The sequence below is a fragment of the Dasypus novemcinctus genome, chromosome 7 (assembly GCF_030445035.2).
Source record: "Dasypus novemcinctus isolate mDasNov1 chromosome 7, mDasNov1.1.hap2, whole genome shotgun sequence".
Classification (NCBI taxonomy): domain Eukaryota; kingdom Metazoa; phylum Chordata; class Mammalia; order Cingulata; family Dasypodidae; genus Dasypus; species Dasypus novemcinctus.
Genome location: NC_080679.1, coordinates 82,055,825 through 82,180,821, shown reverse-complemented (window position 1 = coordinate 82,180,821; position 124,997 = coordinate 82,055,825). Strand labels below are relative to the sequence as shown.

The 124,997-nt window shown below is 35.5% G+C and overlaps 1 protein-coding gene and 1 long non-coding RNA gene across 2 annotated transcripts; both read right to left on the bottom strand.

Moving 5' to 3' along the window:
* Positions 1-4,968: 4,968 nt before the first annotated feature.
* On the bottom strand, positions 4,969-6,032 carry LOC139439318 (uncharacterized). Its single transcript, XR_011649261.1, has 2 exons — positions 5,924-6,032; positions 4,969-5,245 (listed from the first exon to the last, which is right to left on the bottom strand). It is a non-coding gene; the product is annotated as an uncharacterized lncRNA (long non-coding RNA).
* A 4,091-nt stretch (positions 6,033-10,123) lies between these two features.
* Positions 10,124-101,597, bottom strand: SCN7A (sodium voltage-gated channel alpha subunit 7). The gene is made up of 25 exons (XM_071216332.1): positions 101,488-101,597; positions 80,078-80,322; positions 78,144-78,262; positions 77,707-77,796; positions 76,456-76,584; positions 74,934-75,025; positions 68,382-68,588; positions 65,396-65,465; positions 62,802-62,943; positions 61,484-61,690; positions 47,481-47,577; positions 46,594-46,832; positions 45,477-45,650; positions 43,742-44,098; positions 37,591-38,028; positions 34,407-34,512; positions 33,451-33,605; positions 28,084-28,257; positions 25,995-26,102; positions 21,903-22,181; positions 20,515-20,568; positions 19,949-20,086; positions 17,939-18,043; positions 17,109-17,379; positions 10,124-14,221 (listed from the first exon to the last, which is right to left on the bottom strand). The coding sequence occupies exons 2-25, from the start codon at positions 80,306-80,308 to the stop codon at positions 13,164-13,166; spliced, it is 5,040 nt and encodes a 1,679-aa protein (XP_071072433.1). The 5' UTR covers positions 80,309-80,322; positions 101,488-101,597; the 3' UTR covers positions 10,124-13,163.
* Positions 101,598-124,997: the final 23,400 nt, after the last annotated feature.

The window sequence follows — 124,997 nt, the reverse complement described above, 5'->3', positions numbered from 1 at the left end:
TACATATGCTCCCCTAACTCTTTCTTGTTATTCAAGTACGAGCTCAAATATGACCTGTGCAAATGCAGGTAGCATCACACCAAAATCTTCCATTATTTTTTACTGGATTGTTTCCTCTTATGTTATTATTTAAATTCATAACTATCTTTGATATATTTGGACCATTCATTCATATGAATTTTAGGACCAGCTTGTCTAGTTCTATCAACAGGAACAACATAAAAAAAATCATTGGAATTATATTAATTTGGATAGAGTTTACATCTTTTTGATATTGAAGCTTCCCATCCATCAGCATAGCTACCCATTTATCCCCCCTTTTAAAGGGACTTACCATTTTAAAAAAAAATTCCATATTATTCTTGTACATTTTTGTTACATTTACTTAATTATTTAATGAATTATATTACTATTGTAAATAATCTTTTCCCCAGTATTATATGACCTAATTGGTTATTTCTGGTAGAGAGTAAATGCAAACTGGCTGACCTCTCAGTCATTATAACTTCTCTGAATACTCTCCTCTACATTCTAGGTAATTAATCTTATCATCTAGAAATGACAATTTTATTTCTTTTCACTCTTTATAATACTTTGTTCTCTTTTCTTTTTTCATTATGCCATTGACTAAGACCTATAATGAAATATTCAATTACATTGGAGATGATGGTCATCCTTGTTTGTTCATTATTTTAATTAAACTGTTGTTCTAGGGTTGGTAAATACACATTCATCAGTTTATGTTTTGATCTATTCATAATTTGTGGAAAGCATTTTATTTCTTTATTATGAATGAGTTTTCATATTTTCTATGTCAATTGACATGGCTTCTTCTTTTAATCTGTGATTGTGGTAAATGACATTGGTTGCCTATGTGTCTGCTTTCTCACCAGTACCATGCTGTCTTGATTACTGTAGCTTTATAGTGACTCTTGTAGTCTGATAATGTCAGTTGTCTGATTTTATTATTCTTCAGTTGTGTGTTGGCTATTTGGGGTCCTTTGTCTTCCAATATAAACTAAACTTTAGAAAAGTGTGTCGATATTCACAAAATAAAGTCATGGGATTTTGAGTGGGTTTGGTTTTATTCAAGTTTTCTATCCACAAACATGTAATATAACTACATTTGTTTAGATCTTCTTTGATTTCTTTTGTAAGAGTTTTGTAGTTTTCCTTGTACAGATCATGCATGTATTATTTTAGATTAATTCATAAATACTTAAATATGGGGGTGCCAATATAAATAGTATTATGTTTCTTTAATTTCAAATTATAATGGTTTGTTACTGGTATGCATTGCTTTCCTACAACTTTGCTAAGCTAAGACTTTCCGTATAATGTTGAATTATACGGAATGGTGAGAGTGGGCATTTTTGTCTTGTTCTTCATCTTGGGGGAAAGCATTTACTCAAGGTTAAGTATGATGGTGGCTGGAGGGTTTTTTTTTAATGTTCTGTATCAAGTTAAGGAAGTTCCTCTCTATTTCTAGTGTGCTGAGAGTTTTGTCATGGATAGGTGTTAGATTTTATTAAATGCTTTTTCTGCATCAATTGATGCAATCACATAATTTTTCTTCCTTAGCCTGCAGAAGTGATGGTTTATATTAAATTATTTTCAAATGTTGAACCAGGTTTGCATACCTGGTGTGGTGAATGAAAATATTTATGGGCTTTTTTTATGACGTCACGATGCACAAGCATCCCTAAAGTAGGTAATAATAGAAATGACTTTGCATTTTCATGGTGCTGCCTCAGCTTAGACCCTTTTGTTAGGTCCTCTGTGACCATCTCTGATACCTGATTATACAAGAGAAACAGCTTCTCCTTCTCCTCCCTGCATCCTACCAGGTTCATGTCCCTGTGAAAGTCAAATACAAACTCCCCAATCCTCCCTCCTGTTTGACTAACTGCTACAGTCTACCTCTTCAAAACTTAAAGGCATAGACCCAGGTATACTGTTCATCCCTTCTTCCCCACCTGCTTGGTTTAGCCTACACTCCTGATGTTTCTCCCCGTCTGATCCTGTGAAGCATGCCACTCTTCTTTTTTTTTAGGACCTGTAAATACTAATGAATTTGTTTTTCATACATCTCTGGTGTCACTGTCCTTGCTGCACCTGACTATCTATATAAAGAATTTTTCAATATAACTGTAATAAATCTTAGTTGATTATGGTGCAAAATTTCAGACATGCTTTGATTCAATTTTCTAATATTTTGTTAACAATTTTTGTACTTGTGTTCTTGAGAAATATTGGTCTATAATTTTCCCTTTTTAAAATGTCTTTGGTTTTGGTATTAGTGCTAACTTCGTGATTTAGGAAGTATTCTCTCTGCTTCTATTTTCTGGAAGAGATTGTAGAGAATAGGATTCATTTCTTCTTTAAATGTTTTGTAGAAACTATCTGGGCCTGCTGCTTTCTGTTTTGCAAGGTTATTAATTATTGACCTATTCATATTATCTGAGTTTTGATAGATTGCCTTTGAAGGAATAGGTCCATTTCATCTAAATTATGAAAATTGTAAGCATAGAGTTCTTCATAATATTCTTTCATTATCCCTTAATGTCCGTAAGATCAGTAGTAATAGTCCCTCTTTCAAATCTGATATTTGTCATTCATTTCCTCTCTCATTTTTACTTGGTTAGCCTAGGTAAAGTTTTATCAATATTATTGATTTTTTTCAAAGAACCAGCTTTTCGTTTCATTGATTTTCTCTATTATTTTTCTGTTTTTAATTTCAATGATTTCTGCTTTAACATTTATTATTTCTTTTTTTCTGTTTACTCTGGATCGAATTTGCTCTAATTTTTTTTCTAGTTCCCAAAGGTGGAGCTTAGATGATTGGCTTTAGATATTTCCTCTTTTCCAATACATGCTTTCAGTGCTATAAATTTCCTTTCCGCTGTTTTTACTGACTTCCACATGTTTTAATATGTTGTATTGTATTTTCATTTAGTTCAAAATATATTTTAGTTTCTCTTGAGACTTTTTTGATCCACATGTTATTTAGAAGTGAGTTGCTTAATGCCCAACTATTTTGATTTTTCCAGCTGCCTTTCTGTTATTGATTTCTATTTTAATTACTTTGTGCTCTGATAGTATACTTTGTATGATTCTATTCTTTTAAATTTATCAAGTTATGTTTTATGGCCCAGGATGAAGTCTATCTTGGTGAATGTTTCATGTGAGCGTGAGAAGAATGTGTATTCTGCTATTGTTGGATGAAGAATCTATAAATGTCAATTAGGTTCAGTTGATTGATGGTCTATTGAACACAACCATATCCTTGCTGATTTTCTGTCTGCTACATCTCTCGATTACTGACAGAGGGGTTTTAAAGTCTCCAACTATAATAGATTTGTCTAATTCTCTTTTCCAGTTCTATCAGCTTTTGCCTTGTGTATTTGAATGCATAAGGCTTGGTAGCCTTTTTGGAGAATTGTCCTCTTTATCATTATGAAATGTCCGTCATTATTCCTGATCATTTTCCTTGCCCAGAAATCTGCTTTGTCAGAAGTTAATAGGTTCCAGCTTTTCTTCAAATTATTTAGCATAGTATATCTTTTTTATTCCTTTACTTTTAATCTGTGTTTTTATATTAATAATGAGTGTCATGTAGTCATCCTCTATGATAGTCAATGTCTTTTAGACATTTAGACGACTCACATTTAAAGTGGTCATTATAGTTGGGTTAATATCTACAATATTTGTAACAGTTTTCTATTTGTTACCCTTATTTTTTGTCTCCATTTTAGTTTTCCACTCCTTCTGCCTTCTCTGCTCTCAGTTAGGTATTTTATATGATTCCATTTTCTCTCTTCTCTAAGCATATCAATTATACTTCATTTTAAAATTCTTTTAGTCGTTTCCCTAGAGTTGGCAATATACATTTTTAATTAAGTCTCCTTCAGATAATACTTCCATCACCTCGTGTGTAATCCAAATACCTTATAACAGACTATTCCCAATTCCGCCACCTCCTCCCTTATGACATTGCAGTCATCATTTCACTTATCCATAAGCTATAATCATCCAATATATTGTTGCTAATATATTTCATTGTTGCTTTAATTTTCATTCAGGAAATTAAGGAAGATGAACAGAATAACTAAGACATGGAGAATATCACCATAATGGTATAAATAAAATTTTCTATAGGCAATCAGCAACAGGGAATATTTAGGGCACCTTGACTAATGACTCTAGAATCTCAGAAAGATAAAAATAATCAGAAACAGTTATTACATAGGACTTACTGTAACATAATAGCCACCAAAGTAAAAAAAATATAAAACAAAATAAAACATACAGAAAACATTTTACTGTCATCTTATAAATGCTTACTACATAATAATTCATAGAATAGTTAGGATAGTAAACCACATTTCCACCTTGTTAAAAAAGAGTTGAATAAAAAAGTCAAGAGTCTAATACTGTGAAATATGATTTGGGCATGCCTCACCCCACACCCAACAGCAGCAATTAACTTTAGCCAATTGCATTGATAATTTGGCTGAGGTGAATTCATAAAGGCTATTTTAGGTTCAAAGCATAGTCTGCGACTGGGCAAGAAAAATGTCCACTAATTTTTTTAACCTAATACAGTAAAAAGCAATGTGATTGTATTGAAGATTAATGATGGCTATTCCAGGAAGGTGCCTGGAGCCTCCTGCAATTTCTTGTCATTGTGCTATGAAAATGAATTGGAGTGGATTCCTATGCTGCAAGGTTTTCCATCTGTGGCTTATCAGTGCTCAACACTGTCTCTCAAGCACTTTCTAATTATAAAGTAACTCCATAATGCTTTTGCTTCTTACATACTCTGCAGTGGAAGAATAGTCCTGGAGTTCGATACTTTAAAATGTTTTACATTTCTGTTTAGTGTTACATGTATGGTTATTGCTATAATATGCATGAGTTTTGTATAGAAAATAACGCAGGTCAACACAAAATAATGCACATGCAATTGACGAATTGCAAGGCTTTTAATCACTTTTCCTGTACAGATCAATTGCTAATGAAGGTATCCAATTACTTCCGTCATAGTGTATTTGGGAATAGCATTAAGTGAAGAGAGATTGATATGGTCACCTGTTTATTACTGTATATTATTCATAAGACATTTTTGTAGGCATCAAATACTTTTGTTGCATAGATCCTCTGCAGACCTTGGCTAATTTTTACTGGGTTGCTCTGTAGTAGCATCTTTGTATTCATTGGAAGAATCCAGTGGGGTATTTTTTTCCTGCAGAAAGCAATGTGAGAACAGCAATATATGTAATAATTTGTTTCAATAAAAAGGCAGATGCCTTAAGAGACCAATCTTAGTATTTTCCGTGATATAAAAAGAAAATAAATCAACATGTCACCTTTAATCAAACTTCTATTACTATTGCGGAGTCTTGCTTGTCCTAAATATGTCAGTTCTTTGCCTTGATCTAAAGTAGAAGATTCACCCAGCTGGGAGAACAAATACTTTTTTTGATCATAACTATCAAGCATGATTGATAGAACAATTAAAAGGAAATATTTATTCAGCAAAGGTAGCTCTTTCAAGACACTGAGAAAAAAGTGAAAGTCAATATGGGGTTAGAAACTACTGCCTGTTAATACTCATATGGTTAATAAAGAGACACTTATAATTTGACATTATAGTAGACAACTATGTTTTCTATTGCACTACTGTATAACAATGATTCAGAATTCAACTCTAGAGAAATATATTACTCTAATTGTGTAGATTTTGTTCTTAAGATTGTGACTGTCACCTGGATATTTTCTAAAGAGGTTTGAGACATTAGTTTAATGGCTCTCAAATGTTCTTATTTTTCTTGATAGCATTGTTAAAGAGACAAAATTTGACCTGAATATTTTCTGCTGCTTTATGACGATCTGAGCCAGAGTATTCTAATTTGCTGCTTACCCTTCACTAATTGTTGACCTCACTTGTTTCATTACAGATGGTGCATCCATGTTCCAATCAGTGGAAAGAGATTGAAAAGGATAGAATCAATTTATGTGGTTGGCCTTATCTGAAAAAGAGATTGTGAAATACATTTATTCCAGAAGGCTATGTGTCTGGCTAAGTATCAGAATTTTATTGCCATGAGAGAATGGGAGAATGAATTTCTTGGAAACAAATTATATAACACTTATAGTCTTCTTGACAATGAGACATCATTAGAAAATAAACATTTATCCCATGTAAAGCTTGCACTTATTGAAAGCAATTTATTGAATGACTTTCATTGCCATGCCTTGAATTGTCTGCAATTTTGTTCCTCAGGGTGACAAGTTTGATGCCCATTGAGAAGGTGGCTGCTATCTCTGTCTCTACTTGACAGCATGAAGACTTGGTATCCTAGGAGATGGATTTAAAATTCTTGGGTAGGGCTGTGATATCAAAGAAGCAATTTTCTGACCAGAGAATCCAAACAGTTGGGAGTTGAAGCAAGAGAGGAAGAAGAATTGCACTGAAACTTGAGAAAATATCATTCACCCTTATGGTGTACATACTGTTAACGTGCTGCCAAGGCCAGCTCAAGCTCTGTGTTCTCCACCAGTGCTTGGTGGTATTGATTTAGTGCTTGTGGCACCTTTTATTTCCAAGGATGATTTAGGTTGCTGTACATACTACCTTTGCTTTTTATATCATTTTGCTCATGATCTCTTGCCCCACCTAGATGTTAATTCCTTGAAGTGTACAACCTGCATCGTTGACATATATAAGACTTTCCTTAGGAGACTCCCAGATATAAATCAAGAGTCCTTTGAAGAGGGCTTATTTTTGGCAATCATTTGGGGTGGGGTGATAAACCATAAGAATTTTAGTACAAAATATAATGTGACCATATTTTGCATGTTTTGAGATTTAATTGATATCAATTCATATTTTTTTCAACCTGTGTTTTACCCTTTTCTTCCTCACTCCCCCACTTTTGAAACATTCAGGAAAGACCAGCTTCTTTCTAAATTCAAGCAGTTTATATGATAACATTGAAAAGCAAGTTAGCCAGCGAATACTCTGACCTTCGTTTTAAAATATGCTAGACTTAGGAAAAGTTACAGGGTTTAGGTAAATTTCAAGATATAAACCAAATATCTTGAAAATCTGAGGGTAAAGGAGATGCTCTCTTCTTCAGACTAAAAAGTGATTCTTCCTGATTGAGAAAAGAGGGAGGGCTGTTTGTTTCCTGGCAGTGCGACAGGAAAGGAAGAAAAACCTGAGAACAATTCCTTAAAAAAAAATTCCCATAACATATGTCATCTCTTCCCAAATTTATCTTTCCCAGCCCTCTTATCTCCAAATTTCCTCTCCTATTTTCTGTGTCCTCAAAGCTCTATGCCCTTTTCATTCTGTTGTGGTTCCAAGCTTGTGCAACATACTCAGCAAAATAAAAGTATCATAGCATATACCTAAAATAATTTCTTTTTCTTTTTTTCTTTTTTTTCCTTTTCTTTCTTTCTCTTTTTTTCATTTTAACAAAAAGAAATAAGTTAAGCTTATTCTGGTGGAAAATACTATAGGAGATAGAATTTGAGTTATTCCAGTTTCATAACTATACAAGGCTGGAAGTTTGGCTCATCATAATCAATGTGGTAGACTGAATTATGTACCCCAAGAATTACAAGTTCTTATTCATAATGTGCTTCCCTTTGGGTGTGAATCCATTGTGAATAGGACCTTTTGAAGAAGTTATTTTTAGGTAAGGTGTAGTCCAACTGAATGAGGGTGGGGCTTCATCAGGGTTCCTAGAGGTCTTATAAAGAGAATGCAGGAGGCACAGAAAGGAGAAGACATAGCCTGGTGACAGGAGGCAAAAACTCAAGAAAAGGAACACCAAGGATTGCCAACACCAGATTGCTAATCTTGGGGGGGGGGGGGTCGGGGGGAGGCATGGTGTCGCCAATACATAGATTTTGGACTTCTGGTTCCCAAATTGGTAGCAAAAAATGCTTGTAGTTAAGCCAATCCATTGTGTGGTATATGTCACAGACATGCTATTTTTATGGGAAATAGAAGTTACCCTAGAAAGGGATAATTTGAAGAATATTTAGCAAAGAGGCTTTTTAAAGGTATGAGGAAGGTTTGAGGAGAATAAGACCTGAAGTGATGAGAGGGAGTAGTTATTGGAAATTTCCTGGCAGCTAGATATAGCTGTAAAAAATGGTCCTTTACAAAAGTTGTGACCTGGCAGGTAGCAAACACTTGTACTGCAGTTTCCCTTTGGCCAAACCTAATAAGAAGCCAGAGGTCAAGAGAAATAATTGAAACATTTCTGGCAGGGCAAAGGGAAGATATACAGGACAGCTGGCATTCACAATAATGGATACTTTCATTCTAACAAATTTAATTTATTCATAGATTCTTTTCCAATAAACTTTCTGTGATGATGCAGTTGTAATAAATCTGTGCTGTCAAATATGGCAGACACAGGTCTTAAAAGAGCATATGAATTTTGGCTAGTGGGATTTAGAAACTGAATTTTAAATTCTATTTAAATTTAATTTACTTAATTTTAACTGCTACATGTGCCTAGTTGGCTAACATGTTTGGACAGTGCAGGGCTAAAAAATTTTTTTTTCTACTTTAGTGTACATCAGAACCATCTATAAGGCTTGTTAAAACACAGATTTCTGGGTCTCATTCCTTTGATGTCTGATGCTGCTGTTGGGCCATGGAATTTGCATTTCTGAGAAGTTCTCAGGTGACACTGTTACTGCTGGGACCAAGAAACACATCTTGAGAACCATTGTTCCAGATCAAGATTTATTCCTGAAAAATTTATTTTAAATTTAGTTTGCTTAATTCAGCTTTTATTACTTTTTAAAAATTCTTGGTATTAAATAACTATGTTTTATTAATAATGATAATTTTAAGCAGCCTGGGACTATGACATTATAATTAGATGCTAATTTTAATATTTAGTATATATTTATAGGCTAATATCCAATTAAACTGATGTTTCATTTATGTGACATTAGGAAATGAGATAGTCCACATAGATTAACTTTCTCTTTAACAATTTTAATAGACCTTTTAGAAATATTTCAGATTTCTGGTCTGGACAACATGGTGTAGACCATTTTTTTCCTGGCTCTTCTCTGCTAAGCAAAACTATTAATGCTGAAAATGGCTCATTGCACTGGTGGGTTAAATGGAATCCCTCTGGCAACATAAGACAAGTCTGCACCAATAACAAGGAACATCACTTGGAATCCCAAACAAAAATACGAGGCCTGGGAAGAGATCCAAGGTGCTCAGAGTAATTCTGCACGGATTCTGTAGCTAATCTCTGCAATGGGAATTTGTCCTTCCCTGATTCAACCTTTCTTGACCTTCCAAATAAAAACTATAATCTAGAATCCTACATCTCATTTCAATGATGGGTTCCTCTCCCGAAATGTGCCCTGTGTTTTCTCTGATTAATAAAATCCTCCTCTTTCTTTAGGTGCTCACTTTACCTTCTTAACCTCTAATTTCTAAATCAGACAGATCATTCTCTTTCCTGAATACCTATTGCAATATACCATTAGTATAAGAACTATCATGTATTATAATCGCTTATGAGAGTTATATTTTCCCAGTAGTTAGTAAGTACTTTAAGCTCAGATTTATCTTTGTATGTGGATAGGTTCAGAGTTTACTTTCAATATTTATTGTTCAATAAATGTTGGATGAACATTTTTCTACAGTTTTGTCCATTGACTTCCTTTTTAAAGGGATGATATCTATTTTAAAATTCCTCCATCAGAGAGAAAGGGAGAGAGAGAGAGCAAGTGCATGCTCATCTTAAACTCCCTTTGTTTCCACCCATTTATTATTCCTTTATTATTAGATACTTATTGGACTTATTGTACAGATGGTAGAACATTAAGTTTCTGAAGCTGGGCCTAGTTTGGAGTCTGGCCTTTCAACTCACACGTTCTGGGTCATGTAAACTCTCACAACCTTTATAAGCCTGACTTTTTTCATTTAAAAATGGGATTAATCTCTGCTTCATGTGATATGTGAACATTAATTCATATCATGCATGATAATTACTTAGCACAAAGCTGGGCATAGCAGTGTGCTTACTAAATGGCAACCATTACCATTATCTTTAAAAAAATTTCAGACTGCTTTATATTTATTATTTTTTTAATTTTAATTTTTTAAAAGATACTTAGATTACATAAGTGATACATAAAAAACATAGGGGATTCCCACATGCCCTGCTCCCCACATTTCCCACACTTTCCCACATTAACAACAGCCCTCATGTGTGGTACATTCATTGCAATTAATGAACACATTTTGGAGTATTGTGCTAAGTGTGGATTAAAGTTTGCTTTGTAGTTTACACTCTCTCCCACCCAATTCTGTAGATTATGGCAAGATATAGAACAGTCTGTATTTTTTATTTATTAGTGAAATAGAAAGAAAACTTTTAAAGAAGCAAGAAATTGGTAGTAAACCAATACATTTAATTTCCATATTATTTCCCATTAAGCAAATTCTAATAATACTGGAGTTTATCTAGTATATTTATGATTTTGTTAAGAAGAATGCATACACATTTTGCCAATATGTGTGAGGCTCTGGTACACTTGTTTTTTTTAAGATTTATTTTTTAAAATTAATTTCTCTCCTCTTCCCCCCGTCCCACCCTGAGTTGTCTGCTCTCTGTGTTCATTCGCTGTGTGTTCTTCTGTGTCGGCTTGTACTCTTGTCAGTGGCACCAAAAATCAGTCTCTTCGTTGCATCATCTTGCTGTGCCAACCCTCCGTGTGTGCGGTGCCACTCCTGGGCAGGCTGTGCTTTTTTTTCGTGCAAGGTGGCTCTCTTTATGGGGTGCACTCCTTGTGCTTGGGGCTCCCCTACACAGGGGACACCCCTGCGTGACACAGCACTCCTTGCGCACATCAGCACTGTACTTGGGCCAGCTCCACACAGGTCCAGGAGGCCCGGGGTTTGAACCACGGACTGCCCACGTAGTAGGCGGACACTATCAGTTGAGCCAAATCTGCTTCCCTTAGTATTTATTTTATAAAAATAAGTGATCTAAAGACAGTACAAGTTTCAGTTTAACATTTCAAGCCTGACTTAATAAGCTTTTGTGTGAGGTTTATGGTTTAAAATTCTTACTTGCAAAGCTGCCAACAAGAATTTTCAGAGAAGAAGAGAACCAAAGCTTAGTGTGGTTAACCGATTATATTTATTATTTTCTATGGTATCTAAAAAGTGGAATATATTTAAAGACTTAAAAAAATACTTTTTCAGATGTGTAGTGGCAAACATGGTTTATAAGTAATAATTAAAATTTTCAAACTAAAAGTAGTTTGTGGTCTTTAGGAAATTTACAGAAGCAAGTTATCACTCAGTTTAGTATCTGAAGCAGTTTCCACATTAAAGCATTCCCAAGAAATAGAAACTGAGACGCTTAGATGAAGCACCAGCTGCTACCATGTCACCAAGTTAACACTGATTCCTCGCTGGCGCCCATCACTAGGAGGGAGAACAGGAGGAGCAAAGGAAGGAGCACTTGTAGAAAGAAACGGCACCCTGAAGTTACATTTTCTTAGGGGATCCCCTGAAGGCATCTTGGTTATTAAATTTCTGAGGAGCAGTAAAAGTTAAGTTATAATAGTTAAGGCTCAAAATCATGCATTCATAATAAAATACAATTACCGATATTTAAGTGATATTGAATGTTACACAACATATTTAAAGCTTGATATTTAAGTCAACAATATACATATTTTCTTTTTGGATCTGTTAGGATTTTATGAGCACATTGAAATCAGTCTTGATACAAATGGAATAAACATCAGAATCTCAAATTACATGGATATAAGTGATGCTATTTTTAATAAGAAAAAACACCACCACCACAACCTATCTTAAAAAATAAGTTCAGTCATGAAATCTAATGTTTGGTGATTTCTAATATAAAATATTTTCCAGAAAAACCGTGTATATGATAAGATTAAAAATAAAACAGAACCAAAAAACTTGGAAATATAAGTGGAGATTAAACTTGTATGGATTAATGTTATAAAACAACTTCATCATCAACAAACTAGTTCTCTTATCCACTAAATCACAGTCCTCACAGTTTGGGTGATTTCTTCTTCTTTCTCTTTGTTAAAAATAAAACATCAAATACAGCAAAAATTCATGTGGTTACAGCCTCCCAATTAAGAATGAAGACACTGAAATGCCTTATAAATAACTGTAGCCTTCCACTCTTCTAATTGGTATTGGGATGTGCATTTGCCAGATCTCACCTATTTAATGTCACATTCTTGAAAAATGGTAGAAACACATCAGTTTTAAAATAAGGTAAAGCCTGAGTGTATTAACATTCTCAATTGTAACTTTTCAGTAAAAGTGTGCTTTAAAAATATAAAAGAGAAAACACAAAAAATATAGGCCATAACTGTAGTTCCTTTTATGCTTCTTTTTCTATGAATTCGTCCTATTAAAGAGTTGGAGCTTAGTGGAAATAACCACAGAAAAAAGAAACCAGGAACCAGAGAAGATGAAACAATATTGATTCTCAGTAGAAAAAAGAAAAGGAAACAAAAATGAAAATATAAGTAAGGCTCTAACTTTCTATGGAATTCTCCTTAAAAACATATTTTTCTAGGAAAATTCATGATTTAATGGCCTGTAGCTTTTCCCTATTTTTAACCATCACCCCACAAGTAAGAAAGTACCTGTTTATTTGTAACCAGGTCCTATTAGTGGTGATTTGAGGCCCATTAAGTAAAAGTAAATGTAAAATATACAAGGGAGCCCCCTTTCTGCTACTCTCTACCATTACTTGCCCATCCCCCAGAAAAGGCACATGCCTTATAAGCCATATAGAGAAAATGAACATTGAATTCTCAGGTAGAAACTGGAACCCACTTTAGCTCAATATAAGTTGTATTAAGGGGGTTGGTTGTCTTTCCTGATAGATTGATTAGACAAGGCATGCATGTAAAAAGTGAATTTAGCATGGAACCTTGTGAACACAATTTTAACTTCCCTGGCTTGTAAACAGCTGACCATTAGAAGGGTCTGCTTTCTCTGTAGATTTTAGAAAGGTTACATTCTCTGACCTTTCCTTTTGTTTCTGTTTTAAAGTTTAGCATCAGTATTATATGTGAGGAAGATCAAGACGTGGTAAGTGAGATTAGATCTGGCTTTGAATCTTTGACTTTTCCTCAAAATAGACATTTTCTTTCATAGCTTGAACATCTCTGTCACCATCTATCATAGGAACACCTGCTGTGTTTTTGTCATTTTGTCTCAAACGGTAACTTTTATAAGCACGCTGAATGATGGTTGCTGAGACTGCCTCTTGTTTTCGTTTTAGAGTAGTGGTAATTGGCTCATATGTGATTTTAAAAGGGTTGGCTGATACAAATCCTGATTCTATCTCTGAAATTACCTTTTCCATTCTTACATCATTACCCAAAACTCGCTTTGTAAAAGCAAGTAAGATGTCAAGGCAGTGAATTCGGTCCCCAACAGCCATGGGCAGATCCATGGCAATGAGCTGGACTTTGTTTGGTTTTACCATGAGAAGAGGAGGATCAAGGGAAGCTGCAAAATCTGAAAGTTTGCTGGAGTCTATATACTGGGTCCTATCGGGATCAAACCTCTTCCATACCTGAAAGAACTTCCTAAAATCATCTTCACTTAAAGTCTTGGCTTTGTTTTTAGAAGCAATACTGAAAAACTCCATGATAACAACAATGTACATATTGACAATGATCAGCCATGATATGCAGATATAACTGACAAAATAACTAATTCCAACATAGGGATTACCACAATCTCCTCTAACCTGAGTGCCGGGGTTAATTTTATCAGGATCACAGTCAGACCATTTACTGTTGAAAATTGCATCGAGCATCCCATCCCAACCAGCAAATATAGTAACTTGGAAAAGGCAGAGCATACTGCTGCCAAAAGTTTCAAAGTTGGACACATCATTAATTCCAGCTTCGTATTTAACATAGGCAAAGTTGTACATTCCAAAGATAGCATAAATAAACATGACCAGGAAGATGAGAAGACTGAAGTTCAACAATGCAGGGAGGGACAGCATCAAAGGAATTAGCAGATTATGGAACACCTTTGGTCCTTTCCCATGGCGCAGGATGTGGATGATCCGTGAGAAAAGTAGAAGTTGGACAAGGGAAGGAGGCACAAAATAGTATCCTACCATCTCAGTTAGAAGTATTCCTTAGAGTAGGAAAAGATGAAGCAGGAAATTAATTTAGTGGAATTTAAATTATTTTACATTTCATTGTTGTTTCTATAGGTTAAGATCATTCTATTCATCCCTCCTTTTTTAAAAAAATATTTACCACTTATTGAAAATTTAGGTTAACCAAATTCTAACTGTGGCAATGTTCAGGTATCTAGAAATTTGGAAAAGAATTATTCTGTACCTTTATCTTAAGAGTATTACAGATCAAGTATTTCTGGAATTATAGATGGCATGAGTTCACAATGTAGGACAGGTAGTCATGATTTTTTCTGACTTCTGTTGAATCAAGGAATTTCATTTAATCCAACCTTTATTCAATGCCTAATAACAGTGTCATGCAAATAGGGAAAGACGGATGACATAGTTTCTGTCTTTCAGGACCTTATAATCTGGAAACTAGAGATAGACAATTTAACTCAATACAGTGCAAGGCAGAAAGACCTAATTGATAAATATAATGAGAAAAAATGTTTGGCATTCAGTAATTAAAGGGTTGCAATTAAATTATATCAATTTTTTTCATAGATAGTATTTGGGTCCTTATGAACTTTAAATATGAATTGAATAAATGAGTCTTTGCCCTCATTGAACTTTTTTCTACCAGTGATTGGTGCACAAGGGAATGGCCTATAAAAAAAAGGTAAAATTATAATTGCCATAAAAAGACATAAAGGATATTGTCTTGAAGTACCAGAGAGATTGTGGATCATTTTGGATTGTGAGGGTGGGAGAGAAAAGAATCCTGTGAAGCTTCTAAACTAGACAATATATTTGCTGAATCTGGAAGGATCATGCCTCACAGTTCAGTTTAACTTGGTCACTGCCCAAGATGACAGTCCCCTGCTGTTCTATCCTATCCTCATCTCCACAGTGCTCTAGTGAATCTTCTACTTTGACCCAATCGTCATTGTTCTTAACCTTCCAAACCCTTCTATTATGAAGAAGGTATTCCATTTCACTATATAAAAAAAATTCCCTACATCTTCATCCCTAAATTGTTTTGACCTCCTTTTTTCTGAAATCTGACTCTACCTTCAGCACACTATTTTTTTCCCTTGCAACCATCTCAAGGGCAGGCAGCTCATACTCCCTCACTCCATGTTTTTCAAGGTGGAAAGATGGAATAGGTATCTTTCTTTCTTGCAATTGTGATTTCCAGATCATTTTTATAAAGGAAAAAGAAAATTTCTGAAAAATTGTGGATCATGACACTCAGCTATGTCATTCGCCATTTCCTTAGCTTTATTCTATTGATTGCCATCATTCGTATTCATTAAAGATTTTAGTACTGGCTCACTATCTCCCTCTCCACCTCAGTACCTGCCATCAACAACACATTCAAAGGTTAGACTCTCATTCTGGCTTTCTCATGTTAACCTTCTCCATCATTTTACTTGTCATCCATATCTAAGGCCACATTCTGGACACAGGATGCCTGACCTTCTGAAACTTCAAATTAAAATAGCTATTTTTTATTTATTTAATTTTTAATTTTTTTCTTCTTTATTTTCTTTTAAATGTTACATTCAAAAAATTTGATGTCCCGTATACCCCCCACCCCCCTCACCCCACCCCTCCCACATCAACAACCTCTTCCACCATCACGGCACATTCACTGCACCTGGGGAATATGTTTTGGAGCACTGCGGCACCACATGGACAGTGGTCTACATTGTAGTCTACACTCTCCCCCAGTCCACCCAGTGCATTGTGGCAGGACACACAATGCCCAGCATCTGTCCCTGCAGCACCACCCAGGACAACTCCAAATCCTGCTATTTTTGACCATAATTTCCATTCCTTCCAGCTCTCTGATTCTCTTACTCTCATTTCAATCTAATAAAGCTCTTGAATCTCATAATTTCTCTGCTTTCTTCCTATCAGTCTCCTGTTTTCATGTACTTTTCTATCAAGCTTCTTGTACTTTTCTATCAGTAGTAAGTTATACCGTGTCACTCATTAAATGAGTGAATTTCTGGAAGTAAAACGGGATAGACAGTATTCTGCTTTTTTTCACTACTGAAAATGCAGAATAATGCATGACACATAGTAAATCTCAAATATTGCCCCCACTCTCATGGAGCTTATATACTAGTATATGTGTTATGGGGAGGTAGAAAATAAGCAAACTTATCTCAGCCAGAAACACTGTTATTTAAATTCTTTGTTTGGTTATCTCTGTAACAATAGGTCTTCATTTAGATTTCACTTCTTCTCTGACTCTAGTTATGGACTGGTTGTCCCACGCTTTGATATGCTGTTACAGCACCCTGTGCTTACCCATAATAATCTTCATAACAGTGTTAAAACTGGTTAAGTTTGTTTAGGCCTTAATACTCTGTAAACTATGTGCATGCAAGGATTATACCTATCTTGTTCATTACTGAATTATATGAAAATATGGATATTGGTTAAATTAAAGACGGAGATCTGTAATAGAAAACTAGTGACAAATTCATTAAAACCTCAAACTCTAGTGTTCTGAAAGTTATGAATAGGTTTAGAGGGAAGGGAATAAGATGATGCTTGAAAGGTTATGTCATACTAAGACATAAAGATCCTTCCAGCATCAACCTAGATACTAATTATTACATAGACTGAGATGGTAATTAAGCATTTGCCTGATGTTCTGTGAAGTAAAGTCTATGTTATTAATTTAAGAAATAGAGTTGAATATCTGATATCTGTCAAACATGGTACATGTATGAATGCAAAAATGTAGAGCATTCATGCTGGAAATAAAAAAGGGTCCCTACCTTTTTTGCTTGTTCAGAGACCATGTCTCAAAAGATACTTGCTAAAAGAGTTTGTTTGCATTAATACCACTACCAATGAAAATCTGACTAAATAGAATCTTACCTGTAATGGATAAAACAACCACCATAAAATCAAAAATGTTCCATCCAATGGTGAAATAATAATAGTGGAATGATATAAGCTTCAGTATGCATTCTCCAGTAAATAGCAAAATAAAAACGAAGTTAATCCAGTGGAGAGTAGTTTCCATTTGTATACTCTGTTCATCACTTTGTATCATAACAGTTATTGCTTGGAGACAGATAAAAATCATGATGATAATATTAAAAACTCGATTTGTCACCAAGTCAAAGATGAATCCTTGGAACTTGTTCTGTGGGTAATGAAAAAAGATGCAAAAACCTTATAGATAGAATACACACACATGCAAACATCCTCTCACACACAATCTTTACATTCTAAAACTTGCCTCCCAACATAAACAGGAGAATAAGTGAGGAGCTAAGTTTTTACCAAGCTGTGGTTATAGTGTGTAATCAAATAAAAATAACCACCAAAAGCTTTGTCAAGGAATATATTTTTTAAATTTAGTCAAATGCATTTAAGAATTTTAAAACTATGGGAGCAGATGTGATTCAAGAGGCTGAGCTCCTGCCTCCCAGATAGGAGGGCCCAGGTTTGGTTCCTGGTGCCTCAAAACAAAAACAAACAAGCAAAACAAAAGAGAAACCCAACTCAGGGAAGCTGATAGGCTCAGTGATTGAGTGCCAGCTGAGTGCCAGTTTCCCACATATGAGGTCCCGGTTTCAATCCCCGGCCCCTCATAAATAAAAATAATAATAATAATTTTAAAAATATACTTTCATTTTTAAAAGAATATATGTAACAGAAACTATTTTTGAGGTTTTAAAAAAATCTAGGTGTTTTCTCACTCCTGGACGGGGTATGGGTCTTTGAGAGTCCTCATACATCAGCTTCTTCAGCCCACGGTACTGTTTCTTCTGTTTTACTGTTATAAAGATATTTGACTCTCCCTGGTAAAGAAACAAAAGAAAAAAAAATAACATTAAACCCAAAATTCTCTTCATATTAATACACGTTTTAGGAAACTTGTAAATTCAATCCTTTAAAATAGGCTTAACTACAATGAAATAAATTGTGATTTGAAAGCATCTTACTTTCTGCACAAAATCCATATAAACTACCTATATATATTTGCATTGGCTGAGATTTAATAATCTTTTGGTGTACTCTCCTATGGGTAGGCAACCTTATTTTTACATTTTAGTCTACAGAGGCCTCCCTTTTATTAGAAGGAGAAAAAGAAGAAAATGCTGGGGATATCTGGAAAAGTTTATAAAGGAAAGCTAAATTCAGTAGCTGAGGGTAAGGTAAATTTGTTACTTTTAATAAGCAGAAGAGATAGAATTGGGCATATATGTATTTTCATATGTTCTTATATTGCTTTTTTTCCCAAATAATATCAGAAGATATTTTTTACCATTTTTTCAAAAGCACCTTGTGCTTACCTCTTCATAGCATCATTTAGGGCTTATTCATCTTTGTGTTTCTAGTGCTAATTTCAGTATTTTATGAAAATATGTGAAGTTAATAAGAGGTAAGCTTTTACGACTGTGTTATTCTAGCAATTAGGAGTAGTTACCATCCTACGTCAGGACCAGGTCAGTTACAATTGGCAGGGGTCACCTACATGAAGCCCAGGAACAAATTCTAGGATGTTATCCCCTTGGGTTGAAGTCCCTAGGAGCCTGAAGCATCAAATCAAGAGCATATTTGATCACTGGTCTCTCTACTCCCAGCTGATTAGTAGAGAGTCAGGAGTGGCTTGTTTACCAGAATTTGTACTTGGCTGAAATTCGATGACAATGGCTGATTATGGAATGTCCAAACTAAACTAATTTTTCTCTTGAGTTTTTTTGGAAGGCTTTCCTGCACCTAGTAGAGAATAGGTCCCTGTGGTTAAAAGTAGCAGACTTGGCCCGACAGTCAGGGCGTCTGCCTACCACATGGGAGGTCCGTGGTTCAAACCCCGGGCCTCTTGACCCGTGTGGAGCTGGCCCATGCACAGTGCTGATGCACACAAGGAGTGCCCCCCCACGCAGGGGTGTCCCCCACGTAGGGGAGCCCCACACGCAAGGAGTGAGCCCCGTAAGGAGAGCCGCCCAGCGTGGAAAAAAGTGCAGCCTGCCCAGGAATGGCACCACACACACGGAGAGGTGACACAGCAGAACGAGACACAGATTCCTGATGCCTCTGACAAGAATACAAGCAGACACAGAACACACAGTGAATGGACACTGTGAGCAGACAACTGGGGGGCAGGGAAGGGGAGAGAAATTAAAAAATAAATAAGAGGTGGACTTAGATCTGTCTTTTGAGGTCTTTGCAAATGTGAAGGCCCTGAGGGGAGTATTTGAACACCAGTGGCTGTTCATTGCTGCCCCTGGCGTTTTCCCATGGGTTTGGCGCCCCCAGTTAGGGATTATGGCTTTCTCTACTTCTAACAGATAGGAATACTCTAAATTATAGAGGTGTCCAGGATGATTACAACCCTGAGGACTTTGACTATATCAGGCAGTTAACAGGGTATGCTTTTTTCCCTTGACGTTCTCAAATATTTGTGAATATATAGAGAATAACTATTATTCAACAGTCATTTACAAAGTCTATGTACAATTTTTAACTTTCAGACTTGCCTGTTTATATTTTGAATATAGAAAACAAGGTAAAGATGAAAATTTTAGCAATGTTCATCAATAAGTGGAAACATGTAGTTAATTGTTGTGTGTGTTGTTTTTGATAAGTATCAAATAAAAATGACATTAAAGCTGAACCCAAAGAAATCAATTATTTGAAGCAGCACATTTTTAGAAATGTTTGATGGTCTCAGGCATTAACAAACAAAGAAAATTTATACTTATCTTTATTTTATGCTTGTTGAAATTAGCAATAATAGCACCAATCAGCATACTCAGAGGGAGAAATAATCCAAGGATAATAAAGTTGATAAAGTAACAATACATGTAGATGTTAACTTCAAAGGCAGGCTGCATATTTACCTAAAAGTTATTTTAAAAATAAGGAAATTATTGATATTGACTTTTTTTTAAGCCACAAGACCTATAAAACAATTTATGACAAGAAGATCCAACAGTGCTATTAGAGTCAATATTTTCTCTTTGCTATTTGTTGAAGGAATATCATTGCTTTGTTTATTTGGATTTTAAAGTTTATTGCATGGTTTAATCATTGTTACAGTCTGTTAATCCTTCAAATAGACCTATGTAGCCTCAACATTTTAATAATTCTTTAAGGATATCATTGTTCACAAAATTCTCAATCTGAAATGTATTTAATTTACATGTAGCATAAACATTTGCTTTTTTCCCACATTAATTGTTTAATTATTGCCAGTGCACTGTGCTTGAATTGCAAAAATGACTTTGCCTGAACCTTAGCAATGGCTCTCAGAGTATATTGTACTTACAGTCACAGAATCAACTGCTGAATCCATAATACTGATCCATCCATTAAATGTTGCCTGCAAAAATGACATGGATTTAATTCTTATGGAAATCTCATGGTTCATGAAAAATAGAAAGTAAAACCATTATTAATAGCTCTAAAACAGTTGATTAGTAAGGCTTGCCATGCTTCAGTATACTGTGTAATTGATGCCTTTAACATTGCCATCATTACATTTATTTAATCCAACAACTATTTTTTTTATGGTGTAAGACATTAATGGAATGGCTAGACTTTGTTCAAATGAAGAAAACTTTACAGTGCATTTTGACTGAGTTGATACAGCCACTCATCAGTGGTTCAACTGGTGAGGTACCAGCTTATAACGGGTTCCATAGTTAGGGCACTGCTGGGCCTTCCTTTGTGCAGCCAGACTCAAATGGGAGCACTGTTGCCTTTTTCGCAGATGCAACCCACTATTGGCTTGTTGGTGATGAAGGGGACTAAATTAGGGTCTTCCTTGGTGCCTGCAGCTGCTTTTAGGGGGAGTATATGATATGAGTCCAGTCCTTTCTGTGCAGCCGTTATTATGATTTCCCTGTCCAGCCCTATTGCCTGCTCATCATCGGTAGGAACACCACAGTTTTGGAGGCTGGAAGTCTAAAATCAGGGAACGGATAGGGCTGAGCTCCCTCTGAAACCTGCACGGGGGAGCCCTTGCTTGCCTCTCTAGCGTCTAGTGGCTTGCAGCTGCAGCACTTCAGTCTCTGCCTCCTGACTACACAGTGTCATCTAACAACTATTTTAAGCTACTTAGTTTATTTGCCATTTATAATAAAATACTTTAAGAGTGGACGGATGGCTAGACAGACATGATAGAAGAAAGAAAGACAGAGAGAAGATAGAGGAGGAGGAAGAGGAGGAAGGGAAGGAGGGAGGGAGGGAGAAATATGATGCCTACTGTCACGGTTACTTGTAACTGCTACACATGTGCTTTTCTGTGGGGGAGATAGTGGAATGTTCCACCTCTCACATCTGCTGGATGCTAGTTCACTGAGTTCCTCAAAGCACTGAATAGGAAAAAAATAGTTGTAACCTGAGTCAAATGAAAGAATTGTGATCCTATTATCTGATCAGTAGTGGTGGAAATAAATTTTGCCAGTTCTTGCCACTTCTGTCAGTCTTACTTTCATCTCCACTTAACATCTCCCACAGGGCAGGTATTGTATTTCACTGTTGTCTCTCCAAGTATACTTAGTATAGTAGGTCTCCTAATATTTAGCCACTAATTAATATTTCTTAAAATATTTTATAACCAAATTATTGAAGTCCACTTTTTGCCCTTTACATTCACTGACAATATGGATGAATATATAATTGATAAAAATAAATGAGTGGAGTAATACTTACTACTTGAAGCAGTGAAAGGAAACCATTTCCAACATTATCAAAGTTCAGTTTTGCATTCTCCCATGACACTGATTCATTAAACACAAGGCTTTCACATTCAGTTTTATTTACGATTTCAGATGTAGGAAACCTCATTCCACTTGTTTGGTCAATGCACTCATAGAACTTGCCGGCAAATAAGTTTACTCCCAAGGTGCTAAAAAACAGCCAGACCAGAAGGCAGACCAGAAACACGTCCACAGCAGGTAAAGATGTTTTGATCAAACCTCTCACAACCACCTGGTATACAAAAAACAAACACATACATTTTCATTAGGAAATGAGAAACTATTCTCACTTATCAATAATTTGAAAATACTAGTTGATGTAATGTCATATTGAAACAGCATCAAAGAGGTCATCTCTAAACACTTAATAGCCCACATGCCAGTATTTGAGTCACCAAAATAGCAATTCAGTTTAGATAAAAATATCCATAAGAAATGAAGATACTCTCACAATCTTTGTACTGAAAAATCATTAAAGCCCACAGAATTGATTAATATAAATACTAGAAAAAAATAATTATTTCATTGCTTTAACACTTGTTTGTTGATTTCCTGTACTGTGCATGGAATAGGCAAAACAACTGAAAATATGTGTGTGTGTTCTATGAGCTTATCTAGAGAGCATAGAACTAAGTCTTAAGGATCCTAACCTCAGGGAGGATGAGCCTGCAAACTAGTCAGTGATGGAGTAGCGGGGAAACATGGAGGAGATCAAGAGATTGTAGTATCAACAAAGTCAAGGCTATTTCAAGAAATGCTGAATGGACAGCTGTACCTCTCAAAGCCTCAAACCTCCTCATTGAGCCACTCTAAGTCACTGGAGAGCCACTCCGGAGTGGAAAGTTTGGGAAATTTAATCTACCACCTAAACTTAAATAAGTGTGATAGCTATAATAACTATTTTTCTTTCTTCAACTACCTTCACTCTAATATTAGAGTCAGAATTTTATTCTCATCATTCCACTGAAGCTATGATTGGCATATGTAAACCAAGTGCTATATCCGGTATAATATTTTCTTTCTCTTTCTCTTAGCATTTACAATTTTGACTCACCTCCCCCATCTTTCTATTTTTTTTCCCCTGAAGTATTAATCTTTTTTTTTACCTTTCTAACCATTGCTTCTCTCAATCCTTCCTGGATACTTACCCTTTTGCTTATAGTTTTTTGCTTATATTCCTTGGTTTTCTGTCCTTGAACTAAAAATTTGACTTTTAATTGTGCTTTCAATAACACTTTATGTCTAAAACTAGGTCACAGATCCTGTGTTTACATTCTAGACATTGTGAAAGGTCCACTAATGAAACACCTATTAAAAAACACTCATAAATAGCATTAAAAAATGGATACTGTCCACACAAATATTTAAGTAGTAAAGAGCACATTAATTTTGTAATCAAGTGGCTTCCTTAAATATTCTATAATACATCTCTAGGGATAATTCAACTACAGGAATTCCAGAGATTCAGATAACACTCCAGATCTGGACCTAACCTTAATCTAACCATGGCTACTAGTCACTTGACCTTCACCTGACCATTGCAACTATTGCCTTTCTAATCAACGTATAGCATCAAATGTTACAGTGCTTAATTTCTGACAAACAGAGGCAGCTTCCCCAACAAATGTCTTCCTGCTTTTTTCTAAACTGGGGTCAGAGATCTTGCCGGTTTTGGCACTCTTTTGTCCTTATGTATCTAAATTTATTAGGAAAAAAATGCATCTGGTAGTGTATCTCATCTGTAATGACATTTACAATAAAGAAGAGTTTAGTTTAATTATAGCCACTAAACTAGTTTGAGTATGTGTGTGTTTTTGCCTTCATTTATCTAGTTTACGGGCTTTTGTTTTTGTTTTTGATCAATAGCTTATCTATAGTTTATAGCCCCTAGAATCTTCTATCAAATTTCCTTACCACTGAACTGTATTTTCTTAAACTTAGCTTTTCTTTTTTTCCATTTTTAACCTTAATCTGTAGTTCGGGTATCCCCTCATTTTTAACTTCATTTGGTTGGAAACTTTGTTTCACAATTTATAATATAAATTACAACTAATATTTTAGATTTTGTTTCCTAGGTGTAAAATAATTGGAATATCCTATATTTGCCACAGAATCAAAATAGTTATTCCCAAACACAAGCAAATCAAAATCAAATGCCTTTGGTTATAGTCAACCTCAGATTCATATGACATAAAAATATTATCAACATAATGAAATTAGCATATCAATTAATATTATAATTAATGTACTCAATTCATATTTATATATGAATAAAAACACACATATACGTGACACTATTAACATTTCTGAAATGAATTTTTGGGTAAAATACATATTTAAAATTACTTATATTTACATTTGGATTTATAATAATCACTCATTTTGAGATCAAAGCAAGTATACATTTTTTTAACCGAATGGAGATATTTTAAGTGTTTTGGCTTTTGAATGAATTGCAGTTTAAATGTAACATGCAATGTATAAACTACAAAAATAATACAGCTTTGACAAACCAATTTTCTTATTAGATCCTATCAAAGCATTAAATATGCAACATTGAGTGATATTAATCAAATTGGTGGGCTAATGTTAAATAATTCGTGTAAACCAAAATTGCGAGAAAACACAAAGGTTTTTAAATAAGATATATGATTAAAATTTTCCATCATTTCTGTACATGATTGATTACTATATATATCTACGTACTTGTGGTGGTCATAGACTCCATTTTTTCCTATTATGTTGAATGATAGGCCCAAAAGATTGGACATTGTTCATATTAAATGATTCAATCTTCTCACATTGTTCAGAAGAGACTTTAACACAGTATATTAGTCTGGCAAAGGGGTGCTGATGCAAAGTACCAAAAATCTGTTGCCTTTTATAAAGGGCATTTATTTGGGGTAAAAGCTTACAGTTACAAAGCCTAGAAAGTCCAGCTCAAGATACCGTAAGAGATACTTTCTCAACAAAAGTCAACTGCCACATGTTGAAGCAAAATGGCAGGTTATCTCTGCTGGGTTTCAGCCTTCCCCACTGGCCTTCCTCTTCCTCTTGAGGCTCTGTGAGCCCAGCCTCTTCCTGATCTCAGCTGTAGGCTATCAGGCAAATGGTTCATATCTCCCTGGGGTCCCAGGATAAAAAATGACAGAGCTCTTTCTCTTCCCATGCACCTTCTTAAGTGAGTGTCCCTTTACATCAGCCCACCAAGGGGCAGGGACTCAACCTGAGTTATGCCTTATTGACATAGCCCAATCAGAAGCCTTAAATTGATTTTATCAAATAAATTTAATCAGAGGCCACTCACTGAATTAAACACAATCAAAGAGTACCACATTCAGAGAAATAGATTAGTTTACAACATAATCTTTTTCTTTTTGGGATTCATAAAATAATCTCAAACTGCCACACATGGGATGGGGTAAAGGGGAGAGAACTAGTAAGAATTCATAGTATGTAATGTGTGACTTTAAAAAGAAATGCAATGATTTTCTTTTAATCCAAATTAAGGCTGTATTGTGACCTTTTAGTTGAAAAGTGCCAGAGCCAAAGGTCAGAGATAAAGAGACCATCTTAATAAAACTGTGAACAAAAATCTATTCTGCAGAGGAAATTAAAACTAGTAGATATATTTTCATTCAATAAGTAACTACTTAGTGTTTACAATTATAATTTTAAAAATTAGCTAACTGATCACAGTTTCATTTTCAGATGTTATATATTTAAGTGGAGACAATTTCATTAATATTTATAATATGTTGACATGGGTAGGGATAATATTATTTTTTGAAACTTTATTTTCTCTCTTGTTAGGGGTTTTTCCTTGTCTTTATTAGTTTTCATATTTTATGAGCAATAAAGACCTAAAATCATAATATGTATAGCTAACATACCTATTCCTCTGTATTTTTAAGCAGTTGATACGAGATTTTTGTAGTACAAATATTGTTAAAGATACAAATGAAAAGACAACAAAGCTTGTTATTTGTGCAAATTTAATAATTCCAAATAAACCTATAAATTATTTTAGAAAATTCTCTCTTACCTTCATTTTTTCAAATTGAGATAAAACTCTGAGTGCCCGAAGGAATTTAATGGAAATTAGTGGTTTTAGACCTTCTTGAGATTTTCCTATCAAGCTAAGACAAAAGACCTATATAAAAAAGAGTGGGTAAACTTAATTTTAAGCTAAATAATATATAAAATGAAAATTGCATTTATTTCAAAGAAGAATCACAGTGAAAATCTACCAAGAAATCTGCAAAACATTTTGGATTATCTTTCAAAATACCTAAAAGATGAATTATAGAAAAGTATAAGAACATTATTTGGTACTTAAATCATTTGGAAAGATAATTAAAAATATATTTTCTAGTAATAATGAATATGTTGCTGAGATAAATAAGAGTGTATATATTTGACATTCATTATGATTTTTGATTAATATTTAATCCAGTTTTTTGGTTTGAAAAAAGATTAAGAATCATTTTCATGATTATTTGCAATGCAATGATAACATTTGAATAAAGGAAACATTGAAGAATAGATTACATATGCTTCTATGTACAAATATAATTAAGATGATAAAGAGTTTCAGAGAAGGCATCAAGAAGGAGTGAATGTTAACTTAAAAATACAAATTGAAAAAAAAACTCTATAACCCAATGTCAAAGTGATTTTTTAATGCATAAATATGATTCAAGATTACTAAATGTTTAAAGAGGCTGTAGCAGAGTGGTAGAGCTATGATCAGCTTTTATTTTATCTTCACAATTTCTCTGTTTTCAAATCAAGGTATATGAAAAACGTTCTTTTTTTTTTTTACTCTGTACTGAAAGGATGGTCTTGAAGAGAGCTCTGAAGTACATGAAGTATCATTTACATAAGCAGGGAGAGATGTGGACACAGAACACAATGACTCGGAAACAGGAAGGAGGGCTGCAGGTGTAGTGTGGTTTAGCTGGAGCAGAAGGTTAATTTGCAAGGATTAACAATAGTCTAAGTCATTGATTATAGATTGAAGAGCTTCACTCATGACTTTTAGAATAGGGAGGCACTCATTCACTCATCAATTATTGACTACTAACTATGGTACAGAAATTTTTCTAGGTGCTGAGGAAAAAGGAGGAAAGTGAATTGACAAAAATTTCTGCATTCATGGAACTTCTCTTGTAGTGGGGAAAGATAGACAATAACAAAATAAAATAAAAAGTATATAAGATTATTAGGTGTTATGGAGAGGAAGGAAAAGGGAATATTGGAGTGGTTACACTGTTAAATAGGGTAGTAAGGAAAGGAATGACTTCAAAGATTTCATTTAAGCAAAGATGTAAAGGAAGTGAGTTAGCAAAATTCCAGGGGGAGGGAAGAATAAATACAAAGCAATAAAATGGAAGTAATCTTGGCATGTTCAAGGAGTGGCCAGGAAGCCAGTGCCTGGTGGATAGTGCATTGACAGGGAACGGGGGAAGAGGAGAGTACAATGGAGATAAGATTGGATTGCGTGGAGACAGGGAACGGGGGAAGAGGAGAGTACAATGGAGATAAGATTGGATTGCGTGGAGACCTTTTAAGCTTTGATTGCAAAGACTTGGGCTTTTACTCTGAGTGAGATGGGGTGTTTACTGAAGGGCTCCAACATTCACTCTGCTCTATGGAGAACAGAATGAGGTATGCATACAGTGGCAGAAGCAGGAATACTGGTTTGGAATCTATTACAGTGATACAAAGTGAGAAATTTTGGTAGCTTGAATGAGGCTGTTGGTGGTGAAGGTTATAATATGCAGTCTAACTTTGGATATATGATTGAAAAGTAAAGCCAAAAATATTTAAAGATTTTAGGGTGTTAATATTTTTAAGATACTATGAAATAGCTTATTCTATTAGTAGTAGGTTCATAAGTAACTATTACAATAATCTAGAAGTGAACGGCTGGACTTTGTAAATTTCAGAATAAGAATAAAAGGATAAATAATAAATGTTACAAATGAAATGAGTTGCAGTGTTGGTGTGTGAAAATGCAGGGAAAGAGAGAAATAGAAGATCTAAGAATATAGAAGAGTAAGTGATACATAAGAGTAAAGAGAGAAGAATAACTCAAAATAGCCGCTTAAATTTTTCTTTAAAATACATACAATAACAACCATGAAGTCCAGTCTATGCCAGGCATTAGTAAAATAGGCTTTAAAACCATAAGCCATCCACTTTAGAAGCATTTCCAGGATGAATATGTAAGTGAAGATCATGTCAGCATATTCTAATAAGATTTTAATAGTCTTTCTCTGATCAATATATATATCTTCGAGAGCCTGTGGATAAAAATTGTAACTATTAGTGTAAATATAATTTCTAAAAATTCTTTTGGTATATTGGGGAATGAAGCCCCATATCCAATAAGCAGATGGTGGTCAATGCCATAGATGGAAGCATCTCATGGGTTGATTCACTTTGCTCATATTTATTGACATAATCCATAAGCACCATTTTTTAATCCATTTTTTAATCTTATGCCTACAACACATCATTAACTGATACCAGAACATCTTCCTATAGAGACTGAACTTGGCTTTAGAAGTCAATACATGCAACTGGAAAAAGACCTTGCCCAAAATGGGGAAAGGGTAAGTTTATATGGCTACTAAGAGACTTCAGAATGAGTCGGGAGGTCATTCTAAAGGTTACACTTACGCATGTCTCAGCAGGAACTCATTGACTGCCAAAAAATATTCCCTAAAATAGCAGGGCTCCTGAGGGCTCTGTAGACATCCAGACACTATAGGCATGGCAGACCACTCAGGAGTTTGGCACCCTGCCAGTGGGCCTTACTTTGGAATTTGTATTTCCCAGTGCGACAGAGTTGGATTCAGTGGTGGTTTGCCTTCATGACTTTTCTGCTCCTTCTATTTAAACCTATAGATAGTACTAGAGTTGATAGAGATAAATCTTTGGGATGTCCATGTACCAGTTGGGTCCTGAATCTCAACAGATTTGCAACACCTACTCTCCAGGTCACTGGACTCATCCAGCACAAATAACAAGGAGATGATGATGGATAATGACCATCTCAAGGAACAGACAACATCTACAACTGCAAGCAGGAGAGTCCAATCCTCCTGCCCCATGGGATCTAAGCCCACTCTCAATTAGAGGCAGAGTGGGCATCACCATCCCAGAATGTTCATGATTGAGGAATGAATGATGAACTAGAGTAGACTAACTGTTATTCTACTATGGACTTATTGTGATCTTAGCAATGGAAGAACTCTTATCATTGATGCGGAGGAAGTGGACACTGGAGGTCCTGGAGCAAAGGAAAACAGGTGTAATATGGGGGCATTTTTGGGACTTGGAATTGTTCTGAATGACATTGCAATAACAGATACAGGCCATTGTATATCCTGTAACAACTTACAAAAATGAGTGAAAGTATGTGTAAATTACAATGTAAACTATAATCCATGCTTAGTGGCAATGCTCCAAGATGTATTCATCAATTGTGGTAAATGAACCACAGTAATGAAGGATGTTGTTGACATAGGAAAATGTGGGAGGGCTAGGCAGTGGGGCATATGGGAAATCTATATTTTATATGTAACATTATGTAATATAAGTTTCTTTAAAAATTAAAAAAGTACATTGTAAAAAAGTCAATATAAGTGATGAAAACTTTAGTCACATCTGACATGGATGTTTTCTCCCATTTCAAGTAGCCAATTCATAGGGATATGCCACCTGCTAAAAGAGGAGCAGGGAATAAAAGTAAAAGAATGCATCTTTAGAAATCCATACTGCCCTTACAAGAGAGAGTGACAAAGCTCACTCTGCTGCAGGAATAACCAGGTAAACCAGTAGAAGCATATGAACATGAACTAAAATGCTTATTGTGTTTTCAAACCTTCCAGTCCTATCAGGCCAGTCTTAATTTTACTGTGGAATATGCACAAAGTCTGATAATGCCATTCAAAGCAATTTTATAATTTTTTTTTGCACAGAAAATAGGCAATAAAGTACTAGTAACCTCAGACAGACTTTCAGTATTGAAGTGTAACCAAAGACATAAAATACACAAGGATTGAAATAATTTTATGTAAAGAATGGTGTAATTCTTAAAAATCCACTGTTAAATAAAAGTAAATAAAATAAAATAATAAAAGAAAATATAAAATAATAATAAAACTTCTGACTTTTAATTGAACTGATTATGGAATAAATGTCTATGATAAGCTGATATAAATATCCTCAAGTTATTTTGAAGGACTTTATTTTATTATATTTACTGATTAAACAGGTTCAAAATGCAAAATAATATAAAAGGTTGTATGGATGCCTTCACTTCAATTTGCATGGAGTAATTTCCACCAGACCATGTTCTTGCTGAGAAAAGTCATAAAAGCTTCTGTTTTTAAAGTGCCATAGAACTGCTGAATCGATGAAGACTAAGGAGTCTTAATTTCAGAAAAGAGAAGGATGGGAATACATGTAGAGCAAAAATATTTATCATGCAAATTCTAATAAAAAGAAAGCTGCTCTAGCCTAGCTAATATCAAAGTAGACAAGATGCATAACTAACAATAAAATGGAATATTTCATAATGGTAAAGGAGTTGCAGTAGGTTAAATTATGTACGCCAACAAACATGTCCTTAATCTATCCATGTCCTTATGGTTTGAACCCATGGTAAGTAGGATCTTTTGAAGATGTTATTTTTAGTTAAGCTGTGGCTGAATGAATCAGGATAGGTCTTAATGTGAATTACTGGATGCTTCATAAAGAGAACATGGAAGTCACAGAAAACAGAAAGGTGAGGCTCTTTCCAAGAGACAGGAGGCAGAGATACAAGAAAAAGAACTGTGAGGATTGCTGGGCAGCCAGCACCAGAGCCCGGGGGAAAGCAGGCCTTACCGATATCTTGATTTTGAACGTCTGGCCTCAAAGCTGTGAGCAAGTAAATGTCTGTTGTTCAAGTCAACACACTGTGTGATATTTGTCAAAGCAGCCTGGCAACCTAAGGCAGGGCTATATTGTGGGTATATTGTGATAAATAGTATCACAGTTATAAATCTGCAGGCACAAACTAACAAATCATTAAAATATACAAAGAAAAATAATGGAACTAAAAGGAGATTTAGCAAAATACAGCAGGCATAGTAAGATAATTTAGCTTCTTTCTCTAGTTGGTAACAAAAACAGACAAAAAATCAGTAAGCAAATAGAAGATAGGAGTAATTTAAATACAAACTTGACATAATTGCAAATAACAACAGAGGACACATGCTTTCCCAGTGCATACTGAGCATTGTAGTGGATGCTAGCGTTGCCCCTACTGAGAGCCCCTTTACTGGCAAGTCCACCCATTTGACAGTGACCATGAGTGTTGAGGCCCTCACTGGAGAACTGCCTCTGCCAAATAAGAGCCACCTCACCTAAGAGACAATGCTCCCACTCTTGAAGGGACACACCCCAGCCAATGGCTGATTGATATACACATACAAATAGTTAGCTTTCTCACTTCACTCAATGTGGAAGTAACTCTGGTACAATTTGGGCTCCAGAAATTCCCTTTGGGACCACAGTGAATCTAGTCTTGTTTGAAAGCTGTGCAAAGGCCATAAATAAGGGAGATATCTTAAAAGACAATACTAGCCTTGTTTAAGATCTGCCTTCACCTCTCCTCCTGCTCACCAGATGCAAAAATAGAGTCAAATCTCATCATAACCTGGCTGGGGAAGTGCTGAGACGGCTAAGGAAGTAGAAAGATTATTTGCCAGAGAACCTGTAGGAACTGATACAGTTAAGTATCAGGAAACGGGAGAACATGCCTGGGAGTGGGTCCTGAGAGGGCTGTGTATTAGCTTCCTATTATTATGTAACAAATTACCACAAATGTAATGGTTCACAACAAAACAAATTTATTCCCTTACAGTTCTGAAGTCAAAAGTCTGAAATCGGTTTCACTGGGCAAATGTCAAGGTGTCAGGAGGGTTGGTTCATCTAGTATCTCTAAGGGGTGAGTTTATACCATTGTTTTTCTCAGTTTCTAAGGTTTGCATATATTCTTATGCTCATGACACCTTTTTCTGTCTCCAAAACACGTTGCTTCAATCTCTATTTCTTTCCCCACATCACTTCTCATCTGATTCTGATTTCTCCTGCATCCCTTTTGCAAGGACCCTTGTCATTACAATGGGCCCACTGGATAATTCAAGATATTTTTCTTATCACAAAATCACATCTGCAAATTTCCTTTTGCCATGTAAGGTAACAGTCACAGGTTCTGGAGATTATTCAGGGGCCATTATTCAGCCTAATACAAATGGGATCAAAGAGGATAGAATAAGGCTGGATAAAAGGGAAAATATGTTGATATAAGGGCACTGTCCAGTGCCCTTGGAAGGGCTCAAGTAGATGGTTTGAAAAACTCTGCTGGGTAGGTTTGTAGAAGCTTCAAAAATTATGGCCCACCTTAAATAAGAAAGCATTGCCAGAACTTCCATGTTCAACTATGGAGGAAAGAGTCAAAAGACAGAGAGAAGTAGGCTTGTTAGGATGAGTGTTCTCTATTAGATCAAGAACTTCAGGCTGAGCATGTTCTTTGAGAGGGCCCACTGGACACAGTTTACCACGGTGATAATAAATGTGCTAAGGAGGATGGCACCAGAATCATTAGCCGTTTGGGTAATAATTGGAATCCTGGTACAAGTTTGTCTCACAATGGATATATTGAATCCACAGGCCACCAATGGATATTCTCTTGGTTCCTGACTATAAAATTGGAATGGAAATACTTAACAGTTGGCAAAAAAATCATATTGATTCCTTAAAGTGTAAGTTCTTTCCTACCCAAAAATATTGTAGTAGCATGCCAAACACTTTATTCTAGGCCTAGCTTGTGTTAACTTATTATCTTATCTTGAAATTTCAATATTAGTACACACAGAGCTTTCACATTTTTTAACAGCTGCAGAATATTTCATTGGATGAATGTACCAAAGTATACTTATTTACCTATTGATGGACTCTTTGTTTTCCAATCTTTTCCTATTGAAAAATTTTATAGTGGATAACTTTGAAAATATATTTCATACATGTGTAGATCTTTGTGGGATAAATTTCAGAATTAAGGTCGCTGGGTCAATGGGCAGTATGCTTCTATTTTAAAGGTCCTTTTTGAAGAGGTATCAAAATATCTAGCATTCTAAATCCTTATTTTGCATGTCCATGTTATTAAACTTTGTCTTATATGTGAGAATTCATTAAATGAGAAGTTTTGTGTCTCTATTAGCATTCCCTTTTCCTATTACTACTCATATATTTCAAAATAATATTGTATTGCTAAAATCATATAATGCAAATAAAGACTTTCTAAGAAACTGTAGTGTATGATTTCCAAAACTAAAATTACGGATTATGAAATTTGGTGCTCTAATACATATTCTGGGGAAAATTCATTCTGCATGGTAAATTTCTTATTTAATAGAATTATGATACTTTAGCTCACTTACCAGAGCACCGGTGCTAAGCAGAGTGACAAGGCCAATGAAACACTTAAACAAATTGTTTTCTACTATCTTCCAGCAGGTTTTCCTTATGTTCTGCCAAATTCTTCTTTTCTTGGTGTCTTTACTAATTTGACCAGATGAAGATCTCTGTCCATAATCTGTCAAGAATGTTAAAAAAAGTCTAGAAAACTCAGGAACAAGTAAACCTATAAATTTTTTCATCATACACTTTAGCAATTATTTCTTTACAGATTTTAATATAGGCGGTCTCTGATTTAGAAACCCTTGATTTTTACTCCTGCTGTAGGGACCATTCAATCATTGAGAAAACAAAGAAACAAACACACTTAACTTAGGGAGTTGTTAGGAGAAGGAAAGAAGCTATGAAAGGCAGGGATGGTCTTGAAGTGATGCCTCTTACCCACTGGAGCAGAACAGGAGAAGAGAACCCACCTTCCGTGCTTACAAACACACACATACACACATGCACCCTTCTTCTGAATGTCCTATTTTGATATAATGCCTGAACATTCACTTTGCATGACAAGCATCCTCATTTAAAAACACAAGTCCCTGTGAGAGGTTAAGAGGCATGTTATCAATTAAGTTTTTTTGATCCCAGTTCATAGGTGGCATGGGAATAAGAATTTTGATTGAGACTACATGAGGAGCTAACTTGGATTAGGGAGCGCTTTGAGGGTAGGATACATGTATATGGGAGTTGAACTCCACTTTCTGGTCAAAAGGGGTAAAACAAGGAAAACCTGGGATTTGTGAAGAGCATGGGTTAGGGCATATTGAAAAAACTGATGCAATGGAGATGCATGACATATATGTACCCTAATCAAGTTAATAAACTTAAAAATAAAAGAAATAAAAGTATACCCAATAGTATTTGGGTTAAGAGAAATTTAGCCTAATTTCAAGATAATGACCAAAGGAATTTATTTTACTCTTACCATTCTTAAGATGCTTTGGCTTTTCATGTCCATGGATCACTTCTTCTTCTTCAGAGATAGCAATATCAACTGTACTGCATTCTGATGAACTAGATTGCTTTACTTTCTAAAAAGTAAGGTTCCATTAACATTTTGCAATTAAAGTTTCATTCACTCATTGTAATTAAAGTTTATTTCAACTTCACAAGTAAGAAAAGTGATATGCAGGAAAAAAACTACCAGGATTAAAAGACTAAGACAATCGCATGATTGACATTAAAATATACACATACTGGTATGAGTTGATGTTTTAAAAATTATTTTTAAGTACTTAATTTAAGCTAAAATATTTTTAGATTAAAGTTAACAGTTAATAATACTATCTTCTTAAAAGATGTATATGCTGTCTGCAGTTTATGAAAGGATTTGGGTTCCAAAGTTTCCTTGAAGCTATTCACAACATTCTGATATAGGCCATTTTACTTTAAATGAAGAAGCATAAAAACCCATCACCCCTTGATGTTAAAGATGTGTAGCCAACGGTACACTTGGTTTTTTATTGTAAAATCCATCCCAGACGTTCTCATATATGTCATCATGGGATGGAATTGATGTGAGGTTATCCTGCGGTGAAATGAGGGAATGGCACAACGAATAGGGCCAAGGACAGACCTGGGAAAGTGGCATCAGCTGTATGGAAGGGGCATTGCAGGGACTGACCCCCCGCCCCACTCTGCTCTTCACTGTAGCTCAAGAATAGCAAGGGCAAACTCATCATTCCCTTGTACATGTGGTAATAACGCAAATGACACACTTTGCTTTTACCTGTAATGATTTTCTCACATTGTTTTATTTAAAATGAATATACTACATATCGACATTTAAAATCACCAAGATCTAAAATTAATAGTATGTAATGAATATTTGTAAATTAATAATCAAGATACACCTATTAAAACATTTTGTAGAATGCCAGTCTTAATTCTTAGGGATTAATGAAAGATCTAAGCGGAGTATATAAAAAAGGAAATATAAATATTTTGTTCTAACTCTTTGTCTAATGGACAATGAGTCAAGGAAATATAACTAGGAAGCTTTGTTTGCTTTAGGCCTTACATGGTCAATTGTCAGTAAAACATGATGGTATTCAATCAAAAAAATAAAGTATATAGTAGAACATTACTCTTAAATAAACAGATATTTTAATTATTTCTAGACCCTTTATGTTTTGTTTCTTTCTAGTGAAATAAAGGTGTGGAAATGCATTGATTTGTGTGTAGAAAATGAGTAAGTCAATATTATATAATGTACAGGCACTCTGATGTTTGGGGGTTCCTCTGGCTTTGCCCAGGCTGCTTGGGACAAGGGGCTAGACAGACGCACAGCGGGCGCAGCTCGCCTAGATAGCCTTCCCTCAGCACTCAATAAGTGAAAATTATACACCTTACTTTTATATCCTTTGAGTTTTATAAACCTTGCACATAAGATATCTGATGTGATTCTTCTACAAACCCCTTGAGTAGGCACCATTCTAATTTAACAAGTAAATCAATTAAGATTCAGAATTATAAGTCATTTTTTGGTAGAAGATTATTTAATGGCACGAGAAAGTGACCATGTTATAAGATTATAAAAAAGAAAGATGAAATTTGATATAAAATTTTACACTATTTTTATAAGATGCATATAGCTATTTATTTGTAATGTTAAAAAAAAAGAGCTGGAGGGGCAAACACCAAAGAAGTAAGAGTGTGTATCTCTGTATTATTTATTTATGTGATTTTTATAGCTTATCTTTGGCTTTTTGGTAAATCAACATCCTAGGACTTGAAGACTACATAGTCTAGAAAGTACCTGACTTACTAAATAAAATACAAAACTAGATGTGCAAATCAATGACTAAATCTATGAGTAGAGAAGCAATCTAAAGCATCTCATAATTGTGTTGCATAAGTGACAACTTCTGAAGCCTCAACATTTACAGTTGTATTTAGTACCATATTTCCTATATATTCTCAAACCCAAACTTTCTAATGAGATTGTCAAGCAGCTTTCCAGAACATTTTACAGAACAGCAATTTTACCCAGAAATGGATAGTAGTCAAAGTCTTAAGTGAAGATACAGAAGTATGCTGAGTAGTAATATTTCCCCTTGTTTTCTAGTAATGATATTGTTTAAAGGAAAATGTCCTTGATAATCTTGGGTATATGAAGGGGTGAAAATACTTCTCTAACTAAAACCAAAATTCCTTCTGCAGGAGCTGGAAGGACCTGGAATAATTGAAACTTGGCTCCTGCTAGAAGGTCGATTTGAGCAGCTGCTCCAGAACTAGCAACTGCCAACCCAGAAGAGGCTGGGAGACAAGATCGTGTGAGACCTCGGGGGTCAGGGAAGAACTTCCTTGCCCCTCCCCAGTGTGCCAGGGAGTGATCTGAAAGGATTCTCCTGAGGATTCCAGTGAAGGGAGCCCACAGTGCAAAGCTAATTTCTGTAGATACAGCTTTCTGTTAAATTATACCTCTTTCTGAAACATTATGCTGCTTACAATGGAAATCATAAGACCATCCTCAGTAGGCTGTACCTTTTAGAAACTAAGCGAAGTGCAACATCTACCCTTCTTTAAATGTGACACTTCCTTTCTTTTTTGCCAGTTTAAAAAGCCACAAAATGTTCAAAATTCAAACTTGTGACTTTTCTTTATTCTTTTAGCGCAGAACAATTATACATGTTATGATTACAGTTACAGAAATAAACTGAGTAGAGTTTTAGAATGTTAGCAACAAAGAATCTTAGCAATCTTCTAGACCAATCTCACATTTTAAAGATAACAAAGCCCAGAGAAGTTTAGTTATTTTTCCAATTATACACAGTGGGTATGAAAACTTAGGTTTCTTAATTTGTGTAATAATAATAATTACATCATCTAATGTTTATTAAGCACTTACTATCTAGTAGGCATTGTTTTATGCAGTTATTCAACTATTTTACTTAATCTTCATACTCTAAGAGTTAGGTGCTACTTTATCTTCCTCTACAGATGAGAAAACTGAATCTTAGGTTAAGTAACTTGCTCAGGGTGGTACAATCAGGAGCTAGAGGTGGAGGAGTGAGGATTGAATGTGACTGGAACTTCATACTGACGAGCTTCCTTATCACAGATGACATACGTCAACACTAAGCAAGCAGGATATTAAAACATTTTACCTCTTTGCTGCTTCCATCACCTGACTTGCTTTGAATCTCCTTATTATCCGGATTTTCTATATCAGATTCTCCTGAAGCAATTGGTACTGTTTCTGAGACACTAGGACTGGGAATAAGAGATTGACTCTCATTTTCAGTCACTGTGTTTTTCTCCGTGCCACTGAATTTTTCCTTATCATGGAGGAAATCTTGGGTGTTGCTCAATTCAGAAAGAGTATGATCAGAAATATTCTCTTTCACATACATATCATTTACGTTTTCCTTTGTCTCCTTTGGAATATTTCGTTTTTTACATAGTGTTTTAAAAAACACATAGTTTATTCCTTTCTTGATCCTTGTTATTGCAAGCTGGAGATTTTTTGCTTCATCATGCTCTTCAGTTGCTGCAGCCTCATATGAACTAAACGAGCTCACCAAAGCCAGGAACAGGTAAAATATCTAAATGAGGGTGTAAAAGGAGGTTAAATGTATCTTTTTGTTTGTTGTTTCTTATATACAATATAAAATTTCCTAAAACCTGTGGTTTGAAAACTGAACATACGAACTTAACAAAAAACTCCAATAGCATTCACAGATGCTATGCTGCGGATTTGTGTAGCCAGACATTACCTCATGCTCACAAGGGCCTATGGAATATGATTTGTTCTTATTTTACAGAGGAAAAGGCTTATAGATGCCAAATATCAAAAATCTTCCCATAGGTTTAGAGTCAAGTTTGTCTTATTGCAAAGCTTGTTTTCTTTCACTGAGCTAGGCTGCCTCTTGCAAAGCTGAGAAAATGAATTTCTGTTCTGGGGAGGGAGTTCTGACTTCACCTCAGCCCCATCACAGAAAGATGTAATGACTGATGTAAATTCATGAGGAATCACATAAGGAGAGAGCTATCCCAGGACCTAAAGCCTACCTCCAATGGGTCCTAAGCTAGATAAAAGCATGGATGTTATGGTAGGTTAGTTGACTTTCTACTGTAAAATAAAATTGGCCAAACAAGGAGGGGGAATAATTAGAATTATTCTTAATATTTGTAAGCCATTTTGAACCCAAGAATAGACTATATTTTGACCATTACTGTCACTGAGGAATATAATCACAGCATGTTCAATTTCCAGAGAGTCAGATTTTAAATTTATTTATAATTTTGTTGTATAGATTATATTTTTGAATTCATGTGTTACTGATTCACATTTGTTCCTCTTTTAGACAAAGTAAGAATTTGGGAGTTTTGCTTAATCTGGCAGCTTTCCTCCCTCTCTTCAGAGTTTGAGCTTTTGAAGATGTCATCTACTTAATATTTTACATATTATTTTTAAAGGGAAAAGTTCTTATGACCTACATTATGTTAGAATACATATATATGAACTTACATAACATTTTCCCTGCCTGTGCTTCTGATTTCTTCACATATTGGGAACTTCTTTTAAAAATAATTTTATTGACAGTATATATGCACATAAGACGAAAATAATTGATCATATGAAGACCTGCAAACACTCGTATGCTAAAACATTTCTCTAAACTTTGGATCTGTGTGAAGAGATGAAGGTCTCAAATGCTCTGATCAATACTTCCTTTTTCATGTACATAACCACGCTGAGCTAATTTGAACTTCACACCAAATAATGTTTAATCCCAATAGATTACTTGTACTTCTCTATATCTAGGTCTTCATATCTCTTAGGAATGAGTCAGATATGATCCACATATATTTTAAATATTATTTAATTATTATCGCATTTAAAAGTCCTCAAATAGCTAATATTAATCTTAATAATTGCTTTAAGTAGCAATAAAATGTAGAGTACGAGAAAGTTCAACATTGGGAATTTCTTGCTAGTAAAATCATGTGAATAACTGATAGATAGTTTTTATAACCTACAGTAACAGAACCTCAGAGAAGAGGAAGATGAAAAAAAAAGATCAAAGGCCAATACAATATCCCCAGATATTAGTACAACCATTCTTCCACTAATGTCTCATTTGACAATGAGGTTTGCTAACAAATAATCTGGGCTGGGGCTCATGGCCTATGCTAGGAAAATCTTACAGGAGCCGTGCTATTTGCATCTCTATCATTCTCAGAGGACTGGATTTCTGATGGAAGAGGGCAAGACTAAATATAACGTAAGGCAGTTTAGTTGTTTCTTTTCTATTCTTTGGTTGGTTAAGCATTAGGCAGAGTGGAAAATAAGCAGAAGGTGTTCAGGAAGAGTTTCATGACAGTGAATTTCATATGATATTTCTTTTGAATAGATAAACAGCATAGTGCTGGGCTGAAGCATATGATAAATGTGTTGAAAATATTAACAAGTTACAGAATGAATGAAAGAGTTGATTTGTGCCAAGATTTGGGCAAGGAAGAATTATGCTACAACAATTATATTTTAAGATAAACTACAAATACAAATATAGTAAAAATGTTAAAAGGCTGAAAACGACAATAGTCTTAAAAATTCAAAATGTTGTGGACTTATGTTAGAAAGAAAGAACTTCATGGAAATGGTCCTGCTTGGTTCAACTGTGCTCTAAATTTAAAAGTGCCTGGCTTCTTAAAGGACTGAAAAGGAAAAAAAATTCTGGGTAAATGGCCAATGCTACAGAGGGTTGATTACCTCTTCTAATTTGAATATTAATAAAGAAGGGGAAGTAGAGGAAGTACAGTATATCAACTTACAGTAATTTTCTTCCAGTGTTAAAACCAGATTTAAAACACTTGATTTTTTTTTAATTAGGAGAGAAAGAAGAAAGATATATATAAAAGAAAACATTTGAAAGTCTCCCCCAAGAATCTCTCTCATCTCAAAGATATCTACTTATTGGTTGAGGATTGACCAGCTCATATAAAAAAAGGCAGTATGGAAGAGAAAGAAAAGTTAAGATTTACTTAAGTAAATATATTTCTGATTATTAAACAAGGAGTTTAACTATTAAGATGCCTCTCTTTTAATATTGCTCGTATTATTTTTAACATCTATTTAATTTATTAATATTTGCATACATATGGATTAATATACATATTTATGAGTAATTTTTATTTAAAAAATTAACTAGATTATGTATTAAATTTTATGTTCCAGATACCATATAACCAGATACCACCAATGCTCTTGGTAGAAACTACCTAACTTGCAATGAAAATGTTGGGATGAATATAGCCTCTATAAGGTTTTACATAACTGAAACTTCTAAATAAAGTAAATAATCAACAAAAATCTGTAGATGTGGGGTTGTAATTTTCTAGAGTATAAAGGAACGAAAACAAACATTTATGAAGTAATTATATAATGCTAGATGGTTTTTAAAAAACTATAAAACTGGGTGGTGGACTTGGCCCAGTGGTTAGGGCGTCCGTCACCAACATGGGAGGTCCGCGGTTCAAACCCCGGGCCTCCTTGACCCATGTGGAGCTGGCCCATGCGCAGGGCTGACGCGCGCAAGGAGTGCCCTGCCACGCAGGTGTGTCCCCCGCATAGGGGAGCCCCACACACAAGGAGTGCACCCCATAAGGAGAGCCATTCCACATGAAAAAAAAGCACAGCCTGCCCAGGATTGATACCACACACACGGAGAGGTGACACAACAAGATGATGCAACAAAAAAGAAAACACAGATTCCCATGCCACTGAAAACAACAGAAGCTGACAAAAGAAGAAACAGCAAATAGACACAGAGAACAGACAACCGGGGTGGGGGGGAAGGAGAGAGAAATAAATAAAATAAATAAAAATCTTTAAAAAAAAACTATAAAACCCCTGTAAGGCATATATATATATATATTATTATCCTCATTCCAAAATAAATATAGTCAGACTGAAAGAGGTTGTGTAATATGCACAGTTACCTAATTAGTAAATGTTAGAGCTGGAATTTGAGTCTAAATTTGCTTGCATCTGAATTCTGTACTTTTTCTACAACCCAACATTGCATAGAGTTATTTAAAGCCACTTTAAAATACTTGTGCTTGCACATGACTCTTTAACATTCCCTCCTAAGATTCAGAATACTGTTGGAATTTTATTGCCAGGTCATATAATACAAAATTAAATTTAAAATATTCAGAATACCTTCCATTTATACCTACATGAATTGGAAGTACGGAGGCTAAATGATCTACAATCTCACAAAGTCTTCCTTTGAATTTCTTTTCCTTGTATTTATTTTTGTGTTATTAGTATGATGCCCTAGAACCGGATGTCTGTTGAGAGGAATGAAGCTAAACGGATTTGGTAAGCTGAGCAGCATGATGGGTAATCATTTGGAAATGGAGGTACAGGTAACAACTTTCTGTCCTGAAAATAACTCCTCCCCTTTGAACTTGGATCAACTGGAATAAGAGAAAATTAGGAATAAGGTGGAGTGCAAAAGCAAAGAAACAGAAATGCTGAGGCAATTATATGTATATGTGTTGTTTCCCTCAACTATGGCTCTTCCTTTTGGGAATAAAACCTGCATTTTATTGGGAAAATCACCTTTCTACCATTATTTGTCTTATGCTTTGCTTTAGATCAACTCCAGCTCTAGGTCCAAGGGCTAGTGGGTAAACATAAACAATGTATTCCATAATCTGGACAAGAAATCTGTTTAGAAATGGGCATGTAACTTATTTAGAACTAATGAAGTAATAGAAGTTTGCTTCTCTTAGATTTGATGTGATATGAAGATGTGGAGACTTTAGACTGCAGTAGCCTCTTGATATCACAGAGTATATGAGCCAGGAAGGAGCACAGAGAAAGCAGAACTGAGATATACAAAGACCTGGTTCTAATGATGCCATATGAACTTTTATGTCACACCGCAATAAAGCAATATCTACCCCTGATATTTTGAATTATGTAAACTGATAAATTCCCATTTTTGTTTCAGCAAGTTAGAACAGGATTTTTAAGTCACTGGGAACTGGAAGAATCCTAATGGCTACAAAGGCAGAGATGCATTTTTTACATTAATTTGATACACATTTATTGACATATTTTTACATGTTGGTACTGTTTTAGGATTTGATGAGATAAAGAGGAGTCATAGTTCCTTCCCTCATGGAATTTACAGTTTAACAAAAAAGATAAACAAGTACATCAACAATTAAATGCAATGTGGATGTGGTAAGTGTATGACAGGTATGCCTGGATGAAACAGAAGCAATGAGGAAGGGCACAGATACAATTGTGTCTAACCTGCTTTTTTTTTTGGTCTTGTGTTTTGAGGCATGTATGTGATCTTTATGACTTATGAGTCAAAAACAAATTTGGGGTTATTTTTTTCTGTAAGAACAATTTTCTTTTCTAAAGGATACCTTTTTCAAAGAAGTGAAAGTTACTCAATTCATGTAATGCAACTTCAATTATTAAAAAAATCTAAAGTGAAAACTTTTCTTCTTAGTTAATGCACAATATTTTCATAGATTAATGGTTTTCAAACTTTGCTGCACACTTGAATCAACTGAGTTTTTAAAAAAACACAACAAACCCCTGATGTCCAAGTCATGTCCACATATTGATAAAATCAGAATCTCTGGGAATAAATCCAAGATATATTATTATTAATTCTTCACATAATTCTAATGAGCAACTAAGGTTGACAATCGGTATTACAAGTGCTTCTTACATTTATTGTGCATACAAGTAATCCGAGAACATTGCTAAAATACAGATTTGGCTTCCACAGGACTGGGAAAGAGTCTGAGAATCTACAGTTCTAACAAACTTCCGTGTGATTCCACTGCTACCTGGAGTAGCAGGTTATAAACCAGTGCTATCCAAAAGAAAAATGTTGCCAACCAAATTTGTAATTTTCAATCTTCTACATTAAAGAGTAAACAAAAACAGATGAAATTAATTTTATTAATGCATTTTATTTAAGCAAATGGATCCAAAATATTATCATTTAAAAATGTATCCAATATAAAAATTGTTTATAAAACAATTTCCATTACTTTTTTTGGATAGTAAGTTTTCAAGTCCAGTATGTATTTTACACTTAAAGCAAATCTCAATTTGGAAGAGCCATATTTCCAATGCTTGGTGGCCTCATGTGCACAGCACAGGAACTGTGTGTATATCAGCACAGGAATAGACCACTGGATCCTATCAATCCACATCATGAAAAGACCAGATAGGCTTTTTTTTTCATTGAAAATGTAAAGCCAATGATTACTTACCAATAAGTTTCCAATTAAAATGACCATCAGGTAGAAAGGAATACATGTGAAACGGTCTGCCACCTCCAAGCAGTCCCACAAGGTTTCTATCCACTCTCCACAAAGAATTCGGAACACACTCAGATAGGAGTGGAAGAAGTCATGCATATGCCAGCGTGGGAGCAGACAGTCTTTATTTATGTGGCAGACGTGCTCTTTGTACCTTCCTCCAAACACCTTCAGGCCGAGTACAGCAGAAAAGAAGGTGAAAGTGAACAACAGCAGGACCACATTTTTCAGGGCCATTAATGAATTATTCAGAGTCAGCATCAGGATCTTAAAAGTTGTCCAATATTTAGCCAATTTGAAAATCCTTAGCTAATAGGACAGTGTACAAAACACCAAAAAGAACAAGAAACAACAAAAACATGGTTAGTATTTATTATGGTATATATTTTAAAAATTTTGTCAGCATTATACACAGTCATTTTATGGACAATTCTTAATATGTTTTCAATATTCTATAATTTTATATACTAAATTTATTATCTTCTAGTAATCTATTTGTCAATCCCCATTCCAATAATATACTATGGGCAACTATCCAATCTTTTATTTTTAAAATATGTTACCTGTTTTTCCTCATTTTCACATCTAGATGATACTTAAAAGTAAGTTCTATTTGAATTCTACCAAATTCTTTTAAAGGCCTATGGAATATTTCCCTTCCAAGCGATTGTACCAAAGACCAACCACAACATTCTGGGTTTAATCTCAATACCCCCTTCTTTGCACTAACTTTTTTAAATTTCTATTTATATAGCATAAAATTACCTTAACATTTTTGGCCATTTTATTACACTGAAACAATAGTCAACTAAAATTCACACTTCACACTTTTATATGTGGGACATCTTCCCCAGCTTTTTTCTAATATATAATTGACCTTCTGGACTCAAGAGTTTGACTTTATATTTATTCATGTAAAACATAATCATCTTAGATTCAGTCCATTATGAGCCTTTCAGGAATTTTTACAGGTATTTTATCATGATTTCTGCATTTTCCAGTTTCCATAAATTTGATGACTACATATATATATATGTCTATTATTCAGAAAAGTTTACGGATAAGGACATAAGACAGGGCTGTGAAGAAGCCACCCTCTAAGAGGTAATCATCTGTATATGATAAACTAATTTAACTATTCTTGATTCCTGCTATATTTCTTCAACTTCTAACCAAATGTTGCAATATACGACCTATCAAATGCTTAACTTTTTCCGTAAATACCATTCTAATAACATTATTTGCCTAGTTTTCTGTATCTCATTACCTGCCCTCATTACAGATATAAACTGATTCTGACCTAATTTCATAATGATGTATTAATACATTGTGCTGGCCTGAATGATCTTCCTTTACAAAGTCTCCTACCCTTTACTTAGAAACAGTTAACTAATTCTAGTTTCCTAGTCACACAATGGCCTTCAGCCTTTGGGACTCGTCATTGTCCAGTAATCCTGATCTGCTTCCTAGAACTTATTTGGCCCTATTTTCTTTAACTGATTGGCTAAATAACAATAGAAGCTGCTTACTCTTTTCTGTAGCACTTTGCAAGTTATTTGTATATGAATGAATTAATTTAACCCTCCAAATATCTTTGTGGGTTAGGCATTACTATTATCCCATTCTATGTCTAAGGAAACAGATAAATTTTTCATAAAATGAAAAGTAGGCCTGGGATTCTACTTACCAGTCTAAATGACTGAAAAGAAGCCATGCCCTCGATATTTGCTAGAAAAAATTCCACTAAACCAAGGAACACAATTACGCTATCAAAAATGTTCCAGCCTACTTGGAAATATCCATATGGATGCATGGCGATTATTTTTAAAATCATTTCTGCCACGAAAATTCCAATAAAAACCTAAATGAAAGCAAAACACATGGGTGAAAATAGGATCTCAATAGCTCTATTGGGCCATGGTATCAAGACAGTGCATACTTGGGAAGGGAGGGGGCAATAAATAATTTCCACCTAATCTGACTGAGTGAGCACCCCAAATTTAAGTGGCAGGGGAAGTAGATGTGGCTCAAGTGATTGGGTTCCCGTCTGCAATATGGGAGGTCCAGGGTTCAATTCCTGGGTCTTCCTGGTGAAAGCAAGCTGGTCCACAATGCAAGCTGGCCTGAGCAGAGAGCTGGCCCATGTGGAGTGCTGTCCTGTGTGGTGAGCTGGCCCAAGCAGAGTACTGGCCTGTGCAGGAGTGCTGGTCTGCATAGGAGTGTTGGCCTGCATGGCAAGCTGGCCTGAGCAGAGAGCTGGCCCATGTGGAGTGCTGTCCTGTGTGGTGAGCTGGCCCAAGCAGAGTACTGGCCTGTGCAGGAGTGCTGGTCTGCACAGGAGTGCTGGTCTGCATGGCAAGCTGGCCTGAGCAGAGAGCTGGCATGGCAAGATGATGCACAGAAAAAGACATAGGGGAGAGACAGTAAGAGATGCAGCAGACCAGGGAGTTGAGGTGGCAAAAGAGATTAAGCACTCTCTCCCACTCTGGAAGGTCCCAGGATCAGTTCCCAGTGCTACCTAAAGAGAAGACAAGCAGGCACAGAATGCACAGCAAATGGACACAGAGAGCAGACAAAGGGGGGTGAGAGGGGTGAGGGGAGAGGGGGAATAAATTAAATAAATCTTAAAAATTTAAGTGGCAGAATTTTCAACTCCAACTGTATTACCATTCAATGATAAGAATATTTACAATGCAGATAGGGAGAAGCATCTGAAAAATGTAAGAATTATAAAGTAAAATAACAGGGGTAATAGTGACCAAAGTTAAAACTGCAAATGAAATACTATACAATGAGCATCTTACCAGGTTTCCAATGTCAAGAAAATGGCTCATTTCTTCACTCATTGGGTAATGTTCCAAGGCCAAAAATATTATGTTTAAAATTATGCATATGGTAATGGCAAGATCAGCAAATGGGTCCATTATGATCATATGGACAAACTCTTTAAGTTTTAACCAACATGGAGAACAATTCCAGATCAGGAAAGTTTTAGCAAATCTATACCAACACAATGGGCATTTCTTTCTTGATTCTTTAAGTTCTGAAAGGAAAGAATGGAAAAGTTAAATGTCAGCAAATTATTTTAGTTCTTAACTAATAGAAATGCAAAGGGAGATTTGAAATTAGACTTCTCATTTAGTATTAGCAAATCGAAAAACACTATACTAATAAACACGTAACTGAATATATTTCCTCTATTTGGTTCATGTTTGCTTAGTGACACAAGTGAAAATAAGGCAAACTGTGGGTTGGAAGCAGAACACAGGAGTATCTTTCAGGACAACAAATAGGAACTATAATTGTAAATATGATAATTTATTTTTTCATAATTTATAAACTTGAAAATAATAATTTCTTTCAATAATTTCCATGATAATTTTTTGATGGTGAAAAGGCAAGTTTAGAAAGGACCTTGAGAAGTTAACATTATATATTCCAATCTCTATTTGAAGTAACAAGTTAATACTTCTATATTGTTTTAATGTTTACAAAGGAAATTCCACGGCCATCTTTGGTGATTCTTTCCAATATTTACAACACTCAGACATTGTTCATTATAATATTCACATCTTATTTTTTAAATTTTGGTTACCATCATCTGAAATTCTGAAAAATTTCAGGATTTCTTTAAAAGTAGATTTTATTAATGTCAATACATTCCTTCGGGTCTAAATACTTTTTACTTTACCTGTTTCATGTCTGAGAGCAGCATCATCCGACATATCCACACATGTGCTCATAGAAATTGATAGTCTTTTCTTCAATTCTATTTGTATGGGCTTGGTCTGAAAAGAAATTTGATGAGTCTATTACTGTAATAGGTACAACCTGTTAAAATGATGATTATTATCTACAGTTTTTTTTCTTGGTTCCATCCTTTGCCACTCTTTATATTGTAGGCAGCATTAAGCTGCTTTATGATTACTTGGAAAATGAATGTGAATAATTCATAACCCAATAAAATCACCATATACTACAAGGTCAGCAATTAAATGAGTAACAGCTGGGATTGTTAGTAGAGTTATCTATATTTGACAAAGAATGAAGTGGATAGTCAAGGATTATTGTGAAGTGTCAGATGGCAAACTTGCTACTGAATAACAGAGTATTTTTCTAGCACCTTCATTTTTCTTCCTTGAACATGCTAACTTTATAACTCTGTAGTTCCCTTGGTGAAATAAAAATGATTTGCTTCTGTGATAATGAAAGAAGTCTTGAAGAATATCAGGTAATAATGGAATGGATTTCGAAGGTTCACCTCAGTTAGAATATATATCATACTAGATGTCTAGAAAAAAGTAGACCCATAAAGGAAAAATTCTTTCTTCCTCCTAGGTCTCTCCAATAAAAGTTTTAAGAGACCCTCTATTTTACTGATCTGGCTGAAAAGGGTTAAAGGGAATCATAGTATTGGAAAGGTACTCAAAACTGCTAAGTTTTGAGGCAAATGTTACGAGTTCTGTATATTCACAACTATCACATGTGTAAGTACAGTTGCTCCCAGTGATGGTGTGTTGAGTTTGTGTTTCAATGGAAACTCTAGGAAATTGACAATGGGAGGATATTATGCCATATAGTGGTTCCCGCCATTATATTTGGCACACGTAGTGAATGATGACATTTATAATTAAGTCAATTTATGGTAAATATTTGAGGATGTTGTTGGATAGAGGAAACTGGCCTGGGGACTGCAGATGACCTAGCACTGAGGGAATCAGTGGTGGTTGAGCCTCACCTATAACCCATACCAGTCTACCCTGGCTGGCAAACTCTGCTGTGGTCTATCTAAAGTGACAATAGAAATCAGGAGAATTAGTGCTTTATGTCATTCAATGTCAATCAAGTCTCTTCTTAAGTCATAAAGGCTGGAGCTTGAGGAGGTTAGAACCAATTGTAGTGATACCGAGTTCCAACAGGAAATTGACAGATTTAGGAAGTCTACAGATCTCCTTCCCCTTACATCTATATTAATAAAAAAGTAAGCAAAAAGTCCAGTAGTGAGGTTAGTTTATTGACTTAAACAATGCCTATTTCAGATATATATTATATATTATATTATATACTAAATATATTACAGTGGACTATAAAATTACATAGAATATGTTATAATTTATACAATTCCAAATTTCTATGAGATAAAAACCAGGAAAAGTATAATTTTTTGTTATTTAAACTTGACAGGGAGTTTTAAATTTATCTTCGTAACGATGCTACTTAGTGATGTGGTGAATAATGCCATCAATAATATTCTTTTATAAGATTCTCAATAAATGATTATTAGCTAACTGAAGGAATAAACTAAAATAATATTACACAAAGCTGGGGTATGGAAAAGGGAAAGGCAGTATAGTGAAGCTGAAATAAATCCCATTCTTTCATAGTGATGGAGATAATATAGTTTCAAGGTGTTAAAGCAAGACTTAGGGGAGTAACCACATCACTTAAAGTTATGGTGTTAACCCCACAGTTAAAACAAGAAAAGCTTATCTGAGAAATGGCAGTTTGTTTTTCTACATTCTTCTAAATACCTTGTAGTCACACCCTTTTAAATGTTGTGCCGAGGAATCTGAATCTGTTTGTAAATGGCCATTGCGGGGGGCAAGTAGGACTGAAATCCAGAATACCCACAGTCACCAATCACAGGTTGGCATCTGCCCAGATGGGGGTGCCATTTTCTAATTTGCACTGAGATACTTAGAGGCCAACCCCCATGATGGTGATATTGGCTTCATAGAATGAGTTAGCTAGTGTTCCTTCTTTCTCAATTCTTTGGAAGAGCTTGAGAAGATTGGTATTAATTTTTCTTAAAATGATTGGAAGAATTCACCTGTGGAACCATCTAGTCCTGGGGTTTCTTTCTTGGGAGGTTTTTGATGACTGATTCAATCTCTTTACTTGTGATTAGTTTTTTGAGGTCTTCTATTTCTTCTAAGGTCAGTAGTTTGTTCTTATATTTCTCAAAAGTTGTCCATTTCATCTAAGTTGTCTAATTTGTTGGCCTACAGGTTTCATAGTATCCTCTTATAACCTTTTTTATTTCTGTGGGGTCATTGGTAATATAACCCTCTCATTTCAGATTTGACTTATTTGTATCCTCTCTCTTCTTTCTTTATCAGTCTAACTAAGGGTTTGTCAATTTTGCTGATCTTCTTGAGAAACCAACTTTTGGTTTTGTTGATTCTACTATTTTTTTTTTTTTTTGGTTCTCAATTTCATTTATTTTTCTCTAATTTTTGCTATTTCTTTCCTTCCACTTGCTTTGGGATTAGTTTGCTGTTCTTGTTCTAGTTCCACCAAGTGTACAGTTAAGTCTTTAATTTTAGCACTTTCTTCTTTTTAATGTAAGCATTAGGACTATGAATTTCCCTCTCAGCACTGCCTTCACTGTATCCCATAAGTTTTGATATGTTGTGTTCTCATTTTCATTCATCTTGAGATATTTACAATTTTTTTTGCAATTTCTTCTTTAACCTACAGATTTTTTAAAGAGTGTGTTGTTTAACCTTCATATATTTGTGAATGTTCTAGTACTCTGCCTGTTATTGAATTCCAACTTCATTCAATTATGAGTAGAGTAACATCAATCTTTTTAAACCTGTTTTTGACCCAACATATGGCCTATCCTGGGGAAAGATCCATAAGCATTTGAGAAAATTATATATATATAATTATATATATATATAAAAATATAGAAAATTATATATATATATAAATTATATATATATAGAAAATTATATATATATATATAAAACATTTGGGGTGCAATGTTCTATATATGTCTGTTAGTTCTAGTTTGTTTATCATATTACTCAAGTTCTCGCTTTCATTATTGATCCTCTGTCCAGATATTCTGTCCATTGATGAAAGTCATGTTTTGAAGTCTCTAACTATTATTGTAGAGACATCTATTTCTCCCTTTGGTTTTGCCAGTGTTTGGCTCATGTATTTGGGGGCACCCTGGTTAAATGCATAAATATTTATGGCTATTTCTTTTAAGTGAATTGCCCCTTTACTTAATATATAATGCCCATATTTGTCTCTTATAACAGTTTTGCATTAAAATCTGTTTTGTCTGATATTAGTATAGTTTTTCCAGCTTTTTCGGTTACTATGTGGGTGGAATATATTGCTCCAACCTTTTACTTTCAGCCTATTTGTGTCCTTGTGACTAAGAGGAGTCTCTTATAGACAGCATATAGTAGGCTCATATAATTTTATCCATTCTTTCAGTCTGCATCTTTTGATTGGGAAGTTCAATTAATCAACATTCAATGTTAATACTGTAAAGATATTACTTTGACCATTTTATCCTTTGGCTTTACTATGTTATATCTTACTCTTGTCTGCCTTTTTATTCCTTTATTTACCCTATTAATAGTCATCTTTTCTACACTCCTCTCCAAACCTTTCTCTTGTCTTTTCCTTTCAGTCTCCAACATTTCCTTTAATAAAAGCCAGTCTCTTGATGACAAACTCACAATTTCTGTTTATCTGTTAAAATGCTAAACTGACCCTCATTTTTGAAGGATAGTTTTTCCAGATAAAGAATTTATGTTTGCAGATTTTTCTTTCAGTATATTAAATATACCATTCCCTTCTTGGTTTCATGATTTCTGATGAGAAATCATCATAGTCTTATTTAGTGTTCCTTGTATGTGATTAATTGCTTTTCTCTTTCTGCTTTCAGAATTCTCTCTTTATCTCTATCACTTGACATTCTGAATAGTATGTATCTCAGAATATAGGGAATTAATTTTTCTAGATAGCATCTCTTATAGCACAACACTGGGCTCCTCTCTTACACTCAGAAGGGGCTCTGTGTCCTAAGAATGGCTTTGCTGAGTTTTATGACACAGTCAGGTTAAGTTGTCTTCTGCCTAGGAGAATAGCACAGTCAGAACTCCACTAACAATCCAAGGGTGCAAACTGAGTTCCACTGAGTTACATTCTGGTTACAGTGTCTCAAGTCTTGGTATGAAATAACAATGTTATAAAAAATGACTATATAGAAATGAGATACCTAGGAACACAAACATTTTAACCAGCTGTGACTTAGTCTTTCATCACCAACACAGAAACACACAAAAAATACTAAAAGTCCACAAACTTATGCATACATTTTTACAATTTCTTCTTTTTAATGTAAGCATTAGGGCTTTGAATTTCCCTCTCAGCACTGCTTAAAAAAATAACAAAATGCATACAGTTATTAATAGGGACAATCAAAACTACCAATATTGATAGATGTCAGACTCCAGAGATTCTTTAGTGATTGGCATTTTTTAGTCTCAGCAAAAACGTCAATATCCTGAATTTTATGAGTACTTTCTTTCTTAAATAATTTATGGGACATAAAAGCATACAAATGAGGAAAAAAAAAACAGAAGCAGTGATACTAAAATTCTGGAAGAACAGCTACTAGAAAAATAAAAGTCACAAAAACTACACCGAAAGATATGTTTAACAGAAATAAATTAAAGGTTAAAACCTTGCACTTACAAGTGTTTTTTACACTTATTTTGGGAGATGGCATGGAGTTAATTATACTCAAATAACCGGTTGGTTAAGATCAAATACCAAAATCATCCCTCACAAAAATGTTTGCCTTTAGAAATCATGGCCTCATGACAGTTATTTTGAACAGAGTACAGACTATCTGTGAATTAATATTCCAAATCCTAATCAGCAGCTTGTCTGATCAAACTGTTAAGACATTTTGTTTACTGACTTGGCTGCAAAATGGTATTGCAAAAATATTTACTTTACCAGCATCTGCAGGAACTAAAATTTTGGTTTGTGAAATTAAACTACAGAGTTTTTTTCAGGAAACAAAATAATGTGAATCCAATAATCCAAATGTACTCCAAAAGTATAATTTTAACAAACTATACTTTTATAAAAACAAAAACAAAAACAAAAATCTATTTGCTTCCTAAATGTTATATCTTTAAGCTAACTAGCAGCATATGCCTTTAAAATGTGATGGGGTTTCTTTACGTAAACTGGTATCACTATTAAAATTCAACTTGTACTTGGGGAAACTAGTACTCATTATGCTAAAATAGGGGTTATGTTATATATAATATCACTGCAGATTACAAAGTGATTAGTTTCTATCACCCTAAAGATTTTTAATACATAGTTTTTTAAAAATCACAAATATATTAAGATAGATGACATTCAACTTTTTGCACAATCTGCCAGTTCCCCATCCTTTTGTATACCTAAAAAAGAAGCATTTCTTCATAAGTCAAGATCAGCTACTTCAAGGTCCAAGATATTTTTTTTATCATATACCTTATAAATTTTGGTTTTTGATCTTTCCAAAATTCCATATCATTTAAAACTAAATATTCAATTCTTCAGTGCTGATCCTAGAAAACCACCTTTTAATGGATCTTTGAATGAAGGAACAAAACCATGTTCAGTCACCGATACAAGCAGTGTAAGAGCTCAAGCCTTTAATGGGCAAGCCACAAGGTGTGAAGTTTGGAAAAGGTGAGGGTTAATGTCCTGCATTATCAGAATTCATCGTGTTTTCAGTGCTAGTAGGCTGCACGTTGTCTGCAAGGTTGGTGTGCATGCTCGAGAAACAACTCTCTAAGTACATTTAATTACTTTATCAGCAATTTAATTTTTGCTTCTAACTTCATTCTCTTCTTTGAGCTGTTTACTTTCTACAGCATTGCCTCTGCTTTCTGCTTACTTTTCAACTGGCTCTTTTTCACAGCCACGTTGATCCTCTCTGCATCAATGATACTCATTACAGTTTCGAGCAAAGTGAACTCTCTTTGTTCTTCTTGCTTGGAGACACAGCTTTGCCTCCTTCACTAGGGCCAGCAGGCATCAGCTGAGGAACCTGCTATAAGCCACTGGCATGTGCTGAATATGGATACCACTTAGGCCATTCATTCCTGGAGTACTGATTTCCAGTGATACATTGCTCATTTGGGCATTCTCCCTTAACAACACAGAACAGGTAGAAATGTGAGCAAGGTGACCAATGTTTTCAGTGCTGAATTGTCACGATATCTTTACATGTACCATGTGTTGTTTAATTCCCCAGGGACAAACCACCTCTCCAAGATCAGAAAGCCTTGCTGACGGTTATGATGTGCTCCTGCACCTTGGACCTGTTTGCCCTCCTGCAGCCTCCAGTTGCGCAGCTGCACAGTGTGGCCCAACCCGACCCAGGCCTCGCAGTCTGCAAGTCCTCGAATGAATTTTTATTTTTAAAGAAGCTTTAGAGTACATAAATGTTATATAAAAAATACACGAGATTTCCATATACCCCACTCCCTGCCCTTCCACATTTTCCCACATTAACAACATCTTCATTAGTGTGTTATATTTGTTACAACTGCTGAACATATATTGAAGCATTGTACTAGCCAAAGACTATAGTTTACATTTTAGCTTATATTTTGCCACACACAATTTTATAGGTTTTGACAAAATGTATAATGGCTTGCATCCATCAATGTCATGCAGAACAATTCCAAAATCCCCAAAATGTGCCCCATGTTGTACCTATTCTTCCCTCCACCTCCCCTCAGAACCTCTGGGATCACTTCCTTTATATCGAAGATACATGTTCTTCCATTGCCAGAATAATCATAAGTCTACTTTAGTCCATAGCTGCTTCCCCCTCTTATGTTTGTTCATTCTTCAATCTTGAGGATTTGGGGATGATGATGCCCACTCTGTCTCCAAATGAGAAAGGGCTTAGATCCCATGGGGCAGATGGATAAAACTGTATTGCTTGCAGTTGCAAATACTCTCGACTTCCTGGGATGGGCATTGCCCATCATCAACCTTTTGTTAGTTGTCCTGGGTGAGTCCAATGAACTGGTGAGAAGATCTCATCCATTATGTCTTTCATTTTCATAAACTTGCTTTGCAAGCTTTCGAATTCTTCTTTATGGTCACCCAGTGTCTTCTTAATAGCTTTTATTGCTTTAGCCATATTTTCCTTCAACTCCTTGAATCAATTCAGGAGATTTGTGTGACCATCACTAATTAGTTGTATTAAATGCTGTATTTCATCAGGATTTTTAATTTGTTCCTTTGGCTGGGCCATAACTTCATGCTTCTTAGTATAGCTTATAATTCTTTGCTGATGTCTAGGCATCTGATTATGTTGGTGAGTTTATTCTGAAGGTCAATTTTTCTCTTCTGCCTGGGATTACACAGTTGAGTGTTTTTGTTTCACAGCTCTTCTTTGATTTTTGGTTCAACTTATTCTAAATTTTAAAAATTGCCCAAGTTATCAGAACACGGACCCACTAATGAGGCACAGATCAAGGGAATCTGGGGACAGGGACAGGACACTCCAAAAACCTTTTTTCTTCACTTTCCTGGTCTGACAGCAGATGGCACTCTTTGGTGACTCTTTCTGTGGAGGTGTCTTCCAAACTCCGCTGATTGGTGTTTTTTTTTTTTTTTTTTTTTCATTTTTATTTATTTTTTTATTTTTTTTATTTTTTTATTGACTTTGTAATAATATTACATTAAAAATATATATGTGAGGTCCCATTCAACCCCACCCCCCCACCCCGCCTCTCCCCACCCCCAGCAACACTCATTCCCATCATCATGACACATCCATTGGATTTGGTAAGTACATCTTTGGGCACCTCTGCACCTCATAGTCAATGGTCCACATCATGGCCCATACTCTCCTCCATTCCATCCAGTAGGCCCTGTGAGGATTTACAATGTCCGGTGATTGCCTCTGAAGCACCATCCAGGGCAGCTCCATGTCCCAAAGACGCCTCCACCTCTCATCTCTTCCTGCCTTTCCCCATACCCATCAGCCACCATGTCCACTTTTCCCAATCCAATGCCACCTCTTCTATGTGGACATTGGATTGGTTGTGTCCATTGCACCTCTATGTCAAGAGGAGGCTCAGATTCCACATGGATGCTGGATGCAATCCTCCCACTTTCAGTTGTAATCACTCTAGGCTCCATGGTGTGGTGGTTGTCCTTCTTCAACTCCATCTTAGCTGAGTGTGGTAAGTCCAATAAACCAGATTGTAGGTGCTGGAGTCTGTTGAGGCTCAGGACCTGGCTATCACATTGTCAGTCCAGAGATTCAAATCCCCTAAATATATCTTAAACCCCAACATTAACTGCACCTCCAGCACATTAGCGTGAAAGTCTTATGAAGGAAGATCCCATCTGAGTCCAGATTCATCACACATAAACACCATTTCCAAAGAGGGGCCATCTGACCTGGTAGTTAACCCCATCGGCCATGACCATAACTCCCATGGGATTGGTGTTTCTAAGCAAGTTTCAGCCAGGACTCCAAGCCCAGCCCTGCTGTTTAAATTTGCTGAAGAGAAACCACAACTTAGCCCTCTACCATACCCACCCTCTTCCCAGGGAGGACAGCATCGGTTCCTCTCTCAGTCAGCAATCAGCCATGGGTTTCGCAGAGACTGTTAGCCTTAAGGGTCGGGGATGGGTTCCACTCCCTGTCACAGCAACGAGTAGCTCAGTTTTCATTTCAGCCTTTTCATCTCTCTGTTCCACTCCTTCCCGGATGATGGGTGGTTTTCCCCTGGTCGCCACATCTCCAAAGCAGCTGCTTCGGAAAGCTTCTGCCCTTCTTCTGCCATGTTTGTAAGACAGGTATGCCTGCCGATATACTCGGTCACTATCTTCCCAGGACTTCCCCATCCACTACATTTTTAATATAGAGAAAATACTGCCCAATACTCTTTCTGATAGGGACCATGCTATTGAAATCACAGCAAAGAACCAGTCAGTAAAAGACAATTGTGCATGGAGGACTGTGGGCAATAATGTTGATATGGTCAGTTCTCAATTCTGTACTAATTTGGCTTGAACTATGGGTATATTTTAAAATATAATATGAATGACCATATATCTGTCTAGTAATACCTCTATTGACTATAATTATCTCAATTGAGCTTATCATAAATATTGAATAAATGCCCCCAAAATACTCAACCAGCAAAGATATAGCTATTTTACAATGCCAAATGAGAGTATTTTGATTCAATAACATTTCTCTGTGGAAACTGAAAGTATTAATAAGGGCATATACCTGAATTTTAGATAATCCAACATTAACATTAATCTGGAAAAAGGAGTTAAGGAGCTACCTCTTGAGAGGAAGATTTTCTCTGGAGGGAAGGTATGAATAAGGAGGAACACAGTCCTATTTTCAGCATTTAGCTATAAATACCTACAGGGTTCATCCTGGATTCAGACTTGTTCTCTCTACCCAGTAGCCATACCAGTATTTCTGTTCCTCTGACTCATGCTGCTCCCTTCTTCTATTTATCATGAATTCATTCTTCAATTCTCAGCTCTAGTGTAAGTTCCTCAGAAAACCTTTTACGACCCAGAGAATCTTTTATTTTAAGGTCTCATAACACTGGCCACAATTTTATTTATCATGCAATAAACCATTAGGTACCTGATATCCAGCTTCAATAATTAACATTATATACTTCTTGTTTCATCTATTCCTCACCCTTACTTTTTTCTCTGAAATATTTAAAGCAAATTTCAGACATCACATACTTTTCAGATAAAACTTTTTTTTTGCAAAACAACACAACATAATCTCAATATCATAATTACAATCCACAATATTAATAATTCCTTGATAGTATCCAGTATCCATGCTCAACTTTCTTTCATGGCTGAAAAACATCTTATTATAGTTGATTTGTTCTAACTGAAATAGAAACAAGAGCTATCCATTGCATTTAATTGGCACATCTATTTAATTTTCTTGTAAATTAATTTTATTTTCCACATGACACATATTTAGATATACTAAATCACTTATATTACTGAGTTTTCCACTTTCTTGATTTGGCAAATTGTGTCCTTTTAATGTAAGCTGACACACTTTTCTCTCTCCGATTGTGTATAATAATGGTAATTAGATTCAGAGGCTTATTAGACTTAGCTTCAAATTTTGACAAAAATATTTCATAGGTGATGCCTTGTGTTTCCTATTTCATAACATCAGGAACTACATCCTGTTCAGTTGTCCCAGAGTTAGTCACAGTTTTGTGTTTACTATAATTTGGTAGTCTATCATGCATAATAACATCACCTTCTTGAAGATAGACACTATACCTGTGCTTATTTAAAATTTTTTATCTCCAGTGTTTAGCATAATGATTAGCATATATTATTTGCCAATACTGTTTTAATTAATTAAATAGATGAGTCAGAAGGATGTCAGTTTAGAAGGGAAAACATCTAAACATTTATAGATATCTCATATCTCATTCTCTACCTGAGGTTTTGCCAGTAGCTGACAATTCAAGGAAAATTCAGGAAAGTTTCTACCAGAAAGCTCTGTAATTGATGGAATACCATTATTTTCGCATTGAACCCCCAGAATAAGGAAGTAAAGGATGAATAGTGGTTTTTTCCCCTAATATTGAGAAATCAGATACTAGTAAGTACAGATCAAATCTTGAACTGAATCCTTCAAGGAGGATTAAATGCAAGAGTTTATGAAAACACCGATTCTAAGTTTAACGCATAGTTGACACTCAATAAATATTACATGATGTTATTTTCATTATCCCTAAAAGGAGGTTATAGTAAAAAACTTAAGCATTTTATTTTAATAAGGTATTCTCCATATGAATTGCTGTGCTTTCTTGTATTACTTATAATTAGACATTGACTATAATCTTTATAATAGGTGAATTAAATTTCTATAGGATAAATACAACTACAGAAACTCCTTGTACCTATTTTAATAAATGGTTTATTCTACATTTGCTAGTGTGGAGACTAAATCTCAGTATTCTCATGGGAGATGTTGGGATAATTCCTACACCTCCAAAGGCTTATCACAAAGGGTGAATGTGATAATGCATACAAAATATTTAGCTTTGAATCTGGGACATAGTAAATAATCAACTAATGTAATACAATATTACATCTATAAATAAATGATTTCTAAAATATGAGTTGATTCAATGACAGATATTTGTTTCTATACAGATCACATGGTCTTAATGTGGATTGCTGAACGTGATAGTTTGGTAAAAGCTATCACTAATTTCACACATGATATTGATATAAGAACTTTGCTAGTTCTTTAAAATATTTTGTCAGTTCTTAGTGTATTCTTGGCACTGTGCTAAGTACTTTACATACATTTATTTGATTTGGACTTTACAACGTATGAGGCAGATACTATTAATATAAGTATATATATTTTACAGATGAGAAAACTGAATTTTAAGAGCACTGAATGGATTTGACAATGACATCTAGTAAGTGGTTAAAATGGACTGAAATCTGCACGTATGTGACTGCAAAATTTGTGCTTTTCGCCAATATCATCTACTGCTTTCCTATAATGTTAGAAAGTAATACATCCAAGCAATCCTATAATTCCAACACTGGAATTTGACTAGTATTAAACCAGATTTGTCACCTAGAGGTTCCTCATTATGTCCTATTTTAAATTCTTCACTCATCAGTGTTTTATTATTTATAAATAATAAAGAAAAAGAAAATAAATCACATGTAAATGATTTTAAGTCTGATTTCCCAGAAAACTCCTACATTACAGAATGTTCTAAGATTCTTCCAGGAAAAGAAATCCTTTAAAATGGAAAGATTTTAATTAAAAATCAGAAAAGCTTTATGTGATCCAGAAGCATAAAAATGAATAGAGAATATTGGAGAATTGGGAAATAATCCAAGTTCTTATAAGCAGAGTTAATAGAGAATCTTATCTTTGGATAAAGAAGTATTGTACTCTTGGATGCATTTGAGTGTAACCATAAGCCTTTGAAATTCTGAAATGCCACTTCAGAACAAATTACACATTCAACACATCATTTAGATATCAGTCATTCAATGTGAAGGACCCTAGGCTTAGTACAAGAGACAGAAAGCTTTTGTCATTTGTTTTTCCATGATTACTCATGGGTGATATAATGACTTTACTCAATACACTCTTTTAAATAATGTTTTCTTCATATGGTTTTTGATTGTTTCTTGTTTCAATGATACATATGTTATGGACCCTGTGGACACAAATGCCTATCAATAACTTATCAATAACTTACCTCATGGTCAGGCCCCAGTTTTTGTTTGTATGACTTTTCTAGAGCTTCTCCGTTGTTGCTGTTTTAATAAAAGGATTATAGACATTGGAGATTTAGCATTTCCCTTCTTTTTGACCCAGAAGGGACCTTTGGTATAATCTTCCTCCTTAGCCAACCTTATTACACATTCCTCTTGGTACCAGGGTGAGTCTTGACCCTTGATTTTCCCCCACCTCCTTTTAGCATCTTTTAGGTGACAGTCCTGGCATATGCTTTGTACTCTGCCTCAATCTAGACCCTTTTTCCCCTACCATTACAGGCTAAGTTGATGGGAGAGGTGTGGGGCTGCCAGGTCCTGTAGATATATGAGAAAGCTATTTCTGATTGCTTTGCTACTTCAAGTTCCTCCTTTTAGCAAGAACTTGCAGCACGATTTTGATGTTTAAAGATAATTACAGGGGAAGCGGACTTGGTCCAGTGGCTAGGGCATCCGTCTACCACATGGGAGGTCTGCAGTTCAAACCCCGGGCCTCCTTGACCCATGTGGTGCTGGCCCATGTGCAGTGCTGATGCATGCAAGGAGTGCCCTGCCATGAGGGGGTGTCCCTGTGTAGGGGAGCCCCACGTGCAAGGAGTGCACCCCATAAGGAGAGCTGCCCAGCGTGAAAGAAAGTGCAGCCTGCCCAGGAATGGCACCGTACACACGGAAGGCTGACACAAGATGATGCAACAAAAAAAGAAACACAGATTCCTGTACTGCTGACAACAACAGAAGTGGACAAAGAAGAATACGCAGCAAATAGACACAGAGAACAGTCAACTGGGGTGGGGGGAAAGGGGACAGAAATAAATAAATAAATAAATAAATAAATAAATAAATCTATCTTTTTTAAAAATGAAGGTAATTATAAAGATTCCTTTCCTCAACTTCCCTAATGCTACTTCTTTCAAAGCTTTTAGATTTATATATATAAGCTTTACTATGTGCCTAAAAATCTTTTAGATATATTCAAACATAATACCAAGGATTTAAAACCTTATTAGCTTTTATTAATCATGGATTTAACAACTTTATGGGTAAAATAATTCCCTACATGTATATAATAATGCACAGTTCCTTGCTTAAAAGAACTAGAAAGTCAATAAAATCAATATTTTCTTCTTTTTTCATAATTTAAATATGTACTTTGAGGCATTCTTTCAGCATTTCATAATTTATAAAATTATGAAGGACTCTCACTTTTGCATTGAGTACAGAAAATTTCCAAAGCTCATTCTGATATTCTATCTGGAAAATGTTTGAATTAATAAACTATATGTTGTAAGAGAAGCCAAGTTCTAAAAACATAATGCATTCATTGTTTATTAGCGGTAATGATTCATATTTTTTGAACAACAAATTTGTGTATATTAAATAAAAGTTTAAAGATGTTGGCCTTTCTTATCAAAGTGCATTAAGGAAGAAATGTTATGTAGCAAAAGGGACACTTATCAAAATCAATCTTAATCTTCTGATTATGTACCATGCACATGAGCATCTAGCAGAAGGCAATATTCTCCAAGACCATGAGAAGGTATCTCTAGATCTGTGATTCTAAGAAACATTAAAAAATAATTTTACCTTAGCTGCTTCTTTTCCTTCTTGAAGCTCATTTAAAGTCTGCTGAAATTTTGGCTCAATCTTCTTAGCTTTTTCAGCAGCCGTGTGCTTTTCTTCTTCATAGGCCATAGCAAATATGCCCAAAAACAAACTTGTCATATAAAAGGCAAACCAAAAACTTACCACAACAAAAAATATCATGTAGCTCTTCCCAGAAGCATAAAGAATCTAATGAGAGGTGGAAAACAGGACAAAAGAGGGAAATGTTATTTGTCTTCCTATATTCCTCTATTTAAAATGATAAATGATATTTGGTATGAAAGTAATTTAGTTGTAAGCTGAAGGTAATTGCAAGACATTTTAGCTGGCTCTGCCTGAAAAAATATATAATTGTACCATGTGTACTGTTTGGTCTACTTTTTCATTAAAAAAAATATAAACCTTTATGTCACAAATACATCTATATCCTAAGAGTTTTACACACACACACACACACACACATACACACACACAACTTATCTAGTCAATTGAATAAGTATGGGATGTGTGTGTGTTTGAAAAAAAGAATTTGCTTCTTCATTGGAAATGCATTGGAATTTAGAGTAATATGCTTATTTTATCTGGCATACCTTGATACAAACTTGCTGCTAGAATAGCATTACATATTCTACTGATGATGGGACTTCCCTTAAAATAATGGCTAAATCTCCATTTAAATGAGTATTTTAACTTTCAATGTAGCTAAGGCACGCACAAAAACTCCATTATGAAGACAGACGATCAGAATTTAGTTTTCAAGGTTCATAACAGTAAGCTTTCTGTTTTCAAATACTAGAGCATGCTAGAATATTAAAGTGGAATGAGAAGAAACAGATTTTAAAAGAAATAGATCTTTTTACATTCTCAATAAATGTTTAATACATGATGATGTCATAGGTTTAAATTTTTGATTAAAGAATTAGCACCTAGAAATGCTGTTCACTTAGTTAATATTAAAAGTATAATGCTACAGGCTTTGCAGCAGGACAGTAACCTCTGGCCTTTACATGTGTTGTAACTTTGGGAAGGTTGCCCAGCCTCTCAGGATTTAGTGTCTTCATATAAAAAAAACTAAACAAAACAGACGTTTATATTGACCTTGTAGACTTTTTTCAAGGATTAAATGACATATACATAAAAGCTCCATCCTGGTGTTTGACACTCTACTCTGGGTCCCTTTCCTTCTATACTCAAATTATTTTCCACATAAAATGTAATGAAATATGTTTTATTTTATTATTTTAGAAGTGAGGGGCATAGCACCATTCTTAAGAGCTGTGCAGATTTTCACTGTCCTTACCTGGTGATAAAGGGCTTCGGGGTAGTCCTGAGTCATTAACCGAAATAGGGCAAGTAAGGCCCAGCCAAAATTGTCAAAATTTGTGTAGCCACAATCAGGATTTGTGCCAGTTTTTATACAAACATACCCTTCAGGACACCGACTAAAGGAGACAAAGAAAAGAAAAAAGCTGCTTTTCAGATTATGGCCAAATCATACATACAGAACATCTGCCCATAAGTAGTAGAGGACTACCTCTCCCTCAGGGAATAATGAGTCTTCTCCCAAAACAATTCCTGGCCATAAGGATGCAAATGACTTAGATTTTAGTTGATATGATTGGATAATTAATTGAGCTAAGTTAAAAAGTTCTTCTCAAATGATGTTTGCCAAGCCTTTGTCAATGACTTCTTTACTACCCAATATCAAAGTGGTGGTATCTGACCATCACAGTGCAAGTATAACTGGTGGAAACTAACACTGATAAAATTAAAACTGCAGTAATTGATAGTTTGATTTTTCAAATGATATCACCTCAAACCCCTAGGTCCCATTATTTAAGGGTGAAAAAACATTTACCACATCAGTAATTTAGAAGCAGTCCTTACATTTGGATAGAGGGATCAGATTAAGTATTTATTCCATTTATTTTCAGGGAGACCTGATCTTTTTTTAAATTTATTGAAGACCTTGTGTGCCACAGTAGATTAATACAGTAGGGACCCAGTAAATCATGCTTCCTTATATTCTTACCCTTATTCTTGTTCACATCCACCTTATTCTGGGTTTGTGGACATCTACTAATGGGACATTAACAGATGTGATAAAAGCAGAGGTTTGAAAGACTTAATGTGCTTTTAATTTTACTGCCCTTAGATTACCATTCACAGAAGCCTGGGTTGACCTCATTGAGTATGAAGTTAGGTCATGTGGAGAGAAAAGACCTAAAAAATAAGATCATGAAGAAAAAGAAGCGCAGCTGCCCCAGCCATACAGTCATCTCAGCTAAGCCCCCATGCATGTATGAGGCCACTTGGGTCATCCATTATCAGTCAATGCCAGATGACTGACCTATATCAGTGGTTCTAAGTGACACCAGTAGAAGAATAGCTTAGTTAAGCTTATCCTAAATTGCTGACCCACAGAATATGAAAAAATATATTTTTTGTTGTCTTAGTCACTAAATTTTTAGGTAGTTTACCATACAAGAAAGTATAGCTGTTAAAAGAGAACTATCAATATTATATGGCTTTCTATTCTTATCTTGAAATGTCTCATCATAGTCCTGATAATACAAGACCAAATAACAATTTCAACATGCATCTCAAGTTATATTTGAGACTGGGATGTACATAAAAGGAGTTAACTGAAATGGGATGAGAAAGACACAATGAGATGGGTTCACAATTTGGTCCTGAGAACAGAAAAAGTCTATGCCAAATGAGCAGCAAAGAACCCAAATCACCTGAATTTCTAACTAAGTTACAAAACTGAAGCTCCTCTTCCTCTATGTGTCTTTTGTCAAGCTTTTGTCAGAGCCTAAGAAAGAGTTGAATACACAAATTGATGTCAAGTCAACTCTGGTTGAAGAAAGTGAAGGAAAGTATAGGAAACTGTGTGAGTCACAATACTGCTGAGAAGTACTCTAGTTCTATTTTTCATCTCTGTGAAACTGGAGGAAAATGAGACATGAGAATTTTGTCATCTCATGGAAGACTTATTTATAAGTACTGAAAAATAAATTTTTATTACTATAAATTATAGTAATAAAAGACATAAGATATAAAATATATGAAAAACAGCATATCTTTAATAGTTTTTCTTCAACCTTCCTGGTCAAAGAACAGATTTACAGTTTTTAAAATTTATTTTATTTATTCCCCCTGCCCCCATTCCCCCCATTGTCTGCTCTCTGTGTCCATTTGCTAAGTGACTAAGTGTGTGTTCTTCTGTGTCTGCTTGTATTCTCATTAGGTGGCCCCGGGAACCCATCCTGGGACCTTCTAGTAGTGGGAGAGAGGTGATTACTCTCTGGTACCACCTCAACTCCCTGTTCTGCTTCGTCTTCTTATTTTCTCTCCTCTGTGTTTCTTGTTGCATCACCTCCTGCACCAGCTCCCTGTGTCAGCTGGCACTCCTGCACTGGGCAACTTTCCCATGATGGGTGTCATTCCAATGTAGGGCAGCACTCCTGCGCGGGGTGGTATTCCTATGTGGGCCGGCACTCCAGCATGGGCCAACTTGCCACGTGGGCCAGTTTGCCCTCATCAGGAGGCCCTGGACATCAAATCCTGGACCTATAGGTAGACAGGAGCCCAATTGGTTGAGCTACATCCGTTTTCCAGAATCATAGGTTTTTCTTGGTAATTTCTAGTTCTGGGGTGTAGTGAAAATAGGAGATCCTTGTATAAGTTCCAGCTCTGGCATTTACTAGTTCCTTGTCTTTGAATACATATTTAACTTATCTGCCTATTGCTTTGTTTGTAAAATTGGATTAATAATATTCTGTATTGTACACTCTTCTGCATGGTTTTGATGATGAAATGAGACAATGTAATCAATAGCAAAAGCAATAATCATTTAATAGGTACTTTTGATTCGTGATAATGGCTTACCCAGCATCTGTTCCATTGCCACAGAGAAGAGCATCTCTTTCTCCTTCCAAATAATAAAAGTTTTCTGTTTCTGAAAAATATAAAAGAGACAATAATCTATGTGTAGTCTTTGAGTTAAGCCACATATCTGAGGTCTATTTAGTTATGCAAGGAAGATAAATATCCCTTTCTACAGCTCAAAAGAAAGGCACATATGTCTTGGTCTTTCTCCCCTAGAGGTGTTTCCTAGCTTCTAGCACACAGGTCAAAAGATCTTTGAGAATCCAGCTACTTCACTGCCCCAGAGATGACAAAGCTCAGCAAAGAAAGAGGGAAAGCCTGTTCCAAAGCAGAGGTCAGAAAAAAATGGATAAAACCATCCAGGTATGATCAGAACCCCTCAAGGAGAAGTTCCTAAGACTTAACTCTGAACACTGAGGATCTTTTCTTCTAGGGCTTGTTTCTGTTGATTTTCCTGAGTAGAAGACCAGATTACTCGATCTCTGGGTTTAATTTGCATTTTTGTGCCACCTAGAAGCTTATTCTTCTATCTTGAGCATTCAATGCCAGATATTCGTCCTACTGTCACCTAATGTTAATCCCAACTCAATCTAATCTAGGCCATAGAATCTGTCCAGGTATTCTAATCTTCTTTCAATCAAAATGTAAATTGGGGACATGCATGTTTAGGAGCATACATTTTATAGACTCTAAATATAAATCACAGACATCAAGCCCATAAGAGATCAGTCCTGAGTAGATATGTAAATGTACAAAGTTGAATTACTTGACTCTCAAAAAACATCACACTTATATGTCAGCTAAAGAAATTCTGGAAGAATTTTTAAGATTTAAATAGTTAGATATAATTGATCAAACATTTTGAATGATATTTTAAAAATTGAGATTTAAGATTAGCAGTATTAGGAGGACACAGGTACTTTTCAAAACACTTTGAAAAATTCCCATGCCAAAGTACTTTGAAAAGTACTTAACTTAATGGGAAATAAGTTAAATAATGGTTTTAAAGATAATACTCTTAGCAATTCTTAACATGATTTGGGGAAATGAGATAAGTAAAATTGATCAAATTTTAATATAATAATCTTTTAAAAGTTATTTCTTATAATATAATATTGTATTTTAACAAAAATGAAATGAACCTGGATTCTGTTTTCTTAATAATTAGTGAAGCAGCAAGTTGTTTACTTTGTAATCAATAAATGCTCAATATAACATCAAACAAAACAAAGAGTATTTCAAGTGGAATATAAGAGTTAGTTAACTTCTATCTCCTTTCATCCTTACTATTATATTTAGGATTACGACATAGACACATATAAAAAGGAAACATTTCACATACTTATTGTAGCAGTTTGGTGTTGTTTATGAATTCCAAAAATAGATATTGGGTTAAATTTATAAACTGGTTTGTTCCTCTGGATGTATTAGAGTGTATGAGATTTAGAGGTTTCACTTTTACTTGATTAAATTAAGATTGGGGCTTTTGATTGGGCCATGTCAGTAGGACATTGAGTCCTTACTCCCTTGGGCAGACTTACATCAAAAACAACATGGCAGAGGAGAGCGTTGGAGTTTTGATGTTGGAGGCCCCAAAGGTAAACACCAGAGAAGCAGATACATGAGGAAAGAGAGAAGGCTCCATTAACCATGGCAGAGGTCCCAGGAAGAGAGATGAGCCATTTGCCTGGTAGTTTACAGTTGGCCTTGTGGAGAGCGCAGAGCAGCTGAGTCCAGAGAGAAAGGAGCCCCAGGAGAGAGACGAGATTTATCCTAGTCTACAGATGAAATTGGAAGAAGCTGGGACCAGGAAGACTTAAGTGGAAGAGGAAGGCTGAACCCTCTCAGACAATGCCTGCCATCTTGCTCCAACACTTGGCCAATGACTTTGGGTGAGAAAGTACTTCTTATGGTACCTTGAGGACCTGGTAGCTGTAAACTTCTACCCTAAATAAATACACTTTTTAACTGCCAACAGATTTCTGGTACTTTGCATCAGCATCCCTTGACTGACTAATACACTCAGATCTAATAATTTTTTTATTTCTTGCATGATAATAATATGGAATAAATGAAAATAACATTTATAAGATTTGCTTTAGAATTTATTAAGTGCAAAGTATAAATAAAATAAATGTGGAAGGACTACATAAGGCTTATTAATAGTTTATTTTTAATAGTTGAAAGTAAGCTTTTTTTCTGAATACTCTCAGAAAGGACATGGTTATTATAAGAATATTGAATAAGAAAGCATGGCATGATAAGAATATCACAGATTTTAGAGCCAAATTGAGCTGGATTACAATCCTAGTTTTACCATCTGGCTGCTATATTACTAGGCACATTCATTTAATTACTCTAAACTTGCATATGCTTATTTTTTAGCAGGGCTTAATTATACCTCCACTGTGGGATTATGTTGAAGATAAGAGATAAAGCACCCAAAATTACTTGTGTATAAGAGTTTAACAATATTTACTAGGCATGATTTTTATTAACCTGAAATATTTTTATCTAACTAAATATAATTCAAAGTATTTAAGAAGAGCGGAAGTAATTTAAATATAACAATAGTGAGAATTTTTATCATGTGGGTTCTATTTTGACTTTCAAGGCCATCTCAAAAATTTTTAATGAGTAAGCTAACATAAATAATTTAAATGAACAATTTTATTTCAGACAAGTAATATTTTGAAGATCCTATTGTAAGCTCTCTCTGATGGAATTGTAGACTCTGGTTTTATATTATTTTTTAAGAATACAATTTGTAAAATTTAGAAATTCCACACAAGTTCCTCTGATTTAATTGTCTGATGATTGGGAATTTTGGTATCCTGAGACATGAAAATGGTACAAATTAAATCTGAGAATAGTTACAGCATTTATACAGTTTGCTCTGAAATTGAGAGTTCAAAATTTCAGTAAAGATTTCTCTGCCATTAAGAAGAATTTTAATTTTCTGACATGGATGGCAAGTGATTCTTACCTCGAATATAATATGGGTTTCCAGTTCTGTTTTGTAGTGTTTCATTTTCATTTTCTTGGGGCCACCGAAAACATTTATGCTTTAGGTGGCCCATGAAGAGCTGCATCCCAATAATAGAAAATATGCTCAGAAAAAGCAGAGTTAGGATAATGGCACCAGTAAGTTTCTTCACGCGATGGATCAGGATCCCCATAAGAGACTTCAGACCTGAAAGGAGAAAGGTTTGTTTTCTGTAAAATAAAATACCTTAATAATGCAGCATTAGCAAATCTTTCCCATTGTAAATGCATGCTCCATTGAAATCAACAGCTTTGCATCTGATAATCTAATTCTCTTTACCTGAGCTTAATAAATAAAGTATATGAAAAAAAACAAATATTGAGGTTTCAGTGTTATTGTAAATTTGTAACATCTGGAAAACTAAGTCAACTATAATATTTTGAAATTCATTATTTGTTTCTATCTCTCTATTATATAAAGAACAACAGGTAGTATGCTTATCATACTACCACTACTGTGTACAAGCATAAATAAAGGTGCGAGTTATAAATCAAAATGGGTTGTAAACATTGTTGAAACAAGAAATAGTTTAAAATAGCAGTATTCTATACTATTCTTTTATTAACTTTATATAATTTCACATTTTGACCTGATTAAATAAAACATGAAAAAAAATTTAATGCTTAGAAAAGAGAATATTACACAACCATGATACATTTTGACTTTATCTATGTTGGAATATTGACTACTTGAGAACTGATCTCTAAAGTTATTTTTACTAGGACATTATTTTCTAATTATTAAACAAGACATGCTCAATGCTGAAAACGTAGAAAATAAGAAGAAACAAAAACAACATGCAATTGTACCTCATAGATGAAACCACTCTTAATAGTTTGGTATATAACCATTCAATTTTCCTTCCTCCCTTCTTTTTGCACTTAACTCTTTTCCTATTTGTAGATTTGTGTGTATGTAAGATCCTAATACCTGCTCAGATACAAAATGGATGAGAATATACTAGCTCTGTAACATTGAGCAAGTTGTCTAAGATTTCTATACCTCAGTTTACGTATCTTTCAAATGGGATAATAATATCTATTTCAAAGATTTTTATGAGAATTGATAATCTGTTTTCTAAATTACGTGCTCAGATGATTGGCTTTCTTGAGGGTATTAGGACAGGGTTGGCATAAAGGGATTCCTGTGACTAAAAAAAGGCATGATATCTGGATCATATATACAATTTTAATTGATAGCATAATGAAATACACGTTTGTCTCCTACTTTTGGCACTTAGAATTATACCATTAATTTTAAACTATAAGCAAGTCTTTTTTAAATGTTATATTAGAATTAGAATTTCTGCATCAAATTACATAACAAAACTATGTTTAAGGATTGATACATATGTTTAAGTTGTTTTTAAGAAATGTTGAGCCAATGTTAACCAAGACTATTTATACTTCTTCAAGCCTTCACTAAAATTGAGACATTAAAAAAAAGATTGCCAATTTATTATAAGAAAATAAATTGGAGTCACTTTATTTGAGTGTAATTCCTATTACCATTATGCTCCAAAATGTTTAACATGCATATTTGTACTATATGAATCCTCTGTTCATTTTCCTATTCTTTTTTCATATTGTTTTATTGGAATTATTTTTAAGAATAGCAATTACTAATTTTACATATAAAAATCCATTTTTTTTGTGGAGTTTTAATTTTGGTGGTGATATTTTGAAGATAAAAATATCACTATCAAATTTTTACAGAATCAAATTTCTTAATAATTTGCATATTGGTTTCTACCACTCAGATTATCTTTAGAAAGGCCTGAACCAAATGCCAATTTTGACTTTGATTTCTCCCTTTTTAAACTTTTAAACTTCCATTTTGTTTTAGTTTACATGTCTTTTATAAAGTTTAATTTTATTTCTGATTTAATATTAAAATCTTAGTCTTTTAACAGGAAAGTATAACCAAGTTGCATTTATTTTCCTAGATTAGCTTTACAAAGGGTGACATTCAAATTCCTACAAGGACTTGTCAGGAAGCCTACACTCATGCAAATAGGGAGTAGAGGGGATTTGGATGAATATACTCTCAACTATAACTGGTTATTAACATGCAGTAATGGAGGCAGAAAGATGTTGATAAGTAATTCAAGCAAATTTTTTTTTTTAGTAAAATCATTAGATTTTCATAATGTTGGCATCTATTCTGAAGTTTTCTAAAACACAAACTGTGTCTCTAATTCAAAAATGGACCACAAATGTCCATGGTCCTACTTCTGTTGTATAATATTTGAATTCTGTTTTGCAACCCTACTAACAGCAGCAATTTAGAAACCATTGTCTCTCTCTCTCTCTTTTTTATTAAAGATTTATTTATTTTTTTATTTCTCTCCCCTTCCTCCCCACCCAGGTTGTCTGTTCTCTGTGTCTGTTTGCTGCATGTTCTTCTTTGTCCGCTTCTGTTGTTGTCAGTGGCACGGGAATCTGTGTTTCTTTTGGTTGTGTCACTTGTTGTGTCAGGTCTCCATTTGTGCGGCACCATTCCTGGGCAGGCTGCACTTTCTTTCGCACTGGGCGGCTCTCTTTATGGGGCGCACTCCTTGTGTGTGGGGTTCCTTTACACGGGGGACACCCCTGTGTGGCAGGGCACTCCTTGCACACATCAGCACTGTGCGTGGGCCAGCTCCACACGGGTCAAGGAGGCCCGGGGTTTGAACCGCTGACCTCCCATGTGGCAGACGGAGGCCCTAACCACTGGGCCAAGTCTGCTTCCCACCATTCTCTCTTGAAATAGTTTCAGAGTCTGTGACAATTACTTTTAGAACTAAATCTTCCCATTGCTGAATATCTTATTTTTATACATTTAAAACATTTTTCTTTTCAGCAAATATTCTGGCAAGGTATATGTGTTTTAAAATCTCAGAATTCTTTCATGTCTAAGAATATTTTTCTGTTGACTTCACATGTGAATGACAGGCAGGTATAGAATTACTGTGCCACATCCTCCCTATCCTCCCTACCCCCAGTTCTGAAACTCCATTGCCTATTCATATATAATATTATCATGAGGTCTAAGGCTGACGTCTAATGTTACTTATGGGTGATGGTTAACAGTAATATTGTAAACGTTATGCAGCAATGACAAAAAAGATATTATAAGGAGGTGTATGAGTCAGCCAAAGGGGTGCTAATGCAAAGTACCAGAAATCTGTTGGATTTTATGAAGGGTATTTATTTGGGGTAAAAGCTTATAGTTACAAGGCCTTAAAGAGTCCAACTCAAGGCTGCTTTCTCATCAAAGTCAGTTGCCATGTGTTGAAGCAAGATGCTGGGCGATCTGTGCGAGGGTTCAGCCTTTGGGCTTCCTTCCTCTCAGCCGTAGACTGGCATAAGGCATGTCTCTAAGGGCTTCTGTCTTCCTCCTGAGGCTCCGTGGGCCCAGCTTCTTTCCAATCTCAGCTATAGACTATCAGGCAAAAGGCTCATCTCTTCCTTTAGCTGTTTGAGCTTCCCCTTTCTGTCACATGGCAGGACCAAAATGACCAAGTTCTCTCCCCTTCTGTGTCTATGGAGCTTTCTCTTCTATGTCCTCTTGAGTGAGTGTCCATTTATATCAACCCACCGAGGAGGCAGGACTCAACCCTGAGTCATGCCCTACTGATGTGATTGAATCAAAGCCCTAAACTTAGCAAGTAATTTTTCAAAGACATATCACCTGAATCTAATGCATTCACACCCAAAGGAATAGACCAATTTACAAACATAATCTCTTTTGAAGATTCATAAATAACCTCAAACTGCCATAGGATGTATAAGGGAGTATGAGATTTTTTCCTTTTGGAGTAATGAAAACGTTTTAAAAATCAACTGAGATGATGACAGCACAACTCTGTGATGAAAATGAAAGCCACTAAGTATTTACTTTGAATGGATTGTACAAATCATGGGGCTGTTTAACACAGGGACTCCAGTGGTAGAAGATGGACTGTGGTTAACAGGACAAATATAAAAATTGTTCTCCCATGAACTATAATAAATGTATAATATTAATACAGGGTGTTAATAATCAGGAGGGTTGGGGGAGAAATACTCCAAATGTAAGATATGGGCTACAGTTCATAGTAATATTTTGATGATGCTCTTTCACAGTTTGTAACAAAAGTTTCACAAAAATGCAAGATGTTGGTAATGGGGTGATGTATGGGAGCCCCACGTGATGATAGGCATATTTGTTTTGTAAGTTCAAAACTTTTACTATACACTTATTGTTTATGCATGTTCATGTATGAATGGTATTCTTCAGTGAATTTTTATTTTAAAAAAGTCTACGGCTGACTTTTTAGTCATCTATCTTTCTGTTGTTTTTTTTTTGCTTATAGAATTTATATAATACTTTTTCATTCCCAAGATGGCACCCTCATCTGTTTGCTTGTTGTTTTTGCTCATTGTCTGCTCATTGTCTGTCTGTTTTCTTTAGGAGGCACCAGAAACTGAACCCGGGACCACCCATGTGGAAGGTGGATGCTCAACTGCTTGAGCTACATCCCCTCCCTCCTTACTTGTTTTGCTCATTGTCTGCTCATTGTTTTTCTCATTGTCTGCTCATTGTTTGTCTTCTTTAAGAGGTACTGGGAACCAAACCTGGGACCTCCTTGTGAGAGGCAGGCACTCAACTGCTTGAGCCACATCCACTCCCAAGGATTTATATAATACTTTTATTCTTTCATCTTACAAAATTTTATAATATATCTGAATGCATCTTTTCATTATTTGTATCCAGTGTAAGATCACTCTTCCCATTTTCAAGGAAGATTTTCTAGTGTATCTTTGAATAATTTATCTATTACATTTCTTCTGGTCTCTTTTTCAGGATCATCTATTATTCATAAGATGGCACTGTTTTCTGTCCTTCACTGACCCATCCCAATTTATGTTTCCACTGTATTAACATAAAGCTCCTCCAGTTTTACCTTACCCATGCTTTTTCTTTGGTACTTTGACAATACTATATTTTACTGCTTCTATTATCATCTAATATTCTATTATAATATTTTATCTTTTATCAAATTTTTGTCTCAAAGGTGCCAGCTCTTTTTTCATTTGTCTGTTTTATTTCATCTTCTGCTTAAGAAAGTCTTAATTTTTTTCACTTTTGTTGGGACTAAATCTAAATGATTTTTTATGCTTGCTTCTATTTCTGAGAACATGTAATTTGTATTGTTTTTTAAAGAGGATTATTTTTCTTTTACATAGTATGTTTTTCTTTCTGTTTTGAAAAAATTTATATACTCAATACTGTTGACATTATGTCTTATTTCTCTCCCAGTGATTTAAGAGTGATCTCTACTAGGCTGTTCTCCCAAGTATAGTTCAATAGTGACTGTATTTTTATTTTTATTTTTGTATGAACTTGGAGTCACCTTATTTCTGTTATAATCAATGCCTCTGATCCTAAGATGAAGATGCAGGAGATGTGATTTTTAGGTTCTGGTAGCTTGAGGGAAGTAGTAAGGGAGCTAAAGCTGTAAGGTCTCATCAGGGTAACTCGCTGTCTCTGCTTGGTTTATTTATTGGATTTGGGAAATATTTCATGCCAGACACCATTTTATATAAAGCCGTATTGAGATATGGTTTGCAAAGCATACAATTCACCAATTTAATGTACATAATTCAACATGTTTTTTATTCCTTGTTTTAGCATATTCACAGCATGATGCAATCATCACCACAATCTCCCGTCTATGTTCTGCCCATTCTGGACTCTACCTACACAGTATGCAGATACCTGGCCTTCTTCATGATGCTCCTGCCCATGGCAGCTGCCTGTAGATCTTATTTTTGGTATTATCACAATTGCCCTTGTGGTTCTGTATGCAACCATTTGTTAATACTTCTGACTAGTAGCAGTTAATAATCTCTGAGTGGAGTTTTTCCATCTGATTGTTCTTCTTCATTCATAAACAGCAAATTAGAAGGTGTCGATGGACTTCTGCTAGGATATCTTTAGGTAGGGGAGTTGTAAATTAACCTTCGGCATCTTCACCAGTGTGGTCACAGCTCTGTTTTATTTAGTAGAGCCTCCTTGAATGTTGTGGCATATGGACTGCATCCTACCCAAGTGTTCATAACAAAGGGGAATTTACCTTATTTTTTAATTACTTTGTTTGGTTCATCTAGCTTCTTCTTATGATTAAGAAGAGAAAGAGCCTGGTGCAATATCTGCCCAGACTGCTATCTCGCTCAGAAGTCTAAGGACAATTTTATAAGTTTATTTTTAAGTTGTAAGGATAAATAATAAAAAATAGTATATTTTGATTGATCCCTATATTTTGGTATCATAAGTATTGAACCCATCCCAAGTCAAAAACATTCAAATGCATTTTTTTTGTTCTTGCTTTTCTTGGGGTAATTGAAACAAATTTCAGTTAACTCAAAGGTTTCAAAGCTGAGACAATGGTCATTTTTACATTTTCTCCAAGCAATGACAGGAGAGTTCAAATGAATACACGGAAGTACATACATCAAAATTGCTTACCTTGGTTTAAAGGAATAATTTTCAAAATTCTTAAAGTTCTTACAACGTTTAGTATTGAAATGAAGTTTAGAGGTGAGTATCTGGTTATAAGCCTGTGGAATGAAATTAGAGTTATTCAGAATTCATAATAAGATACTTATATTTGATTTTTTTTCCTCTTTGAAACTTAGTTTTAAAACTATCTGCAACCATTACTTTTGCTTCCATTATTCCATTTTACATATAGTTTTATTACTGATCAGAAGACAAAACGTTGCTACAGTACAAGGTGGCCAGATAAATATTCATCTAAAAATGTAAATTATGACAGTTTTTCAAAGTTTGACACTCTAAATACTCATAATTTCTTATCAAATATTGTACATTATGTTCATAAATATTTTGTTACCTGAACACTGCAAAGATGGATAAAATTTTGAAAAACTAATAGTGTTATTTTAAAGGAATGATATTTAAAGTATTACAATTGCTGCTACTGATGATGATGGTGATGGTGATTGTAGAGGGCAGTGAGTAGAGGGCACAGACTCTGGATCCAGATGTCCTGTGAAGAAATCTAAGCTGCACCATTTACTAGCTGTCTGGCCTGACATAGACAAGTTACTTAATCTTTCTTGCCTGTTTCCTCAAGTATAAAATGGGAATAATAATATTTCCTTGATCAATGTTTTTTAAAGAGAATTCAATGAGTTAATACATGTAAAGGGCTTAGAAGAGCACCTGACACATAGAAACTGTTAGACTCTTTAGTTAACATCAACAGTAGCAGGGAGAGACCTAGAAATAATAGTATTAATAGTAGAGGTAGTAATGATGATAATAATTACAATGATGTTTTAACAGTTTTTCTTATTGCTTACAACATGGAAGGCACTGTTTTTGTCTTTTATAAAGGTCATTTCTTTTTAAAAATTTGAGAAAAAATCTGGAAATAGACTATCATTTTAAATTATGTTTAGCAAAAGTTCAATGCCAATAATCATTTCCTTAGCCAGAAAACATTAAACATGACATTGAAAAAAACAAATGGACACCTAAATCATTCAAATTTAGTGCAGCACTCCAGAAAATGTGTGTGTGTGTGTGTGTGTGTGTGTGTTTAAAACATCTTATTTTGTTTTAGGTTGTTTTTTTTAAACTGGTGCAAATATAATGGTGGGATATTTACTGGTGTTAAGTAATGTCATTAAACATAGTAAAGACTGGGGACTGAAAGTCAATTATGCTAGCAACTTCTCCTAAGACATCAGGGGAGCCTTTGCTAACTGCATATAATCACCTAAAATGTACACTTCAATCTCTATCTTTCTTGCTCTAGATGGATAACAGAGATAACATCTCATTCATTTCATTTTTGTTGTATATTTTGAGGATTGACTTACTCGAAGCTGCCGGAGAGAGTTCACTCTATGATTCATGAAATATTCTTTATTCACAAAATTTTGAAGGCCGAAAATTTGTTGAACTAATGTTTTTTCATGAAAAACATCTGCATCTGTTTGCAACTTAAAGAAATACTCACTCAAACAAAGTTACACTGAAATCCAGCCAGTTCCATGGATCACCAAAGAAAGAAAAAGGACCTGCCCAGGTGCCTCTTGCAATGAGTTTTACAGCTATTTCAAAGGTGTAAATTCCAAGCAAAGTATTCCTGCAGAAAAATTTTCATATAAACATTAAAGGTGAGAATGATTCTTTGTCAGCACTAAAATACTATGTCTATGATGAACTGCCTGATATTGAGAATAATTCACCAAAAACTTGACACCAGGCCTGGTCGACAGGCCCAAACCAATTAACCAATAATCAAACAACAATAAAAAACTGTATTCCCCTTACCTTGCTCTTGTTTGGGGCTTTAGAGAGGGCTTCCACGGGTAGAGCTATGACTTAGGACACTAGCTATAAATTTTGACTAGATTTTGTTCAACAAATCCTAGCAAAGAGGAGACAGTTTTTATATATTTTTAGGTAAATGGTGAAAATATCAAATATTAAATTTTCACCACTTAGGGATCAACAATAATTAACTGCAATATCAGTTAATTTTACGATGAGTTGGTGTTATATTTACCTTCCACTCTCAATGAGTTTTAAGAGAGATAGAGTTAAGACTGAGGAAGCAAAGTGTCAAGAAAGCCTTCTTACCTAGAAAATTTAATTGGCCTTTCTATTACTGTAGTCTAAGGCAAGTCAAACTGCTCACATTCCCCAGGAAAGAGAACAGAAGTATAATTGAAAGGAAGAGAAAGAAATAACTTTCTTAAAAGCTATTTGAGTTCAAAGCAAATCATCTGTGGGTTGTAATAATAAAGGAGACCTGATGCACAGAAATATTACATTAATCATTAATAATTATCTTTGAAATAAAACCCCTCTTGAGAGATGCCATAGACATAAACATATAGCTAAAGACTCAAAAATATGTATCATATAAACTGAACATGTTGGGAAATAGAGACATTTAAATTCTAACCAAAATTAATGTAAGGGTAGAAAAATCCTAAAATTAATGAATATATAGTCATATATCAATTATATATGAAATTATATATATATGTAGAACATATATATATGCAGATATAAGAAATACATATTTTTAGAAAAGTAATTCATTGTGGTGTACATAAATATTTTACATAACAGAATATCATGCTAACGTATAAATATCAAATTTCATAATGCTGTAATATAGTATACAGTATAATACAATATATTACATGTAATATATAATTATGTATGATATTATATATGATAAAATGAAATAACTTACTCCAATGTTGATCCCATATTTGGCAAATTAATCATGGTCATAAGTATGCAATCAGTCAGAACGCTAAATAAAATTAACAGTCTGAAAAATGTAGTTACAGTTAAGGAATACTGAATAAAAATAATATTGAAAAGACATATTTATATTATCTTTTAAATTTTATATACACATATGAGATAAAAGTTTCTTAAATGTGAAAAGTACACTATTCTTATTGAAAAGAAATGAGGGTTAAGATTTGTTACAATTTACTACTTTGTGTATTAGAAAATATGTTTTAATGTATTTTAAAATATGGAATACTTGGTGCAATTATAATCCAAATCTCAATATGACAAAATAAGAGATCAATTCAAAGGAGAAAAATACTGCAGCAATATCTGAATAATAGAATAGTTGTATTCGGAGTTAGTCAACAAACCAATAGAAAAGGATATGGATGTACCAAAACCTTAATGGTTGTTCCTCTAGTAGAACTGAAAGGTGACAATGTACACCAGATGGAAGTGGCATTGAATCTGAAGATTGTTCTCTTTTTATTTAATACCATGAAATTCTGTAGGAAGAAAGATCATCAAGTGAAATGAGAACTCAGAACTAAAATTTCATTACTTACACAACATATGGCCAATGGTCATTGCAGTCTTGAATTCTAGCAGCTATACTTTTCTTATATTTTGATAATAATTTCTATACTATATCAAATGGAAAGGTTTTAAACTATTTTAATGAATATTTAGACTTTTCTACCACTTTTTATTTACCCAAGAAAGCCATTTACCATACACCTATCTCTTGGTTTCCCCACATAGCTGACATTGTAGAAAGAAAACTTATCCTGATGGTTCATGGAGATGCATTTAAAAATACCAGAGGTGGTACATCTCAGAATTCAAGGAATATATAGAAAAGTTAATTTCATTTCAAAACAATCAAATATGGAATTACAATATTAAAGTAGACACAATTCACTGTATTATTTATTATATTAATCATTACTAATTATCTTTGAAGTAAAACCTTACTTGTTTGATATCAGACATAAATTTATCTAAATTTAGATAATGTAAACCTAATTTGTTGGAATAAAGAAGCATTAAAATTCTAACCAAAATAATGAAAGAGCAGAAATATCCTAAAATTGAGTCATGTGTGTGCTTGGGTGTGTGTATAAATTATGGAGTGAATATTATATTTTATACAGTATATTATAATACATAGTATATAATATAATATAAAATATATACTATAAATAGATTATATTATATATAATGTAATATAAACTATGGTGTTATATATTTTATAATATGTATTGATATGTAGTAAATATATATTGATAGTTATATTTGCATATATGTACAATGTATATTTATCAGTATTTTATGAATAAATTTTCTAAATAGAAACCAAACCGTGTTGTAATTTTCCTCAATAAAATTCCTTTCCAACATACAACCTTTGTACATTTTGGCATCAATTTTCTTTATTGTTTTCCCTCTTTATATTTTACATACAAAAAAAATAAAAAGGAGACAAAGGAAATAAATTTGGTTATTAAAATGGGTTTCCATATTATTTTCCAAAAAAATTTCAAAGCTCATAAAATATGCATTCATCGTTTAACTCTTTTGACCATCACATTAAATCCACATTGACACTTCTTTTATCTCATATTATTTCCCACAACTTGAAACAGTTATGGGGTCCAGTTAAAGCATCACTGTCTTCTTCCCATTCTAGAATCAAACTCCTCTCATCTCTTCTCAGAACGTCTTAAGACATTCTTTAAGCTTTAACTTCAAATTCTACTTTTAACCACACAGATCTATACCTTTTCTAAACATAACTGTTTTTATATTTTGAGTTTTATGCTTGTTCCTAGACTATTCTTATATTTAGTAGGCACCTCAAGGGATCTTGAGGATAGGATGGCATGTAAATGCATCCATGAATAAAAGGGATAAATAAAATACAGGTTGGCTTTACTTTCCTAATTACTGAATAAGCTCACCAAGTTGAATATTTGAAATTGCAGAGTATATTCTAGACATTGTATAGCTATTTTAAAATTGATAAACATAAATGGCAATTGCTATGGTCCCAGAAAACAAATCTTTTACATTAAGACATGACAGTACAAGCTGTTAAAAAGTAACATAACTGAACACAAACTAATCAACCAGGAATCAGTCTTAATAAAAATCTCAAATGTGTATGCTTTAAAAATGAAATATCTTAACACAGTTCTTTAGAATTTAACATTACTTCTTAACTTATTCTCCATTCTCTTCTATCCTACCTCAATTACATTTTTGAATTACGAAAAATAAAATAACAAAAACATAGTCACAATGTATTCTGTAATTCTCACATTTTTATTCTTGTAGTATGGATCCACATCTTCTAAGGGCTCTGAGACCATTCCTGGAGAAAGGTTTCCATAAGCAAATGGAAGCTCTTTGCCAACTTCTAAGTCAGTGCTTGGTTTTAAGTCTTCTTTTTCATATTCCTCACTGTGTTTTTTAGCAATGTGCTGTTTCATAAATTCAAGAGACTCTCTGGTGAAGGGAACAAGGCCCTTAACTTCTTCAGAAGCCGACATTTCCAAATTTTCATCTGTAAGCAATTAGTTTTCTTCAGTTATTTGTAAAAGTTAGGTAGATAAAGAAAATTCTTAAAATTACAGAAGGTTAAGATAAGAATAAAAGAAAACAGCAAACTGAATACACGCATTCAAAGAACCCATTTCTGAGTTTTGTAAAAATTCCAGTTGTCCTAACTGGGTTTTGCTGTACTTAGTATTAGACTACATTTGTGTTTCTTTTTTCAGGAACTCATTCTGCTTTAATTGCTCATTCCTTGACTTATCTTTCTTTTACTAGAATCTGCCTTTCAACTTCTCCACTCTAATTAAAGACTTCCGAAGTCAGGAAAGATCTCTTTTTGCAAAATCGAATATTTCACTCTCTGATGTGTTTGACCATCAACTCCACCTTTCCTACCTAAACGCAGCCATCATTAACTCTATGCCCTGTTGGTCTGGATCTCTTCTTTTTTCTCTGATTATTTCTCCTTGTCTACATTCTTACTCTCAATTTTAACTCTGATATCCCTTAAAGTTATGCTTTTCTGGCAGGAAGAGATGAGAGGTGGAGGCGTCTTTGGGACATGGAGCTGCCCTGGATGGTGCTTCAGGGGCAATCACCGGACATTGTAAATCCTCACAGGGCCCACTGGATGGAATGGGGGAGAGTATGGGCCATGATGTGGACCATTGACCATGAGGTGCAGAGGTGCCCAAAGATGTACTTACCAAATGCAATGGATGTGGCATGATGATGGGAATGAGTGTTGCTGGGGGGGGAGAGGTGGGGTGGGGGTGTTGGGGTTGAATGGGACCTCATATATATATATTTTTAATGTAATATTATTACAAAGTCAATTAAAAAAAAAGGAAAAAAAAGTTATGTTTTTCTCCTCTATTATATCCATCCCTTTGGCGAAAGCATGGCAAGCTTGGAGTTTTAATTACTCTGTGTATATGGATATTTCCCAAGTACATTTCCCCAAATACTCTCTGCCTCCAACTATGTGGCAACCCCACCAAAGGCAGCAGCTTAACAATAACAAGTAAAAACAAAATATTGCCTTCCTCATGACTAGAAATTATTTTTTTTACCTTACTGTCATTGTAAAAACTAAAATGCAAACACAAAACTCATTACCCTAGGTTTTCATGAAACTTCTTTTTGTCATCAACTCCTCTGTTCAAAATAACTTTTTTTCAGTTCTTCTTTACAATGTATCTTAAATACTATCCATTGCTTATATACCTTCTTCAAAGTGGTTTTCTTCGTAATTCTAAACCTGGGTTGCTCTAGTTGTCTTCACGTGGTTTTCTCACCTCTCATTTTTTCTATTTGAAGTCATTCTATATATCACTCAAGATAATCTTCATCAAATGTAATTTCATGTATCAATCCCCCATTCATGAACCTTGCTCTTTTCTCTCATAAAAAAAAATCTTCTTTTACTGATTCCCTCTGCTCAAATTGCTATTAAAATTAACTCTTCAAGAGATCCTACTAAGTGACAAAAGACTGATTTATCTTCATTCTTTCCCTTAAACTCTCTTACTCTCTTTCTTAATTTTATTATTGCAATTAATAATAAGGCATTTTACTTGATTTTATGTTATTCTGAATATGTATATTTTATTTCTCATAGTTCTGGCACTAGTTCATTCTTTGAGGAGTTTTCTAAGAAATCGCACAGATGCACAAATATGTTCTACTCCAGAATTTTGCACTGTGGTATGAAATTGAGTTCTTTAACATTTTAATCCATTACTCGCCTATTAATGGAATGTGAAAAAAAAACCGATAAATTAATCTTAATGGGATACCAGTCATTGAAAGAATCAGGGACCCACTGCTGGTTTAAATGAATGGTAGGTGAAGGGACCGTAATTATTGAAAAAAGCAATCTCAGATATCCAAGTAGAGGACACACAGTACATTTTTGTGTCGTGGGAAATAAAAATGGAAAATCAAGTATTGAGATGACTTTCTTATGCTTTTCATAGGATCACAAGTTTCCTGGACTTGGTTTTTCTTTTCACGTCTGCTGCATTCTACTTGAAGAACAGCTTCCTTTGTTTATTAATCAGATTACATATAGACTAAAAATACCATCCCAGCCTCAACTTTGTTTTTTCAGTTTAAAGTTCCCACCATATGCGTATAACCTATATCTCAAAAAAATTAATAAAAAGAGACTCTGATTAGTCTAGCCCTACCTGTGGATTCAATTCTCTTGTTTGAGTCAGTTGTGGCCAGAGAGAAGTATATTTTAGTAACAGCAGAGACCGCTTGTGCCCATGCCCTTCAAGGGATTTTACAAGGATGAGCTGGGGAGAAATTTTAAGGAGAGAAATATAGAGTAGGGAGATCAGTATATGTCTATTTGATGCTGTTTCTAGGCAAGTAATATAAAAACTCACCATTGCTTGTAGAAATATACTGTTTCAAATAACTTTTTCAATATAATGTACTAAACGGATACATTAAAATTTTCAAAAAGATTCTTCATGTATTCTAGATTCACATACACACAAATATCCATAGAATATCATATCACCTACCAAACACTTTTGAGAAGATCAAAATCCTATGAATAAGTACAACTTATATAAATATAAGCTACTAATACCTCGTTTGTCTTAAATATGAAATATTTCCCCTTTAGCATATTTCATGAGACTTTCAAAACTGTATTCCTTATAAAGAGATTCTTGAAAATATATTAAATATTTTCTGAAAGACACACAAGCATCATTACAAACAGGAATTATTCTATTGTGGCATAATATAGTGATGCTTCCACATGCAACTGGTGATCTCCTCAAGATGCTTTTAGGGTTCTTTTGTTTCCTACCTTAGCAGTCAGCTATAACTTGATACTGTCTTGCTATTTCTAATCTGCTCTTTCAATTTTACATAATTTTTTAGGTGAAAGGTCATTTCTCCTCTCCAAAGAAAAAAGCATTGGTTTTATGACACTCGCTTAGTGATCTTTTTCTTTTTACCTGAAAACAACCCCTACTCATGAATAATTTTTAATCTTTATTTTCTTATCACAATTCTATATTATTTAATCAGGAAGATGAAATAAAAATATATTTGGACTTCAGTAAGTCAGCTTATAAAATGTCTTACAAAATGAAAAAAATATGTACTGGATGACCTTATAAGATAAATTTATACGGGTCCCTTTGTCCAAAACTGCTGGCCAATAGATATGAATATCCTAGTCCTCTGTAACTTACTAGCTTATTCAATATGTCAACAATTTAGATTGTAGTAGACAAATGGCCTAGTAGAAACAAATAAGCAAATAATAAAATCATGAACTTTGGAAGCAGACAGACCTATCTGTCTAATCTCTGCTACTAAAATTATGAGAGACCTCAGTGAAATTACATGATATTCTTGAGCCTGTTTTTTGAGTCATAAAATTGGAATTCATCCTTAGATTAAATAAGAATAAAATAAATTAATATGGGTGAAAATGTGGAACATAAAAATAATTTACTTGATATACATAAGAATTTACATGTGATAAAGTTAAGTACCTTAGAATAATGGATCATATCTAATGAAAACATATAAAAGGAATAAATGGAAAGCTTTGAAATTTGAATCAGAACAACCCATTCTCACAATTGTAGTGTGTGAGAGATATATTTTTGCAAAAGAGAAGCATGCCAAGGGTTGTATCTAATAGTAATTGCAATACAAATCAATACTTTTTTGTGTCTGCTAAGAAAGCTAATATAACACTTGCCTGTGTTCTGGAGTGATAGAGGAAGCAGTACTTGTCTCCTCCACCATAATCCATGAACACCACACTCAAAAGGCACTTAGGTAAACTAGAGGGTTTCGAATGAGACCAGAATGCTGATCAGACTAAAAATCACACAAAACACAGACCAGTTAAAAGAATGGAAGACTTATAGTTGAAGCACGAAAGACTCAGGGGGAATATTATTATTTTCAGCTATCTGAATGGTTCTTATATGACAGAGAAATTAGATTTCCATACTATTTTAAAAGGATGAACTAGTTATCAATGCAATGAAGCAAGAATAGTTTTGTCTTAAGATAGCAAAGAGCTTTCTTTACAGCTACCAAAAAAGGAAGAAAAAGAAAAAAGGAATAGATTGATTTCAGCATTGGACCTTTCCCTTAAATAGCAGTGTGGAAGCATGGACTTGAAACTATTGAATGGGGAGAAACTTCTAGGTTTCAAAACTTCTAATCTTAAAATTTGGATTGATCTTATTTCATCTTATCACATGATCTAAAAGTTTGGGTAGAATATATTAGCTAAACAAAACCTATGCAGCATAGACTTAACAAAATCAAAAGAACTTTTACATCTGTAATAAGTACAATAACAGAACTTATTATATCTGATCTTTTTAGAGATCCATTTCAATTGCTAACTGACATTATTTGGCTTATGTATGGAAACAGTTTTCTTCTTAAAAGTAGATATAAAGGGAGGTTGCAAACTTATTGCCAAGAGGCTGCTGCTTATGAAATCTGCAGTAGGTGCTGTCCACTGAAATCTTAAGATTCAATTTATCAGACAATCTCTATTTTATTGTCCAAAATCACTCTTGCTTTTTTCTGCTTCCACACCATTCTTTTACCTACTAGCTAGGAGATCTTAATAATGTTCCCTGAATCTCAATTTCCACATATGTAAAATTTTGAATCACTCATCTATATCACAAAATTATAAAGATTAAATTAGACCATACACAAAAAGTAGTGACTTCATTAGTGCCAACTCTCTCCCCTCAGCCAGTTTCTTCTCCCATAGAACTCTTTTAATGGTGATTTTGATGTTGAATGAAACTTTCCTGGGTTGTTGGTTAAATGAATGAATGGATAGTGCGCATTGTCTTCTATATTGCAAAGAAATGAAAGTAGGTATCAAATGGAACATGCTGGCATCAGACCTGTAGATGGCTGAGTGGAGACCATGAATTATTAAACATTAAATCATAATCCAGTAAAAGCATTTCTGAGGGGAATTTAGATAATATGGTCTAGGCACTATGCTTTCTGATGAGCTATCTTAATACAGTGCTAAAGCCTGAAAAACAGAGAAAGATTAATAGTTAATCTGTCCATCAGACAGCCTTTTTTAAAAAATTGAATAGCTAAAGTAAGCTTTTGGCAGGAATTATATCAAATTCAGCTCGTGCTTGGAGTCTAACAAGTTCCACTTGTACTATTTTACATTGTTGAATAAAGTGGAAGTCATTTTCTCTGTATATCGGTTGAAAGGTACAGAACCAGCAGAAGTAGAGGATTAAGGGGTCAATACTTGTAGACAGAAATTCCTAAATCAAATCTCAAGGATTTGAGTAAGAACTAATATTTATCAAAAAAAAAAATTATGGCAGTCATAATTATGGCCACACTGACTGAGTTAACACCATGTGTGAATTACTGGTGTGGACAGATGTTTCTTGTTGTATTTCTTCATTTTCTCACATGTCATATTTGTGATCACCATTTTACAGATGAAGAAATGGCGATTTATGAATCTGATGACTTCTCTATCATTATTGATTTAGTTAGGTGGTGGGGATGCATACTAATCCAGGTGTGACTATCTAAATTTGGGTTTTCTTGAAGATATATCACTGAAGTGTGCACAAGCTGTAAATTTTTTTAGGCAAGTATAAATAGTTGATGACTTAATATGGCTACTTTAAGGATGCCTAAAAACCAATGAACCTGCTATAATCTCTTACCTGCCAACTTGTATCACTGAATTGCTGACAGACTGATGTCATGTGGGATTGCTTAGAAATGTTCTTCATGTAAGAATTGCCAAAGTCAAATATTTTACATTTTATAAAACCAAATGTGAGCATGAATTGTGGATTATGATTAGGAAGGTAGGGGATGCTGCCTAAGATGGCAATCCTCTATTTAGATTTAGGAAATTCCCTACATAATCAGTCATGATAGGAGACCTCCTGCTCTTGAAACAGAAAGGCCAGATAATGCCATTTCCAGCCTCTCATGGACTTAACACATAAGCACATGTCCTTGGTGAAGTCAAGCACATGAACCAGTTCAAGTTTTTGACTTTGGGTCTACTGATTTGAAGTAAGAGGGATGGTGGAGAGTTAATTTTTTTTTTTTTTTTTTTTTTTGCAATGGAGGTGGAAGCTTCAGCAACAACTTCCAGTCATTTCGTGGAGCCATAGTAGCAATGGGACCAATGGAACTCTCCAATGCTGCATTTTGGATGGTTTGAGCTGAGCACTATAGGTGCCCATTGGATTAGTTCTGCCCTACAATATTGGTTGCAGTTGTAGCTCCTACTCAGTCCTCCTTAACCCTCCCCATTTTCTTCAGCAGATGCCCAGTATATGTTTTCATGCTTAAAATCAAGAACCTTGATGAAAACAATAATGTCTGACAGGTCCTAAAAATATGATGTAAGATCACTGAGAGTTGGCTTTAATCTATTGCATTGGTTTCATTTCCCCCATACTGATTGCAGCATTTTGATATAATTGATGAATTCCAAAAAGAGATATCGGTTTATGCTTGTAATATGATCTGTACCTGGGCATGATTGAGTTACGATTAGAGCGTTGAGTCCCCTCCCATCAAGGGGTGGGGATTTACAGATAAAAGACATGGTGAAGAACAGAGTTGAGGGCTTCTGATGTCTGAGCTTGAAGCTGAAGACTTAAGCTGGAGCCCCGGGAAGTAAACTCACAGAGGAGAGAGAAGCCAGCTCCAGGAAGAAAGGAATCTTGAACCCAGAGAAAAGCAAGCCCCAGGAATGTAGGTACCCAGGAAGCCTGAACCCTCGCAAACGTTGGCAGCTATCTTGCCCCAAAAAGACTTTGATGAGGGAAGTAACTTATGCTTTATGGCCTAGTATCTGTAAGCTCCTACCCCAAATAAATACCCTTTATAAAAATCAATCCATTTCTGGTATTTGGCATCAGCACCTCTTTGGCTGACTAATACACTAATTTTGTTCCTGTCTTTAAGCGTAATAGGAAGCATTAGAATAGTACAGAAGCTAATAAGAACAGAATAGTTCCCTTCAAATCAGTATGGAAAAATAGATTATTCTGGTGATAGGAGATTTTTTTCCCAGTGTTTTTTACAATTATTCTCTTTCTGATTAATTTAATTTAATCAATTTTAGGACCCTACTCACTCTTTTTTCTCCCTTCCATGCCCTATTTTTCTTTACTGCCTTGTTCTCTGCAAAGACTTAAAGACAGCATGAGAGCAAGTTCACATGGATTTGATATTACTCTTTTTTTTAATAGGCATTTTTGAAGTTTGGACATTTCTGTCTTTTTAGTTAAACTGACAGTGTGGGTTTTATGAGTTTTATTTGTTTATCTTTTTGTACTGTATTGTTTGTGAAACATATATGGGAGAATCAGAATTGGGCAGTTCCCATTATTCTTGGTTCCACGTACTTAGTACACCAAAATAATTTTTATTTAAATGCAAAATAATTAAAAATTACAAATGAAATAAGACAAACAATAAAATATTAAAAAGCATAAGTTAATTTATTTATAATGATTGAAAATGGAAGACCTAATTTAATAAAATGAGGCACTGTCTTGCATATAAGGAAACAGGCAGTCTAATAAATAATTTCAGGTACTGTAAATTGGTACAACTTATGGAGAAGGAAAACCAGAACTGGCTCTGTACATTAAAATGTATACACTTTAACCTAGCAATTTTAGCAATAGGAACTTACTTCCATGAGTGCATACATCAAACCAATTTACATGCACAAGGTTATTCATAGTAGTATAATTTTAATAGGTAATAGAAACAGTCAATGTATATCTCAGGTACAGTAGCTAAAATAAATTATAATATAGCCATAAGATTAGCATTACTATTATTTTTGTGCATGTTTCTGTACCATAAGGATTTTTTTAAAGTATATACATCCAGAATTATTTAAAAAATAGAACCAGGAGTTAAATAGGAAATGATATGCCTCTTAATAGCTTATGAATTAAAATAACTAAAACAAGATTCCAAAGTATGGAAATAGACCGTTAGAAATGACAATGAGGGGAATGGATGTAGCTCAGGTGGTTGAGGGCCTGCTTCCCACATAGGAGGTTCTGGGTTTGATTCTGATACCTCCTAAAAACCAACCAACCAAACAAACAAAAAACCCAACTCTTATTGGGTAGCAGATGTAGCTCAGTGGTTGAGCACCTGTTTCCCATGTATGAAGTCCTGGATTCAATCCCTGATACCTCCTAAAAGAAAAAAAAAGAAATGACTGTGAGGTCTGTAAAATCTCATTTGTATGACTGTCATTCACCAGCATGGCACATAAAAAATATGGGAGAAGAATTAGTGAAGAGCTTAGGGAGGGGAGAATAAGGTTTTGAGTGTTTTAAGTTTGAAGTGAATCTGAAAAAAAAATTACAGAGGTTAAATGGAAACACATACCTGGAGCTTAAGAAAGATAACTAAATTCCATTTGTATTTGTGTCTTATTTTTGTATAAGGTGTTCACGTGTATGTGTTGGAATATGGTCATATAATTATATGGATAAATAAATAATGGAAATCAAGGGAGTAAGCCAAGGATTACATGTATTTGCATAAATGTGGTGTTCTTTATAAAATGAGTTTAAGGACATCCAATAAAAAGCAATGCCCTATCTATAATGGTTTGAAACTGTGTGTGCCCCAGAAAATCATGTTCTTAAAGCTAAGCCATTTGTATGGGTGTAAACCTATTGTAAGTAGGACATTTTGATTAGGTGACTTCAATTAAGGTGTGGTCCAGGGTGGGTCTTAATCCTCTTACTGGAGTCCTTTATAGGAGAATGAAATTGAGACAAAGAGAAAGATTGTCACAAAAGCAATAATAATAAGGTACATCATCATAATAATATGGTACGTCATAGTCAAAATCTTGAAAGTTGCTAAAAAAAGACATTGTATATTAGGAAGTAATGGTAAGTGTGATCACTTAATTCTCATTAGAAAATTGGAAATAAGAAAACAATGTAACAATAACTTTAAAGTTTTGAAAGAATAGAAATTGCAAAGCTAGAATTCACATTCAAGAAAATACCCTTAAAGAGTGAAGACAAAAAGATACTTTCAGATAAACAAAAACTAAATGAATTTTTTGCCAAATGAATTTGTTGCTGGCAAACATGCACTAAATGGTATGATTAAAGGAATTTTTCTTCTTATATATATGTCCTTTAACTTGATATGTGTGAACACCATGATAATAGGCTGTGAGTGGCAGCCCTATATATCCAATAAAATATGTCAAACATGCTATGAAATTTCTGGATGTTCATAAGCCTCCTTTCTTCCCTAATATATTCTTGTAGTGACTTAAGCTTGAAGGGTTAAGATTGAAGGATAATGAATCCTGGATTTTAAAAAAAGCAGCATACTTCTCTCTAGAATTCGTGACAGTAGTCAGGTTTAGAAGGCGCTTTCTAAAACAATTGTGGTAACATGTATATGACATGAATTTGTTGTTTTATACATTTTAAGTGTACAATTCAGTAGACTAGAAGAACATTTTAATATCTCTTTTTATTATAAGTACAATCCAAAACATGTCACAATTATTACTTAATTACCCAAAGTCCCAGGGTAGAACTGTTTCTATGAGAGGACTTGACTTAAAGACAGCTATCTCATAAAAAATTGTCATACCCGTGTGGAGCTGGCCCATGCGCAGTGCTGATGCGCGCAAGGAGTGCCTTGCCACGCAGGGGTGTCCCCCGCGTAGGGGAGCCCCACGCACAAGGAGTGCACCCATAAGGAGAGCCGCCCAGCACGAAAGAAAGTGCAGCCTGCCCAGGAATGGCGCCGCCCACACTTCCCGTGCGGCTGACGACAACAGAAGCACAACAGAAGCGGACAAAGAAGACGCAGCAAATAGACACAGAGAACAGACAACCGGGGGAAGGGGGGGGAATTAAATAAAAAATAAATAAATCTTTAAAAAAAAAATAGTCATAGATTCCTGTGAACAAAGTTTAGTCTCCAAAACTGGCTCAGGCTTCAGACCATTTGTTGGATAACTAATATATATTCTTGGATACCTCTTATATTTCATTGGATTACTTTAATGAAGCTGTCACTTTCTTTATTCCAACTATATTTCTTTCCCCTAAGATTATTTCACTCTTTCCTGACTTAAAAGACTTTTGACTCATGGCTCTTGTCCTTAGATTTTCTCTGCTCACAGGTCTGCCAGTATTGGTAAATGTTCCTCAAAACATTAATATCTGCTTGACCTAGGACTGACCTACGTGGGTCTTAGGTCTGGCCTTTCTGCTGGCTCCTGACTTCCTGATTCTTCAACTGTACCCTTCTTTACTTTCCTTGCCCTAACCCTTCTCAGTACCCTCAAAACATTGTTGGAATATGTTATCTTGCACAAAGAAGTTTTAAACCATTAAGTCTCTCCAAAATATAATCATATGGACTTCTTTTTGCTTATAATTCTATATTTTAATGTTTTATTTCAGATACATGAGCATAAAGTGAGGTCTGATTATTCTTAAAAAGATTTTTCTTGCAGTTTGGTATGTTACATAGGGCAATAATAAGTTCAACTATGATATTTGATTTTCACTTTATCTATCGATCGATTGATCGACCAATCAATCTGTCGATCTATCTATCATCTATTTATTTTGAGGAGATGGTGGGGATTGAACCTGGACCTCATACATGTGAAGCAGGTGCTTAACCACTGAGCTACACCCACTCCACAGTATTTGTTTTTGACATTCATTTATTTAGCAATAATTTATGGAGCATATACTTACTTATTAAGTGCCAAACACTGTTCCAGTCACCAGTGCTGGAAATATTAATAAAATATAGTCTCCAAATTTAAAGACAAGACAAACTTGAAAACAAGTAAATACCATGTTTTAGCTTGGTTATCCCTGGAAATATTAAAGTTTCAAGAAGAAAAGAAACTAAAATTAAAATCACCCCACAGTGAATGGACACAGAGAGCATACAACTGGGGGGGGGGGGGGGAAGGAAAGGGAGAGAAACAAATAAAAAATAAATCTTTTAAAAAAAATCACCCTAAACATTGGTGGACTTAGATCCTACACACTGTCAAACTGTCCAATATTCTGAAAGCATTAATGTCTCTGCTTTTGAGAGAGGGAGAAGTATAGGACATTAACATTCAGAATGGCATACAACATACTCAGAAGGACTAGAAATCCATGAAGGGCAACTAAGTCTCTATATCTGCATCCAATTTTAAGTTTACTAATGGCAATGAACACAAGGAGATCTCAGTGGCAGTTGAAGTACCAGGAAGGGATGCAGATCATTGGGGATAAGATACCAAGAGCGTGTCTTACCTCACTAAGGGATGTCACCAGGGTAATGATAAAGCAAGAGAAAGGATGCTTGTCACAAATCAAGAATGAAGCTGCTATGCCTTAAATGTTTCTACTTGAATCCTCCAAGACAATAAAAATCTTTCTGTCACTACCAGTGACCCTGGGAAAGTGGTCTAACTCAACATTCTTCTGAGCCATCCAAAGTCCCCTATTTACCAATGGTATGCAAAATCAGGCTCTAGGATTTCTGAATTGCCCCTTGTTAACCCACAAAAATAAGCAACTTGTAAAGGAGCCAGGATCATCCTAAAATTGTATTTCTGTTAACCATGCTTTTCAGATCTTTGACCAAAGAATCCAGGCTAGTAGCCACATTCGAGTTCAAGAAGTGAAAGAAAAGAACCCTTTGCTGCTTCCCAAAGGAATACAAAGGAGGCTCTGTAACACAACCAGATTCCAGAACTCAATCTCACTCCCAAGGTCCTTAGTGCAACTGGCACCCAAGAGATGCAAGACCTGATCTAAATTTGTGTTAAAAAATTCCATAACTGGAACTATCCCTGGAGCTCTGGAGACTTCTCAGAACCAACTGTTCTCCTTGAGGTTCCCCTTAACTGTAATTAGATTGTTGTATTTCCTTGAAGCTTCATTTGTGCTGAACTTCTCAGCAGTGGAACTAAGCTCATAAATCTATACAAAACATTAAATCTGTGACCAGCCAGAGGCATTCTGAACCAGTGTTCACATAAGGCCCATTATGAACCCGTTCTTACCCGGGCTAGCACTAGATTAGCTTGTACAAAAGCCTTCACCTATATGCCAGACCCTGGGAGGCTTACTAGATGTGATACAATCAAATCTGTAGTTCATGAATCCTGAACCCTCTGTGAGGACAAAAAGAATGAGGGGGCTGGTGGCTTCTGAGTATCACTCTGGTGCTGAGAGCTATTGGGATGATTAGAGCTATACCAGCTCTTGACTGCACATCAGAAGTCTCCTGAGGAAGTATTGATAACCTAAGACCCAGTGGCTCAACCCAGACAGACAAGTTCAGACTATCTTAGACTGGGGTCCCTTGAGATGAATCTGATGCAGCCTGCCAGGCAGAAAGATTCCTTAGGCTCATAGCCAAGCTTCACAAAACCACCATTAAAAAGCATTATTACATTTTCTTTGTTTTTTTTTTTTTTGTCTGACATCCTAACTATCAGAGATGAAAACACCGGAATTGCTGAGGCAAGCATTTGCTTAAAAACATCTCTTCTAAAAGGTGCTTTCCTGAAGATCCACATTCCTTTCTCCCCTTTGGGCACCTGCTCTGTCTGCTATCAGATTATCTCATTCACTCAGGGCCTGTTTGGCAATGGTCTTACCAGAAACTGCCTCTCATGCCACAGAGGTGATATCAAACAGCTCTAAAGTTTGAAATCAAAGAAGTGCAAGTGGGACAGCCACCTTATCCTGTTCCCATTCCCATTCCCTCCAAAGTAATGGCTCTGGCCTTCCCCTTCCACTCTTTCCTATTGTTTCCAACCCACCCAATCTCACCTGTAAGTAGCACGAGAGCTTTTGGGTACAGTTTGAGTTTATGCCTATTGTAGATGACTAATTATAATTGGCATCCTCTTTCATTTTCAGAGAGTTAGATGATGAATTACACATTAGCCCAAGCATTCAACCAGCGTAAGCTCTCTGTATGTCAGCCTCCAGGGATGAGGCTGTGTATCTTATAAATGTGCTTTACTAGCAACAACAGCTGCATTTTCTTCAAGATAATGAAGGACAGGGAAGAAAGGCAAAGCCAGAAGTCTCTGTTTTCCTCTCTTCTTTCACACCCAGTTGTTATCCAGGCCCCTCAGTTTGATTCCCAGAACAAAGGCTGCCAGGAATGCAGTAGGGCTGCTGGGCAGGGAAGACACACTCCACATGCCAAAGGTGATGTCCTGGGCCACCGCAGCCCCTCCTGTCTTATTTTTCCCACCTCAGGGAATTGAAACTACAGCATCTAAATAATCAATCTCCATGCTTTCTGGGAACCTAGAGTTGATCCTGGGATGAGAAAACAGATGTTAGATTAGCATTGCCAAAGAAAATTGTGAAATGCTCCACTTTTAACAGACGTGTTTATTTATTCTTCTAATGGGTTTCCAAGAAGTTTTAGATTAGCTTACAAGTATGTAGGCAATAGGGAAAGTAAAATAAATGAAGAAAAATGAAAAAAAGACTCATATAGGACAACAGATCCACAGTGTAAGGAAATTATTCCAATGCTAATTTCACTCTAACATAGAATAGGAATTGAAGGGTAAACGGTTTCTCACTTAACAGTTTTCAAACTAGTTTGAAACAAATACACTCTGTGCTCTATATAAGACATGGTGAATATATCATGCCTACTGCACCAATGGGATTCAGGTTACTGTAAAAAAAAGTAGTAAGGATGACAACAAAGCCAACAAACAAGTTAACTTGGGACTAGAAGATACTGAATGCATGAGTGAAGGAGCTAGAGTGAATATGATCAGAACTGTCATCTGCATAGTTGAGACTGCAGGAACCATACCTGTTGTAGTAAAGGGTGTGATTTAGATTGACAATTATGTTGGGTGGGACCACTTGACTGCACTTAATAGACACATTATGGCTTATAGTTCGTCTTTCCCACGTTATGCAATGACTCACAGCTATATTCTCAGATGCAGAACCTTTTCCCGTAGAGTTCTTTGACTAATATCCTTTTGTTTCCAGGGGTTATAGCTCAAATAATATTAGACACATTGGGTTTTCTTTTCTTTTTTTTTAGCAAATTTTTTATTCTTTTTTGAAAAGATACATAGAGCACACAAAATGTTACATTAAAAAATATAAGAGGTTCCCATATACCCCACTCCTCCCTCCCCTACTCCTCCCACATCAACAACCTCTTTCATTAGTGTGGCACATTCATTATATTTGGTGGATAAATTTTGGAGCACTGGTACACCACATGGATTATAGTTTACATTGTAGTTTAACTCTCCCCCAGCCCATTCAGTGGATTATGGCAGAATATATAATGTCCTGCCTCAGTCCTTGCAACATCATTCAGGACAACTACAAGTCCCAAAAAAGTCCCCATATCACACCTCTTCTTCCCTCTCCCTGCCCTCAGCAACCACTGTGGCCACTGTCTCCACATCAATGATAAAATTTCTTCCATTGCTAGAGTCACAATAGTTCTATAGTAGAATGCTAGTATGTCCAAACTAATCCATATTTTATTCCTCCATCCTGCAGACCCTGGGATGGCTAAATACTGTGTTTTCTTATGAGAGGATAAAAAAACTTTATCATTGTCTTCTAGGAAGCAGAAGGCTGTGAGGAAAGATGACTGAAACTAGTGAAATTCTGATGGGTATGGATAAGTGTACCACAATCAATAATTCCACTATAATAGTAAAGTTCTAGAGAACAACTTGCGACTCATTTGAATGGATATGACCTTTCACAGACTGGGATATGGAGTCAATGGGCACCCTCATACCAAGAGTGTAAATTGGTACAGTTTTTCTATAGGTCAGCTTAGAATTGTTTCTAAAATAAAGCTGCATATGGCTTTGGCCTTGCGATTAAACTGCTGTATTTGCATTCTTGCTGGAATCTGACAAGTCACAACATACTTTTAATTTCAAAGACTAGAAAAAAATCCATGTGTCCATAGAAATTCCAGTATTTCATTAGCATGGAATACTATTCAGTAAAATAAAAAAGAGGAATGAGACCTATAAGTCAGTAGGCATATGGAAAGATTCCCAAAGTAAATTGTTAACTGAAAAAATAAGTTTGAGGATAGCTTGCATTGTTTACCTTTGAATAAAATGATTTATAAAGGTTTTATATGCTAGTTCATGTACCCAGGAGGACATCGTTTCACATGACCAATAGGTTCCAAGATGCTTCATAAAGTTGAAAATCGTACATAACAGTGAAACTCATTATTTAATAAATATTTCTTACACAAAGATACCTATCACATATTTTTATTAATAAGGCAAATAAACACTCTGGCAACAATAAGTAAAGAAAATTAATCATAGAAATAATTTTTTACAATTTTAATTCTTTCTCTCTCCCCAGCAGCCTGCCCCACTCCCAGAGGTAAAAAACTGATGGCGGCCAATGGGAGGCAGAGAAGGCACCTGACTTGGGCAAGCAGGTGGACTGTCATTGTCTGGAGACCCCGGCTGGGTCAGCATTCTGCCCCTTCCCTTTATGCACCAGCCCAGTACTGCCCCACTCCCCAACACTATATAGAGCACACTTACTAGTGAATCCTATTACTTAATAAATATTTCCTATATGAACATATCTATCACACATTTTTAATAAATTAGTCAAACACACAAGTACCAATAAGTAAATAGAATTTATCATAGAAATAATTTTTAAACATTGTAATTCCTCTCTCTCCTCTTTGCTTTTATTTTTTTTCTAATTCGTGTGCGCTGAGTTTGAGTAAAACGAGGCCCTACTGTAGAATGTTTCCCATTACGGAAGGAAAAAACTGCTATATGTATGGAGAGGGACTTAGAAGGTGCCAAGGATTTCCGTTCCCTTCCTGTGAATATTTCTATAGCATGTAAAGGTAACTCACTGTGTATATGTATTACTGAAGTCTAGAAATAGAAAGGTTTGAACACTGGAGTTTTGGGAATAAGGACTGCTTGGCTGGAATGGCACCAACCCCCCAGGAATTTTCTAGTTGTGATTAGATGTTCTCTAACATCAACCTGGCTTTAACCACTTGGTTTTTGGCTTTTGGATTTTTCTTCCATTTTGATTAGTTACTTCCCATTTAGCTTTGTCTGAATCTTACTCATTTTACTTATCCCTGGCATACAGATCATCTAGCTTGCCTAAACTGACTCCTTTCTTTGGTCCTGGACCTGGATTCTGCCTGCAGCTATGCTTTCGCAGTGTCAATCCGCTCTGGCTTCAGGCCCTGTTTCCTTTACATCCACTTAGCTCTGTGCTCAGCTCCCTCACTCTCACTATTTCAGCCAGCACTGTCCTAGATATGTTATATTTCAGGGGAAGACTGTAAAGTAAGTAACATTCTCAAAAACATAAGCATGTACTTATTTTGTTGTGACTATATTAAGCATTTTTAATTCAGACATTCTTTTTGAGTCAATGATTAGAGAAACTGTGTTAGAAACAAGTGAAAAACAAAGAAAATTCAAGACATAGGTCCCATCTCTCTCCAAATAAAAAAGTTCTCTTTTGAGAACTGAATTCTACGAACTTGGTGAACATGGATTCTAGTGATGGTTCATTAAAATAATCAGGAGCTGAGACCTTTGCCTGTGTCTCATTTTCAAGGAGGTGGAGAGCAGGTTATATACGTTCATAGTGGCAGAGTCAACTTATCCTAGAAGAGCAAAAGTCTAGACAAACTATCATAAGACAAAATCTTAACAGTGGATCCCAAATTCACTTACAAGGATGGGCCCAAGAGAAGCTCAGTGAAAATCCAAATGCCTGGAAGGAAGCACAGAGCTGTAAGTGTCTATGGGAGATGAAATCTCACTATGGTGAGCCATTCCTTACTGGAATGGAGGGAATGAAGGAAAGCTGCCTCTGTTTTAAGTATGTCCACTTAAACTTCTCTTTGACAATCTCATGGTTCACTACATCATGAAAAATTCCAGCTGTGCGTGTTTAGCCCACCAAAACAAGTTGGTTGGAGAAAAGCCAAATCTTTCCAGAACAAACTGTTCTTGTGACCCCAGAATTTCAGACCCTTGAGTGGAAGAATGTGGCCAAGGGCCATTTAAGAGCTCAAGAGGGAGGAATGTATCATTGAACCAGCTAAAGGAACACAAGAGAGAGCCAATATTGTAAAACTTTTGTGCTCAATAGCAACCCCGAGATCTTTAGGTCTGTGATTTAGATGTCACTGGCTAATAGAATGAAAAACAAAAAACAAAGACCAAAAAAAATAAAAACCCCAAAAACAAAAAACTACACTTCATAAAATCTAGAACTGGAACATTTATTGTCACCCTGGAGGCCTCTTAGGACCTACCTGCTATCTACATCTTCTCCTATTCCTTTAGGTGCCTTCAATTATGAAACCAAGCATATAGATGGCTGACCAACCCCTTTTCAAATTGGAGTACAACAAACAGTGGAACCTTGAAATATATTAGAATGAGCATGAGTTAGTTTTTGTATTACTCTGAGATAGGAACAAAACTTCCAGTCAGGCTCATGGCCAAAGGAAGAGACTAGATATTGACCAGAGCCAAAGTTACAGCCTGTGATCAGCTGCACAGACCTTGCAGCCTCTGGGAGAACATAGAAGGTTAGTGGCTAGTGGATCCTGAGCCTTACTCTGGCACATATGCAGAAGGGAAGGAATAGTTCACTCAACACAATATTTTCAATTTCTGTTCTTGTTTACAACCAAAACCCTATACTAATCTCAGACTTTGAAAATGAGAATTTCAGTGCAGGGCCCTACTTCATCATTTTCATCAAGCTCTTGTTTGATGCTGGTGCCATCAGTCTGACAGTGCTCATAGTAATCAGAGCTGTCCACGGAGCTGGTTATTTCCAGGCAACATCAGACTAAGTCAATCTTGTTAGAAATACTGCATATAAAACAGAGATGTCTGTTTGCCATGCTCATGGGAGTTCCCCCATTAGGATGGCATACAACCAGATTGAGCCTGGTTTATAAAAACCAGTGATTGAACAAATATATGGAAATCATAATGCCAGCTGGGACACAGACATGGACCAACTGAAGAAACCTCCCTAGACACCCTCAAATGAAAATGTTCCCTTAAAGGCTACTTCTTTTGGAGTTGCAGAGGTGAGGCCTGGTTTCCATGGCATTGGTTAGCCCATACAAATAGAAGAGGGCTAACTCAGAATAAAAAGAGATCAGTTTGTCGAGGTAAGTCCCATGAATGTGTCTGATAGCAAGTGGGGATAGGAGTAAGCAGTGGCCACAGGTGACCTTCTCAGAAACTGACCAATACTGAGATCAGTTAGAGGAAACAATGGGGCCAGACTCCTAGGAATCAGGAATGCCCTTCTGTGCTAATGCCCCTACCATAAGCCTTAAAAGAAAGTCAAGGTCCTAGGCAGAGGGTGGTGTGTCAGTCTCCTGAGTATTCCAGTTGTCTGGACTTATTTCTGCATAATCCTATGCCAATAAGATCTGGGATTGGTGCATTAGGAATACTGTTGTATCTACCCCCAGTATGACTTTGACTATATTTAACCTACCTGGGTAAAAACCAGTGAGTTTATTTCAGTTTCCCTACCTAAGCCTGTATGCCATGAGGCTGTGGAGACCAAATGCCAAGTTTATAAGTGCTTGGCTCTGCCTCCAGATCTCCCATGGAGACTGATACCCAGTAGCAGTTCCAGGAGCCTGACTCTGTCATCTGAATTGTTTTGGCTTCTTTTCCTGAGTATAGGTCCAACTTCATGTCTTTCTTCTATTGCTTTAAAACATATATATGGATAAGAAGGGGCTCACAATATTTTTCCCTGAATGCAGGATTTTAAACAATCTCGGCAGTCAAGAGTATATTATGTGTCCCTACATCATACTTTCTTCTGTATTAATGGAGCAAATAAATTTAGCAATATTCAATATACCCAATGGTTTAATTACAAGAGAGTAGGACCACACACAAAAGAGAGTAAAACATATTCTGAGACTATTTCAAAGTTTTTAAAGAATGAATGATTAATTAAAGCACACAATTTTGCAAGTATGGAGGCTTTCAAGTTAGAATATGCTTTAGCCTGTACAGGTGGCAAATGATCATGACCTGGATTTGAATTTCACTTTGTCTTTTGCATCATACTGAGTCCTCTTTTATTCCTGCATCGAACTAGATTTAAAATGAGAGATAAAATAATGCAGTGGGGAAAAACATAGAGTAAGTTCCTCTATAAGTAATTGTTGTACATGATATTCGCTTCACAAAACTCTTTACGTAATCTTTACCATTAGTCTTTACCTGGGCTTTTTGATGTGTCATTTACAAAGAAGGAAATTAAAGTTTAATCAAGCTCACTGACTTGCTTTATTTCACAAAGATGGAAATCATGTTTTATGATTCTTAATCCCAAAGTTTTTCTTATTAGGCTTCCGGTTTAATTATTCTAGCTAGGTAATCTCATCACATTACTTTTTTCCAGGCCTTATCTTCCTCCTTTTTAAAAGTAGCAGCTGGATTATAGAACATTTAAATAAGGCTAAGCATAGCAGGATGGAGCCCAGGACTCTGTTTATTACAGGGCCCTGGTTTCCTTCTTATTTGCTTTAAATTATCTCTGGAACAATAGCTGGCAGGGACTTGCAGAACCACATATAAAAGCACCACCCAAAACCTTCCTATTTCAAGAGATCCTTCTGGCCAAAATCCAAGTGTGACTCCATCGTCTTCATTAATGTATGGTGTCTATTATTTTATTAGTCCACATGTTTTCATCACTTATCCTGCTTTGACCAACATCTGAAGTACTGAAAAAAATGTATAACCAGAGCTACAATGAAAACATCACTGCTAAAAGAAAACCACCAGAAGGTATGCATTTTATAAAGCTACACAATACAGAAACCTGTTAGTGTAAACAAAACAAATGCCAAGCTATTTAAATTAAGATCACCATTTCCATCATATCTTATGCTTCTATTTTCTACAGACAATGCTTAGGTGAAAAGCACCAATGTTAAAATCACTAAATTACTTAGCATAAGAGATAGGAATCTTTAAAAGACATACAACCCATCCCTGCATAAGCTTTTGTACCTTCCCTACAACCATCATGTCATGTAATATAAAAGTCATCATCAGGATTTCCAGAACTAAGTCTAGAAATTCTACAGAATCTGAATTTCAGAAGCTTCTACAGTGCCATGAAAAACAGCCACGGGCACAGAGCAGAGGAAATTCCACAGACCACACCTGCACTTCACATAGGAAAAGGGGTTTCTTTTGCTCTTCTTAATTCATGTCCAGAATTTTAATCTCATCCTCCTGTAGGCGACCCTAAGGGTGTGTATAGCAGGGAGCAGTTGCGGAGGGGATGGAAAAGGCTGGCAGTTGTAGCGAAGAACACCATCCTGGGACTGGACACATCAGCGAGAAAAAGGCACTTACTTGCTACCATGTGACAGATCTCCACCAGCACCTGCGGGCCCGATCCCAAGAGACAGGGCCCCTGAGAGCCCTTTCCCCCTCCTGAGCTGCCCTGTCTTCTCGGACTTCTCCAGTCTTCCGAGCTCTGGTTGCTGAGGAAGTGTTGCTAGGCTGGCATCTGACCTCACCATCTGATGCCACCTAGGCCACGACGGCTGTGCGGTAAACAACCCCACTGCACGGCTAGCTAGAACCCGAGTAGCTGGCGCGGCCACCCAGCCACTGACCCAGAGACCCCTCCTTCCAGGACGTCCAGTGGAGCCCCGCCCGCAGCTTGGAGGCTGTTTTGGTCTCCCTCCCACTCTTCCCTCTCCTCTCCCAGCCAAGTCACTCTCCCCCGCCTTCATCCTCGGGCCAGTGCACGGCTTCAGCGCCGCTCAGGGCGTGGGCGGGGTGCTCCTGACAGCGACCGTCCGCGGCGGCGGCGCGGGAACTGCGGCGGCGGCGGCGCGTCTCCCCGCGCTGCCCGAGAGGGGAGGGGCAGGCCGGGGCCCGGGGGCGCCCTGGAGGAGAAGAAGGAAGGCAGAGGCGAGGGAAAACCAGATAGGAGGGCAAGAGCCAGGATCGGGGAGAAGAGGAGCGAGAGGAGGAGGAGAGGAAGCAGCTTCCCGGGGTCTTTACCTCTCCGCTCTCCAGCGGCGCCCTCTCGCCCCGTGCGCCGCGGCCCTAGCGGAGCTCGGCGGGTGGAGCTGCCAGCCCGCGGCGTCCCGCCCGGACACTGCTGTCGAGGGAGTGCGCTGCTGTTCTTGCTGTTGTGCGTGTCTGTATGTTTGTGGGGTGGAGGTAGGATTTGTCAGGGGCTGCTCTACCCTCAGCACGGTAGATTCTTTCCCACTTCTGTGATTTGAACTGCCGGAGAGGGGAATTATGAGTATTTTGGAAAATTGGTGTGCTGCCGTGCATTTGGGGATAAAGGAAGTGCTGCTGGACCTTGTTTCCCAAAGGGAATTTGGAAAATTTCGCTGCACCAAAGAACATTCATTTTATAACCCTTCATTGATCTAAAATAATGAAGATATCTTTAACAAGTTTTCCTGCTTACCACGTACACAAGAAGAAATAAGAAAAAGATAAAAGAAATAATTCATTTTGGATGAGGTTCAAATTTGATTTCCCAAGGTATGGAACAGAAACTGTAAGTGGATTTAAGATACATCAGCTGTGTCAAAACCATGTCAGGAAAAACGTGCTTCATCCATAATTCACAGTAAAGGCTATTACCATGTTTTCTTGTTTAAAAAACATTTTTATGAAACATTTGTTATGACACATTTCAAATATATACAAAAGTACGAGAAAAGTATCATAAACTTTCATTTACCCACCCTCAACTATTATCAACTTTTCTCATCTATACCACTCGCTCCTTGGGTTAATTTTTTTTTTTAAGTAACTTAGCTTTATTGCCATTTAAACTTTTACAGAATCCAGAAAGAAAGAAGAAATACTACCAAATTCTTTTTGAGCTAAAAAACATTTATGTAAAAATCAGAGAAATCTAATACATGCATGCCTTCCCCTCCCCCCCAAAAAAAGAAACCCCTGCAAATGAATTTAACTTGAATGTCAATAATCCTAAATATAGTTCTGTCTTCCACACCACGGAGGTTAGGGGAACAATGCCCCTGTGATTTGGAAAATCCCTGTAAAATTTTTTGGCCCTCCTTTCATACCAGAGAAGATGTCTGATTTTTTTCTTTTTCTTTCATGGCGTGTTTACAGTACCCTGTTGTAAGATTTGGGCTAAGTATTTGGTCATAAACTATAGGTAGGTCAATGTTAAGTAAAATACTGTATGGAAAAGAAATTTTTAAAATATGAAATAATATGAAAATTTAAAAAGAAATGAACCAAAATTAAGGAGAATAATAGCAAATATACTGCATATATAACAAAAGACATTAAAAAGATAACTTTAGAAATTCCCTAAACTTTTTCTGTATCATCTACTTGCCTTCGTGTGTCATCTGTGGCTTCCACAAAACTCCTCAAAAATTATCATTTTATTTTTTCTAACTTGGAAAAATTTAGGTGTTTAAAAAAAATCCCATTTAGACAGTATATATGGTTGGCAAATGAAATAGTGTAATTGGGTTTATTTAAACATAGTCCAGACGCCACATCATTTCATACAAAAATGAAAATTAGCCTGTGTGCTGAAAAATAAAGACTTTTAAAAAGTATAAACCAATTTCACTATACTTAAAAATTAACAGTAATTATTTTGTAGCATCAGATATTCATTTTAATGCTTTTTAATAAACAATTTATAGATTAATGACTTCTTATCTTCACATTTTGTGGCCAAAAAAAGTAAATTTTCTAGTTTGTAGTTTTTTTCTTGAAGCAGTCCTACTTATGCATCCCTTCTCACCCAGTAAAATTTTATGCATCTTTCAGTCCATTTAAACATGATATAAACTTTTACATTTTAAATTTTAAAGCTTTACTAAGATATGTGAAATACATTTTAAAAAGTACTGTTTTGTATGTGTGAAGAGCATGTGACTGATTTTAAGACATTGGACAAATCAATATCAGCAAAGGAAAATTTATAGAAAGCCAATAATACTAGATTATGAGTAGACAACTTTATTTTTTGTTGTTGTTCTGAAACAAATTTTTGCCTCAGTGTTAGATAATATTACTAGACAGGCTTTGTCAAATATTTGCAATTATTATGCTCCTAATACTAGACTGAGTTGCATCCCCATTGGGTTGTTCAGTAGGGGATGTGTATGTGGTGGGAGGGATGAAGTACTGCCTATTTTCCATGTGTCTGATTAAGAACCTTATAATCGTGTACTAAGCTGCATTTCCTAATTGTGTCCGCAGACCAGAGCTGAGGCCTACATACCGCTCCTCATCTTGTCCAAGAGAAATCTGCTTTATCACACTTTCCTTGAAACAGAGTTCCTTGGGAACGTTACTTTCCCTGCAGTGTGTTTCAGCGGAGGATTTTTACTCTAACCTCGTGATGTGGGGATTAAGTATGGGCATGGTATTCTTCTCTCCCTCCACATCTCCACTTCCACATCTCCACTTCCACAGTTAACGAAAGCTGGTGTATAAAAATAAAAAGCAACAAAAAAGTCAAACAACTCTCCCAAAAACTCTTCTTCAAAAAAGCCTGTTCTTCCCACTATCTCTAGCTAAATCATCTTTTTCTTCTTCCGGTAGTAATTATCTTCTAAATAAATAGATATTCCTTACTAATTCATTAAGGATTTATTTTCTGCTAGACAGTCTTCCTCTCCTTTCAAATTCCTAATATCATGCTTAACACCTTTATCCATATGGATGCCAACAGCCATTTGGAGGAAACATCCAACAGCCTAGCTTCTGATTTTCTTTCTCTTAGATGCTCTTTATCTCCACTCCACCTCGACTATCAATCCCCATACTCACACACTGAATCTTGCCATTGCTACAAACTGCTTAATTTTCTCCATAGCACTCGCCTGGCATACTAAAGGTCTATTGTTTGTTCATTTATTGTCTGTCTTGTCCCACTAGAGTGCATATTGCTTGGCAGCCAACTCTTTGTTTGTTCATTGCTATACCTCAGTGTTTAGAACAGGATTTGTCATACAGAAGCTACTCAGAATTTATTATTAAAGCAATAATCATCAAGCATGCCCCCAGTCAACAAAGGATTTTCAAGAAATGTGTGGTGATTCAACACAGGAATAAATTGAGCACATGCTATAGCAAGAACAGGATTATTGTTTGTTGATCATGTTTTTATTCTGCTTAACCTCTGATACTTATAGTCTTAAAATTCTTCTATAACATGTAATAAACAGATATGAAAATGACCCTGGCTACAGAAACTTGCTACATAGAATAGAACTGCATAAAAAGAAATGATAAAAACTGAGCAAGTTCAATATTTTTTATTCTATGGGCAATACCAAGGCACCCAGAGAAATATAGCACTCAGCATCAAAAAGATACTTCACCTATCTTTTTAAAATAGAATAATCAGTAATAGAGGCTTGTTTTAGACTGGTATCAAATCCATGCCTAGATATTTTTAAAGGATGAATAAAGTATAAATCATATTGTAGAAACATGTCTCTCTGTATTATTTGAATTCCTTGATCCCTACAACTTTATATTTTCCTTTGCCAGTGCCAGTTAACTTTCCAGGTCCCCTGGCAATGTGACTAGAAAAACTCATAGTTTTTTTCTTTTTGTCATCCTCATACACCTATATAAAGATAGGGCTGCAAAGCCAGAATCAGTTCTTATGATTGTTTTCATGTGTATAGCATTCTATTAGGTCTTATTATTTGTGCATTTCAGTTCTTTGGAATTGCTCCAAGAAAACCTTACCACAGTTTTCAACCCTGTCCTAAGTTCCAGAATGATAAGAATTTAGACATCATCAGCAAATAAAAAAGCTGTAAAGAGTGGGTTAATGGTCACAGAGGAACAAAATGAATGGCTTGCTTCTTAGAGACCCTCAGAAATGAAAGAGCAGGCCATAGATAGTATGAGTCAATTGGACCCATTTAGGAAAAAAGACAAAAACTCTTATGAGCATTTATCTATTGATAAGTTTCTATAGTGGGTCCAGTTTCTCATATACTCTGGGATACACACACACACACAAGCAGACACACACATTGCCTTTTATGACTCTTCCCGAATATCACCAAGACAGGCATAGTCAGTAAAGACTATCAGAAAAAAGACAATTTAAGATTAAAAATCAGCAAAGAAAATATGTCACAATGCCATTTGGAAATACACACTCATATGTATAAGAAGGACAACTATGTCTATATTATTTTCGTATTATTGGCCTGGTCCCAATAATCTGATTACAAAAATCACAGTCACATCTAGAGATTGTGTTCCAAATGTTCCTAACCACAGTATATTCCATTGCACAATTTTATATCCAACATCTCATCTATCAAGTAATTCCCAGCCAGGCTTGGCAAAAGCCAAGAATTTTTTTCAAATGAAAAAAAGAGAAATACAGATAATTACAAAAGTGCAATTCTTTTTCATTTGTCTGGGACTATTATTGAAATTTGTGTGCCTGTATATAAATATAATTGAATGCATGTGTATCATATATACAAGTTAAATTTAACTGCTATAACTCAAACCTAAAATAATAGTGGCTTAAACTTGACAAATGTTTGTTTTGTTCAAACATAATTGTTCCTATCTAAGCAGTCTAGGACTACAAAAGTAGGTCAGTTGACCAGGCTTTTCAATTTTGTTATTTTGTAATCTCTAGTTCATTGCTCTCATTTGCATGATTCAAGATGGCTCACTAATATGTATGTATTCCAGGCAGTGTAAAAAGGAATCAGAAAAATAGACTTCATGGCCATTTCATTGAAGTTTACACACCCTTGAATTCATATCATTGGCCAGAACATAATCCCATAGTCATACCTGGTTGCAAGGAAGTTTGGAGAATGTGATATTTCTTCTGGATGCCAAGGCAGAGCTAAAAATTGAAGTTTCTGATACTGTATATAAAAGGGAGAAGAAATAGTGGGGGATAACTAGCAATTTTTGTTCTGCAACATCTGCATCTACAAGTGGTATTCTGTTATGACTGAATACCCTTGCCAAAAGGAAATTTGGAAAAATGTGACTTCTCAAGATTTAAGAACTCACAAAGGCATAACCAAACTTAGCAGTAAACATTTCTTCCCACTGAAATTGAAATTATCAGAAAAGAAATTCAAGTGGTAGAAGAACCAATTAAACAGCTAGACTAACATATTCCTCAAGAGGCAGATGCTTTAGCTGGTGTTCATCTGATTTGCCCTACCTCCGCTAAAGAAGCACCTCTATGGCTGCAAAAGAGGAATGTCATTGGGGACTGCCAGGGGTGGTATATAGCAGTAGATTATCGTAAATTAAAGTGACACCATCGCTGTATGCAGCATTCCCAAATATTGCTAGTCTGTTGCAAGAAATTAATATCCAGTTATGTCCATATCACTTTGTTTTAGAACTTATTAAGATTTTCTTTAGTATCTTGATTTCTAGGCAGAGAGGTTATTTCTGTGACACATACTGTTGGTTATTTTTAAAAAATAATTAAAATCATGATTAACAACATTATACTTTTATCTAATATTATGCTGAAACATTGTTAAATTTCCAGGAATTTTATACCCTCTTGAAGTATTCATATGAACCTTTTACTCATACAACTTTAATTAACAGAGGGTTAAATAATCACTTTTAATTTTATAACACTTTTAAACACCTTCATTTAACCTATAACATATTAAATAAATTCAACTACTGTATTATTTCACTTTTTTCAAGGTGAAAGAACAAATCTTTTGCAATAATTTGAAATAAAAGATACTTTTCAGGATTTGACTTTGAGAAAGCAGGTTTGAACATTATATTCTTTTAAAAGTGATAACATTTGTTTTCCTTAGCTAAGAAACTTTGTCACATGAACAGAAAAGGAACAAAATTTTAGTTTTACATCATTATACTATTTAATATTAAAGCTTTTAAATCTTAATAGATAGGCCCATCAAATCTTACTCAACTTTAACCATAAAAATTCCTTTTCCACAAACCTTCTGCACTTTCTGTTCTCATTCAGGTTTTGTTCCACATTTTACTCTTTCTTAATAACCAGTCATTAAATCTTAGGACAAAATACTGTCTTTTTCCTTAATAATAAAAAGACATTCTATACAGCTAACATACATAGTTACCAAAATGATATTGGCAATTGTCTTAAAGCAAACCTCTTACAACACACAATTACCATGATTATATTAATTAATAGGTATTTTATTTGAGCAGTACAAGAAAAACTACTTTCTCCATTATTTTATGAAAACTTAAGATTCCCAATGGAATCAAGATTATCTTCTCCCTATCACCCCTTTAATATGCAGATTCAGGTGACTTCTGATAGGTTTTCCTGTTATGAAATTACTTTTTGTTATAAGAATCAATTCAATTTCTGTTTAATAATGATTTCCTGGAATTAGCCATTTAAATATTTCAGTTCAAACAATGCTTCTCCAAATTTATAACTATTCATGATCACATAGACTATAGTTACTTCATCTTAAGACAAATTTCACTTTCACAGAACACATTTCCTTACTTAATGTTACCTTTTGCAATATCTTTTACAACTTTCCATATGCATTCAAGTTTTGTCCAACATACTTACATTCTGCTTTTATGAAAAATCAGCCATCTTATCTTAGGACAAAACACATTCCTTTAAACGAACTTAACAAATTTTAGTCAACACTTCCATAAACCTTTTACTCCTTTTAATATCCATCTAAGTTTTGTTAGATTGTAACTTACCCACCCTGAGCTCAAGCTATGTGTCCAAAAGCAAAATACTCTATTCCAGCCCCTGCTCTTTTCACACCCTCGCTGAATCACAGACCATTCTCTTTCCCAATGATAAGGCAGTCCTCAGAAAGTCACTGCCTACCCTGAGAACAGTAAGCAGGTACTTTTCTACCCCATATCTTCATGCCACTCTCCAACCCTGCCCAACTCTACCAGTTCAAAAAAAGTACTCTCCAGCTCATTTGGATGGGCTGAAGTCTCTCTTCAGACCCTGCCACATGGATGGGCTGAAGTCTTACTTCAGAACCCCCACCATGCTGGCGATCTAATAAACTTCTCCACCTGAATCTTGGTCTGTCTCTGAGCCTCACTGAACTGGGATCTAACATTTGTGCCAAGACCCAGGAGGCAGGTCAAGTCTGTGGTGATCCTCTATCCAGCCATTGCAGCTTTTTTGGGTGAGTCTCAGGACCTTTCCAGAGGATTCTGTCCCTTTTCTATTTCAGAAATCCTAAAACTAGGTCAAAGATCCTCTCTGGTATCAGGGGACTGTCCCCCTTACCTGACTTTCCTGGCTCTGGGGATGTCTGGTCCCAAGTACAGTTACTGGCCCTCTGGCCCCTAACCAGGCTGGGAGGAAAAGATTCAAGGATGCTTGCTTCTTTCCTTCCACACTTCCTTTATAAAAGGTCCCCAAACTCACCCTTGCCTTACCAAACATGGGAAACGCCTAATTATTACCTCTAAAAGAAACCCCCTTGGGGTGTCTCCTCCGCAACCTAAAAACTCTCTACCCTGGAGGAGAAATCAAACCAAAGCAGTTCAATTTTTACTCTACCACTATTTGGCCTCAATATAAATTAAACAACAAAAGCCAGTGACCCGAATACAGCATTTTTGACATTCAAGTTCTCCAGGACCTCAAAAACTTTATCCAACACAATGGCAAATAGTCTGAGGTTCCCTACATTCATGTTTTCTTCTTTCTCTGCAACCATCTGCCAGTCCTGCACCATCTACCAAATCCTCCTTCTCTGCAGCCAGGCCCACCTCCTGCATCCAGAACTCTCCTCCTCAGATTTTAACACCTCTGCTCATGCCCCTCCCCACCCTATGCCCCATCAGCACCCTCCAAACCTAACCCATCCTTCTCCATTTCCCTTATACCCCCTGATCCCCCTTGCTTCTCCCCACCCACCACCCATTCTTAAACCCATCTCCCTGCTCCCAATCCTCCTTCCTCAGCTCCTATTCTACCTCTCCAGGAAGTGGTCAGAGGAGAAAGTATTGTGTGCATTCACGTCCCCTTTTCCCTTTCTTCTAATCTGTCCCAGACCAAATGCTGTCCCAAGTCCTAGTCTTCTGATCCTTCTTATTTTATCAAAAACATTCAATATCCAACTGTTCCTAATAACCTTGCTTGGCAAAACCTCTACATCATTCTTTCCTCCTGTCTATCCCCAGAAAAAAAAGAACATGTTTAGCTTGTAACCCAAACCCATGAAGATACCCTAAACCAACAAAACACTCTGCCCAACAGCCCTGTCAGAGCCAAGCAGTACCCAAATCCAAAACCTCCTCTGGGGCTGTGCCTGCTGTACCAGCACGGAATCCACTGGAAGTCCAATTGCCCCCACACCTCTCAAGGCAAGAAGGCATTGGTTATCCAATTGGACCCAACCCCTGGCTTCAACCTCCCAGACCTTCTGGGACTGGTACCAGGCGATTGAGAGTGCACGGGAACCACACAATCCCCCACGCCCATCTCCAAAGCAGAGCCTCAGGTAATTCTGATGGTGGCAGGTAAGCCAATTTCATTTCTTATTAATATAGAAACTACTTACCCTGCCCTTCCCCAATTCCCCAAATCCTTAACTCACTCTTTAATCTCAATAGTGGGGGTCATTGGAATAGTTTCACAACCCTTTGCAACCCCTCTTTTATCATACCCACTAAGAAGTCACCTGTTCACCCACTCACTCCCTTCTCTGCTCTCCCTTTCCTGCCAAGCTCTGTTACTTGGAAAATCTGGAGGACTGAAATTCCTATCATTGCTGCCTATCACAAACCAGGCCATGGTTCAACTAAAAAATCCTACCCACATCCCATTCAACCTCAATATTCTGTCCCTCTTGATGCTCTGCAAAGTATCACACCTACAGTACTCACCTTTTACAAGTAAGCCTTTAGCTTACTCCTGAACTTTAAGACTCTCTGTAAGTATTTCTAAAGAGTAATAATCCAACATACGTGTATTAAACGTCTGTCTATCTGAACTACTAAATTAATGCTTAACTGCATTTATACTGCTCAAGTGTTCTTAACTGGTTGCTGATTACTAATTAAAGTGTTTCCAAGAACAAGCTTGCATAACACAAGCAACACAGATTGCAGAAAAAATCTTTAAAGCAGTAAAATCAGAAATGTGTAACTTATATGGATATAAAAGGAAGTAAAAAGTTTGTGGAAGGGCTAACTAAAATTTAACAAATTTGTTTAAAAACTGTGTTCTGTAAAGGCAAAATTTGTCTTGAGATGAAATAAATATTGTTTGTAAGAGCATTTGTTAAACTGAAATATTTAAATAAACTAATACCAGGAAGTCATTATTAAGCAGAAACTGAATTAATGATAATAACAAAAAGTAACTTCATAACAGAAAAAGCCTGTCAGAAGCCACCTCAATCTGCATATTAAAGTGGTAGTAAAAATACAATAATCTTGATTCCATGGGCAATCTTAAGTTTTCATAAAATAATAGAGAAAGTAGTCATTCCTGTACTGCTAAAATAAAATGCCTGTTTATTAATATTATTATGGTAATTGTGTGTTGTAAGAAATTTGCTTTAAGACCATTTCTAAAATCATTTTTGTAACTTATGTATGAAGGGTGTATAGAATGTTTTTATTATTAAGGAAACAGAAAATAATTTTGTCCTAAGATAAAATGACTGGTTATTGAAAAAGAGTAAAATGTGGGGGAAAACCTGAATGAAAATAGAAAGTGCAGAAGTTTCATGGAAAATGAATTTTTACAGTTAAAGTTGAGTAAGATTTGATGGGTCCATCTATTAAGATTTAAAAGTTTTAATATTAAATAGTACAATGATGAAAAACAAAAACTTTTTTCTTTCTCTATTAATGTGACAAAATTTCTTAAGCTATTAGTCTGTTTCAGTAAAAGTTTATAAAGATGTTTTCTCCTGAATAGTAAGTACACAAAGAAAAAAGTTTTTTTTTTTTTTTTATCAAAATAGTATCTTTACTTTAACCCTGTCATGTCCTTGGTTGTTTAGGAAAAACAAATCTTATCACTTTTAAAGGAACATAATGATTAAACCTGACAACTCAAATCCTGAATAGTATCTTATTTCAAACTATTGCAAAAGACTTGTGTAACAATATGTGTCACAGAAACAACCTCTTATTATAAGTTAAATTAACACCACTACTATATACAGCAGTCCCAAATTTGCTTGTTTGTTGCAAAAAATTAATATGCAGTTATGTCACTATCACTTCGTTTTAAAACTTGCTAAAGGGAAGTGGACTTGACTCATCTGATAGAGTATCCACCTACCACATAAGAGGTCCGCAGTTCAAACCCAGGACCTCCTTGACCCGTGTGGAGCTAGCCCATGCACAGTGCTGATGCGCGTAAGGAGTGCCGTGCCGTGCAGGGGTGCCCCCGCTTAGGGAAGCCCCATGTGCAAGGGGTGCCCCCGCTTAGGGAAGCCCCATGTGCAAGGAATGTGCCCCATAAGGAGAGCCGCCCAGCACGAAAGAAAGTCCAGCCTGCCCAGGAGTGGCACCACACACACAGAAGCTGATGCAGCAAGATGACTCAACAACAACAAAAAGAGACACAGATTACCAGGCTGCTGACAAGAATAGAAGCAGACACAGAACACACAGCAAATGGACACAGAGAGCAGACAACTGGGGGGGAGAGAAGGGGAGAAAAAAATAAATAAAAAATAAAATCTTTAAAAAAATAAAGTAAAACTTGCTAAAGCTTTCTTTATTACCTTCTTAGGCATATCAATCCAGCCTGAAATCACCTTTATGTGAAAAAGCCAACAGTAGATTTTTCAGTGCTTCCTAAGGCTGTATACATAACCCAATCATCTATCCTGGCTTGGTAGCAAAAAATTTGACCGTGTGAAAACAACAACAACAACAACAACCAAAATGCCTATAGCTATAACCCTATTTCATTTTATTAATAATATTGTTAGGTTGGCATGAAAGGAATTGGGGTTTCAGACCATGAATTTTAAATAACTAAAACAAGTCTCAAACACATCTTTATTAAAATAGGAACTATTACAATCAACACATTTTTGTCAATAAGAAATAAATTTATGTATTACGGTAGTATAAAAATCCATGTTTCTGGACTTGACAAACTCTTGGAAAGCATTTTCGGCAATCCTTCTGGTTGTGGAAGTGTTTTCCTTGTAAAAATTTTTTGAGATGCTTGAAGATGTGGTAGTCGGTTGGTGAGAGGTCAAATGAATATGGCAGATGGGGCAAAACTTCATAGCCCAATTTATTCATCTTTTGAAGGTTGTGTGATGTGCCATCGGACATTGTCATGGAGAAGAATTGGGCCCTTTCTGTTGGCCAATGGCAGCTGTAGGCATTGCAATTTTTGGTATACCTCATTGAATTGCTGAGCGTAATTCTCAGATGTAATGGTTTCACTGGGATTCAGAAAGCTGTAGTGGCAGCAGATCATCAAATAGTGACCATGGCCTTTTTTTGGTGCAAGTTTGGCTTTGGGAGGTACTTTGGAGATTCTTCTCGGTCCAACCAAGCTGGTCATTGCCGGTTATATAAAATCCACTTTTCATCACAAGTCACAAGACAATCAAATGATTTGTTGTTGCATAGAATAAAAGAAGATGATACTTCAAAAGGATGATTTTTTAAAAATTTTCGGCCAGTTCATGAGGCACCCACTTATCAAGCTTTTTCACCTTTCCAATTTGCTTCAAATGCCAAACGACTGTAGAACAGTTGACATTGAGTTCTTTAGCAACTTTTTGTGTAGTTTAATAGGATCCACTTCAGTAATTTCTCTAGATTTGTCGTAGTCAACTTCTGATAGCCAGCCACTATGCTCCTCATCTTCAAGGCTCTTGTCTCCTTTGCAAAACTTCTTGGGTCACCACTGCACTGTATGTTCATTAGCAGTTCCTGGGTCAAATTTGTTATTGATGTTGGGCATTGTTTCTGCTGCTTTACGACCCATTTTGAACTCAAATTAGAAAATCATTCAAATTTGCTTTTTGTCTAACATCAATTCCATAGTCTAAAATAAATATAAAATAAAGAGCAAGTAATAAATCATTAGAAAAAAATGTAAAGTGAGAAATGCACATTAAAATGATGTGTAACATAACTACATTTATTTAAGAATGTATGTTACTATCAAATGGCAAATTTCAACAATGCAAAATTGCAATTACTTTCACACCAACTAATATGTTAACCAATAATTCTTTTTTCAGAATTAAAAGAAACACCAGAGACAATGGTATCTTATCTTAAAAATCTGCAATAGGCAACCAGTTTTGATAAGCTACAACATCCTTGCTCCTTTGTCAGACTCTTAAGTGCTGTTAAAATATGATGTTTTCCCACATCACAAACTCCAAAACAATTAATAACCTTTCTGGAGTTGTTGGGGTGTACTGAAAACCCTTCATCCCTCTTTTAATGCAGGTGTCAAAATCATTGTATGTGTTAATTAGAAAAGGTTGTGCGTGGAAATAAGAACCCCTCCCCAGCAGGCTGCTTTTAAAACAATTACATGGGCTCTGCCAATAATAAAGGACTCTAACTTATCCTATAAATCAGATGTAGTCAGCACCAACATTAGCTTTGGGTAGAGTTTGTGGCAGAAGCAGCACAGCATTCTAAACAAATACCCTTTGGGTGCAGCATACTATGCCCTGTTGCGAGTAAAAGGCTTAACCTATTACTATCTGATCACTCTGAAAACCACCATCCCTATCCAGGGGTAGATTGCAGATTCTAGAAACAAGACAGAAATGAACTATTGTAAACCACCCTCTGTGAAGAAACAATCTGTGGAAAGACATCTAAAACGCTTGCCAGCAGCAACAGGTAACTGTCTATCATATCCTTACCCACTTCTCTAACACTATTCGCAGAGCTGTTAAAGCAGATACTCTTGGGAAGATCCAGAACCATACCACCTGAATGCGAGAAGCAGCAGAGTGAGCAATAGCTACCTGTAGCGAGCTGTTGTTCACCAACAGCTCATGGACATTACCCACACATATTCATCATGCTTGCTCCTACATCTGTACATCAGTCCTCTCCTGCTCTGGGAAGACAAGGCATGCTTTCACTACTGCAAACCCTGCAATGGGACTCTTGTAACCAGCCGGCTATTATTTGCTACCTAAAAAATGTAAGTACCCTATATGAAATGCCAGTACAAATTAACAGTTACCAAGAAATTCTGTTTACCAGTTACCTCATGCAGTCTTAAACTATGAATCAGGATATTAATTTGATTTTTTATTTAAAAAATTAGTGGCCTTATAATAAAACAGCTAAAAGGAGATAAAGAATCTTTTTAACAATAAACAAAGTGTAAATTCAACACTCCATTTAATGTGCTGACAACAAAACCAAAGTAAGCACTGAAATTATGAGTTAAAGTGCTAGCCACCCTATAGCCCAAAACAAAAAATAATAATTTATTGTTGCCTAAGCCTTAAACTATACAAACAGGGAGAAAATAAATTCATTTGAACTGTAGGCCTATGTAGCCCTACTGGCTGAGAATCTTAAATCCATGAAAAATAAAAATCACTCGAAAACATTGTTGTTAAACCACACTTAATAATCTAGAGTCTCCTATTCCCACTAAAACTCTGTGTGTCTCTATAAACACTTCTTATGCCTAAACTGGCTTTTAATGTCACTGAATAAAACTCAAAGAAAATTTATTAAAAAAAATAGTAAAATGTATTTTATTAAAAACCTCCTCATAATCCCCCCTACATGGTACTTTGTTATCTTTTAATGAAAAATTGCTTATATACTGTTAACCCACTAAATTATGTGATTTCACTGCCAATCATTAATGCCCAAAGTTGAATATAGGTTACCACCACTCTCTTATTCCCCCTAAACCCTCTCATATTAATTTTATTAATCCTTCTTGGAGGCGATAGTCTCACAACCCCCATCCCCCTCGGATTTCATGGTTAATTCCCATCCTCACCCCACTAATAACTCTCCTTCTTTTAATATCAGCAGGTCCATATATTTTCCAAGCTATAGCACAGTTAATCCAAACAAGTCTGGAGCATCACCCAGGGTCATGTAGACAACCTCCTCCTAATGCATGACACTCCGTACCAGCTGCTAACCCAAAGGTCCAAAGAAAAAACAACAATGAAGCCTAACACCAACCCTTGACGGCAGGAAGCAGCCAGACAATATTGCCACCTACTCCCCAATCCTCCCTTATCAACCAAAAGTTAGGAATATTAGATTGTAATTTACTGACCCTGACTGAGCTCAAGCTATGTGTCCAAACGGGAATGCTCCCTTCTGGCCCGTGCTCTTTTCACACCCCCATGGAACCATGGAACATTCTCTCCCCCAACAAATATGGCAGTCCTCAGAAAATCACTTCCTACCTGAGAACAGCAAGCATAGTACTTTTCCACCCGATCTTCATGTCCCTCTTCAACCCTGCCCAACTCTGCCAGTTCAAAAAGTACTCCCCAGCTCAGTCAGATGGGCTGGAGCCTCTCTTCAGACCCTCACCATGTGGGCGATCTAATAAACTTCTCTGCCTGAATCTTGGTCTGTCTCTAAGCCTTGTTCAACTGGAATCTCACAAGTTCCACATTCTTCATCCCATTCTGTGAAGAAAAATAAACTACTCATTTCAATTTAGGGAAAAACAATTTTTTTATGAAGAGGTTTGCAATAATTTCATTAGTCAAAACAAAATTTTCATCATTTCAAAGATTTAAAACATGTAATGCTAATTTATCTTATTAACCTCTATACTTATTTATTAATATAAGTGCTTATTTACTTTTTTGGCCATGTGATGTTAAGAATTTTCATTTATTGATTTAATATTACCATCCAGAGGTATCAAATTATACATTGACAATGAACAAACAGGCGAACACAAAAAGAGTTAAGACACACCAACAGAAACATAATTCATAATTATGACTCATAACTCTTACTCCTTTGGTATGGCCGTCTTCAAGCCCTCCATCATGTCACATCTCTGATTTTACTACTTTTACGATTTCTTCTGGAATCTGAGCTGCCTGTAATATGCAAGCTTGTTCCTGGAAACACTTTCATTAGTAATCAACAACCAGTTAGGATTACTTGAGCAGTATAAATGCAATTAAGCTCTAATTTAGCAGTTTAGACAGACAGATATTTAACATTATGTTTTGGATTACTATTTGTATTAGTCAGCCAAAGGGGTGCTGATGTAAAATACCAGAAGCCTGTTGGCTTTTATAAAGGGTATTTATTTGGGGTAGGAGCTTACAGATACCAGGCCATAAAGCATAAGTTACTTCCCTCACCAAAGTCTATTTACATGTGTTGGAACAAGATGTCTGCCGATGTCTGCAAGGGTTCAGCTTTCCTGGGATCCTCTTTTCCTAGGTCTTGCTTCTCTCCAGGCTCAGAGTTCCTTTCTTCCCAGGACTTGCTTCTCTTTCCCCTGTGTTCTTACTTCCCAGGGCTCCAGCTTATGACTTTAGCAACAAACTCCAACATCAAAACTTGAACATCAAAACCTCCAACTCTGTTCCTTGCCATGCCTTTTATCTGTGAGTCCTCAACGACCAATGGGTGGGGACTCAACACCCTACTGACATGGCCAAATCAAAGCCCTAATCATAATTTAATCATGCTCAGGTACAAACCAGTTTACAAACACAATCCAATATCTATTTTTGGAATTCATAACTATATCAAACTGCTACACTACTCTTTAGGAGTACACTTAAGTTCAATGTTCAGGAGTAAGCTATTGATTAAAAACTGAAAGTTCCTTTAACATCTTGATAAAAATTATGATCAGAATAAAATATGAGTAAAACTTAAAACACTGTCAAAGTAATATTCCAGTTAAACTTTTCTACAGTTTACATAAGCATTACAGGCTTTCAGTTTTGTGATGTTTTTAACTGCAGGCACACAAAAACTGCAAGCATTTCTCTTTTTCCTTACTTTCTTAGGGTTGCCCAGTTCAAAAGTTACTCAACCTTAACAGCACTAATTTTATCAATTTGGCTGTACAGGCAATAAGAATCAGCATGGAAACGAAACAGAGAACACCAGTGTTGCTAAGTTTTCCAGTGGTTTAATTCTGTCAGGCCCCCACCCCTCACCAGCCCACAGCCACATCACCATGTAGGTGGCAGGGGGTTTACAGAGTTGCTGCCAGAACGTTCTCCCCATCCCAGCCAACTCCTCAGCAGAATGTGCTCTTACAAGCATGATTTTACTGACAAGGGCCTTATTTAGCCCTTTTGCCTGTGCAGGATGTTGTGCTTGTGATTTAGCCTTTCTTTGAACAAGTTGTTTAACGTGATTTCCCTCCAGCTACCCGAGAGCGCGAGAAAAGAGGCAGCCTGATAACGTAATTGTACTCGAATCCTGTCGACTAGGCCAAAAATGTTTTCCTAAGGAAGAGGCGAACAGCCAATTAAGCAGGCAAAACAGAAACAAACTTACTTGACAGCTCTAAAGAACGAACACTCAGTAATAAACTTAATTCAATAAAGGATTTGAGCACTCACAAACTTAAAACAAAATGAAAAATCAGAGCTTATATGAAAGTGAAAGCGTGCGCACGCTCCGCAAACCGCGGGAAAACTCAACATCTGGTTTTTCACGAGGCTGGGAAGTCGCCTTCGACAGCTGGCCAGAGTTCCTGATTGGAATCACGGTCCCAGGCAGAAAGTCCTCTCCTGGGTGAGAATTCAACCTGCAGCCGAGGAACTGTCCCTTTTGAAGAGGTCTGAAACTTCAGATCTCTTGCCGATTTTGCGGCTAGTGAGTTTAAAGCGTTCAGACAGCAGAGCCTGCCCACGCGGAAGTGGTCAGCTCCCCCAGTGAGAGACGCGAAGTCTGAGAATCATCCTATTCTAAAGGGTATTGCTGTTCATGGAATGCTAAGCAGGGACATATAATTAATATGTAGCTAAATAAGAAACCAGCAAAGACAGGGTTAAGTGCTTGGGGTTAAGGTCCCCAAGCACCTCCTCCCTACAAAGACTAAGATAAGGTTACATTCCTGAGGCAGGAAGGGTCTCTAAGCACATCCACATCTAGCTCTTTTATGTGCCTGCTCTTACATGCCCGAAACAATCACATTGTATTTTAACTTCTTGTTCACAATCTTTCTTTCAATGTAATTAACAATACATTATCACTATAAATAACAATATCATTCAGTCCCAAGGATTGGGAACAAACAAAAAAGGCAAAAAGAGAGAAAAAGTGTCAACAGACAAGTTTTCCAAATGTTGAGAACAGCAGAATTAAGAAACATAGTATACATTCTGAACAATCCTCACTAATTTTCCCCCGATACAGTGTTCAAAAAGCAAAAACAAAACAAACATGTAAAGAACCCCAGACCCACACTGATGCTGATATGTCAAAGGGACACAGTAACCAACTGAAAGTACTTTGTATGACCAAAGCTGCAACAATTTGAGGAACAAATTAGAGTGTTAGATTATAACCCAAAGTATAAAATAGATATCCATGATTTCATGGTGATAGAAATAAATGATTGCATAAATTAATAAATGGAGCAGGAGGGGAGACAAATTTCTTGTGCAGAAGTATTCCAAATAATTTATGTAGATATTCCAACCTAAAGGAGAGAAGGCATAACTTCCCACCCAACTAAAGTGTGGGCTGTATATAGAGACTTCCTTCCAAAGGGGGAATATCGAGTTACTTTACAGTGGAGATACCTGACAAACTGCACTTCAGCCAGGTGATTAATGTCAACCTCAACATTCATAGATCATGTTGATAGTTTGTACCCTTGATAAAATATGATGAAAATGATACTTTACCTCTGTGGTCTTTCTCCCAAAACTCATAAGCCTAGTCTAATAATTAGAAAAACTTCAGACAAATTTCAATAGGACGTCTTTTTTATATATAATAAACAATATTTTTAAAGAAGGTTTGGATTATAGAAAAGTCACATAAAAAATATAGAGGATTCTCATATACCCCATCCCTTCCCCCTCTCACATTTTCTCCTATTAATAACATCTTGAATTAGTATTGTATGTTTGCTACAATTGATGAACAAATATTGAAACATTGCTACTAACCAAGGTCTATAGTTTATGTAATGGTTTATACTTTGTACCGTACAATTTATAGGGTTTGACAAAATGTATAATGGTCTGTACCTGTCATTGCAATATCATGCAGAACAATTCCAATGTCCTAAAAATGTCCTATGTTCCACCTATTCTTCCCTCCTCCTTCCCTCAGAACTTCTGGTAACCTCTATCTCTATATTAATGTTATGAGTTCTTCCATTACTACAATAATAATAAGTCTACTTTGGTCCATTGTTGCATCTCTCCCATTTTGTTCACTTCCCAGTCTTGAGGATTTGGGGATGGTGATGCCTGCTCTGCTTCAAATTAAGAGGGGGCTTAGATATCATGGGGATGGAAGGAATTGTTTTGCTTTCAGTTGTAAATAACTTTTTTTTACTGAGATGGAGTTTGTCCATCATCATAATTTTACTGGTTGTCCTGGGTGAATCTGATGAACTGGAAAGTAAGGGTTGGCTGAAATTCTGCTGAGATTCAGGGCTCAACTGACATATGAATACACCAAAATTAAGTCTCTGGGACATATATTTAATGGGTATAGTGCTAACTATAGGTTCAAATAAAAGGGGTAGAAGAATCATGTGTATGGAAATTATAAATAAGCCTAACTCTGATTCATTGGGGAAATAGGTTATCATATATCCCAAGGTAAGGCCCACTAATGGGGTGTCATTTCATGCAGTAGTGTGTCTTGCCTATAGTGTATGGATGTCTCTAGAGCCCTCAGGAGCACCCCTGTTTGAAACTTTGTTTACTGTGGCAGTTGGTGAGATCTGTCTCAACATAACATCTGGAATGACCTCTTGACTCACTTTGAAATCTCTTAGCCATGAAAACTCTTTTGTATTTAATGTTTCCCACATTTGGCCAAGGTCTTTTTCCAAATGAATTGCTAGTTGGCACATGGTATTAATCTCTCGGTGCCAGGGAGGTTCATCCCCAGGAGTCATGTCCCATGCTGTGTGGGGGGGTGGGGGTGGGGCAGCAGGCAGAGGGCAGGGACTGTAGTGAGGGTATTTGCTGAGTTTGGCTTAGAGGGAGGCCACATTTGAATAACAAGGAGGTTTTCAGGAATTAACTCTTAGACAATAGATAACTTTAGGCTAAATTTCTATTTAGAAGAATAAGGCTCATAAGTACAAGCATTAATATTGAAGGCTTGTCATATTGGTCTGTTTGCTTTTATTAGGCACTACCTATGTACTCTGGAGATTCTTACCATTCTGTTTGAGAAGGTAGCAGGACTCCCCAGGGTGGAAATTTAATATTTTGTTGGTTATTGTGCAGATCTCCACCCCCTAAGATAGTATCCTATGACCACACAAACGTACAGAATACTATTAGTACAGGAAAGAATCACTGATGGATAATAATATTAGCAGATGAAAGTATGACAGGAAACAGGTTGCTTTCAGTGTCTCAAAGAATCTAATCACAAAATAGTTTGTTAATTACAAAAGGAAAAATAGCTGCTTACCATGGAGAAACCCAGGAGAAGACAAATTATGAAAAGAGAAAAGTTAACATCACCAATAATAAGACATGTAGACATCAAGCACTTCCTAATATCAGGCATTGAGAAGGCCATAATGCCACTTCTGTATTATTATTTCCAGTATGTATAAACTCCATCTAATTAGAAAAGAACATCAACCAAAGCTAAAGTGAGTGATATTCTACAAAATACCTGGTCAGTGCTCTTCCAAAGTGTCAGGGTCGAAAGAAAGTGTCAGACAAAGAAAAACTAAGAAACTGTCAGAGATTAGAGGTGACTAAGGAGACATGATAACTAGATCTAAGACGAAAACCTGGATTAGAACCTGAACCAGACAAAGGATTTTGGTGAAAAACCTAGTGAAATTCTAATAATGTCTGTATATTAAAAAACAAAAGGGATAGTACTGTATATGATATAAGATTTATCATCAATAGTGTTGGAATCCAGAAGACCATGGAGTGATACCTTCAAATTTCTGAAGAAAACTGCTTTCCAATTCTACTCACAGTGAAGTCATAAATCAAAATGAGAAAAGAATAAATAATTTTCATACCTGAAGTTCTCAAAACTCTATCGTCCATGCACTCTTTCATAACCTATACATTCTTGATTAAGAAGCTATTGAAAAATGTCATCTATCACAAAAAGTGAGCCATCCAAAAAAGTTCCTGAGAGCCAATAAGCAGAGTTTTGACACATGAGAAATGCAAAGAGGCATTTCCTGATGATGTGTACAGATGTGCCAGAATGAGAGATCACAGCAGGTCATGAGAGCACCCAGTCCTGTCTGGAAGTGGAGGAAAATGGGGTATTTTAGAGAAATGTTGAAGGGTGTGAGAAGACTTAGCCAAAGGTAAAAACAAAGCAAAACAAAACAAAAAAACAAGCAATTCAAAAAAACTTACCTAGTTACCTAAGCAAAACAGGAACACACATATGAAAGAGAAGTGTAATTATTGTACTCTCCTTGACTTGCATAATCATGAAAGCAATAAATGTAGATTTATCCAGTGTCCTATAACAATATCAGCAGGATGTTTGCATGGAGACAAGGTGAAAGAGAAATAAAAGGCTCATTTTTCGTGGTAGAAAAGTGATAGATAATATTTAAAATGGATAATCAAAAGAGCAGTTATCAATATATTATTCACGAATTTAACATGAAATTAGATTAGTAAGTTCAATGAATTAAAGCATTGCCTATGAAGAAGAGAATTCAGGAAGAGGAGGTTTTAATGTCTTTTAGGACCACGTAACTTTTTAAACTATGGTTATGATTTACATCACTAAAACAAAAATAAATTGAATAGAAAGTTCAAAATTTCCCAGGAAGTTATTGCACCAAAATGAAGATATAATGATGTCCCAACTCTCCCCCTGATTGTATCTTTATCTCTTTAATTCACCTGAACTAAAATAAGCTTACAGCAATATACTTAACAAAACAACTATTAAACTCCCCAAAGAGAAGGTATCACCATTGCATATTGCCAGAAAAGAAGGGAATTTCCAAAAAACCACCAGATCATAAAGTGGGTGTTCCCTTTTTAATAGAATATTATATTTAAAACAAGAGCTTGAGAAATTCACTCCATCATCTTTCCAAATTCCATCTCACATTCAGTAAAGCTCTGCCGGCAGGTTGTAGGCTCCACCTAGCAACATCTCCTCTGTTGGCAACTCTTTCCCAGAAGTAATTGCATCCTTTTCTGGAGAAAAAATACCTTATAGAAGGAATTCCCCCAACATTATAGCTGAAGGAGGGAACAAACCTTGAGTGAGGCAACAGTCAACCTGGAATGAAATGCTCCAAGAGGCTTGGGTCCTGCAGTCAGTGTCTCAGTTTGCACAACAAACACAGCTAAAGTAAATTGGAAATCCTCTAAATCCATCATCCCAAAATGCTTATAACCAGGAAAGAAATCTGATTTTTTCCTTGCTTATGTTAGAGAAAAACAGAAATAATGATCATCATTTAATTGTGAGTTAGATTCTTGCCCAAAGTTATCTCAATTTTGTCTCTTATGTTCCCTTTACCTGTTGATCCTCAGTTTTTACATTCTTAGGGACTTCTTTGATGCTTCCCAAATTTAGCTATCCCATTTATGGGCTTTCATGTTACTTAATGTAATTATGTTATTAATTGTGTCATTATTCATTTTATTTTGATTTCCACCACATAATGAAATGTCCAGGATGTCAGAGAATATGATTTACAGCTCAGCATCTACGTCACTGTCTAGAACAGTGTCTTAAAGACTCCATATGTTTTTGGTTTTGCTTTGGTTGACTGAATGAGCCAATGGCTGAAATTATGAGCTTTTGAGACTTCAGGAATTAATGCATATATTAAACTATGAGTAAAACAATAACAATAATGTATTTGTGTGGAAAGTCATTGGGATTATTAAATAATGCAACGAATATAAAGTTCTTTGACATAGCAACACTTAAGAAACATTTGATTTTATTATTATTGGACTAAATGATTATAGAAAAGTATAATAATAGAAAAAAACAAAGCATCTAGTTCACAACATCTAGTTCACAGTAAAATAAATAGGGATAGATTAATGGAAATAATACCATATTGTAAGTAGACAAGCTTCCTGGGATCTGTGACTACTTATTGTAAAACACAGCGAGAAGTTTGAATGTGCTGGAGAGAGGCATCAATAAATTATGCATGATAAGTATAAAGATTTCCAAATGTACTAAGTGTTTTAAAATTATTAAAGTTAAATATTTTAAAATTATTGATGTTATATCACTTTTAGGTCTTTCTTTGCATAGTTCTGTTCTTGTACCAGTAAACATGCAAGAATATTAAAAACATAATAATGAGCAGAATCAGTTTATTGTAAGTCCTTCATTAAAATTTGTTGAATAAATGAGTTTAGAAGCTGTGATTCCACATAATTCAATGTATTGCTTTACAGATACAATTTTATATGTAGTGGTCATATTTGGCAAAATATTTGAAGAAAGCCTGTACTGCAATCATGAAGAAATTTGAAACTCTGTGAGCAGTGTTGCAAGATGATTTAATCTGACTCAAGACTATCTCTCTACCCTTTCAGTTATCCTTCATTGTAACATCAGAAAAAGAAGCCTTTGATACTCTCTCCTAAGATTTACTTATACTTTCTCATCCTGATTCCTTTCTTTACCTGGTCCCCCTGAGATCCTGCTCAGTTAAGAAAATAAAATTTTTCTTTATCTTCAAATTCCCCCATTCTCCTAGCCTTTAGGAATACTATTGACTCTATTCACAGAAAAAGGCACAAAAGTACAAACCTAGAAAATTTTGCATGTAGTTTTGTAACGTGTGAACCTGCCTGAAACTTGATAAATTTTGAAATAGGACAGTGAAACAAACTCCTGGTCTTCCTCAGACTACCTTTATATTTCTTTTTTCTGCCTCCTACTTAAAAGAATAACTCATACTTGATGATTCTGCTTCCTCTCCCCTTGTCCTTTTATTCTACTCTGGGGTTTGGTTTCAGTATGTCTCTCTCCCACTAAAATGCTCTTGCCAGTGTCACTGATAAGAGCATCTTGTATTAAAAAAAAAAAAAACTCTGCGGAGGAAATACAAGTACAGATAATGGTTTCCATTTCCATAAGCTATCATATAAGTTTATCATTACTTCAGTTTATAGTCTCACAAAAATTTTTGCTAAGTTTATACTACAAAACAAAATTTGACATTCAATACTGATTAATTAATGTGTATTACTGTGTTTCATGGTTTAGTCCACCTCATTTTGTTACAGTTATCCCCCTCCCCCCAAAAAACTATAATCTTATGTTAGAATACTAGGAAGTAGGAGGCATTGCATAAAGTTATGAAGAATATTCCCTAAAAGAGAAGCAATGGCCTCTTCAATCTGTATCTAACA

Excerpts from the sequence above, each read along its gene's own strand:
- SCN7A (XM_071216332.1), bottom strand. The coding sequence starts at position 80,308 with ATGTCGGCTTCTGAAGAAGTTAAGGGCCTTGTTCCCTTCACCAGAGAG. Across the intron at positions 61,691-62,801 it reads CCGAAGCCCTTTATCACCAG|ATTCTTTATGCTTCTGGGAA; the intron begins GTAAGGACAGTG and ends ACCTCTCATTAG. Across the intron at positions 22,182-25,994 it reads CTCAATTTGAAAAAATGAAG|GTGGTTGTGAGAGGTTTGAT; the intron begins GTAAGAGAGAAT and ends TTTGTATACCAG.